The 144,179-nt window shown below is 33.9% G+C and overlaps 1 protein-coding gene and 1 long non-coding RNA gene across 3 annotated transcripts; one reads left to right on the forward strand and one right to left on the reverse strand.

Moving 5' to 3' along the window:
- Positions 1–441: 441 nt before the first annotated feature.
- Positions 442–97,598, reverse strand: Cd2ap (CD2 associated protein). Of its 2 annotated transcripts, XM_013355819.4 has the most exons (19): positions 97,123–97,598; positions 70,799–70,959; positions 54,037–54,190; positions 46,850–46,950; positions 45,931–46,051; positions 35,408–35,595; positions 33,225–33,300; positions 32,722–32,816; positions 31,384–31,488; positions 30,605–30,640; positions 30,012–30,048; positions 28,377–28,439; positions 22,062–22,224; positions 21,354–21,496; positions 13,598–13,710; positions 12,802–12,903; positions 10,852–11,033; positions 7,310–7,373; positions 442–3,331 (listed from the first exon to the last, which is right to left on the reverse strand). In XM_013355819.4, the coding sequence occupies exons 1-19, from the start codon at positions 97,124–97,126 to the stop codon at positions 3,290–3,292; spliced, it is 1,950 nt and encodes a 649-aa protein (XP_013211273.2). In that variant the 5' UTR covers positions 97,127–97,598; the 3' UTR covers positions 442–3,289. The 2 variants fall into 2 exon arrangements, with proteins under 2 accessions (XP_013211273.2, XP_005318655.2); XM_005318598.5 differs by lacking the exon at positions 30,605–30,640 and having other exon boundaries at positions 97,123–97,597.
- LOC144366188 (uncharacterized) lies at positions 97,415–107,456 on the forward strand. Its single transcript, XR_013425121.1, has 2 exons — positions 97,415–97,550; positions 107,203–107,456. It is a non-coding gene; the product is annotated as an uncharacterized LOC144366188 (long non-coding RNA).
- Positions 107,457–144,179: the final 36,723 nt, after the last annotated feature.

Below are 144,179 nucleotides of genomic sequence, written 5' to 3' on the forward strand. Positions count from 1 at the left end.
CAGCTACCATTCAAAGAATATAATACAGATAGATGAATGTAGTATCTCCCCATATAATGTGATACTGTACTCAAAATCAAAGGGAGTGAAAATATACCTCCTCTCTCTTAACCTTATCCATCTTATTACATCACATCCAACACTGTAAAATGCTTTTTTGAAACTTCATTTTTTTCTGAACCAACTGTATCCCAAGCACTTCACAAAGCATTTATATAAATCACTTCAAATTATCCCCATAATCCTGGGAGGTAGGAAATGTCTTACAGTTTCAGATGAAATGACATATTTCGAAAGATACAAGAAAAGTCACACAGGCCTAGAAGCTTTAATACTTTCATTTTCTATTTGTTTCTTTTATTTGGAAAATTCAAATTATAAATATTCATCACTCTAAAATAAACATATGCTAAAGTTAATAATAACAAAAACTGACAAAAATAGCGATACGATTCTTTTATTATTGAGTTTTATTTTGAGGAAAAAGCATCCTTTTTTTTTTACAACACTTTTACAAGTCAGTAAATATACTATTTTGAGATTCCTCGTGTATGCTTGTGTGTGTGTGTGTGTGTGTGTGTGTGTGTGTGTGTGTTGGAATGTTAGATTACAACAGCAACCACATTATGTAATAGTTATTAAAGGCAAGCCAGGCTAAAACAAGGATAAAATTTTATAGCTAAAAATATTCATAGCAGCAACTTTAAAAAGATGATTTTATTAAGTCATTGCACTTGGTCATTTTATTGCTACAGCAAAACAAGGCCATTCAATTATAACACTTCTCGTTTTGGATTTTAACTGATTGTCTCATTCTGCTCATACATTTCAAGTTTAAATGCAAGCATAAAAAATTTACCAAAAAACTTACAGAGCACTTGAATTTTTTTCTCCCTGTAATCACAGTAAGGAGCTAATTTTAAAAAGAAAAAAAAAAAGGATCCTCTGTTCCACAAGACCCATTCTCTCTCTGCATTTTTAGACTCTTCAGTAAAGTTCTATAAAATTCTGTAGAGGTAACAGCTTTATAAGACAGAAGCTTAGTGGTCACAACACAAAAAAGTAACATTGAATACAATTAGAAAATTAGTATTATGTATTTCAAAGCATAGCAAACCTGAACTATATATTCACTAATAATTTGGCAACAACAGACTCATCTTTTCTGTCATTTATACTCACAAATAGGGAGTGGAGTGTGGGAACTAATGTTTCACCTCCAATAAAAGCTATTACTATTACATACCATTTTGTGACATGAAATTTAGGAAAGTCTTCATATCAAGAGCAAATACTGGTAAACTATGATAAAGGAGTCGTTTCCCCCTTAATTTCAAGCTTGCTTGGTTTTCCTTACATTTTGTCAAGGGTAGAAAAGCAGAGAGAACTTCAATGAGTTTTATAATCTGAGAAGTAGGAAAGTCAAATATATTACAGAAAAATGACCAAAAACCTTCATGAATAACCTGAAATCTGCTGGAACCTTCTCTCACCCCATTGTTATGGTAGGTAGGGATAACTTAGTACATCTTCCAATGAGAAAGCTGGAAGATATGGTATCTAGGATGCAGTATTTTTATTTTTACCTAAGGACTGTCATTAATTGATAATATAATTTATTTAACAAGGCAATCATTCATTTGACTAATCATTTTAAAAACAAAAAGGAACAATTTTGTTCAGTAGTGATCTCATTAGAAGAGCCCAAAGACATTAAATAGTTAAAATGTACACACTCAAAAAGCAAAATTAGCTTTCCCCCAAAGCCCAAACATTGTGACTTAAATATAAAGTAATTGTGTATTGGCATTTCTATTATTTTCTACTTCAGTTCTTTTTATATCTTTTTTAAACAGTAAGAATTTCATTTACACAAGATTTCCATACTTTTGAGATTTAAAAAATGTAAAGAAAAAACATTGGGTGGTTTAAAACAAAAACAAAAAAAAGGAAGCATGATAACTTGGTACTCAAAATCATTTCCTATAGTACAGCTGGAAGCCTTTTTTTTTCCAAATGAAAAATTTCAAAATTTTAAATAAACCTATAAGTTTTTAGACATATTACGTATAGAATATAACATTCTGAAATGTTCAACTGTTCATAAATGACTCTGAAGAAATTGCTGATTCACCCACTCTGTGAAAATGTGGTTTTCAATATGATCAACTATATTTGGTTTAAATAAGCTGTAATGTTATATTTTATGATATACTAACACCCTTTCTAAACTTTTAACCTAAATAACATTCCAAAATATCTCCAGGAGTTAGTTTGGCCTATTATGGAAATTATACACTGTAAAACCTGAGTATTTACATAATGACAACTTGTCCCAGTATGAAGCCTTATATGAGGTTCTGAAAAGATTTGGATATTGTTTTCCTAATATTACATTATTTAAAGTCAGAGGGAAGAGTATGAAGAACTAAAGATAATGAAATATTTGAGACTGCAAAACAAGCAGGAAAGTACAGCAATAAGGCTGGTGTTTACTATTTCATATGTGCTGTAGTTTCTAGGCACAAGTAAAGGATTAAATTGATGTTTTTAGATTCCTTAGAATTAATGAACTTATAATAAAGCTCATGTTTAATAATCCATTACATTTTAACTAAATTCCTTTTATGAATCCTATAGTGCAAGCAATATAAAACACTCAAAGTTGAAACTGTTTTTATTATTTCATTAGTTATTACTGTATGCATGGGTGAGTAATCTGATTTATAGCTAGGAAACTCCTATTTCATCACCCAAATTAAAAACAGCACTGCAGACAAACAGGCAAAACAGTGTAATCTTGGGTAAGAAGCTAAAAGTAAAAATATGTATATATTTACAAAGTTTATATCCCTTAATGTATCATGGGAAAAGTAGTGACTATAGTTACTATAAAGCTAATTTGTCGCTCTCAAATAGTTTATCTTACAGATTACTTGTAAAGATATCACCATATTTATAGTATAGATCTCTTTAAAAATAATACTACAAGTTTCAATAAAAAATTATGAACTTTCTTTCCTTTTTATACAGATTCAGTAGTATTTTCAAGCAAACAAACAAAAATAATGTTTGCAATCCCAGCACAGTAAGAAATAAGGCCTCTTTTTTTTCATATTGGCAAAACTAAATATATATATATATATTAAAAAAACACCCACCCCCTTACTTTTTAATAGATAATATAGTTCATATACTCATATTTCATTATCACAACATCAGCGTTTGAAATTTTTAAGTAACAAGTCGATGGAAGTTCATATTGTTGTATCTGAGTCCCTGGAACACTTCAAGAAGACAGGACAGCTTTTTTCAGTTTCTCTATTTCCATCTAAAATAAATATAAATTGGGAAACAGATAAAATATACATTCGTGCAAATTATTTTGACATATGTCATTAACATTTGATCATACTTTTTAAGCCAGTAGATTTTAATTTCCAGATCTAAAATCCAGTTTCCCATGGTGTAATAAATATTGAGTAAATGCTCAACAGAAGAAAAATGTCACAGTACAAGTTCCAAAGAAGCACTGAACAACAAGAAAAATATCAACTATAATTTTTACAGCCAGAACAATATTAAGTAATGTGAAATTTAAAAGAATTTTTAAAAAATTATTCTATAAAAAACAAAAGAACTCTGGAAATCAAATTTAAAAATGTACATTTAAACAAAGAGGGCAGTGTAGAATAGTATAAAAAATAAAGGACCAGTTTATATTCCATGATTTTCACTATCTATGTATTACTGGTAAATTGCTTAACATTACTTCCTTTCAAATTCCCCACCTATAAACAGAAGGTACTAAATTGTCTCTAAAGCCCAGAAATATATCCAAGATTCAGACAATGTGTTAGAAATATTTCCACCTTTAGGAGAAGGGCCCCTTCACTTAAGAGAAAGGAAAAAAAATGATCATAATGACTACAAAGAGATACTTTATTTTCAGATACTACAAATGACTAAGTTGAGGCTAAAAGACATTAAATAGTAAGTCAATATTTCTACATCAGTAACTGGTGGCATAGGATTTGTATTAGTAAAGTCTATGTCTATATTGTCCAGTTTTTGTACTGACTTTCTTCCCAATTCACCAATGTTTTCTTTACCTTTCACTTCCTTGCTTTTTCCTGATAATATTGCCTCTTTTTTAACAATGCACATAAGCAACGCGTGCATCAGTTAACCTCTGACTTAGTCGTAAAGTATAATTTTGATGTGGTCACAATCTCCTAAGTAATGCCAACCATCCAAATATGGTTGATTAACTTCAGGATCTCTCCTGATATCATTCTTAAATTTTCTTTTAATAATATAATTATGCACTAAATGTTTTGGCAGTATTGAATGAGAACAAGTCTCAATTTACAGTCTCAATTAGATAAAATATCTTTAAATCATCCTCTTCATGTAGTATTACTGTCTTGTTTCCAAAGATAAGTGAAAATAGGCAAGAATGCACAGAAAGCAGTAAGAAATAAGTTGGCAAAAGAGGGAATAAAAAGTGGGAGGAATAATCCTTCATTCAAAGTCAGTACTACTCCATACAAACAGTGATTTCTGACATAAATTTTAGTTATCAAGCAAAATCTTATATTGCTATCTACCTTCCTCATTGTTCCTTTTTTATCGCCCCCAAGTATAATTTAGTATTATATAGTACTAACATTATAGTATTTCAAAATACTACATCTAATCTTTCTGCAAACATTTCTTTAACTATATGATCCTAAAACTTTAATGACTTAAATGTGCTTTTACAAATACAGAGGTCAAACTTTGCCCATTAGGGGGAAAAAATACAGTTCAACAGGAGGGTAACATCTGATCACGTTGGAAAAATTAAATTCTTCAAAAAAGAATTCACTTGATTCCTTTCATAATTTTTATGACACAAACATTCCTCTTGCTTATCTTATTTTCATATATGAATATTAGCATGTATGTATAAAACAAAGTCAAGAAATTTTTTTTTAAATTTCTCAATTTCTACCAATTTACATGCTGTGAATTTAAGGTGTATTTTAAACACGTTTCCTCTAACATTCATTAATACAACAATAATTTATTAGGTGTCTAGTAAGTGTGTAGCACTGTTAGGAGTGATGGACAAAGATGAAACAGACATGGATCTCACTCTAAACAGCCTTATAATAAGGGACGGAACAAAACAAATAGTACAGTAATAGGATTGAAAATTATGATTTATACATGTCTTTAAAAACTAGAGGAAATGTAAATTTGGATGAAAATTAAAACTTCTAGTCAAAGGAAGACTACTACCAGCTTAATAAATATGATTCTTTGAGCAGGTCTTTAAGAATCTATAGAATGAGCATTAGAAGATGAGGCAAGAAGATAATTTAGGAAGAGTGAAAATTCAGATGTATCAACTTGTTAAGGCACAATGGAGGATCAGAAATTAAGAAAGGAAGATAAACTAGGACTAGATAATAGAAGACCTCACACACCAAGTTGAGAATTTTGAACTTCATTCAACAAGTAACAGAAAACTTTTGGAAGTACCTGAGTAATGAAAGATTAATCTGCAATAAAATTAGAGAAACTTGAGCAAGCTCAATAGAAAATAAAGCACATCAGAACAAGAAAGTGTTGACATAAAAGTTAGAAGGTAAAGCAAACAGAATTGAAAGTAATAGAATTAGAAGAGAGTCATGTATGTGTGACCAGAAGGGTAACAGAAACAGGAAGTCAAAAAAACAAAAGAAGAAAATAAAATATTTCCCTGGAGATATGGTAAGTTCACCATGTAACATCCAGGGAGACTAAAAGAAACTGGGAATACAAGAATTAGATTTAGAGGGAGATGCACTAAAGCTAATCACTAGATTCACTGTTGCAAATGAATTAAAACAGTGAATGCATAGAAAAAAAGAGCAAAGGATAGTAGTTAAGGAATATTTACATTTAAGGTTCAAGAAACAAAAAGGAAAGAGAAGTTAGACAAGGAACAAGTATCACCTTACTACAACAAACCTCTGACAAAGAGAAAACAGTAAAAATTTGAAATGTACAGAAATTGAAGAAGAGAAATTGGGTGTGGCATCAGTAAACCTAATAAAATGCAAGGGGTTAAAGAATGAAATGAAGGTAAAGACTCAGACACTGCAAATGTAGGCTTTTTGTGAGAGGGTAGAATGATAGTTATTTTTGTTTTGTAGGAAATGAACCTCAAATAAAAAGAGAAAACACGTACAGTAGATCAAAAGGGCAGTTAGACCCAGAAGAAGGCTTTGGTTTGAAGGGGGGAAATTGAATATTTTTATACAAAGAAACAAAAGCATCAAAAAAAAAAAAACAATTTGTCAGATATAAGAGTAAATATGAAGTTTTTATAATACTTTGTAAATTGTATCTTTAAATATATTATTTCAACAACTAAAGTTAAAGAAAGTTAAGTGACTCACCCAAGTTTACCCAGTATGATAATTTCTAAGAGTAGGCATTTTAAAGTCTGGTTACTTCTGTTAAAAATTTTCAGTTCCACTGCTCTTATTTCACCATTCTAATCTCCAGTTTTCTCACCCTTATAAATAAAAACAATAATCTTTACAAGTCCTTATATGTATCGAATGAGATAATGAACAGAAAGAGCTAAGCCTAAATGATATAATTTAGGGTAGTCAAGACTATAATTCAGAATAGGAGCTCAAGTTCTATAACCACAGTCCCATGTTCTATCTTGACCTATGATGCTGACAAAAGAAACAGGCTAAGTAATGAGGTAAGGTAAAATGTAGAGAGGATATGAAATATTTCAATAGAGAATAAGAAGAGCCTCGGGGCGGGGTGGGGGGAAGCAAGATACAATTTTCTCTTACATATGTAGGAAGAAGAACACAAATGAAGACAAAAATGCATGAGCAGAGAAAGAAAGTTAAGGAAGAAAAAGGAATTAAATAAAATTGCCAGCCATCAGCAAAGAATAAAGGTAAACTTCTAGTGAGAACTGGAAAGCAATAACACCACCAGTCCTGCCTCAGGGAAAAAATAAACTGGTGATGTAAGAGAAAAGAACAATATTTATTTTATTCACAAATATATACCTTCAGGCTTATGCACTGCCCTAGAGAGTTAATGTTCAAAGATGTTTTTCCGTTTGAATGAATGAAATATGACAGAGTATCAACAAGATATTTACAAAATTGATACCATGCAGTAGGGAATGTCCAAGTGGAATAGAATGGCGTAATTTGTAAAACCAATCACATAGTTGGGATTAAAAAAAAAAAAAAAAGTATAGTTTATACTGTCTAAAATCTCAATGCTGGGAGAAACAAATTACCTCTAGATTACTTCTCAAGGCCTTCTCTTCTTCCAAATCTTTTCTCAGTTTTTCCAGTTCTTTCCTAAAAAACAAAATATTTATTACTTCCAATTAAACAATATAGACGAGGCAAATAGACAAATTAACAGAATCTCTTCTGCCTAACCTCCCAGGTATATGAGGGAAACTAGCTATGTTGACTGATAAAATTTTCAGATGTTCTAGTTTCAACAATTCAATGTTAATAGTAAAAAAAAAAAAAAAAAAATGGAGCAAAACCCTGGCAAACTTATCTAAGATAAATTAAGTAAATTCAGAACAGCTTATGAAAAAAACAAAAAAGGAAATAATACATGGCTTTTAAAAGCAATTTTCCACACTCATCTAGTATATATTTTATTTTGGCTAGATACTTCAGAGCCAAAACAATTTACAAAATAATATCAACAAGTCACAATAAAGGCAAATTACAATGTATCTGATAATTTCACCGATACTTTCCCTTTTTTAAATTAAATATTATATTAAAATTCAAACCAAACAGCAAAATTATTATAACCAATCTTTCTTAACTCGTAATTTTATTTTTCCATATTCAACTATTTTTTCAATAAAGATTCTATAAGTATATATTCCATATTGTGTCTTTTCAGAAATTATTTGAAAACATTTTCACTCTGCTTAAATTTTCATATTTATGCCATTTAGTATTCAAATATCTGTTTTTGATTTTTTTTAATTGAACTAAGAGATTTTATTGGGGTCTGCACGAAAGAGAAGAAAAGGAGAGGAAGAGAGCAGCCCCCTGAGCCAGTTTTGGCTTTACAAGTGTTGATTAGGCCATGTGGCAGTTGCTGATTTGCAGGGTGACTCAGGAATAGTGGTGACTGGCAGGGTTTTTGTTAGGAAAGGGTGATTAGAAAATGTGTCTTAAGGGAATTTTTGGAGAAAAATTTTGACTTTGGCGCCCTTGAGACAAGAGGTGGAGGGGTAAGGGATTGTGTAATATTCTTCTGTAGAGATAGAAACTTCAGTGGGGAGAGACCCAATGGGGCAAATAAAACCTAATGCCAAGGTCTCTTGAAAACCCAACATTCCTCCCTTCTTCTTTTTGTTTGGACTCAGGGCATTGAAATCTTCTGGCTACTTCCTGTTGGAGTGGGACAACGAATTTGAAGGAAGGGAGGAATGGTCAGGTTTGGGGGACAAGAGAATTATAGCCATAAAGGCCAGGGTGCTAAAGATGCAAATTTCCTTGGCGTTGAAATCGATGAAAGTTCCTCGAAGCCATAGGTCATGGATAGCCTCAATCCAATCCTTGTCTGTATAAATGGGTGGAATCAGCCAGCTGTGTTGTTGGAAGGCTTCCACAAACTGCAGGAACCTGGAGTGCCACTTGGTGAAGCTGGATGAAGCCATGCTGCCTGAGGTCCTGAGGTGGCTGATACCGACAGCTCTCAGTGAGCTTCACACTTACTTCTCATTCAAGGTTGGGAGAGAGGGCTAAAAGCTGGGTTTTGTTGTTGTTGTTGTTTGTTTGTTTGTTTGTGCATATTTTCTGCCTTTTAACATACATTAGAAAAATTCCCTTCATGAGTACTGTCAAAAAATTGTCCAGTATGATGGTGCATGCCTCTAATCCCAGCTACCCAAGAGGTTTAGGCAAAATGATTCCATGTTCAAGGCCATCCTGGGCAACTTAATGAGATCCTTTCTCAAAAATGAAAAATTAAAAAATATAAAAAAGAATTAGAAATGTAGCTCATTGGTAGAGCACTTGCCTAATATGTGCAAGGGCCTGGGTTTAATTCCCAGCACAGCCCCCACCAAAAAGAAGAGTATAGAAAAAGTTTGAGAAACTGTTTAAAAATTTATTAACTAAAACAAAGGAACTTTTAAAATTATTTATATTATTTAAATTAACATTTTAAAACTAATTTCTTCTAGGCCTTTAATAATTAGAAAACCATGCCTCTATATGAGGCAAATTTTCTATTTTCTACTTGACCATAATTTTTGAAATAATAATATTCAACTCAAATTCATCTAGAGCTTATTTTATAGTGATAAGAGGTATACACCTAAGCTAAATTCATATTTCTATAATATTATCCTAGTTTATATATTTTCTATTGTGATTATTCAATATTCTGATTTCATTATACATTAAATCTATATTTAAGACTAATTCTGCATTATTAATCCCATTCTATTTACCTATATAGTGTTAACATTATTTGCTTTCTGATCTAATAATTTAGTACTTCTCACATTTTTATTCTTCTTTTAAAAATATATTGACAAATGTATAGTTTTTATATACCACTGTTTTCTTTTTACAAATCCAGGATCAAACTGTAAGTATTATTCTGCAACTTCTCTAATGAATACTTAGATGACTGACATATTTCAATCTTTATATGTCAAGCTGTATTTTTTAGTTACTTGTTGCATGCATTTTAGATTTTAATATTGGATGCATAAATATTACTTATGTAACCTATAAAGATATAATAGTAATGCAAAAGCCAATTTGGGTTAATGTATCATCAAATGACAAACTATATATTATGTACCTAAAATATATAATATATATAAATATATACATGCACACATATTTTAAGTAGTTATTCAAGATACATTTTTGTTTCTAAGAGGTAATAAATGTTCTATGAACTACAAATACCTCAAGTTATTAATCTCACTACATTTTTTTTATAAAGAATACTAGGCCACCTGAGAATTGAACAAGAAATGGTTTAAAATTAGGTCCTGGGTAACATGGCCTCTGGCTGTGAATTTTATATTCTAAAAATACAAATTCTTTTAGAAAGGATGTTGATGTAAGGGGATGAGCACCATCGTTCTAAGTTCAAACAGATTAGTGACTCATTTATTTGTTTTACCTTGATATTTTGCAGTATTATGTTTAAAATACCAAGTTTTAGAATTCAAATACTAGTTTTAATAGAAAAGATCTCTAAAATAATAGAGGACTTGAGGGTTGTTTTAGTTCTGTCTTTTAAAAAGCTGTATAATAAGTAAATAGCTTGACTTCTCTGAACTTTTATTTCTTCATTTTAAAAAATGGAGAGGGCTACAGTAAGTGATCTTTTACATGTACTTAAGCTCTACAAGGTCTCTCACATTCAATTAGGGATGTCCAACTGTACACCATATCAAAAACTTTCAGAGTTAAGAGAAAGGCTTTAGAGATCACCTATCCTAACCCTCTCAGAAATTCAACTATACATATATAACTGACCCTAAAATACAATATGATTTTCCTCATGTTTTTCAAGACCATTTAACTCCTATGTCTAACCAGAAGATTTCTAGTCCAATTTAGAGGTTAACATGTATCTATTCCAGGACTAACATACTGGAACAAGTTTTCCAATTCAAGTTTTTATCAAAAGCACCTTTAATGAAAATTTTCTTTGAAAACATACTTGCTTATACCAGAAACAGGCAGAACAGATCTTTATTTGATACACTTTGAAAGAATTATTTGCATATGTACTAGGTAGTACTCACAGAAGAAAACAAAGGTTACTTACCCATGATCCTTTTTCAGTGCTTCTACACTACACAGCAATTCAATAATCTGGGCGCGAAGTTCATCTAGGGGATTTTTTTTGCCATCATCTGTTTCTACTTTAGATTTTATTTCTAATGGAGTTAGGAAAGCAGATGTATTTGCTTTAGAAGTATTTGAAGGTGTTGAAAGGTAGACAGATGGCTGAAAATATAATAAAAGTTTCTTCTGATCTTATTTGTATACATAAATGTATATTACATTTAAGCACAAAAGATACTCAGAGCAAAAGATGTTTAAAAATAACAATGCAGACTGAACATCCCAGACCTGAAAACTGGAAATTCAAGATGCTCAAAAGTTCAAATCTTTGAGTAGCAACTTTCCACAAGTGAATAATTCTATACCTGATTTTATATAATGGGTTAAGTCAAAATGTAGGCATACTAAAAACACTGTATAAAATTACCTTCAGGCTTTGTGTATAAGAAGTACATAAAACAAATAAATTTTGTACTTCATCTTGGGTCCCATTCTCAAGATATCTCATTGTACATTTGCAAATATTACAAAATACAAAAGAACTGGAAATCTGAAACACTTCTGGTCCCTAGCATTTTGGTAACCTGTACTCCAAGATAACGGTAAATTTGAAAATTCAAGAAACAGTTTGATGTTCCTGACTGGAGAAAAACAACAGACAATTAAAGAATTAATTTGCAACAACTAGTGGATTTTGTGGAAGAAATAAATGGCAATGGCTTTGTTTTTAAAAAGGAGAAACAAAAAAAAATCCATCAAATTTATCTTATGTATGCTGTGCCTACTGGAGAATCTAAAGCAAGAATATATAAGTATTAATAAGGTGTTACTTGATCTTCCATATTAAACACATATCATTTAGACTATCTAAAAAGGCTGACTTAAAAGTAATTATGAAAAAATTTAGAATGATCATGGAAGCAGCATTAAGATGAATCCACGTACTGGAATCGTTTTTGTAGCAAAATAAAACAACAAAGCCATTTTAGTAAAATTCCAATTGATTGTCAACTGCTTAGAGAATGAGATTTATTTGTATTTAATAAATTGCAAATGTATCCAAATTCCCTGTAATAAAACTAAGGAACAACTTAGGAGGAGATGTGACCTTTTTAAGTATATGTGTCAGTTGTGGTAAAAATATTTTAAATAAAAATAGCACAAGTTTAGAAAAGATACCTAAGACCGTGTAACAGATAGAAGGATCCATGTATTTTGCCATTCATTCCAGTATATACTGAGTGTTTAATTATGGTGCCAACAACCAAGCTAGGTAAAGAGTAAAGAAATAATGGTTTCTGATCTAATTAAGTGTTATCACTCTTTTAAAAGTATGTGGACTAGACAATTTCAGAGTATATGTTTAATAAGAAAATAAAACAGATATATAAATCTATGCCTTAAAAATATGAAATAAGTAACATTATTAATTTTAAAAACAATATAAGCTCTTCTAAAAATATCTGACTTAAGATTAACAACTCAAGGGAGAGAAAAGGGAAATTGCATGGAAATGGAAGGAGACCCTCATTGTTATACAAAATTACATATAAGAGGTTGTGAGGGGAATGGGAAAAAAAAAATAAGGAGAGAAATGAATTACAGTAGATGGGTAGAGAGAGAAGATGGGAGGGGAGAGGAGGGGGGATAGTAGAGGATAGGAAAGGTAGCAGAATACAACAGTTACTATTATGGCATTATGTAAAAACGTGGATGTGTAACCGATGTGATTCTGCAATCTTTGTAATGTTTTGAATAACCAATAAAAAAAGAATAATAATAAAAAAGATTAACAACTCAATTCCTCAAAAAAATTATTTTATTTCTTGGCAGAAGAAATAATTTTTAGAAAATATACTAAATTCTATAATTCTGATGTTCACAAAGAATCCTGAAAACTATACAAATGTTATAGCATGATGTGACTCACCTTTGGAACGTAGCATGTATCCTTTTTAAATTCAGATGGCTTTAGATTGGCACTATCTTCTTCTTTTGATAACTTCAAAGTTTTTTCTGGGCTTTGAGTTGGCTAGATGATTTTTTTAGAAATCAAGAAACAGAACAAATCAAAGAAGGAAACTGTAGTAGGCATTTGGATAATAAAGAAAATTACTTATACTACTTCACTTGCTACTATTCTTGTTATTTCATTACTCTTAAAAAGATATTATGTAACTTCAAGCTGAATAACACATGAGGGCAAGAATAACTCATCTCACAGCAACAAAAATTTTTTCCACTTAAGTAGGATAAAAACATCATAGTAAATACAAGTTAATATACTATCATTAAAGTACAACCTGTATTCCAGGCAAAAAACAGAAAGCATAATAACAAGTTACTTAGATAATGGGAAATGTACTACAAAAAAATCCTGAATATTTCCAAAGAAAAAAGTTTCTCATTTTACCCTAAAATGAGTTATCTTCTACTTTTCAATCTTGATCACTATTGTTAGATTAATAGATTGAACAGGTTCCCTGTCCTCATTTGACCCTGGGCTGTGTGGTTATGGTCTTATAAAATAATCTATTCCAGACCATATTGAAGAACATATCTCTTTCCTTGTTATTTTCTTATACATCAGCTTTTGCCATTTGACTGTAAGAGGTACCTCTCCTGATTTATTTAGATGTAGCTATAAAACCTCTAATTTTCTCATCTTCAAATGGACTTTGTATTTGCTAAATCTTCTGAGTTTTCCTATAGTAAGTGTAACTCACAGAATGTCCACCATTGAAGCGACCAGGCAGTCTTCTTCCAGGCATCTTCGGTCTATTTGCAGTGAGATGTAACAAGTTTTCTGAGGAAGCTATGTCATCAAAATTTACAACATCTAGAGAATAAAAATAAATATTGTCTACTGAGATATAATTGTACCTTTTAAGGGGTAAAAAGTAATGTTTCTGGCTTTTGAACAAAAGAGTACCACTACTTTGAAGGACTAACAAGTTGACCTGTGCTTTTCATATGCATTTGGAAAACAACACCCTTAAGATAGAATCACACATTCTTTTTACTTGATATATTTTATAGTACAAGACTTTATAAACAATAAGGGTTATGTTTTCAATAGATATTTAGACTTCAACAAAAAGTTTTTATTGAAAGATAAATCTGTACCATAAACTGTAGTAACACAGAAACTATCATCTGAAGTTCTTGCTTATTAAAAAAAAAATGATCTACTTAAAACTTCTAATTAATTACAACATCATAAAATTTGTTTTAAACTTAACGTAGTGGACTGATATTCAAATTTTAAGGATCCAACTGTATCTGGCACCTTGCTGCTCTCTATTTGCATTTCTCAGTGTAAAGCGAAAGTATGATTTTTACTGATTTATTTATTTTTGGTACCAGGGACTGAACCCAAGCATGCTTAACCACTGAGCAACATCTCCAGCACTATCTATTTTTTTGAGACAGGGTCTCACTAAGTTGCTGAGGCTGGCTTTGAACTTGCAATCCTCCTGCCTCAGCCTCCCAAGCTGCTGAGATTACAGGCCAAAAGTATGATTTAACATGTCTTCATATGGGATGTTACAGTTAGAACTAAAACTGTTTTAAGCATCTATGCTTAGACATTACCATTTGTAGAAATCATAAGATAGTTATAAATCTAAGGCAAATCAAATACCAAGGGAAAATGCTATAAAGATCAATCTGCTTCTCTACCATCAAAGGCTGAATGATCTTTGACCCAAAAATTTGGGTTTAAAGAAGAATCTAGGTAAGTCATACCTCTGAAAGAATGGTATGCATTACCTTGCCTTTTCCTAGATAATCCATAAAATCATGCTAAAGAAGTAGTTGTAACTCTGAAGCCCAGGTATCTATACATAATAAAAGAATCCTACCAGTAATTCCTGGTACTTCCATTGTTACTTGTTACTGGTTTAACCCAGATTCCAAGCCAGGGATATTAACCACAGCCAAATGGCAGCAGATATCCTAATTTTCCAGGCCTGGATTTTTTTTCTCCCCTTTAGCATTTGCCTGGATGGTTATAATACTTTGTTAGATACTACGATGTTGCAACAGTGATTTGTTATTGCTTAAAATATTCATCATCACCCTCAATGTTTAATTCATCAAATTTCATATGAAAATAATTTTTAAAATTTTGTTTTAAGGAATAAGTGACACAAATGTAAGGCAAAAAAAGAGGCATCACTGTTTGGCAATATGTATTTTAAAATTGGAAGCAATGGTTGACTACTGCTAATGTTTTTCTATAGATTACACTGTGTGTTCTCTCTTTGATCAAGTCACTAAGATAATGTATCACAACAGACACTGCAATATATTAAGGTTAATTTTTTAGTCTCTTGGTGACTGTAACTATATAACAAGTCATAGCAAGAAATAAAGACTGCAGTGGAAAATGTATTATATGATCTAAAAAAGGTGTAATTTAAATATATACTTATATAAAGGTCATTCTATCTGTAAATAATTGTTTTGTTTTGCTTTGGTGGTACTGGGGATTGAACCTAAGGGTACCCTATCATGGCACTACAACCTAACCCTTTTTATTTTGAGACAAGATTTCACTAAATTGGTAGACTGTCTTCAAAGTTGAAATCCTTATGCCTCAGCCACCCAAGTAGCTGGGATTACAGGTGGATGCTGTCTATATATTTGTAAATATCTTGAAAAAGAATCAGTATTTTTTAAAAAGTATATTAAGAATAGGATACGGTTGGTTAAAAATTTCTTTTTACACTGACAAATGTACACTGATAGCCCACAAAACACTTTGAAAAATAAAAATCAATCATTTTGGCCTATAAAGATTATTTTCAAATGCATATTTAAGCAACTTGTAGAAAGAAAACAGAGAAACATGGAAGAAATTAAAAGAAATGAAAACAAAGGGTAAATAAACGTAGATTTACAAAATACACCATGCTTATATAATAGGCCTTCCAAATGTCCAGTTTGGGGGCTACAACACCAAGACAATTTCACCATTCTAAAACTCTCTCAGGTTCTCCATTTATGCCATTATGTTAGTAATACAGAACAGTGCACATTTTTGACTCATAATATATCTAAATGATTTTAAGTTTACTTAAAAGTCATAACAATGAATTTACACTATACAAATGGCACAAAAGGCATGACCATAACTTAACTCTTGTAATTACACCTCGTCACTCTGACAACTACTTGTGCTTTTGCATGTTGGTAGGAAGATATGGAACGTTTTTAAAAAGCCAAGTGAAATCTCCAATTTTAGGAGCAAATAACCTGATTTTTATGGTTGCCAAGGTTTGAAAATTTTTAAAAATCTTTTGTTACAGGAATATTTTAGGCTGTAATCAAGAAAAAATTTTCCTAAATGAACTTCATTTTATTTTAAAATGGAAAACCAAAAGGGTTAGAATAAATAGACAGACAGACATGTACACTTTCAGTAAAATTATAAAGAAAAAAAATCAATGTGCACCACCTATTTATACTGAATGTACTATTTTGATTTCTTTTATAAGTTGTTATCTTACCAAAATGGAGAAGGGTAGGATAATTTCCTGACACGTAAGAAGGGAAACATGGCAAACAGGCTAGGAAACAAAATCTGGAAAGAAAAGTCAAGGATAGGAATGTCTAGAAAAAAGACTAAACCAAAAAAATTATTTCACAAAGCAGGAAAAAGGAACAGTTGTAGAATGAATAGAAGCATTTCAATGTTTAGCATATAGCTACTGCAGGTTATGTAAACTTACACAAGATATGTATTAGATAGATTTCTGGGTCATTCAAAAGAAAAAGTTAAGATTAGTATTAATATCAATACACATTAAACTAGAAAGAAGCCTTGTTTTATTACTCACTAAAAAAATAAAGATAGTTTTTAAAAGGATGGCACAATACTTTAAGAGGCCAGTTTTATAAATCAATGTTAACATCTCATAAAATAATTGCAACTAAAATTAAATCACCTTTCAGTCAGTCAATTCTAGTCTTTGGTGTATACAGAAATTACAATAAAGGAGGCAACTTTAATCCTATGATATTATAAAATAAAAATGACAAATATTATTTTAAAAATATCTCACTATAAAAATTCAATACAACCTTTAATATATCTTCATACATAAATAAAAATTTACCAAGGCCTTAATCAGTTTTACTTTCTATAATATAATCGAGGAAACTATTATTAGAAACTAATATTTTTAATCCTTGTTTAGATAAGAGACTCACTTTTGATAGCATCCTCTACTCAATAAGAACCTTATTATAAAAATCCCACCATAAATTCTTTCTGAAAGAAAGAAATCAGTTAATATTTGGAAAGTAATTCACACAAAAAGAGACAAAGTATAAAATAAAATGGAAAGGAGAGAATGCTTCCTTATTCCATAAACTGCTTTGGGAATGAAGAACTTATGTTTTCTAAAATTTCATTTTTTAAATGTATTTTTATTAGTGAATTTTACATAATCATGGGGTTCATTGTGACATATTCATATATCCACATAATAAAATTTGATCAATTTCCTTCTCTAGTACCTGCTCTTCCCTCTCCTCCTACCTTCCCCTGATTGCCTTCCTCTACTACACTGGTCTCCCTTCTATAACATTTCATTTTAATCCTGGAAGAACTTATCAAAAAAAATCAAAAAAGATAAAATACTACACTGTAAGGGTAACTCATCAGCTGTAATAGCTATGTTAGTACTAAAGTCTAGTATTTTAAAATAATTTACTTCTCAGAAAATTTATTATTGTAGAAGTATTTTAGAAAAATTCATTATTTTAAAAATATGTGGACCTTGTGAACTTTATAAATGACTAGCAGTGTCAGTAAGATTTTCCTTAAACTAATTTTTAATATAGTGTTTGAAAAAATGAAAAAAAATCCCACTAAAATATAGTTCCTAGTAGCCCTGTAATTTGTAGTGCTATATAATATATGAGAACATACAAGGGGGAACTCAGTTATATCATGCCATTAAAAAGGAGTAAAGAAAATATTATTCTAGGAGTGACTTTCTTACATGTACAAAAGTCAGAATCTGTGTGTATATCTATATATAATTAGTATTATACATAAAGACATAAATGTTTATATGTAGTTTTATATAAACAGGACAATTTTATGTGATAATAAAATGAGGGCCATATGTCTTTTATAAATTAAAGATGAAACAAATTTCCATACCAGGTGTTCTAATGGGTATTAGTAGATGTACTGAATCATAAAATGTTAGCTAAGTAAGAAAACAGATTTTGAGGAGAAACTTATCAATAATAAAACCCACTTTTTTAAAATAGCAAAGTCAGTATACATTATACTATATCATTTCTACTATATCTTTTACTTCAAATTATTACTTTAACTGAAAATGTCAATAAGCTGGTTTCATGTTTTACATTTTCTGTAACTTATGAATTAGTTTTATGCATTATTCTTAAAAGGTATATCTTCAAACTAAGTAGAAAATATGAAGTTTACATAAACCTAATGCCAAATTTAAAGCTGTACTTGAACTAAAACAATTTTTTAAGAAGTGTTAATAACTCACAGAAGAGTTAGAACAATACTTTTATATTTCAAGCACAGATATAATATTCCTAATCCAAAACCCCAAAATCAAATACGCTAAAAAAAATCAACTTTTTAATGAGCATCATCAGCATGATGCCACTTACAAGTAGAAATTTCTGCAGGAGACTTCATGTAATGGGTCACAGCCAAAACACGGATTTATTGATAATACTGTACAAAATTACTTCAAAGCTACATGTATAACAAATATTTGAAACATAAAAGAATCTTATAATTTGCTTTGGTTCCCATCCCCAAGATATCTATCTCATTATATACATGTCCCTCCAAAATGAAATTCAAAATATTTCTAGTTCCAGACATTTTGGATAAGGGATTATGTATATGTAAATATCCTACTTGCCCGCCATCCCCTTGCCATGTCAAAATAAATAAATAAACTCTTAAGGCATTTCTTGTTTCAAACATTCTGGATAAGGGATATTTAACCTATACTAGGACCATATGACATTCTAATGGGGGGAAAATAGTATACAAGGAAAGAACTAATGTTTAGGACATAAGCTGTTTGCTACCTACAACTATGTCTTTTTTATTTTTTTGTATGAGATATCAAACCCAGAGGCCCATAACCACTGAGCCACATCACAGCCCTTTTATGTATATATTTATTTAGAGACAAGATTTCACTGAGTTGAGTTGCTTAGGGCCTTGCTAAATTGTTGAGGCCAACTCTGAACTCAGTGATAGCCCGCCTCAGATTCCAAAGCCACTGGTATTATAGGCCTTCAGTACCATGACCAACCAGCAACTCTTTTATCTTAGCATACTACCAGTATCTAAAAATATTTTCTGGGAATAAAGCAATTGCTTAGTAAACATTTGCTACTTAATATAAATTCAAATTCCCCAAATTTATATTTTCTAAACTTTGCAGGATTACAGTGTTTTATGCCAAAATTAGTTTTGTGAGCAAAATAGAAGACAGTTGCTTGGAAATTAGCTGCTAATTTTCTGATTTGTATAAGTCTTAGCATCTTTACATTATTTCCTTATTTATTAAAAAAAAATTTAAAAACAGAAATTAGAAATATTCAAACTCTATTCCACAAAGCCTCTTTCTTTAAAGAATAAATAACTACTATGTCAATGAGGCAAAAAATGGAACAAAAACAAAGTTAAAAACTAAAACTTTCCAATCTCCAACAGTTTGAAATAATTTTATATATATTATTTCCAACAGAAATGCAAAAAACAAAGTACGTTTGTTATTGAATATATTTACAAAAAGTCTTGGAAAAATGTGAAAATTAGTTTTATCTAAATTTTAAAAGATTTTTTCACTACTTTGAAATTAACTAAATAAAGCAAAAATTGATACAAATAACAACAACAACAACAAAAATACAGATTCTAAATGTCATTACTTTAATCCCCAAAAGACTCCACCAAAATTTAAGTATTTTCTGATCAAGAATGTAGAAAATTATGAAAATTCAAAGATAATACTAATAGTTTTTTTAACTTATTTTGAAAGTTAAAATTGTGTAAACAACCTTTTTTTTTTTCTTTAAGGATTATTTTTAGAAAACACTTTTCTGGCTATATTTTAAATCAAATGGAAAAACATGAGCTGACAAGAATCCATTTTTAACTACTAAGCTCCATAATAAAAAGATAAAGATTTTTAAAAAATACTTTTTTCATTTTTATTAAAATAGTAAATAAGTTAATTTTTACCAGATAAGAAATACTAAGTATATTTCAAGACTTTCTCAAACCTATAATCAACACCTCAATTACCAGAAACGAGTAATGAATACAGCATCATAAAGGGCAGTTAATATCCAAATAAATGGATTATAAAGTATTCAAAAGACTGAAAGGAGTTAACACTTAAGACAGAGGCTTTGCATTGGCAAACTGAAAAGACAGAAGAAAAATAAGATCACCTGGAAAAAAGTTTGAAATGTAAATATAATATAGTGGGGAAAAAAAATCTAAACATAACTGAACTTGAAGTTCATAAAATGTTAACATGGGAGCAAAAACAAATACATTAAGACATTAAGATTTTGTAAAAAGAATATTACAGAGCACTTTATAGAAAAGGGATTTAAAGAGTTCTCTTTTGATTTATGTAATTGTACATAGTTGATATGTCTATAGCTTACTGTTTAAATGTTAAATGGAGAAAAACTGCATCTGTTTCCTAGAGTTTACGTTGTAAAGATAAAATAAAAACATGAAAAAAGTGTTTTGAAAAATATAAAAAACTAAAAACTAATTTTGCAAGCACTATACAAAATAATAACCATTACCACAAATGATTCTGATTATATAAAGTTTTTAATAGAGACACCTTTATCAAGACGCCTGTTTCAAGTTTTTAATTTTTCAATTAATACAGTATAAAAAACGAGGAACATGTTTTTTAGTCAGTCCTAAAGCTTACAAAATAATATTTAGCAAAAAAAGTGACATGACTTCCTATATTGGAAAAAAAGTATCTCCAGATTAAGAGGAAATATCTAAAAAGTCTTATTAAATATAAGCTAGTTCGGCACTGAGAGCCTGTGTCATCTTATTTTTTTTAACTATTAAAACTAAATTGCACTTATAGGTGCCTGACTTAGGTAATATGGTCATTCTATTATAAAGGAAAGAAATAAAAGATGAATGAGCTTTTAACATGGATTTCAGTCTTTTGAACACTATGAAAACTTATTAATTCTGTATTATCATCAGTAGGAAACTCCTGATCAATAAGAACCATGAAGATCTGCCCATTTATCTTCTTTATTTTTATACTTTGGTTAATACATTTAAGAAAATTTCAATGAATTTCCACTATAACTATCTACACAGAAATTGCAATATACACTGCTTAGTTCCTAAAAACTGAGATTCCTTTGATTACTTCTTTTAATGTACTACCTACTTCCATGATGACTTACCTGTTTCTTTAGAACTTCTTGCTATAAATGAATCAAGGTCCACTGATTTTGGTCTAGGTGGCAACTGTTCAGATTCGGGCTTTGGTTTGGATACTGGCTCGGTTTCAAATTTTGATGAAACGGTAGAAACTTCTCCATTGATCCTGAAATGAGAAAAACAAACATACAAAATCACTTGAACTGAAAAACAACTTTTAAAAAAAACTGTGATTTGGTGCTGGGCATCTATAATCCCAGTGACTTGTAGCTGAGGCAGAAGGACTGTGAATTCAAAGCCAGCCTTAGCAACTTAGTGAGGCCTTAAGCAACTCAGCAAGACTCTGTCTCTAAATAAAATACAAAAACAAGTTGAGGATGTGGCTCAGTGGTTAAGCACCCCTGTGTTCAATCTCCAGTAACAAAAAAAAAAAAAAGGATTTGGTGACATTAAAGACTGTATAAACATAAGACAGATTGCTTTCTATTCTATAACACTATTTCCATAAAATTAAACCTACTACAGTAATGTTCACAATAAAATAAGAAATGTAAATATAGTTTGAGTGTATTCACCTACTGTGAGTATAACAATTAAGAACACTATTATAGTCTTTTGAGGAAATATAAACAATACTTTAAAAATTACTTTGAGATTTAAAAAGGCAATAGAGTTCAGTTAGGTCAAAGGCAGGTAAATCAATAAGTAATTTAAAATTAGGTAAAACTTACTTGGCTATAGGAGGTGGTGGGGGAACTGGTTTTTCAGGTCGCTTTGGGTAAACTGTTCCAGGAGATCTTAATAAATTATTGGCTTTGGTGGGTGGAGTAGGCTTCTTGGGTGGGACCTGTGGAGCAGCTGGTTTAGAAGGTTTCTGTTCCAGTGTTTTTTCATCTGAAGATTTAAAAATATTTAACAAGTTATTAACAATCAAAACTATTTAGGTTTCTCTATTTATTGCAACTACTGAAGGCAGCCATAGGCATGAACTCATTGTCTATAACCATATGTAAATGCATTATTTCATTTGTTTTAAAGTTACACTTTATTAAGCATCATGTAACTAAAAAAGTTTCCTTTAGTTGGGACAGAAATCATTAATAACCTTCTGATTAACAAATAATGCCTGCTTTTAATTATGTTCCCAGAATCCTCTGCTTTTAGGGGGTAATATTTTTTCTCAAATATACCACATATAATTTAACTACAAGCAGAAAATTATCTAGACTTGAGCCGGATTATTTTCTGAAATGGAAGTATAAGGAACTAAAAATAAAAAAGAACTGTAGTACATATAAAATTCTGATTTAAAAATCATAATGATGGCAAAGAAAAAAAAAAGATCAAATGCTAAGAAAAAGTGACACTAGGCCAATTAGCCACATGAAGGAATACAGGCCTGTACTAGGAATTTTATTAGCCCTGTTTCATGTAATAATTCCATCTGACAAATAAGAATATGCTGAATAAAGAATATTAAGAATAATTTCATGCCTTGTTAATAAAAATTTTATCACCAAAAAGGCATTGAACACTCTTTGGTGCTACATATACTTTTTCATGTACTAAGAATAAGTATTAAAAACTCACATATGTTCACATATAATTCAGATTCATGATACAACAAACAGTTAGAACGTATCATAAGGTACATTTCCAAAAATAAGAAACTATTTAGTGCAAAACTGAATGATTCTACCTCTTCTTTGAAGTTTATTTGGTCTTTGAAAAGACTATCAGAGGACCACAAACAATTTTATGAAATTTCCTATCAGTTAGAAATTGGTGATCACGAAACCTGAAGAAACACAACAGGGCATGGTAAAAACTCCTCCTTTAAAATTATAAGTTTCACCTCACAACAAAAAAATACAAAATACTATTGCCTCAGTCTTACCATTTACTTAATAACTCCCTTGGCTCTTGCGAAAAATATGAGTCCGTTGAAACTGATTATCATTTAGTACAAATATCTATTTTTATATGACCTCAAGACATAACAATGCATAAAAAATTATACCTAATTCTGACCCTAATCAAATAGAGCTTTCCTTGATATTTTAGAAAATATAAGAAAAACATTTTATAAAAAATAACCAGGAAAGGGATGGGGTATAGCTCAATGAGGGAGGGTTTTCTGGCAAGCACAGGATCCTAATGGTGGGGGAAAGAGGAAAGGGTGAAGGGATAAAGAAAAAATATCAAAGAAAAAATGTCAAAGGCTAAACAGAGTTCACTAATTTTTAACAGATTTACAAATAACTTGAAAATAGTTTTGTGTATAATTCCAAAACAACCTCCCCCCAAAAAAACAACCACACTTAATATTCATAGAAATCAAAACAAAGGAAAAGATTAATTATTCCTGGTATGTCCAAGACTATATTACTAATAATACAATGGCAATGTACTTGAGTACTTATGTTATTTTTGTTGTTGTTGAGGACATTAATATAACAAAAAAATCAATAATTTTAAAATGAAAAAGTCAGTACCATTTCATATATTTACAATGATATGCAACTTTACAGTTTTAAAACACTTCTATTACTCCAAAAGAACAGTTTGTTAATCTATTACTCACCATTCACCCCTCCATTTAATTCCTAACAATCAGTTATTTGCCTTCAAACTCTATGAATTTACCAATTCTGAATTATTTCTGACTTGTGAAATCATACAACATATAACCTTTTGTTCAAATTTAACATAACATTTTCGAGGTTCATCCTTATTGAAGCATTTATCAGTATTTCATTCCTTTTTGTGAATGAATAATAGTCCATTATATGTATATAACACAATCTGATATACCTTGAAGGACATTTTGATTGTTTCTATTAACATTCAGGTACAAGTATAAGTATACCTATTTTCAATTCTTTTGTCGGGTCATATAGTAATCCTACACTTAACTTTTTGAAGAATTATCAAACTTTGCTCACAACCACAAAAACATTTTATATTAGCATCAGCAATGTATACTCATTACTCCATGTCTTTGCCAACACATTATTTTCCTTTTTTTTTTTTTAATTATAGTTATCCTAGTGGGCATAAAGTGGCAGCTCGTTCATTGTGGTTTTGATTTACATTTCCCTGAAGATGTTAAATATCTTGGCCATGTGCTTTTCGGCTGTTTTTATATCTCCTTTAGGAAAATAATTATTTCAGTGTTTTTCTCACTTTCAATGTTTTTCTGTTGTTGAATTATAATATTTCTCTATATATTCCACATATAAATCTTTGTCAGATATGATTTGCAAATACTTTTTCATTCTAGAGGTTGTCTTTCCAATTTTAATAATGGCCTTTGATGCACAAAACTTTTAATTTTGATAAAGTCCAAGTTAATTTTTATTTGTTGAATGTGCTTTAGGTGTCAGATTGTATAAAGTACAAACAATTTCTGTTAATAATGCTCTGACATCAAATATGTAGAATTTATTCCCACAACCAGTACCAGCTAGCATCCTAAAATCCCACCTGGAACAGATCCCACAAACCAAGGACTCAGTCCTCTAGCACTACCTCCATTTCAGATGCCAACTGCAAGTCCAACCCTTTCATGCTCCCAAATAAATGGATATAAATTAGAGGTTCCTATGACCTCCTCCTCAAGTTTGATATTTGCTAGAATGGCTCACCTAACTCTGGAAGGCACTTTATTTCATATTTACCAATTTATTATAAAGGGTACAATTCAGAAACAGCCAGATAGATGAGATAATGTTACAGGGCAAGGTATGTGAAAAGAGGCACAGAGTTTCCATGCCTAGAATAGTGAATGGAAACACTTTTATATTGAAGGTTTCTCAAAAGGCTAGGCATGGAATTACCATATGACCCAGCTATGCCATTCCTAAAAAATTAAAGTCATCTTGCTATAGTGATACATGCATACCCATGTGCAGCACAGTTCACATTAGCCAAACTATGGAACCAGGCTAGGTGTCCATTAATGAATAAATGAATAAAGAAAATGTGATATATACACAAGGAGTTTTTATTCAACAACAACAACAATATAAAAGTGTTTCCATTGATTAACACTTTGCATTATTTACTAAGCTTTAGAGGTCCTACTGAGAAAGTCATTGCCTATGCCTATATGCTGAAATGTTGACCCTACATTTTCTCCTAGTTTCTTTTCTAATTCATGGATATTAGATCCATTTGAGTTTCTTTCTATGCAGAGTGAGAATTAAGGGTCTAGCTTAATTCTTTTACAGAAGGATAATCAGCACCATTTGTTAAAAAGGCTGCCTTTTTTGACAATATACGTTTATGTTTTGGCACCTTTATTGAAGATGAGATGACTACTGATATGTGGGTTTGTCTCTGTGTCTTCTATTCTCTACTACTGGTGTATGTGTTTGCTTTTATGCCAGTACCACAGAGTTTTTGGTAGTATAGCTCTGTGTTTATAATTCAAAGTCACACACTGTAACGCCTCGAGCATTGGTTTTTTGGCTTATTTCTTTGGCTATTTTGGATCTTTTATTCTTCCAAATGAATTTTAGGACAACTTTTTCTAGTTCTGTAAAGAATATCATTGGTATTTTGATGGGGATTGCATTGAATCCATGTATTGCTTTTGGTAATATGGTCATTTTAACAATATTAATTCTGCTTATCCAGGAACATGAAAGGTGTTTCCATCTTCTCAATTTTTCTTCAGTTTCTTTCTTCAATGTTTTATAGTTTTCATTTTAAAGGTCTTTCACCTCATTGGTTAGATTAATTCCTAAGACCCTTGTTTTTTTTTTTTTTTTTTAAAGCTATTGTGAATGAAATCGTTTTCCTGATTTTTTCTCAACAGGATATATTATTGGTATATAGGAAAGCTATTAATTTTTGTATATTGATTTTGTACCTGCTACTTTGCCAAATTTATTAGCTCTATTAGTATTTTGATGAAATTCTTTAGGTATATGATCATATTATTTACAAACAGTGATAATTTGACCTCTTCCTTTTCTATTTTTATCCCTTTTACTTCTTTCTCTTGCCTAACTGCTCTGGCTACAATTTCTCGTACTATTATTAAATAGGAGTGGTGAACATGAACATCCTAGTAGCAGATTTTAAAGAAAATGCTTTCACTTTTTCCCCACTTACCATGAGGTTGACTTTGGGTTTTCATATATAGCCTTTATGATGTTGAAGTAGGTTCCTCCTATCCCTAGTTTCTTCAGTATTTTTTATCATGAATGGGTGCTGAATTTTGTCAAAGGCCTTCTCTGCATCTATTGAGATGACTAAGTGATTTCTGTCTTTAATTCTATTTTTGTGATAAATTTCATTCATTGATTTACATATATTAAACCATTCTTGCATCTCTGAAATAAAACCAACTTGGTCGTGGTGTACAATCTTCTTAACATATTGTTTAATATGATTTGCTAATATTTTATTAACTATTTTACACCTAAGTGTGATACTGGCTTCACAGAGCACATTTGGAACTGTTCCATCCCTTTCTATTTCATGGAAATATCTGAGGAATATTGGCATTAGTTCCTCTTTAAAAGTTTGGTAGAATTCAGCTGAGAATCATTCTAGTCCTGGGCTTTTCTTTGTTGGAAGTTTTTTTATTACTACTTCTATTGCATTGCTAGTTATGGGATTTTAACTTTCCATCTCCTTTTGTTTCAGTTTTAGCCAGTCATATTTGTCTAGAAATATAGCCATTTCTTCTAGATTTTCCAACTTATTGGAGTATAACTTTTCAAAAGAGCCCCAATAATCCGCTGGATTTCTGCAAAGTCTGTGGAAATTTCTCTTTTTTCATCTTTCATTTTGTTAATTTGGGTTTTCTTTTTCTTTTGGGTAAGGGCTTATCAATCTATTGATCTTTTCAAAAAACCAACTGTTTGATCAATATTTTGTATTACTTTTCATTCTAAATTTCATTTATTTAGGCGTTGATCTAATTTCCTTCCTTTTACTGGTTTTGAAATTGGTCTATTCTTTTTCAAGGGCCTTGAGATACACCATTAGATTGCTTATTTGGGATCTTTCTGATTCTCTTTTGCAGGCACTCAAAGCTATAATATCTCCTCTCACATGTTGATCTTGATTTTAATTTCACAATAAAGTATGCTTTATTATACCAAGGTTTCCAGAACACATGACAAACTTAAAAAAAAAATTAACCTTCATTTCCAATCCCTATGTAATACAGACTAATTATTTAAGACTACATGGTTAGCTAGGCACAGTGGTATATGCCTGTAATCCCAGCAACTCAGGAGGCCATGGCAAGAGAATCGAAAGTTCTAAGACAGCCTTAGCAACCCAGTGAAGTCCTAAGTAACTTAGCAAAACCTTGTCTCAAAAAAAAAAAAAAAAAACCCCAGCTGGTGATGTGGCTCAGTGGTTAAGCACCCCTGGGTTTAATCCCTGGTATTTAAAAAAAAAAAAAGGAAAAATTTTTATAGCATATTCTATATTTTAAAATGATTTTCTTTTAAATTTTAACTTATGTCAAAAGATGAATATGTCTTTATTTCTTGTCGTATATTCACTTTAATAGCAGAGTTATAGGAATGTTATTACTTAAGTCACTTGATAACGTTTAGGGTGGGGGGGAGTGACTTTAAAAAAACACTAGAAATCTATGAACCGCTGGCACGTGCCTGTAATCCCAGTGGATACGGAGGATTATTTCCATATTTTAGAAGAAACTTTCTTTACACCTTTTAAGGAATTTTTAAAACTTTAACTGAAATACTATAAATACTATGTCAGTTTTTAATCTTTAGTTGTCTTAAATATTATTTGAAAAAAAAACTATATTTAAATACTATATCTTCCTGAAGACATGGTTTAATTTTTTTAAAGGATTAATTTATGAATGAAAATTTTATTTCCTGTGAGTCTTGATAAATTTCTGCCTCCCAGAAAACTCCCAGAAAACATGGCAAATTAAATATGATCACATGTTAAAAGTCAGTATAAATGATCCACTGTGGAGATCAATATTTGTATAAAATGAAATGAATAAAAGATGTTTTTGTTTTGAAAGTAGAAAAATCACTCACCTTTTTCTTCGGGCTTCACAGGAAAAAACTTCTTCTCTGTAGCTAAGAGATCAGGCTTTGGAGCTGGTGGACGGTGGTAGTGGAGGAACAAAAATGAATGCTTATTTAAAAATAATTTTATAGCATAGAGATATTTAACTAAATAGTAGTTTTACAATAAAAATAGATGACACCATGCATGATTTAACAAAAAGAACAAAAAATTATCTCGCTCAATTTCTAATCCTGAACCTGCCAACATTATCCTAAACTCTGGTTTTATTTCCTTCTTTGTCAAATCAGAGTTCATAACCTCTGCTACACCTAGTCCAGTAGAATGTTCTGTGCTGGTAAAAATGTTCTACTTTGTGTTGTTTTATATTTGACTAATGAGTACATGAAATGCTGCTTTTGTGAATAAAAAACTAAATTTTTTATCTTATTTAATTAATTTTAAAAGCACCATGTGGCTAGTCACTACCACATTGAATTGTACAGCTTTCAAGTAAGCCTCCAACACAAACTTCCATAAAAATTACTTTAAATTATTGCTTTTTCTAGAATTAGATCAGCAAATATAAAGCTAAAACCAAAGAGTAGGGAAGGGCTTGCATGTTTATAAAAACAGCATATCTTTCAAGGAAATATAAGTTTTAATACACTTGCATTAAATCAGATATCTAGGAATAGAACTCATGGAAATAAACTCTAATAAGACTTTTACTTGACACTTTTAGTGTATCATATTTATTCAACTGTTTAAAAATTCAAAAACTTCATCTACCTTGCTTTACTCTTAGCATCATCTTTGAAATAAGAGCACATAAATATTAATTTTTTTTTCATATAGTAACGGGTTTTATTTAAAAAGGCAGAAGGTTCTATTTGGAATTATGGAGTAAAAAGTTTCTCCATGCTCCATAAGTACTAAAATTAAACATTCAACCCCCTAGATCAATAGCCATGATATTATTTCATGGACAAAGCCATAAAACATAAAATGAAATTCAGAGATCAAATCAGATACACGGAATGTGGTTACAGAGCAAATGTAAAAGAAAACGACTAAAAGATTGGTTGTACATAATGCTTGGTGAAGTATGGGAATGTCTTCATTTCTACTTGGATTTGCCCCATTAATGTTTATAATTGTATGGCTTTTGATTTCACATACTTATAAATATAATTATATACATATGACTTCATTTTTTCATTTTCAAAATCATTATTATATTAAAAAATGTTGTACAAAGAATTTTGTAATTCAAAAATAAATAAAAAGGTAAGGGTTAGGAAGGAGCTGACTGATTACAAACCCCTAGGTTCAATCTCCAATACCTAAATAAATAGGTAGAATAAATAATTGGCCAAGTCAATACACAGTTCTCTAAAATAGGTTTAAATCCCATCAATTTTATTAATTAGGTATTTCATATAACTAAATAGCTAAATTATCTTCCAGATATACCTATTTTATACCATTTTTACTTTTTAAAATAATAATAATGAATGGGAACATTAAATTTTTATATAGTTCTGGAAAAACTTATATATATTATTCTTGATTTGACTAATAAAATTAGTGGTTTCTATTAAGCACAATCTTACCATTTTAGAACTTAAAACAGAAAACTAAACATTACGTTTCTTACATACCTGGACCCTTAGCAGGAGGTGGTGGTTTCTTTGGTTTCTGTTAAAATAATAATGGCAAAAGTGGTTAGCTAGCTATTTATTAAATATTTATAGTTAAAATAAATACTGATCGTTAATAATCTAAATTATACAAATATCTCTCATATCATTGTTGTCAAAAATGATAAAATGCTAAACTCCTAACAAAACATCACTGAAAAACATTTATTCCATTAGAACAAATAACCTCCTTGATCAAAATCCAGTTAAATATTTCAAAAACTATCAATGTATTCAATAAACCCCAAAATCTTAATAAGTAAAGTGTTCCCTCTTATCTCCACTACCTTTAAGATTGCTAAATACCATTTTACCTATATTTCTCAGTTCAAGGCAGTAAGGCAGTGTAGCAGGACAAGAGGAAGAGAGATCTTGTTGAAAAAAATTAATAAGATCAATTATAAATAGATCTAGCTTTCACTCTTTATTCTTCGGAACTTAAAGGGAAAGTTAAAGACAATGGCCTCTTTTTCTTTTACAAGCATTCGTTCATTTTTACGACTAAATACCTTTAAAAAATTGAGACACAGTTCTAAATATGAACTTAGTTTTACCTTAGTCATTGATGCATGGCTCAGCCTTACTTTATTCTGAGAATTGACAGAGAAACATTAGGTCTTGTAAGGAGGCAAAAACTGTGCTTTACTGTACTTTTAAGTAACATTAACCTTCTCAAAAACATTCAATGTAAATAGTTTCCTTCAGCCAGGTGTTATGGCACAAGTATATAATCTCAGCTAATTGAGAGGCTGAGTCAGGAGGATTTTGAGTTCCAGGGCAAAACACCAAGAACACTGGCTCAAATCTTTTTAAAAAAGTTTCTTCCAGGAGAGTATTAATTAATCCAAATAATACACCCAAGCTTTTTTTTTATTTTTAAAATACAAAATAAACAAATCTAAGCAGGGCATGGTGGAACATGCCTGTGATCCCAGTGGCTCAAAGGCTTAGGCAAGAAGATTGGAAGTTCAAAGCCAGCCTCAGCAATTTAACAAGGCTCTAAGAAACTAAGTAAAACCTTATCTCAAAATAAAAAACAAAAAGAGCTGGGGATGTGGCTCAGTATTTAAGTACCCAAGGGTTCAGTCCCTGGTACAAAAAAAAAATTTTAAAAAGTCTTAAGATTATATTTCGGTAGACATGTCAGTGAGGGCTGGGAGAGGTTGGAATAAAGCATAGAACTGAAACATTATAATATTATTTTACTGTAATTCAATACATATTTTAGGACTGTTTCATGAAAGTTATTCAATAATAAGGCAAAAAACCCTGTTTTGAAAAAAGTATTGGCAAAATGTTAAAGTAGTATCATCATTGAAAAACAAAAGCTTACTGGAAAGTCCTTATCCAGTTCACTTATCTGAACAGCAAAATTGTCTGGGAATACTCCTTCTTTACCATTAAGTTCACCCTTCCACCACCCAGCTTCTCCAGTCTCCTGAAAAGCATAGCAAAATATAATTAAAATAATAAGTTATCTTTACATAAGGAAAAGGTTTTCAACAAAAAGAAAATAATAAATTCCAATATCATTACAAGAAAAAGCCAACTTAAACAGATCATAAGGTCCTCCTAAAACAGAGTATACCTCACATGTTACATTTATCAGGAGTTACAGCTGGGTTTAATTTTTGAAAATAACTTTTAAGATTCTATCTATAAAGTTGAAAGGATCTTAGGAGAGAGGCAAGAGATAAAAGGAAAGGAATTAAGAAAGAGAAGAAAGTAAAGAGAGAAAGGGAAAGTAAGACTTTCAAAACTATCTTTCTTAATATTATCCGTAACACTTAATATACTAAAAATTACTTGTTTGGCAACTTTAGACATTAACAAGATCTTAAAAGCTTGAATGAAAAATTAGGTACCATGAGTTCAAACTATATGGATATTAAATTACATACATTTGTGGGATTTGTGCTAAATGAGTAGATTTTAGCTGCTTTACCACAAGGGTAACTATGTGAGATCATGAATTTATTAAATTTGCTTCACTGGGGCTGGGGTTGTGGCTCAGCAGTAGAGCATTTGCCTTGCACGTGTGAGACACTGGGTTCTATCCTCAGCACCACAGAAAAATAAACAAACAAAATAAAGGTATAAAAAAATAAAAATTCTTTTAAAAAAATTTGCTTCACTAGGGTACATACATTAAAAATACAAAATAAAATTTATTTTAAAAATTACATACAAACTCATCTGATAACAAAGTCTAAACCAATGGGAGAAATTTCAAAAGTTATCTGCAATGTTATAGTAAAAATGAAATATTTATCATTTTTTCTAAGTACTTAAGATAGGATTCTGTCCACATCAAATACTACAAGGTTTTCCCTTTATTTTCTGCAGAATTTTTTCCAACTTATAAAATCAATTCATTCTTTGCAACAGTTCCAAACAACACATGGTGGTGGGGAGGGGGGAGTGGAAAAAAATTTAGTATAGAAATCTGGGAAGCTCAAATTAATAAAGAAAAAAAAGCAATGTGATCTAACAGACAAAAAAGATGGCTCAAATAAAATAACATTCTGAGTGCTAATTATATGTAAGGCTCTGAGGACTCAGAAACAAATAAGACAAAGGCTCTTCTGGAGCTTACATTCTAGGGGCAATATACGAATTCAGCAATATATGCCTATGGATAAGTTAAATGACTCACTGAAAACCACCTTACCTTACTTAACAAATGGATTATTTCCCCTTCTTTAAAAGAAAGTTCGTCTTCATTGGTACCTTCATAGGCAAATAATGTTCTACAGTATTCTTTAGCTGAAATAAAAAATATAAATAGTGGCTGATGCAAATTGATTCAGCAAATACTTATTATGCCTCTATTCGTGAAAAGAAATATATATAAGAAGCTATTAATAATAAACTTTATAATTCATCTTTAAATTTTAAAATTAAAAACTATAGCCAATACTGTATATTAAAAAAACAATTTTGCTAATCATTCTTCAAGTAATTACTAAATGTAATATATATTACATATCAGGCACAATTCTAACTGCAGTGGGGTGCATCAATGAACACAGCATGCCCAAATCCTTAACTTTATGGGGCTTACATCTAGTAGGAATTAATACTTTGATAAGTAGTGGCATGCATTAAATGCCTTCAAAAAGTCCAATATATTTAAGTATGTTTCTACTATGAAGGTTTTATTAAAAAACTTACCTTTAATTTTACCTTCAGTTTCTGGTTTTGTTATCTCCACACTCGTTTTGGATCCTATTGACTGTATGGTTAAGGGCTAAAACAGAAAAGGATGATATCAACTAACTTAAGTTAGAATAAAGATACTAGTGCTGAACAAAATTTCCATTTACAATCACCCAGCTTTCCCTATAGTTTTTGTAGTCAGGATAATAATGAGACTGAAAATTCAGCAATGAAAGATAGAGATCTTGAACATTCCTCAAGTGGTAGCTCATAACTGCTAATTTTTAAAACTCCTTGAGGATGATAAACATTCTCAGAGTTCTAAAATGAGAACTTATGCATTTATGCATATCATAATTTATTCTTCTATCTATATAAATATTATTCCTCCTTTTTTTACATTAAGAAGCAGTTAAATAATCTCCCCACAATAACAGATATTTAGAAGTAGAGCCCAGATCTGAATCTATAAAGTTTGACTCCAGAAAGTGCACAGTTTTTTTAATACCTTAATTTTATTAATTTATTTTTATGTGGTGCTAAGGATTGAACCCAGCGCCTCCCACATGTGAGGGAGCACACTACCACTGAGCCCCAACCCCAGCCCCCAGAAAGTCCACTCTTAATAGTACTAAACCTTAAAATAACAAAGCAGATTTAAAAAATAAATAAAACTTTTTATGATTTATTTATTAGTATCTGAAAATATTTTGTAAGTGTTACAACTCTTAGATAGTCCACTTAGGTATTTTTCCATTGTAACTAGTAAAGTCCTTCAAAGAATTCTCTCTAGAAATAACAGAACATTTGACCTTGGGTTTCCATTAGTTAAAAATCTGAACACACTTAGCTGTCACTCTTTGTTTTCTATTTATCTTTCAAAACACTAATTTTAATTTCTCCCAGTTCTAACCACCATATCTTCCAATCTGATGTCCTCTTACTAACATAGCAAATGTACTCCCTATTTATCAAATTGTGTGGTAACTCAGAGACTATTCTCATGAACAACTGAGTAGTGGAACTTGTTAATGGTGACTGAAAGATTACCAATATAATCATTAATCAAATGGTTATTCAATATAATCATAAGCTTGTAGAATTGCAAGGGACCCCAGATCATCTAGTGTAATGTCCCTTATAACACAAGAATTGCTTCCCCTATATTCTGTTGTATGGCTGTAGATTACAATTTTTCAAAAATTAAAAAAAAATAGATTATGATTTTAAAAACTGAAAATTTCACCAATTAGACTCCATAATATTATTGCCACACAATAACATTGTAGAAAGTGAAAGTTCTAAAATAGAAAGGAAGAAAGGAAGGACAGAGGAAGGGAAGAAGGGAGGGGAAGGAGGGTAGGTTGTCTTCTTAAACTCAACTCACTATTACATGGAAAAATTCAGAGTGAAAAAAAGGGTTGAGACAAATCACCCTGGGAGAAAATTACAGAATTGTTTTTCACTAACCAAGTACAATTTAATAAATGATATGTAGTTAAAATTAGCAAATAAATATTAAAATATTTAAACTCTTAAATGTTAGATAAAGAGATCCAATTGAGAACTACAGGGAAAACATGCCCCTAAAAGTCAGAGGAAATGCCTCTTACCTGAAGTATTCACTCTGACTCTCAAAAATATTGACAATAGGAACAAAAATGTTTTAAAAATACTCTAAAGACCAGCAATTTTTCTCCCAAAATAGTTCACTTACTTTATTTATTTCTTTTGAAAATGCCAGTATGATGCCAATGAAAAATAAAACTCAGAGGGCAGATCATTAAATTTAACCATTATTAACAATCCAAAGTAAAATTAAATTGTATCTGATTAATTTAATATCTCATTCTAAATTCATTTTAAAATAGCCCATTTTAGGTGTGTATAAAATTAAAATGTTACAGAAAAAAATGTTCACCTTTGGATTTACACAAAACCTAAAACTTCCACTTAGAATAAGTTAATGTTAAGTTAACCATGAAATAGCATCCTAATTTTATAGGATTCAAACAATATTAATCCATGCAAATTTGGAAACAAAAGTTTCTCAGGAACTTCTCATTCAGAACCAAATTATTAGCAATCTCAAAGAAGGAAAATATAGCACAGTTACAAACTGCTCTTTATATTAAAAAAAAAAAAAGCTTAATGTGAGAATGAGTGAAGTTAATCTAAAATAAATACATCATTGCCACCTTTTCTGTTTTTTTCTCTTCTGTTTCACTACTGGATATTCTTGTCCTAAGTTTCACGGAGCCTTCTTTAAAAATATCTCCAAATCCAATTCCTCGAATTTTCTTTGGCTGAGCAATTGATCCAGATGCAGTTTCATTCCCATTCCCTGGAGAGGGTAAGGGTGAGGTAGGCCCAGGCAAAACAGTTTCTGAAAAAATATTTTCAAAGAATGACACCTACAATCAGGAGAAACTTCAAATCCCTTTTCATAATGTCTATATGCTATACCTCCACCTAATTTTTAAAAAATGGCAGAAAACACACAATAAAACTAATGATATAAGTACTAAAATATCCAAGAATATGAATTATTTATATGGATTTTTTGTTGTATAAAACAATAACAATTTTAGGCAAATTTAACTAGTAAAATACTAATTAAGAAATTCAGGAAATCATACCACAAAAGGACCTCAACCAAATGCTATGATTTTAATGTGTTTCCCTCTTTACCCCCCACCAAAGATTTCTATGATTAAAGTTTGTTTCCCAATGTAAATGGTAACGATAGATTGTAGGACTTTTAAGAGGTAAAACATACTGAGAGGTGATTGGGTCATGACCATCCCCATAAAGAGATTCAGGCTGGTCCAACAGGAGTAGCCTGACCCCTCCCTAGTCTCTTGAACTTCCAGAACTGTGTATTAAATAAATGACCTTTTTTTTTTTTTAATAAAGTGCTTTAGTCTCAACTACTTTGTTATAGAAACACAAATTGAAACAAGATTATGTCAAATTTACAGGTTTTGGCCAAAGATAACATAAGACTGAAACGTTAAAATGGGAAAGTATAACCATTTTTAAAAGTTAACATGGATTAAATCGAACTAAAGTTAGGGTGATTGTTGAATATAAAAAATGGGAATGTCAAAAGAGTGTTAATTTTTAAAAAAGAGTATTTATATTAAAAATTTAAAAAAAAGAATAGAAAAGTCAGAAATTCATTAAAAAACTGTTATTTTAACTTAGATGAATTAAGTCTTATTTTAAAGCAAATTCCAACACCAACTTTAAAATTATAATAAACAAAAAGTTTTAAATAAAGCTTAAAAGTATATGTTTAAGAAAGATTTTACTTGTTTGCTCAGTAACAAGAGTTTTTACATATAGGTCAAATGAGTCCATGAAAAAGCTGTCTCCCTGCCCCTGAAAATTGTGTGCACATATTTTCTTTCTTTTTTAAAATATTTAATTGATTTTATTTTTTAAATATATGACAGTGGAATGCATTACAATTCTTATTACACATATAGAGCACAAGTTTTCATATCTCTGTATATAAAGTATGTTCACATCAATTCATGTCTTCATACATGTACTTTGGATAATGATGTCTATCACATTCCACTATCATTGCTAACGCCTTGCCCCCTCCCTTTCAATTTTTACCCCTCACACATCAAATACAGCACTAATCTGTACGGTATTTAAAGAACTCAAAAAGCTAAGCACCAAAAAAACAAATAACCCAATCAATAAATGGGCCAAGGACCTGAACCAACACTTCTCAGAAGAGGATATACAATCAATTAACAAATATATGAAAAAATGTTCATCATCTCTAGCAATTAGAGAAATGCAAATCAAAACTACTCTAAGATATCATTTCACTCCAGTCAGAATAGTGGCTATTATGAAGACAAACAACAATAAGTGTTGGCAAGGATGTGGGGGGAAAAGGCATACTCATACATTGCTGATGGGACTGCAAATTGGTGAAGCCAATATAGAAACCAATATGGAGAATCCTTGGAAAACTGGGAATGCAACCACCATTTGACCCAGCTATCCCTCTCCTCGGTCTATACCCAAAGGACTTTAAAACGGCATACTATAGGGACACAGCCACATCAGTGTTTATGGCAGCACAATTCACAATAGCTAAATTGTGGAACCAACCTTGATTCACTTCAGTAGATGGATTAAAAAAATGTGTCATATATACACAATGGAATATTACTCAGCAATAAAAGAGAATAAAATCATGGCATTTGCTGGTAAATGGATGGTGTTGGAGAAAATAATGCTATGTGAAGTTAGCCAATCTACTAATAGATAAATTATCAAATTTCACTATTAAATCAGTGGTTACAGGGCACCATTTTAGTGGTAAAGCATATGAACTCTAGAAGCAAACTCTCCTGATTTAACACTCAGCTCCTCCATTTTATGTACCCAGTGTTTTCACCTATACAATGAGATACTTCCTAAGACTCCTATTATGGTTAATTTATTTCTGATTCAGTAGCTAGTATTTTTAAATAATGTATTATTGAGAAATATTCAAGTAAAAGAGATTACTGATCAGATAGAGCTGAGAAAATATAAAAAGGGGTGGGGGATTCTTAGCCACCACAAGAGAAAAAATACAGAAGAAACAAGGAAAGAGAAGGAAGGAGGAGGAGAAAGGGAAGCCAAGGGGTCTCATGAGCAAAACAGTAATATTTTACAGTATATCTAATTTTTTAATATTTAAGTGCTTTTTCTATCATATTGCCTCTGAATTGCAGAGCTGACAGAAAATATCTGCATTTTATGTATGTCACTGTCAGTCATAAAACACTGTCTTTCTATATAATCTAAAATTCTTCCTCTTTCCCTCCCTCTTCATTGAATCTCTATTTGATGGTTTGTATCTCCTTATAAAGTGACTTAAAGTAAGCTCAAAATATAATCACTTGTTGAAAAAAACAAAAAAGAATAAAAATCTAACAAAAACCACAAAGCATTTAATGGAAGAAATCCATGTTTACCATTAAAGTAATTGTTCAACATCATTCTAAGATTTTTTAAAGATGACTGTACATTTGCTAAGAAAAAGTGTAGGGGTGAGTGAGTGGGTATTCACCTGAACTAAAAATCAATCCATATTCCTTACAAAGGATCCTTAAAAAGGTGTCTGGTTATAACAGCAATTTTACAAAAACTCACAACATACTATAAGCAAACCTTGCAAAGCTGGCTTACCACAAGTTCAGTATGAATGCTAATGTGGGTTTTATAGATGCCAAAATAAATCATATACAACCTTACCTCCTACAGACTAAGACTGAAAACTACAACATTTCTATCCACCAGGTTAGCAAAGCCAGTATATATTTATACTAGCACTATCACTTTCTCGTTCTCTAGTGTGTAATAATCAAAACTTAAGCTACTCCTCCTCTAAGAAAAGGAATTCTCTACCCATACGGGACTAAAAACTCCTAAAAACAATCTACCAGGAGCTCTTTAAAAATGTTTTATGCCATGTATCCTTTTAGTTCTCCAGTAACACCTAGAGGGATAAGTGACACAAAGAATTTAGGTTCCTGCTTGGACCTTTTCAGTTTCCTCAAAATTGTCCACTTTGCACCTCATTCTTAACATCTAACACTTTATATAGAAAAAAAATCAGATGTTATCATTCCTCCTGCCACTAAGCCTACTAATTTTGATGTAGTTCCCTTAATGCAAAACTCCTTAAGCAAATACTATTTCTACCTAAATTACCAAAACATTCTTAACTGGTCCTACCATCCAAGTATCACTCTTCTCCAATCTATCTTAGAAACAATGAATGTTTCATTCCACTCTAATACTTCTCTGTGAATTAATATTTTCTATAATGACTTCTTAAGCCCGACACAATAATTTCTCCACTATCAACATATACCACATTCAACTATACACTTTATTATCCCTCTGAATTGAAAGTCTTCCAGGACACTGAAAATGCAATGCATTTTCTTCACTCGACTTCAAATTTGCTTAAAATTTCCTACTTATTTGAAGAACTCAATCTGTGACTTCTTAAGGGTGGGGAAATACTCTTTCAATTCCTGCCAAGCAAGTAATAATCCCCCTCCAGTAGTTACATATTTCACTTAATAATAAAAGCTAAAGTTTTTTAAAATGGCTACAAATCATTCCATGATTTGGCATCCCAAAGTCCCTTCCATCACCACTCTGACTTCTCCTGTTTAATAACGTTCAGTAACAAGGTAATGGATAACAACTTAAAGTGTAAGATGACTATTAAGAGATGAGCACAGTGGCATACACATATCATCCCAGCTACTCAGGAGGCAGAGACAGAAGCATCTCAAGTTCAAAGCCAGCCTGAACAACATAATGAGACCCTGACTCAAAAAAAAAAAAAAAATGCTTATTTGCTAAGAGCCATAGCTAAGTAGTATGATGCATGGCAATTTTGGTTGAAAGGTGATGGTGATGCCAGCAGGCCATTGAGATGATATGATTATGTTAAGATCTGCATTCATATGGATATTAGACCTCTGCTGTCCACCTCAGCCTGCTACGGGACTCCTGGAGAGTTCCCATTGGTTGGGGAAGTGTGGTAGGAGGGAATTCCGGAGGAGGGACTTCCTGTTCAAGGTCGGCATATTTCCTGGGAGCATACAGGGCATTGGCGGCAGTTTCAAAAATAAAGTTTGTTCCTGTTTGAGTGGCTCGTGATTTTGTGCCCAGCCAGACTGCGGCACTTATTAGACATCTAAATGGAGATTTTGAAATATGACTATTATGAGGAGAGGACTTTTATAAAAGAATGAAAACAAGTAGATATAGTGACTGGCTTTATAGAATAAGAGGAATAATTAAAAGTAGAGTCCTATTTAGCAAGTTGGTAGAATTTGAACATTGACAAGGTACTATAGAAAGACTAAGTATATTTGACAAAATAAAACCACATTTCATTACAAACACTGAAATAAGCTGGTCTCAGTGGTACATGACTGTAATCCCAGTGAATAAAGAGACTGAAGCAGGAAGATTATAAATTCAAGGGTAGAGTATGCAACTTAGCAAAACCCACTCTCAAAAGTAAAAAATAGAAAAGGACTGAGGTAGCTCAGTGACAGAGCTACCCTGGATTCAATTCCCAATACCAAGTAAAGAAATAAATTGAAACTCTTCCTAGAGAAGTGATGCTTTTCCTTAAATATTAAAAATTATCTTAGAATTTCATACAAAAAAAATCACTAAGTAACAAAATAGATAATTCACTATTTTCCTACACAAAACATAATAATTTTACTGACTGCAAAGATTGTCAAAACACCAGTTAAGGACAGAGACTATTAGACTTCATTAGGACAAAGGATTAATACAGTATAACAATGTAACTATATAGCATTCACACTGTATTAGGTATCATGAGCTCTCTAGAACTATTTAAAGTGTACAGGTCATAATATATAAGATCAAACTCTTAAAATTTTAAAAAACTATGTACTTCCATCACTAAAATTCTAAGTGATCACTCCTTATAAAGTTCTAATTTCCTGGTAATTACTTCAATATGTGAAAATTTTCTACATAAAAATTAGTTAGAAAAAAAAATTATAGTGTACTTCAACAACTGACTTCCTTACCCTATAATCACAAAGTTCTACACTTAGAAAGTACTGCTATTATAACTGGGTTAAGCAAAAAGATATAATTCTTGCAAGGTTACTAAAATTCAAATAGAGCTGAAGAGTGTCAGAAAATGCTCAAAGTATTCATAATTTTACATAGTTCACATAGCATTATAAAGATAACTTCACTAATAAGCTTTAATTTATACCAAATTTTAATGTAAAAAATAATTACCAGGAGATCCAATACTTGTGAACCATAAGAAATATCACTTTGTATTAGAAGTAACCCAGCAAACTTAATACTTACTAAGTATTAAGTAAGTATTAAGTAAAGCACTATGTTTTTGGTACTTACATTTGTTCTCTAGAGATTTTTATATATCCTTAAACATTTAGTTCTGCCTTCAAAACTGATACTATATATTGTCAAATATAACATAAAGTAGTAAAAAGATACCTATCATTACTTATCGTCACTTCTCTACTTTTTCCTATCTCATTGATTTGATTCCTTCTATTTCTAACTCAAATAATTTTTGTACCTTTCAACTGAATCAGCATCTGACACTTAAAAACTGTTAAGATGACAAATTTTTGTTGTTTATCACCATTAGAAATGGTTTGGGGGACTGATTGATTGCACAGAGGATAATAAGAGAAATAAAGAAAAGAACAATTAGAAGAGGGAAAAAACAAGATTTTAGAAAATAACCTCTAAGCTTAAATAGCTGGAGTGAGCGCTATTGATTAGATTTCTAATGTTTCCTGGGATATTTCTAAGATGGAAAAAAAAAATCTGCAAATTAAGCAAAATAAAGCGACAATTTTTAGATCTGCCCCACAAATTCCCTATGACTATTTAGGGTAAATTAAATCATTTTACCCTATTATCTAAGTTTATTTAGTTCCTATTAGTCTTATCCACCAGAAATGTAGAGCTTAAACCTCTGGATCACAGAGAGATTTGTCCCTTTACAAAACCAGCACAGAACTTAGATTACAAAAGGCTTAAGAAATATTCACGTGATTAAAATGTCCTCCACTTCTTTCTTAGGTTATATGTGCTATTCTAAAAAACACAGTATTTAAAACTAATCAAACTAATTTACATGTTAACTTTATTACTTATTCATTATTACTACAATTAACTCCTTTCCTGAAAAGCAGGTATTATTTATAATTAAATGGCAATTTTTTTCTCAAGATCTCATTCATTATTCCTCTTTTTTTGGGGGGTGGGGGGTACCGGGAATTGAACCAAGGGGTTTTTAACCCCTGGGGCACATGTCCAGCTCTTTTTTGTATTTTATTTAGAGGCACAGTGTCACTGAGTTGTTTAGAGCCTCACTAAGTTACTGAGGCTGGCTTTGAACTCTGAAGTCATCCTGCCTCAGCCTCCCAGGCCATTGGGATTACAGGCATGAGCCACCACGCCCATTATTCCTAACTCTTTATTATTATAATATCTATTATTTGCTGTCTATTTCCTAGAACAAATCAACAGTATTTTATGAAAGTACTAGGTAACATTTTTTCTTTGTCATTTTCTAAAATTCTAAGAAGTCTCTTCTAAATCTTTTAGAAAATGAATTGTTTTAGTCAACTTTTCCACTGCTATGACTAAAAGACTTGACAAGAAAAATTTTAGAGGAGAAGTTTATGTAGGAGCTTACAGTTTCAGAGGTCTCAGTCCATAGAAAACCAGCTCCATTACTTGGGACTTGAGGTAAGGCTGAACATCATGGTAGAAGACTGTAGTGGAGGGAAGGAGCTCAAGATATCACACTAGGAAACAGAGAGTGACTATACTTACCAGATATAAAATATGTACCCCAAAGGCACACTCCTGTGCCCATCTCCTCTAGCCACACCCTACCTGCCTTGAGTTATCAGTTAATCCCCATCAGGAATTAATTCACTGACTGGAATAAGGCTCTCATAATCTTATCATTTCACCTCTGAAATGTCCTTGTGTTGTCTCATGTATGATCTTTTAGGGAACATAATATCTAATCAATAACATGAATTCACGTTAGTTTTTCTGTACACATCAAATAACAGAAAAATTAAAATATTGCCTTTTAAACATTTATCCTTTCAAGCCTAATGTATGACAGCTTTTATGCCAAAAAGTAAACAAACATAGGCAATATAATTATGACTTGCAAAGTATTGATAACTAAAACTCATAAGAAAAACTAAATTCCTTTAAAAGTAAAGCAAACTCAATTACTCATTTCACACATCTATAGAGAAATCAGAACATAATATATGCTATTAAATTGTTTATTTAACAGAGAGAGAGAGGTAGAAGTCTGTGTGTGTAGGCATTCCCCAGCTTAGTCCACTAAGATGGCCTCAAAGTAACATCACTCCAAGGAGAAATGAGCACACCACCTCCTACATCTTGTCCTGGATCTTCCTCTCTAAAAGAAACCAAGGTTGCCTTGATAAGTCATTGATTCAAGGATTGGGAAAGTAAAGCTCAAACTTAGTATGGAAGATCCCTTATTGCAAAGTAAGGACATCTTCAAAAAATAATTGAGAAACGTCAAAAGGACATAGCAATGCAAACTAAAATGACTAAAATAACACCAACAACAAAAAAGAGCAGATCCATCATTGCCTAGAGATAAGGAGAGAAAAAGACAGACTGCAAAGAAGCAGGGGGATATTTTGGAGGTGACAGAATGTTCTGTATATTTATTTTTGTGGGGTGGTGCTTTCTATGCATCTACACATCTCACATCTGTCAAACTCAACAACCTGTATATTTTAAAGGGACAAACATATTCTATGTTTGTCCAAGAAAGTTAAAAGGTCACAATGGCCATATATGAGGGATGTCAAAATAAATATTGCTGGCTAGGCACAGTGGCATATACCTATCTATAATTCCAGCAACTTTGGAGACTAAAACAGGAGAGTAACAAATTCAAGACCAGCCTCAGGAACTAGGCAACTTAGTAAGACCCTGTCTCAAAACAAAAAACTTTAAAGGGGGCCTGGGGATATAGGTCAGTGGTACAATCCCCTATATAAAAAATAAATAATAGTTATAGATTGATGGTGAGTGAATAAATGGAACTCACTAAATAGTCCACAGTGATAAATAAGTAAGCTGAAGACAAAGAAAAGTAACTCTAGAGAATAAAATCAAAGGGATGACAGAGTCATAAAATGACCTGTTTGCAACCATGAGAACAATAACTGATTTAGGCAAAATTTATTTATAATGCTGTAACTTTGGATAAAAGTCTAACAAGAAACAGTGTTGTATAGATTCAAAGTGTTTTCCTACAAAACACTTAAATATATGGAGAAAAACAGTAAACTTATTTATACTGGCAGCACTGTTTTAACTAAATTCACAATTAAATTTTAATAAAATTTAACACCACCAATTATAAAAGTCAGACATCACTGTCTTCCAATATAATGTCAAGAAACATTCCTCTTTAGTTCTGCCAATAAAATACTATCTAAATCTAATGATGCATTAGAAGAAAATCCCAAGTAGGAGTCATTCTACAAAATAAATTGCCTTAACTCTAAAATCTGTCAAGAAAAATAGAAAAAAAGCTAGGAAATTAGTCTAGTTAAAGAAACATGAAAAATAAACTGTGTGGTACTATTCAACAATCAGGGAGAAAAAACATCAATAAAACCATGCTGAAATACTGGCTCAGTGGTACACATCTGTAATACCAACTATTCTGGTGGCTGAGGGAAGAGGTTTACAAGTTTGAGGTCAGGCTTGGCAACTGAGAGAGAACCTGTCTCAAAATAAAAAGAACTGGGTGTAGTTCAGAGCTAGAGCACTTGCCTAGCATGTGTGAGGCCTTGAGTTCAATCCCCATCACTGCCAAAAAAACAAAAACAAAAAAAGATCTAAAATGGCTGAACACAAACAAAACACATTAATTTATTAATTTTTGAAATAATCTTAACCATTAATTGTAGATCCCTTTTATCAATTATGTTTAATGCTATCATCTATTAAATGTAAACTTATGATTTGGGTTTCTTTTCTCTAAAATTTATTCCCTTGCCACTGAGGTTTATAAATCCATTTTCTATAAAAACAACCCTATAAAATTTTCTTACTTAATCTCAAAATGTTTGCTCATCTACTTATAAAACATTGAAAGTTGTCCTGACAAAAGAAAGTATTATGTTTGGAAACTATCTTGTCAATCCAAAATAACTCTTTCAGGAAAAAACTGTTACTTCTGTCTTGCAAACAAAGACATTACAATTAAGCAAAGATAACTAAGAAATAGGTGCTATCATGGAAGCCCAAAAACTTAGTAGATCTATACAGAGATTTATAATACTATGTATCGATGCGATACAATGTAAAGTGTCAGGTGCATGACATAAGTCTAAGCAATCTTACCATATCATCTCATTGTTTTTAATATGTACTTTTTATACCTTGGTATTACACTGGCTCTGAAAAGAATCAGTGATCCTGACAACCTTAAGGCTGTAGCCTACCCCTTACTACCTATGAATCTATGTAATCATAAAATTGCCACACAACACTAGTTAATACAACCATAAATCCCTGAAAATTCTCACTACATGAACTTTCCACATCAAGAAAAAGATCTACATATTCCTGAATTACCACTTTTACAGATCACAAAATTTAAATCTAGCTTGGAGTAAAATTTTCTCAATCTGTGTGCATCCATCTCTAAATGACAAAAATTAAAAAAATAATAATAAAATGACAATTGACTGCACAAGAAAAACAAAATCTATCTTGTGAATATGGAAAACAATGAATGTAAGATTTTTGTAATTTCCAAATTACCTCAAGTATTACACAGGCCATTTCCAAACTCAGCAGTTCAAAAGTTTACATAAATAAATCTTAAGTAGAAAGAACAGATAACATAAATAGCATTTTTCATTAGTATAACAAAGGCATGAAGTAGAGATCAAAGACGAAATTAAGTATTAAAATTATTTGACGTAAGCTATTTAGTTCACCTTTATTCTCATTAAAAGCAGATTACCTACATCTAACTCAGAGTTCAAAAATTAGTCAGAATACAGATGAAAAATTACAAAATAAATAATTCATTCAATTTTTTTAAAAAAGAGTCTACCTGAATCCTCTTGAGTTTCATGAGTTTCACCATCATCTGTCACTTCAAGTTCTTTCACAAAGTTTGAGGGAAACAGTCCCAACTTATTGTTCAGGGTTCCACTCCACCAACCTTCTTCTACCTGAAAGAGTCCACAACTTAAAAATGATAAAAATTTCTTTTAAGTAAAAACCTTTTTAGCCTATGAAAACCTAAGCTACGAAACACAAGTTAATGAAAAAAAATACAGCCTTTAAGATAAAAGGGGGAAAATATATTAAATCTAAATGGATATATGGAACTAATATTATCCTTTAAAATATTTACAATGCAAATATGTAATCAATCACACCCTATGAAGTAAATTATTTTTCATGAAAATATCAGATAATCAAGTATTATGTATCAATAGCAATAAGTACATAGGTCTCTTTTAGAATGTCATTCTTTTAAAAATTACTGGGCCTTGGTGTATAATTATGACATACATTATTTAAGATATTTAGAAAAATTTTAACTTAGAAAAAGTTTGATTACTAACAAAAAAAAATACTGACCCTATACTTGAACAATGATTCTTAACCATAAAGTATGATAATCACTTACTTTTAAATATTCATAATCACTCTACTAAACACCCGCTCCAAACTGAAATCTTTATAAATCAAATTCTTTAGAAAAAATATTTACACTCACTAGTTAACAAGGTTACTCAATTTCCACAAAACTATTTAATAAAATATTTCATATACATTATTGTTGTTGTTGTTGTTTTGGAGACAGGGTCTCATTAAGTTACTGAGGCTGGCTTTGAACCTGTGATTCTCTTGCCTCAACCCTCCCAAGTTGCTAGGATTATAGGCATGTACCACCATGCCAGGTTCATAATTGTTTTAAATGTTTAGGTTCTACTAAGGGTGCTAACAGATGTTATACTTACCTCTTCATTAATATCAATAATATCTCCCACTTTCAGCTCCAGTTCATCCTCATTTTGTGGAACGTACTCAAAAAGAACTTTACACTGCCTTTTCTTGGTCTCTACAGGAAGTAACAATAAAAAATTAGTTTAAGAAAGATGAGTTCTAAAAACAGTATCTTTGTTTACATGTTTATCATCAGAGGACCTATAAGGATGAATTAGACAGAACATATGAGCATTCTAAGAAGCTAACCAAAAACAGCCCTAGTTGACATTTTTAACTCTGCCCCTATGACATAATGTATTCATTCGCAAATAGATTCAACTATATATAAAGTACAAAGTTTCCATCAATGGTGTTAATTTATATTACCTGATCCCACTATTACACAAAAGCAAAACATCCATTATCTAATTTTAAGACAACAAAAACAAACAATGACATTTTGACCCAAAAATTTTATCATAAGTCCTCCAGGGCAGTGATTTTCAAACTACTTCCTGATCAAAGCCTAAGAATATTTAAAATATGCTACTTTGAAGAGTGTCTTCAGTAAAAAGAGGCAAAATGTACAAACCTAGAATGTTTTAGCTTTTTCAATATCTCTTATTTTCTGACAAATAAAAATTAAACACATAAGTGAAGACAAAAATAATTCTACAAGTTTCACTTATTCAAAACACGATCATTTATAATGTTCCAGACTTATATGCTCAACATTTTTCAAGCTCCAAGAATTGAAAACTCAGACTCACTCTCATCTTTAATTGTGGGGCTGAGGTTTGGCTAAGTGGTACAGTGGTTGCCTAGCATACATGAGGCACTGGGTTCGATCCTCAGCACCACATAAATGTAAAATAAAGATTTTGTATCCACTTAAAACTTAAGAATATTTTTTTTAAAAAAGTGAATCATTAAGCAGGTATGGGTAGACAACCAGGTAACTGATTAAGTGATTATTCTTGCTATCCAAAATATGTTCCTCAGATCAGCAATAGTTATTACCTACTTCAGAGCCGTATGTTATGGACTGAATTGTGTCTCCCTTAAAATTTATATATTGATGTCCTAGCTCCCAACGTGCATTTGGTGAACAGGGTCTTCTGAAGGTAATTAAGGTTAAGACAAGCCATACAGATGGAGTCCTAACTGGGAAGGACTGGTATCAGAAAAGACTTGTATTCTTTTAAAAGAAGAACAGACATCAGCCCACCCCTCAGCAGAAAGGGACTCATGTGAAAAAACAGTAAGAAGGTGACCTCTACACGCCAGGTGGAGAGACAATCACCAAAAACCAACCCCAGGGGTACTCTGATCTTAGACTTTCAAATCTTCAAAAATGTTACAAAATTTCTACTATTTAAGTCAGCTAGTTTGTGGTATTTTGTTATGGCAACCCTAGAAGAATAAATTCAAATAAGTACTTTAACTGAGTCACTTAGTCTTCCACTCAGTGATCCAGTTATCCTGACTGTTTCAACACAGATCTGAAATGTCCTCTCTAAAAGCTCATGTAATGAAGGTAATGCAGCAATGTCCAGAGTTGAGGCTTTAAAGGAAATGATTAGATCATGATGCTCTAATCTCATTACTGGGCTAATCCATTTAATAGATTCATTTAGTGGATTAATCCATTTAATGGATAATAATATCAATGGTGCATGATTGGAGGAATTAGGTCACTAAAAGCATGTCCTTGGCACTTTATTTTGTTCCATGTTCCTTTTTTTTTTCTCTTTGGAGGATGCCATAAACTGAGCAGCTTTCCTCTATCATGCCTTGATGCTATGCCTCATCTCAGGCTCAGAGCTCTGAACCCAGGAGCCAAAAGAAATCTTTACTCCTCTAAGTTGTTCTTGTTTGGTCTTTTGGTCACAGAAACAAGAAAGCTGACCAACATGCTCATCCTTAATTTCTGGAAAATAGCATATCATATTCCTTCTAATATTTAAATGCTTTTCTTGCCAAGAACCAATTACTTTCATCCATAAACCTCACTCTGTCTTCATCTTCAGTTCTCAGCTATGAAACACTAACCTCCACCCATCTTTATGAATTATGTACTCTTCTTTGCACTTCTGTAGTTTCATGTACTTTATCCTATTGGATTCTGCAACCTACCTGTGATTGAAAATTCACCTTTTTTCTTTTCAGGCTATCACACTGAACTTATTTCTTTTGAGTATCCTCCTCTACTCTAGAGGCTAAATAAGAGTAATGGGCATTGTTAGTAATGGACATCTCCTAACAATGTAACTATTACAAAATACCTGAGAACAGTGAAATAAAGGGTAGAAATTTTTTCTCACAATTCTAGAGGCTGAGAAGTCCAAAATCAAAGTGCCAGAAAGTTTCATGTCTGATGAGGGCCCTCTTGTTACACAATCCTCAACTTTGCAAAAAATGGAAAGGCAATAAAAGGACCAAAACTACTTCCCTCTGGACCTTTTATAAAGCATTAATTAATTCATGAAGGCAGACCCCTTATGAATTAATCATTTTCCAAAAGGCCCACCTCTTAAAACCACAACAATAGAAATTAAGTTTCAACCTGAATTTTGGAGGGGACTATCATTCAACCCAGAGTAGTATCCAATAAATCTTTTTGAATGAATTAATCAACAAGCACCTAACCATATGGTATCAGTGCCAATTAATAATATTCCAAGTGTTAGGGGCTGGGGTTGTGGCTCAGTGGTAGAGTGCTCGCCTCGCACATGCAGGGTCCTGGGTTCGATCCTCAGCACCACATAAAAATAAGTAAGTGAAATAAAGGTATTGTGTCCAACTACAACTAAAAATAAATAAATATTTTAAAAAATAATAATAATATTCCAAGTGACTACATTCCATCAGCAATCTATCACCCACAATTCTGACAATATTTATCTTAACAATTTAAATATACACTTAAAGACCTCAACAATTAGTGACGTACCTGCAGATGGTAAAATATTTAGTGCAAACAACAAATATTCCTGGGCTGGGGATGTGGCTCAAGCGGTAATGTGTTCGCCTGGCATGTGTGGGGCACTGGGTTCAATCCTCAGCACCACATAAAAATAAAATAAAGATGTTATGTCCGCCAAAAACTGAAAAAGAAATATTAAAAAATTCTCTCTCTCTCTCTTCTCTCTCTTTAAAAAAAAAAAAAAAAAAATTCCAAAAACTAAAGGAATGAACAGGTCTGACCTGGAGAAAATATGGAAGAGTCTAAAGCAGAGAAATCACAAGTTGGAAACTAGCCTGGGCAAATTAGTGAGACCCAGTCTCAAAAAAAGAAGCGAGGTGGGAGGAGTAGGAGTGGCTGGGATGTATATCAAATGATAGAGCGTTTGTCCAGCAAGCACAAGGCACTGGATTCAATTCACAGTACTACAAACATAGAGAGCGAGAGGGGTGGGGCTGTGACCCTACAACAGAATATCATTGGTTTGAAAATCAGAAGATAAAGTTGACACAATATTTTTAATTCACCTAAATTCTTTAGAAATCAGTTTCCTAAGCCATTTAAAGACAGAAAGGGAGAGAGGGTACGAGAACAAGAGAGATGAACTGGATAACCATTAGAGTTATTTTATTCTCTTACATTCTATAGATCTATGAAATTATTTATCAAGAAGGAAAAAAAAAGTCTAACCAAACCCCCACCTCAAAAGAAACATATTACATACAATCAACCATATGTAAAACAGACATCACAATCAACTAGAATGAATTGAGTCTCTAAATAGTTAAAACTCCATAAGTTTTCCCTTCTTCCTAAAAAAATTAATAATTTACATCTGATTTATTATTCCATGTGTTATAAGAAACAAAAACTAAAGAAAGTAAACAATGACAACAATTTTGTAACTGACCTAGACTTCATAGCAGAATTTTTTAAAGGTAACCTTTCATTCAGTCAGGTAATTTTTTAAGCAATAATTTGAAGAAAATAGTTCCAAGTCAATTAACTTGGAACCTAGTCATACTTCAGGAGCTTTCCATCTCTAAATAGTTCTGCAAGTTCTAGCAGCGAGCAGACAAAAATGTATTCATTAATGGATTTTTGTTGTTTTGAGAAAGTAGGGATCAAACCTAGCAGTGGTCTACCATTAAGCTATATACATGCTCAGCCTTTTCTTATTTTGAGATAAGGTCTTGCTAAATTACCCAAGCTGGCCTGGAAATTGTGATTCTCCTGCCTCGGACTCCCAACTAGGTAGCATATCAGGTATGGGCTTAGCATCAAGGATTAAAGGATTCAATTTATTTAGCATTTCTTAGACAAGGGGAGATTATCTATATTATTGAAAAGAAAAATTGATTTTCCTAAGGCTTCTCTTAAAAGAAGAAAATCTATTTTTTCTGATAATTTTAGACCTTTTTAAGATATATGGTTTGCTTCTTTTTCTTATGTCTCATTATCTCTTAAAACTGGACTTTAGATAATTAGAGTATTTTGAGTGAGTCCCAACCCCAGGAGTGTCAATTAACTTGGAACCTAGTCATATTTTAAACAAGACTTGTATTTTTCCTTCCATACTAGGTATGAGTTTTAGATTAGCTTGTAGAATAATTTGCAAAGGAATTTTTCATTTTTCAAAGAAAACATGTCACAATGAATAGTAAACACCTACATAGCTCCTATTATTACTATTAAACGTGAGCGGTTTAAAGTTTTTTTCACATAATTTCATATTTGCATTATGGGTTCACTCTTGAGTTGCCAGTATACTGAATTCAACCATTGATTTAATTGGCAGATAATTAAAGGAATTTTGGATTTTTCACATTATAAATTGCACAGTGTCTACCCATATATATATTGATCAATTATTAATTTTAAAAATGGATCAGAACCTGTGCTAAACACAAAAGGGGAAAAAAACAAATACAAAAGCAAATTGTCAAAAAAGATGAATGAACTTAAGTCAAATTTTTAAAATAACCATTTTCTTATCATAAAAACATCCATACAGCTTTTCAGAGCTACAAAGAAATTAATGGTAAAAGAATTTTTAAATCAATATTTTATAAGTAAAGCTATTAATATTAACTAAAATGAGGTTAAAGGAGGTACAGCAAAGGTAGAAACATTTCATGTCCTTATAGTATGTATCTGCACTATTTAAAGTCTTTCATAAACATCTTCCATACAACAACACATAAAAACTTTTCATTACTTAACCAATGAGAAAACAAAACTAAGAAGTTAAATAATCTGTTAAACACCATAGGGCTAAAATGAGGCAAAACTAAAATACTCACTTCTGATATCCCCATTTCTAAACCATTTCTATTTCTACTACAGCATGTAGCATACAATGGATCACTGCATGTTACATGTTAAATTCTAATCTAAAATTCTAATAGTTCTTTAAAGCATAAAACAATAACTACAAACATTTACCAAGCACTTATAATAATTACTTAACATGTTAATATTAAAATTCTATGAGATAATTATTACCATCATCCCTATGTTATAGTAACTTGAAGTTTGCCCCTAACAGACTTTAAATTCTGAATCATGATCCATACCCACCTTATTTGGCAGATTTAACTGCCTAGAATAACACTACTTCTCATGGTAATATACCCACAGATATTTAGGCATTCATACTATGTACTGAATAGTACATAGTAATCAAAAAGTTTCAGAAAACACTTTTTAAAATTCTTATAATACTTTTTTTTAAAGTTTTTTGTCATTTTTGAAAAACAAAACCAAATGTGTGTGGGTTTGGGGTTGTAGCTCAGTGTTAACAGCGCTTGCCTAGCACATGTGAGGCACTGGGTTTAATTCTCAGCACCACATGTATAAAAATAAATTTTAAAAAGGTTCATCAATAACTAAAAATAAATAAATAAAAACCAAGTGTGTGAAACTTCACTCTGAAGGATGTTTACTTTCTTTATTCTTTCTCTATAAAAACAAAAAATCCTTAATTTTCAAACAGATGGCATCAATAATGGTTATGTATTTCAGGCCTAAATATTAATAATTCTAAAACATATCTAAATATTAACTCAAATAAAAGTCTTCAACTATGAAACTACATCTCACTGAAGAAAACTGTTTTTAATCTTTCCATCAAATGCTAAAATGAAAAGCATATCCCACAATGAAGCTAAGACTGAATGCTAAAACTTCAGAGACAGGAGCAAAAGGACTTCTGACTCACTTTTTGGTTCAATTTGGCCCTCGAAGATATACCTTTAGGTTTTATTCCAGCATTTAAACTCACTTGATCAGTCAAAGCTTTTTAACAGATTTCCTTCTCCAGTAAGCAAAGAAAATTATCAAACATTAGGAAACAGTGATTCAGCCACTTATCATATGGCTGAATCCTTAAGAATTCTTTTTTTTTAAAGACGTTTATTTATTTGTTTTTAAATTTTTTTTTTTTTTTTAGGTTTAAGTGGACACGTTATCTTTATTTTACATTTATGTGGGGCTGAGGATCGAACCCAGTGCCTCATGCATGCTAGGCGAGCACTCTACCACTGAGCCACAAACCCAGCCCCAAGAATTTGCTTCTTTAGGAATAAAAATTTTAAAATACTTAGACCATAAAAGTTTAAAGCCGCTCAAGAGGGGCTGAGGATGTGGCTCAAGCGGTAGCGCCCTCGCCTGGCATGTGTGCAGCCGGGGTTCGATCCTCAGCACCACATACAAAGATGTTGTGTAAGCCGAAAACTAAAAAATAAATATTAAAATTCTTTCTCTCTAAATAAATAAATAAATAAATAAAGCCGCTCAAGAAGATACTACATATTTTACTTAATTTAGACACTTAGAATCTTAGAAAATCTTTATTATCATTATCAGCATCCAGAAGAAAAAACTTTTCCAGGTATGGTTGCAGCAGACATGTAATCTCAGAGACTCAGAGGGTGAAGCAGGAGGATCACAAGTTCAAAGTCAGACTTGATAATGAGACTCTTAGCAACTTAGCATCTCAGCAACTTATGGAGACCCTGTCTCAAAACAATAAACAATAAAAAAAGACTAGAGATGTAGCTCAGTGGTAAAGTACACATGGGTTCCATCTTCAATACCAAGAAGAAAAAAAAAGGGACAAAAATCCATGATAATAAGTTAAAAGTTACTCTAGCTGGCTGCAGAAGGTTAAACCAATTTTTCTGAATTTATCAACGGTTATGAAATATCCTCCTCTTTTGATGTAATTAATCAAGAAAGGAATTATTTACATACTCTTCTTGATATTTTTGGTTTGTGGATGTGGCTGAATTCCTCCAGCTGGAAGTCCATAGGTACTTATTCGTTGCACAAGACTTGCTACATTTCCATGCCTTTCCCGTTTGATGGGCAAATTGTCATCCTTGGAATCTGTGTCTCGTTTAATTTCCTACAAAAGGGGATATCCAAAAAAGGAAATTAAGACACATTTTATTTAAACTCACAAATACAAAATAGCAAAACATATCTATAACGACCACTACATAAATGAAGATGTCAATAGTTTTCAACCTTTTGCTCTGCTCAGGTACAATTAAACCTATAAAAAAAAAAAAAACTATAAAATAGACTCACTGTGAATTGTCTTATCAAAATTAGAGATACCAGTAAAGGAAAAGGAAGCTAAAAAACTCTACCCCCCACCACCTTCATCCTAAAACAGAAAGAAATCTTGAAATATACCAACAATAAGACAAACAAAAACTCTAAGTCAGGGATGAGCAATCTTTTTCTATAAAACACCTGTGATTTGCAGGTCATATAATCTCTGGGAAAAATTAATTTTGTATGTATTACTACAAATGCTGTAATATACTGAAATAAATGAACACAGAAATATTCTAGTAAAACTAAATGTATGCACATAAATTAATTTTCATATACTCTTTACATTTCATATAATATTCATTTTATTTTTTTCCAATCAATTATAAAATTCTTAGCATTCTTATATCATGGGCCTTATAAAAACAGATGGTACGAAGATTTTTGTCCTGTGGGGTTTACTTTAATGGCTCCTGTTTAAAGTCACAGGTACAATATATATGTGAACTGTCATGGAAAGCAATATGAAAATTTACTGGAAGACATGAAAGAAAACAAAAAAGAAAAAAAAAGAAGTTATGCTATGTTCAGTGACTAAAAACTCAGTATCTTAAAAGACATCAATTCTCCCCTAAAATTGATAAAACTACGCAAAGCAACTCGAATAAATAATCAAATATTTTAACAATTTAATAAACTGGCTCTAAATTTAAACACAAAAACAAAAGGCCAATAATAAACAAAATACCTGAAAGAATTAGAGAATCCTTTTTAACCAAAATACAAAACAAAGCTATGATACAATAAATTAGACAGTGTGGTAGAGGCATAAAGCAGATATACTATTACAAATGATGGTAAGACAAATCAGGATTACTTCACAGAGAAGCTGACATCTCTACTGAGACAGAAAGAATAAGTGAGAACAAGGAATAGGGCAGCGGGCAGAGGACAGAGAGAAGGAAGAGTATTCTAACAGGAAAGAACAGTGTACAAGCAGCTCAGAGAGCAAAAAAGAACACAGACCCTCCAAGGAATGAAGAACACACTAAGTTTAGCTGAACCAGGGAAGAGAAGGGAAGGGAAGGAAAGGGAAAGGTGGCAAGAGTTCAGGGAGGTACACATGCTATAATAAATTAAGCATGTAAAAGTTAAGAATACTAAAGCCAGCAGAAGACAGATAAAGAATCTCATGGTAGGGAACTGGAACTATAAAAATGATGGAATACTGTCAACAGAATTTTAAAAGGAAAAAAAAAGATTATTCTATGCAGCATGAAAGAATGAGTTACACGGGGACAACTCTAAAAGCAACTATACCAGGTGATAGCTGAATATGAAGCAAATTATGACAGTAACAGAGAAATTTGAAAGATTCATGTTTGGATTTTAAAAGTTCCCCAAAGAGTTCATGTTAGGCAATACATCAAGGTTCAGAAGTGAAAAGTGTGTATTACCAGAGTTGTTATGGTTTAGATATTAAGTATCCCCTGAAAAGCTCTTGTGTTAGACAATGCAGGAATGAATGTTCAGTGATAAAATTATTAAGATTATGAGCACTGTAACATCATCAGTGTATTAATCCATTTGATGGATCAATAATTTAAATGAATTACCAGGTGATAACTGCAAGCAGGCAAGGCATGGATGGAAGAAGAAGGTCATTAGGGTGTGGCCTTGGCTCCTATCTTATCCCTGGTTCCTCTACCTCTCTGTTTCCTGCTCCCTTTCTTCTTCTTACCCCCACCACCCACCACCCCCAGCTTTGTATTGCCATTTGCTGAGCAGCTTCCCTCTGCCATGAACTTCTTCTGTGATGTTCTGCCTCACCTCAGACCCTGAGAAATAGATTCAACTGACCATGGACTGAGATCTCTGAAGCCAAGAACCTGATTAAACTTTTCCTCCTTCATATTGTTCTTATGAGATTTTGTCACAGACAAAAAGCTGAGTAACGTGACTCAGAACATATTCAAGAGGCATAATCTTCAAAATGAATCAGATGTAAACTATGGAAAAAGAGTAAAAAAGATGATACCCCAGTGCCTGACTTGGGCAACTCCTCAAATATGTCACCATTCACTTAGAAAAAGTGTATCAAGAAAATGAGAAAAGGGGCTGGGGATGTGGCTCAAACGGTAGTGTGCTCGCCTGGCAGGTTCAATCCTCAGCACCACATACAAAACAAAGATGTTGTATCCACCGATAACTAAAAAATAAATATTAAAATTCTCTTTCTCTCTCTCTGTCTCCTCTCTCACTCTCTCTTTAAAAAAAAAAGAAAAAGAAAAAGAGAAAAATAAGCCACAAATTGAGAGAAAACACTTTAAAAAAAATATCTGATAAAGAACTGTTATCCTAAATATACAAACAACTCAACAAAAAATTCCTGATTAAAAAATGCATACAAGATGCAAACAAATGGCTCTATAAAAAGACATAAAAAACTATGAAAGACATATAAGTAAATAAATAAGCATATGAAAAGACACTAAACATCATATGCCTTTTGCAAACTGCAAACAAAACAATGAGATGCCAATACACACCTATAAGAATGGCCAAAATCCAATATACTGACGACATCAAATGACAGCAAGGATAGGAAGTAACAGAAACTTTCATTCACTGCTGGGAAATCAAAATGTATAGTTGCTTTGGAAGATAGTTGACAGTTTCTCATCTAATAAACATACTCTTAACTATGCAATACAGCAACTGCATTCTTCATTATTTACCCAAATGAATTTGAAAACAGGTCTACACTAAGGATGTTTTTAGCAACTTTGTTCATAACTGCCAAAATTTGGAAATAAACAAGATGTTCTTGAGTAGTGAATGCATAAACAAGACAGTGGTACATACAGACAATAGAACATTAATCAGAGATATAAAGAAATGAGCTACCCAGACATGAAAAGACTTGGACAAACCCTAAACACATACTACTATGTGAAAGAAGCTATTCTGAGACGACCATATTCTGTAAAATTCCAACTATCTGATGTTCTAAAAAGTGTAGTCAATGGCTGCCACTGGAGGGAAACAGAAATGAATGAGTAGGAACAGGGGATTTTATGACCAATGAAAATTATTCTGTATGATTCTACAATGGTAGATACATATCATTATACTATAATATGACAAGAAGAATGAACCCCCACTATGGACTTCAGGTGATAATAATGAGTCAGTGTAGGTTTACTGTATGTTTAAAAAAAAAAAAAAAGCAATAATTAGGGAGGCCCACGTATGTGTGGAGTTAGGGAACATATGAGAATTCTTTGTGGAGTTCTTCTGTAACCTAAAACTACTCTAAAACATAGAGGCTATTAAAAAGAAGGAAAGGAATACAAAAAGAAAGCAGAACAAATGTGAAAGAAGAAAACAAGAAATTTTAAACCAAGAAACTTAATTTTTGCTTTAATTTTGTTTCTATCAGAACATATTATTATGGGCAGTAAACCTCATAGACACATATCTACACATAAGCACATGAAGAATCCCTGTTCTATTTCTATTTCCTGGGATATTTCCTCCTTGATTATCTATTTCAGTCAACACACACACAAACACATACACACATACACCCAATGGAGTCAAGCTTTACTTCTGTCTCTAAGAGACTTTATCTCCAAACTTCTGACCCCTTTTGTGGTTAAAAATTCAACAGACACATCACTAAATGTGAGTTCGAGGATAAAAGAGATTTTGTTTTATTATATTTCCAGTGCCTAGAATAAAGTCTCTAATAAGCACTGAAAGAGTTAATAAATGAACCACTATTTACAAATTGTAAAATCAGAAAGCAATGAGACAGTTGTATAACACTCTGACTCAAAAACGGACCCAACCAAATACAGAATTCTTTATATAAAGGAACCATTTGAAATCAGTAAAGACAAATTCTTTATTAAATGATATTGGGAGAACTAATATATGGAAAAAACTAAGCTGGATCTCTTATACCAAAGTAAATTCCAAATAGTCCAAAGACAGAGTTATACAAAAATAACAGTACTAAGAGAAAATATGAGTGACCATTTCTTCATACCTTAGGAGCAAAAAAATTGATGTTATGACTTCACAAGCATGACAAAAAACAAGAAACAGGAAAGAAAATTTTGACAGCTCTAACTAGAAAGTAAAAAAAAAGTTTGTTGTAAAACTATGTCATGTTATAAATGATGCATAACATTTCTGTCAAGGACAGACTACCTATTATGGTAGTCTTCATAAGATCACTATAAGATTATGGCTTCCATATAACAGAGCTAAAAAATCTCTGTTGCCTAGTGACACTGCAATTAACATGATATCACAACACATTTCTCATGTGTTTGTGGTGACAAACCAAATGCACTCCCAATCGTATAAAAGTATAGCACATAAAATTATATACAGTATACATATATACACTATACAGTATACATTATATATAGTACATAATTAAGTATAGTTCATATACTCAATAATGATGATAAATGGTTACATTAGTAAATTGATTATGCATTTAACATACTATATTTTATCATACTTTTATCATTAGTTTTTAATCAATATTTTAGTGTACCCCTACTGACAAAAAAAATTTGTTGTAAAACTATGTCATGTTACACAAGAAACAACCTCATCTCATCAAAACAGTGTCACCTAATAGCATCATTTTTTCTCATGCTTAATTATTAAATGTTAATTATGTTATTTTGTTTGTCATGGCCCTAGGAATAACATATACCATATAGCCTAATATGTTATAAGCTATACTATCAAGGTTCATATGAGTAAAACTTTTATGATATTTTCACAACAACAAAATAATCAAAAGACAAATGTTTTAGAATGTGTCGCCATCATTAAGTGATATAATGGTGAATCAAACATTTGGATGGCAAAGATAAACAGTAAAGAAGCTGGAAAAAAATCACAATATAAAAGTATCAACAGGTTTATTATTTCAAGAAATTCTCCATAAAATCAATAAATTATCTTTTTATGAGCAAACTCCTTGAGCAGATAATTCCAAAAGGAAATGGAAATAAATAAATGAAGACTGAGAATATAATAAAAATTTTTATGATATTTACCTTTACAAAATTAAAAACTTTAAAAGTAATGTCAGACCTGCTTAAAGGCAAAACTAATCAAAAACTGTAATGTGTATGGAATAACAAATCTATTTCCAGGGATTGATCCTATAAGAATAAAATGACAAGTACCTTAGGATGAATATTATATGTATATATGGATTGAGTTTGAGAACATGTTGTTTATAATAAACTAAGAGCTTGAAGAGCTATTAATAGGAAACTACTTTTAAAAAACTAATGTTACAATCATCCCTTGATATCTATGGAGGATTAGTTCTAGAACCAGCATGCCCCCTCCCAGCACACAGAAATCTACAGATACTCAAGTCCCTTACATAAAATGATATATTTGCCCATAACCTACACACATCTTCCCATGTACTTTAAATGAGTGCTACATTATTTATAATACCTAAAACAATATGACATGGAAGTAGTTGTATTTTATTGCTTAGGGAATAAAGACAAGAGAAAAAAGTTTGTACATGTTCATGTTTGCCCTCTGGTCTCTCACACTGAATAAATTTAGTATAGTTCTTTGTATACTTATCTCAACCCTGTACTTTGCTTGTCCATGGGAAGTAAGGACAGAATACCAACAGCCTATGAGCAGCAAAAACCGGCACATTTCTTCAATGAATGTAGTACAGTTTCACACATTTCTCCATTATCTAGCTTGTAGGGTTTCTAATGATTTTGACTTTATATTGCTCAGAACTGTTTGATGCTTATAAACAATGCATATTACTTTCTAATCAGGAAAAGAGTTCTTTTAGTTAACAGTTAAATGGATAGCAAATTGCGAAAAATAAGTATAAATCATAGAAGATACACACACAGTATTCCACAAGGTACACTGATTCATTCTGATTAGTAGTGTACTCAAGACAAAGTACTCTGATTTGCGAGTAACACACAATTGGGCACAGTGGTGCTCGCCTGTAATTCCAGCTAGATGGGAGGCTGGTGCAGGAAGATCCTCCTGGTGCAGGAGGATCCCAAGTTCAAAACCTGTGAAGGTTTTGAAAAAAAAGGGCTTTATGACAGTTTAAAGTGTTCAGTTAATATGTGAGGACTTGTGTTCAATCCCCAGTATCAGAAAAACAAAACAAAGTAAGACCAAACAAAAAAAGCAAGTCATATATCACATGTGTTAACTTCAAGGTTTTCAGACTGCACTAAGTATTTTCCAAACTAAAAAAAAACATACAATCTACATAAAGACTGGTAATTAGAACCTCAACATTCCAAAGAGTGCTCATTTTGGCTTCTACTATGTCTCATAAGCTACCTACATTTTTAAAAATAATATAAAGTTGACAGATGCCTATAATCCCACCTTCTCAGGAAGCTAAGGCAGGAGGATTAAGTTCAAGACCAGCCTGAATAACACTGAGAGACCTTGTCTCAAAACAGTATTTTTTTTAAGGGAGCTAGGGTTTTGCTCAATGATAAAGCACCCAAGCACCTCTGGGTTCAATTCCCAGTACAGCAAAAAAGGAAGAAAATTTTTTTTAAAATTTTAATTAATAAAGTCACATCTCTAACAGCTATAGGTGCTTTGCAGTACAGGAGACGAAGCACTTGGCTTGGTGTTCAAATTCTGTTCCTTTAGAAAAGTAAATAACTCTACTTTAAACAAACAAGACAAAGTATAGTTTCTGAAGACAGATAACCTAGGTACAAATCTTGGTTCTATTCTGTTCACTAGCTATATAAACTTAGATATCTGTGTTATCTTTAATAAAAATTTACCATGTGAATATATTAATTCTTTGCTCAAGATCTAGAACCATTCTAGGAACCCTCATATTTTCAGACAACCATATCCATGAATACTAGACATAATAATTCTTCTGAAGACAAAAGACACAAGACAAGGGGGGAAGCAAATTAATAATATAATGAACACTGAATAGAAAAAACAGATTTACAGCCTTGCAAACATATAATGCCAACTAAGATGGTATCATATGCACCGAGTGACCTCAGACTTTAAGCAAAACCATAAACAGGGCGAGGTTTGTGTTGGGGTCCATCACCTCCTCTTCCAGAACCCCTCCTCCCCAATATCATTCTTTACACTGCTAGATACATATATATATGTATGAATATATATATTCATTCTTACCAACCTACATTGCTCCCTAGTTTATGGACATGCAGTATCCCCAGACTCTCTGGCCATCATCTTCAACAATAATTTTACTAAGTGCTAGAGTAGTAAAAACTTCCACTGTGCTTCATCCTTCCTCTGTCCTTTTATCTAAACAGCCAATACATAAAATACATTCTACCAATAAAGTATTTTTTGCTACTAACTTTACTTTCTTTCTAAACTTTGAAAATGGTTCCAGAAATTCCAATTAAAAAAAAAAAAAAAGTATCTTCCCTTAGAAAGCAATCATGTATGGACAAAACAAATTCTGAAAAACACTGAATCTCATTCTCCAAAACCTCCTGCAAAACATGTAATGTCAACACAAAAGTGGCCAAGAAAATATATGATACGGATAATCTCTATGCAGTATTATGTTGGCCCTGGGTTCAATCCTCAGCACCATCAAAAAGAAAAAAAAAAAAAAAGTATTATGTTGACTAGTAGGAAGTAGCAACCTGGAGGTGAATGAGAAATATAAGCAAATTAATAGGGAGGTACAATACAGCTATTCTTCATCTATTAAGGTAATCAAAGATATTTAACTTTGATTGTACTAACCAAAAACAGATAAAAAGATAATCAAAAAAACTCACATTATAATATATCTACATAATAATTTGGTTATTTGATCATGGCTAATACATTATCATGATTTGAAAACAGAAAGAAATTAACTTGTATTCCACAGAATCCCCCAAAAAACTAAAAATTAGATGAAAAGACAAGAACTTCTTTTTATTTCTCAAATGAAAGAGGTTATTTAATCACCAAATTTCTAACAGAGTAATAGCTCTGCTTAAGCTAATAAAAATCTAAAAATATACTTACATTTAACTTAACAGTCTGCATTTCCAGAAATGTTATATGAACTAGTACCTCCTACTTTACAAAAGCATAATTAGAAGAGATGAAAAATGATATTAAATAAGAAAAATTTATTAAGAAATAAGAAAAAATTGTAGGATTAAAGGTTTATTTGGGGGCTGGGGATGTGGCTCAAGTGGTAATGCGCTCACCTGGCATACACAAGGCGCTGAGTTCAATCCTCAGCACCATATAAAAATAAAGATGTTGTGTCCACCGAAAACTAAAAAATAAATATTAAAAAAATTTTTTTCTCTCTCTCTTAAAAAAAATGTTTTTTTGGTGCATGCCTACTGTTTTAGTTTGACTGAATTAACTTTAGGCACACATTTTTAAAAGCTAGTCTAGAAATGACTGATTTAGGATTCTAGCTTAACAAAATGGTCTGCCCCATCCCTAAAGTTATTATTACCATTTGTTGTTGTTTTGCCATGTAAGTGATTATACATATTAAGGAATGATCCAAAAGTTGATTTTCCTTTTATGATTAAACAGTATAGTCACACATGGGGGCGGGGGAGGGGGGGATCCTTTAAGTCCAAAATAAAATGAACAGAAAAAGATGTTCCTTAACATACGTATCTTCATATTATATGTATTGATTTCTTGCATATAAATCAGCAAGGAAAACAATAATGGAAAATGTAATAGGGAAGGACTATTTTGAAAGTTTCTAAACTTCTCTAAATACGCTTTTTACTGCATAATTGTTGTCTCTACACTTTGGACAAAGGGACTCCCTATCTATACTGCCCCTCCTCCATTTGGAAAAGCAAAAGTAGGGAAAGAGGGAGGAGAAAGTTATATAAATTCATTGTCAATGGCATCCTACTCCTTCGCTTTTTCTATCTCAAGAATGTTAATGAGAGCCACATGAAATATAGAGGGAAAAACACATAAAGAACTCTTTTACCCATGTTCTTTCAGGCATATTTCACTGATTGCAATGGTTTGAAAATACTCCATTATTTTACACTAGTCACGTTTTTCATACTAGCTAATTTTAAAAAATGTTATTCACAATTTCAGTCCTAGGATAAAGAGGTTTTACTAAGAACTTCAGGGAATGAAGGCGAGAATATTTACAATTTCTTCTGACTGAAAAGACATCAAGACTGTAATAGATCCTCTCTTAAAGATGCTACTCTCCTTGAGATTATACATAACGGTGAAAAGTGGGCAATTAGTGCTGGTCCAAAAAGCAAGAGCAGGAGATATCTCAGAAGCCCAGCTTCTAAAACTCAAGCTTTCCTGATGGAACCTAGTTAAATTATTCTACAATAGTAACCAATTTAAAATAACTGAGCAGAAACAAAATTTACTAACTTTTTAAGGGAAAAAGTTTGAATTTAACTTTCTAAATTAAATCTCAATCAAACATTATCATGACTTATATACATAAATGTGTTGAATTTCTATTTATGGTGTGGAAAAATAGTATGTAAAGGAGAGGAAGGGTACAAATAATTGATTTTAAAAGATTTTCTAAAGAAAACAGTCTTTAAAGCTATCAAATTTCATTTCACTTTTTTGTGGTACTGGGGACCTGAAATAAAGTTCACTTTACCACAGAGCTATATACCCAGTCCATTTTTTTTGCTTTTTAATTCTGAGACAGGGTTTTATTAAGTTGCTTCAGCTGTCCTTGAATTTGCAATCCTCCAGCCTCAAATTCCAACCAAGGTCACTGGGATTACAATGTACCACCATGCATAGGGATCTATGCAAATTTCTAATGAGGAAGAAGGCTAGTAGAAGGTCTTGAAGAAGCAATGCACTTCTCGGGAAAATTTTATGCTTACTTAAATTTTGGTTCAACATGTATTAATTGTGTGATCTTACCAAATCTAAATCTTTATACATTTTCTCAAGCATTACCTGTATAAATTATTTCTCTAATTCACTGAACACAGTCCATATTGGATTTAGAATATCATCTAAAATAACTTAAGTCATGAAACAAATTATTTTTAGTCAGTGATTAAAATTAATGCTTTAACTGATTTTTCATAAATAACTATATACAACTTTGGCAGTCCATCTATCAATTTTATTTTTTGCTTTTTTAATAAATGTTTGTTTCCTACTTAAGTAACATGTTCTGCATGAATGGCAATCAAGCATCTTTTAAAACAAGAACTGTATATATTATACTTAAAGTATACAACATGTTTTGATATATATATGCATAGTGAAATGATTACTTTAGTCAAGCTAATTGATATCTTTTTATAATTTCCAGTTAGTAAGTATACTACATTATCTTCCATTTAATACTCTGATATCTGCAGAGTTTTTACTCTATTAATCTGTCACCAATTAATAAAAGTAAAATAAATGCCAAATGTTCTCTAATTAAACTGCTATGAAGCTACTTTCCTGAATTGTTCTATTAAAGTCACTCATCTTTTAACACTTAAAAATATAATTAACGTGTATTCAAAAGAACTATTTTCATAAAATAAAAAAATTTAAATATAAAAGTCATATATTAATTTCCAACCAAGCAAAAAAAAAATCATATATTGCTGGGCACAGTGGCATATGCCTGTAATCCCAGCAGCTCAGGAGACTGAGGCAGGAGGATCACAAATTCAAATCCAGTCTCAGCAATTTAGGGAGGCCCTGTCTCAAAACAAAATATTAAAAAAAAAAAAAAAATGTGTGTGGGGATGAAGCTCAGTTGTTGAGTAACTCTGGGGTCAATCATGGGTACCAAAAAAAGCCATATAAAATCAAGGTGTCATTTCCTTCATTAGAATAATATTTCTTCTCATAGAAACAGTAAAATACGAACAAGTTTAAAAACAAAATCAATATTCTTCTAGAAAAATAATGTGACAATTTAAAGAAAAAAAAAATCAACAAGTCCCTCCTAAAGTAGCTATATACATCTTCTTATTCCTCATAGTGCTACTTAATTTTTCCTTATAAGTGACTCTTTTAAAACATTTTAAGTACATATGAAGGTCTGATGTCTACTTTGGCATTTAACATGGATCTAGAAAAAAATGGCAGCTAAACATTTTTAATTACAAGTTTTTAAACTGCCTAATTAAAAAAAATAAAAATGTGGAATCAATGATTTATCTTTTTTCCAATAAAAAAGCTAGAAACTTAGTTTAAAACCAAGAAAATAAATCCAAATTATTTTTATCTCTTTTCTGAAATACGTAAGTGTGAATAATTTTTGTTCCCTTCTTCCTTATTATGTCAAAAATCTACAATACTTTTCAAAGTTAGAAAGTCTTCAAAAGAAATCAAAATTTCATTTTAAATGTAAAAATATAACAGTAATTCACTTACCAGCGCCTGAGACATATTCTGTGATCATATTCACTTATTTTTTAAAGTATCAAAATAAATATAACAAAACTGATAATATAGAAAACCACACCACCTTGAGAATCAGTACAAACCTCATAAGAAAGTTGCTTCACATTCACAGATTAAAACCTCTTCCAAGCTGGGGTTTGCAATGGGGCACTCTTGTAATCCCAGCAGCTAGGGAGGCTGAGGCAGGAGTATTGAGAGTTGGAAGCCAGCCTCAACAACTTAGCAAAGTGCTATGCAACTCAGCGAGACCCTGTCTCTAAATAAAATACAAAAGGGCTGGGGATATAGCTTAGTGGTTAAGTACCCCTGAGTTTAATCCCTGGTACCAAAAAAAAAAAAAAAAAAATCCACAAATACTCTCTTAATATTCTTTAAGTATATAAAGACTCTGTTAGGGCTGCCATTGGTTGTGGCTCAGTGGCAGAGCACTTGCCTCGCACATGTGTGACACTGGGTTCAATCCTCAGCACCACATAAAATAAATGAACAAAATAAAGTTATTGTGTCCATGTATAACTAAAAATTTTTTTAAAAAAAAATCAAAAAATATTGTTAACCTTCTCTTTTAATATCTTATTTCACTGACATTTTTCTGCTTTCTCTATATATTTTTATGCTTCAATAATTGTAAATTTAACTACTAAATGCACCTTCTAAAGTATTGTTCCTCCCCAACCTCCTTAAAATATTGTTCCTCCCCAACCTCCTTACATGACTATGTACTCCTTTATATGAAACTCATCAGTTAACAGAATCCACAAACATTTATTAAATGCCTCCAACCACCCAATTGCTCGGTTAGGTTATATTAAACCTTCTATGTTGCCAGGCATGGTGGCACCTGCCTGTAATCCTAGCAACTCAAGAGGCAGGAGGCCAGCCTCAGCAACTTAGTAAGACCCTGTCTCAAAAAAAGTGAGATCATACAGTACTTATTAAGTACCTGGCTTACTCTAATTTATATAGTAATCTATAATTCTATCCATGTTGTCACAAATGATAGCATTTCATTCTTCTTTGTAGCTAAATAATAATCCATTGAGCATAGACACCACACTTCCTTCATTTGTCAGTTGATGGATACTAAGGTTGTCTCCATTTCTTGGCTATGTTGAAAAATGCTCTAATGAAAACGGGAATGTGCCAGGTATAGTGGCGCAGGCCTATAACCTCAGCAGCTCAGGAGAATGAGGCAGAAGTTCAAAGTCATCCTCAGCATCTTAGTGAGGACCTAAGCAATTCAGTGAGACTCTTGTCTCTAAAATTTTATATAAAAAAGAACTAGGGATGTGGTTCAGTAGTTAAGTGCCCCTGGATTCAATCTCAAGAACAGAGAGAGAAAGAGAAAGAGAAGGGGGGGGGGAGGGAGGGAGAAAGGGAATGTGGATGTCTCTTTAACATACTAACTTTACATCTTCTGGATACATATCCAGTGGTGGGATTGCTAGTAGTTCTATTTTTAACTTTTTGAGTAATCTCCATATTGTTTGGCTATAGAAATTTATACTCCCACCTACATTCTTGCCATCACTTGTTATCTTGGTCTTATTGATAACAGCCTTGATTTGTATATCTGTGCTGATTAGTGATACTGAGCATTTTTTTCAAATAGCTCTGGCTATCTGTTATGACTTCTTTTGAGAAATGTCTATTTTTTAAATCAGATTATTGGTATCTTCTCTATATTAACACTCTTTTCTATATATAAACACTTTTTGTTCCAATATCACTACCTTATTCTAAACATTCTAAGATATTCTCTTAACCTGAGGCAATAAAATAAAGAAAACATCAACTTTATTACATAGCACTAATGTTGAAGACTTCATGAATATCAATTAATGCATGTATCTGGTACAGTAGACATTACTAGTGCTCACCTAGTGTTTCTAATTCTACTGTCATTCTGGACACATAATAAGATCATATTTTCTTGCCCCTCTTGATGGAACACAAGATCAAAGACTATACCATTGCTCCAGCCAATGAAATACAAAGAAAAGTAATATACCACTTCCACAGGGAAGCACTTAAAATTGGAATCTAATTCTTCATGCTATCTTGCCCTACTTTATCAAAGAAGTACAACTTGGTAAGAAATTGCCACAAGACTGAAGTAGCTCCAGGAGGTTGTGCTAACACATGAAAAGCTGCCCAGAGTTTTGGCTAGCTATATCACAAAAAACAGCATGAAAAGATCATACTCTCATTCTATTATTCCATCACTGTCATTTATATTATTATTCCACATGTGGCACTAATTTTAGTATCACAATATACACTCACCTATTCTGATTCTAATTTCCTCAACTTGTATAATAAAAACTTGTTTTTGAGGAGAATTTCTAGGAGTGGGGTTAGTAGAAGGCCATAAATGAAACATTCTACAAAGTTATCTACAAATAACTGTGCAGTTCAAACCCTGATTCTTTTTGTACTTATATTATTATTTTGACTTTTTTTCACATATTTCTATTCCATCTTTAGTCTTCGATATCTCCTTACGTTATGTGCCTTTCTGAAAGAAATTTAAATTTGGAATTTTAATATTTTTCAACTATATTGGTGCTACTGAAGAATTTCATATCACTTTGTCCTTACAACTGCAAAAGCATAAAGGATATTACAAAATGATCATATTTCTCTAATAACCAGCAAATAGCAAAAATACATTTCTCATCTTTAAAAAAAATCTGACATTTGTCTATAATAAAGCTAAGTACTAAGTACTTACCAGTGTGACTTTGGGCAAATTATAGAACTTTGGAACCTCAGCACTAAAAATGTAATAAGTAACAATAATTGAAACTCAGAAGATGGACAATAACTTAGACTGCTCAAGTAGTCATACATAAAGGATTATTCAGGAGCAAAAAATCCATTAAGTGGGAAGGTTAGCTTGTGAACACTCAATGTAGAGAAGAGCAGAGGTGAGTGGCAAGATTTAAAAGTTTCACAATGCCAAGACTGTGTAACTTTGAAGAAAATGCCCAGGTACAATGATCACTTAGAAAGATATGATAAGAAAGGCAGACAAATAGGCTGGATGGGTGGGTTATGCTTAATGATCCCCAAGCACCCAAGCTGAGAATCTTGCCTTTTCTTGATAAAATCTGAATTCTACAATCTTTATTACTGTTCTTCTTACTTAGAAATTATTTTAACGCCACTTTTCCCTATCCTATCATGCTCTACTAATCACTATGAGCTAACTAGTGATATAAAACCCACTGTAGTAGAAATAATTATATTACATATCCATATCAAAACCACAAATATTAAGAAAAGTTGCACATCAACAATAATTACATAAATATATAAATCACATAAAATATTGTTTGTGCACAGGCAAATAGGTATAAAACCATAAACTGCATGGATATATAAAACAATTTCAGAATACAGGTGTTTCTAAAGAGGAAAATAATGAGAAATCAACTTTATCTGTAATGTTCTCTTTATTACAAAGTAACACTGAAGCAAAAATGACAAAAATAATAATATTCCATACATTAAGTTCATGGATCCTTGTCCTATACTTATTGTGAAATACCTTTAAAATTAGAAGAAAAACTAACATTGCAAAAGGGCAATGAATTGGACATGTTCATCATAAAACAAAATTTTGAGGTGGGGATGAAGGGTACTGGGAATTGAACTCAGGGGCACTTAATCAACTGAGCCACATCCCCAGCCCTATTTTGTATTTGATTTAGAGACAGGGTCTCACTGAATTGCCCAGCACCTCACCATTGCTGAGGCTGGCTGTGAATTTGTGATCCTCCTGCCTTACCCTCCAAGCTGCTGGGATTACAGCTGTATGCTACTGTACCCAGCACAAAACAAATTTATAGTATTTAAAATTTTTCACAATAGGCCACAAAAATGATTTGATCTTTCCATTCATCTTCTAAGCCAAATATGACTATCACTATTCTTCAGTAAAACTACCTGAAATAATAATAGGGAGACTAGTTCTACTGTCCATTCCACAATTATATATTTATAAAATAACACATGCATTTAGGAAAGTTTAAAGTGGGTAGTAAATTATAATTTAAAGCTTTCTCCTTAATCTTATTTATTTTGTTGTTGTTGTTGTATTGTTGTTGTTAAGATGCTGGATGTCATTAGCTATCCAACAGTAGACAAATCATTTAACTTTCATTCTGAATGTAACCATATTTAAAATGAGATTATTATCTTCCCTACATCACAAGACTATTATAGGCTAAATGCCACCCAGATACAAATTATTATTTATTTTTTAAAAACACAGTGTTACAATTTGGATCTGAAATGTTCTCCAAAAGCTCATGTGCTCCAAGCTTGGTTCCCCAATGCAGCAGTGTTCACAGGTCGGGCCTGTGGACATGAATAGATCAAAAAGACTCTAACCTCATCAATAAATTAATACATTGATGAATTCACAGTTTTTTAATAGGCTATTGGGAGGTGGCAGAAACTTTAGGAGATGGGGACTAGCTGAATAAAGTAGATTACTGGGGTCATGCTCTTGGAGGGTTATAGTTTGTCCCCACTCCTTCTTCTGACTGCTTCCTGGCCACCATGAGCTAAGCAGCTCTGCTCCACTGCATACTGCCTACCATGATGCTCTGCCTCAATAAAGACCTAAAAAGCAATGGAGTCAACCAACCATAAACTGAAACCTCTCAAACCATGAGCTAAAATAAATCTTTCCTCCTTTAAGTTGATTTTCTCAGGTATTTTGTCACAGTGAAATAAAGCTGACTAACACAAGTATACACAAACCTACAAACATATAGAAGCACATAAACACACATATATACAGTGTTATTATCCAGCAGGTCACTAAAGAAATAATAAAATTCATTATAGAAGTATCTAAACCTCTATTTTCTTAAATTCTACAGTAAAAATTGATTGAAAACATTTTCATTTTAGGTATTATTTTAAGTATTTAACATTGAAAATAAAATTCTATGAAGTAACAGCTTGAAATTTAACTGAAAATACTTACCTTAACAAAATTATCAGGAAACATTCCTCTTCTCCCATTTAGTTCTCCTTCTAGCCATCCTTCCTCCTGTAGTTTTTTCACATTTCTGATGATTTCCCCAACTCGAATAGTTAATTCATCATCATGCACAGCATCATAATCATACTCCACAATATAGTCAACTAAAAAAGGGGAGGGAAAAAAGAAATGTCTAAAATCTAATTCACAAAATACTTATAAATAATATTAACAAATTAAAACTACTTAAGTCTGATTACCAACACTGGTTAACACAACATAAACATCATCATCACCTGTCTTAATGATTTCAATATGTGACTATATCAACAAATTTATTATCTTAGTACAGAACACATACAGCTTTTAAGTGAGAGCCTCAAAAGAAATAAAACATGTAACTCATTCCATTACATTCTTAAAATCAGATGTATACTCTTTGTGGCAGAGAGACTCTACAGTGGTCCCCTGGTTACCACCCCCATCCCATATTCACATCATTTTGTAATTCCTTCTCCTTGAGTGGGAATGTGACCTGTGACTGACTTGTATCCAATAGAATATGACAAAAATGACTGACTACATGTGATTAAGAAAAATTGTAATGCCCATCTTGCTAGGGGTCTCGTTCCCTTCTAGCTTTGAAAATATACACTGCTACACTTTGTAAACTGGCCTATGGAGAAGGCCACAAGCAAGTAATGAGGGGAGGCCTCTGATTGAGTCCCTCAGTCCAACAATGAATAGTAACTGAGGAAGTTAGCAATCACATGAACTTACAAACAGATCTTTCCCCACTAGAGCCCCAGATGAGAAGCCAACCCTAACCAATACCTTCAGCGCAGATTTATAAAAGTTCCAACTAACCAAGCCCATACTCAAAAACCACAGAAACAATAAATATATATTGTTCTGAACTATTAAATTTGTACTGATACCATTATAGAAAAAAAAACGAAAATACCCTACAACAAAGATTAATAAGTTCTCTATTTTTCATTCTTTAAGAATCAGATTTGGGATTATAACACATCATATACAAATACCATTAATATTTTATACGGCTCAATGTTTTCTAAAAGGGGAATAACAGATTTTCTATTCCAGATGGTAGATTAGCCATACTCCATTAATATTTTTTCCTACAAAAATAATAAGAAGGCATTATTAGGTGATTTTGTCATTGTGGGAACATCAAAAAGTTCTTCAAGATCAGAGCTGTGGTGGAAGGGGCCATGCCTGACTGGTTCAAAAAGCACTGATCCAACAGACGGCTGGGAGCCGCCGAGAAGCAACCAGCAAGCAGGGAGATTGCTGCAGATTCTGTGGAATCCTGCAGCCTGAACACTCACTGAACCCCGGGCTGAGTTCGGGATTTCAGACGGGGAAGGAAATGGGACAGTTCTATCCCCCACAATGGAAACTCCACCAAGGAAACCAGCGGCCACCATCTTGGAGAGCTGAAGTAACCACCGCCACTCTCCAACAGATTGCAACAATAAAACAGGTGCATGTTACTCAGCTCATTTCCCATACAGCGGGGAATTCGCATAAAATCTCTCCTAGGCTCTCCGGGGGAGAGATTATCAGAGCAAGCCTGCATAAAGATGCGGGGAAAACTAGAGACACCCAACCTTCAACTCCGGCTCCCATCAGCGGGGAAAACAAAACCTGTATTGCCAGCCTGGGGGGGGGGGAGCGGAAAAGATCAAAACAATAGAGTGCGGGGTGGTGTCTCAATAGTCACCTTCCAGGCCCAGAGTACAGTTTGAACTGCCGAGAGGCATCACTCAGGGGAAATCTGGTCTAGCAGAAGAAACCAGGACTAGCAGGAGAAACCAGGGGACTAGAGGCCAGGCCCTCACAGCTGGAGAACACACGCCCACCAGCGAAACTCCACAAGCCGCCCGAGCGACTACACGGCTGGAGTCTGCCCGCCAGCAACCGACCCCACGACTAGGCAGCTAGAGATTGCCCACCCACCAGCAACAGCCAGCCCATTGCCCCTGCGACTGGGTGGCTGGAGACCGCACGCTAGCCTGCAACAACCAGCCCATTGCCCCCGAGATTGAGCGGCTAGAGATCGCCCGCCCACCAGAGACAGCCGGCCCATTGCCCCTGTGACTGAGCAGCTGGAAACCGCACGCAGGAGGGTGACCAATCGTCCGGCGGCTGCCCGCGCAACTGGGCAGCTGGGGACCGCCCGCCCACCTGCGAAAACCGGCCCATTACCCCTGCGATTGGACGGCTAGAGATCGCCCACCCACCAGCAACAGACGGCCCATTGCCCCTACAACTGTGCGGCTGGAAACCACATGCCCGCGGGCGACTGATCGCCCTCTGGCTGACCATGCGACTGGGCAGCTGGAGACCGCCTGCCTGCCGGCGACAGACCGCACGACTAGGCGACAGACCGCACGACTAGGCGGCTAGAGATCGCCCGCCCACCAGCAACAGCAGCCCGTTGCTGCTGCGACTGGGCAACTGGAGACCGCAAGCCGTCAGGCGACTAATCGCCTGCAGGCTGCCAGCACGACTGGGCGGCTGGAGACCGCCCAGCCCCCGGCATCCGGGAGCTGAAACCAACCAGAGACAGCCCAGTCCCACCCCTCCATTCGGACACCCCAGTAAGGAGCCTGGGGCCCGCCATAGCAGAGAGGTGATGTCACTGGAGCTCGACCTTCGGAATTCCTTCCCAACAGAATCCACTTTAGCAAGCAGAGTCTACCAACACAAAGGAGAGACAACAGAGATAAAAAACCAAAACAAATTTATAGAAGAGAGCAAAAACACAGCAATCAAATAGAGCTGGAAAGTAGCGTGAACATCATGAAAAAACAAGGGAAAAAGGAGTACAAACAATGCAGGACAACTTAAATCTACAGGAGGACCTAGAAGCATCAGAAACAGTGATAGGGAAAGAACTCAAGGCATACCTAACTCAGAAGGAAAGGAATATTAGAGAAGACATGAGACAGCAAGTCAAAACAATAAAAGTATATTTTGAAAATGAATTAAACAAACAAACTCAAATGGCAAAGAATGAGCTTTACCAGGAGATAGAGATCTTTAAAAAAAAACAGTAATCCTAGAAATGCAGGAAACTATAAACCAAATTAAGAACTCACACAAGAATATTACAAAGAGACTAGATCAAGTAGAAGTCAGAATATCAGATAATGAAGACAAAGTTTATCAACTTGAAGAGAATATAGTAAACACAGAAAAGATGCTTAAATCCCACAAGCAATCTATTCAAGAAATATGGAATGTCATAAAAAAACCAAATTTGAGAGTCATCAGGATAGAAGAAGGCAAAGAGAATCAAACCAAAGGAATGGACAACCATTAAATAAAATAATTCTAGAAAACTTCCCAGAGATGAAAGATGGAATGGATTGCCAAATCCTGGAAGCCTACAGGACCCTAAACATTCAAAATCATAATAGACCAACTCCAAGACATATAATTATGAAGACAGCCAACATACACAACAAGGAGAGAATATTAAAAGCTACGAGAGAAAGGAGGCAGATTACATTCAGGGGTAAACCAATTAGGTTAACGACTGGTTTTCCATCACAGACTTTAAAAGCGAGAAGATCCTGGAACAATGTATTTCAAACGCTGAAAAATAATGGTTTCCAAACAAGAATACTGTATCCAGCAAAATTAAGCTTCAGATTTGACAATGAAATTAAAATCTTTCACGATGAACAAAAGCTAAAAGAATTCGCAGCCAGAAAACCAGCACTGCAAAGCATTTTGAGCAAAATACTACAAGAAGAGAAATTGAAAAATAGTGCCCAAAACTAACAGCAGGAGGTATCTCAGTAAAGGGTGAGGAAAATAACCAAAAAAGTAAAAACTAGCCAAACTAAAATAAATAAATAAACAAACATGACTGGAAGTACAAATCATATTTCAATTGTAACCTTAAATGTTAATGGACTAAACTCACCAATCAAGAGACATAGGCTAGTAACCTGAATCAAAAAAACAAATCCAACAATATGCTGCCTTCAAGAGACTCATATGATAGGGAAAGACATACATAGGCTGAAGGTAAAAGGTTGAGAAAAATCATATCACTCACATGGCCCTCGGAAGCAAGCAGGAATGGCCATACTCATATCGAATAAAATCAACTTCAAACCTAAGTAAATCAAAAGGGATGAAGAAGGACACTATATACTGTTAAAAGGAACCATTCACCAACAAGACATAATAATTATCAATTTGTATGCACCAAACAATGGAGCTGCAACATTCATAAAACAAACTCTCCTTAAGTTCAAGAGTCAAATAGACTACAACACAATAATTATGGGTGACTTCAACACACCGCTCTCACCATTGGACAGATCCTCTAGACAAAAGCTGAATAAAGAAACTATAGAACTCAATAGCACAATCAATAACCTAGACTTAACTGACATATATAGAATATATCAACCATCATCAAGTGGATACACGTTCTTCTCAGCAGCACATGGATCCTACTCAAAGATAGACCATATATTATGCCATAGGGCAACTCTTAGTAAATATAAAGGCGTGGAGATAATACCATGCACCATATCTGATCATAATGGAATGAAACTGGAAATCAATGATAAAAGAAGGAAGGAAAAATCCTACATCACATGGAAAATGAACAATATGTTACTGAATGATCAATGGGTTATAGAAGACATAAAGAAGGAGATAAAAAAATTCATAGAGACAAATGACAATATAGACACAATATACTGGAATCTATGGGACACAATGAAAGCAGATTTAAGAGAGAAACTCATTTCTTGGAGTTCTTTCCTCAAAAAAAGAAAAAACCAACAAATAAATGAACTCACGCTACACCTCAAAAACCTAGAAAAGGAAGAGCAAAATAACAGCAAATGTAGTAGAAGAAAAGAAATAATTAAAATTAGAGCAGAAATCAACAAAATTGAAACAAAAAAAACATTAAAAAAACTAAAAGTTGGTTCTTTGAAAAAATAAATAAGATAGACAAGCCGTTAGCCATGCTAACAAAGAGACGAAGATAGAGAACTCAAATTACTAACATACGGGATGAAAAAGGCAATATCACAACAGACACTACAGAAATACAGAAGATAATTAGAAAGTTTTTGAAACCCTATATTCCAATAAAATAGAAGATAGTGAAGATATCGATAAATTTCTTAAGTCATACGATCTGCCCAGATTGAGTCAGGAAGACACACACAATTTAAACTGACCAATAACAAAGGAAGAAATTGAAGAAGCCATCAAAAGACTACCAACCAAAAAAAGCCCTGGACCAGATGGGTATACAGCAGAGTTTTACAAAATCTTCAAAGAAGAATTAATACCAATACTTTTCAAGCTAATTCAAGAAATGGAAAAAGAAGGAGCTCTTTCAAATTCATTCTATGAGGCCAACATCACCCTGATCCCGAAACCAGACAAAGACACTTCAAAGAAAGAAAACTACAGACCAATATCTCTAATGAACTTGAATGCAAGAATTCTCAATAAAATCCTGGCGAATCGAATACAAAAGCATATCAAAAAAATAGTGTACCATGATCAAGTAGGATTCATCCCTGGGATGCAAGGCTGGTTCAATATACGGAAATCAATAAATACTATTCACCACATCAACAGACTTAAAGACAAGAACCACATGATCATCTCGATAGATGCAGAAAAAGCATTAGACAAAGTACAGCATCCCTTTATGTTCAAAACACTAGAAAAACTAGGAATAACAGGAACTTACCTCAACATTGTAAAAGCTATATATGCTAAACCTCAGGCTAGCACCATCCTAAATGGAGAAAAACTGAAGGCATTCCCTCTAAAATCTGGAACAAGACAGGGATGCCCTCTATCACCACTTCTATTCAATTTAGTTCTTGAAACACTAGCCAGAGCAATTAGACAGACAAAAGAAATTAAAGGCATAAAAATAGGAAAAGAAGAACTTAAATTATCGATATTTGTGGATGACATGATAATATATTTAACAGATCCAAAAGGGTCTACAAAGAAACTGCTAGAGTTAATAAATTAATTCAGCAAAGTGGCAGGATATAAAATCAACACGCATAAATCAAAGGCATTCCTGTATATCAGCAACAAAACTTCTGAAATGGAAATGAGGAAAACCACTCCATTCACAATATCCTCAAAGAAAATAAAATACTTGGGAATCAACCTAACAAAAGAGGTGAAAGATTTATACAATGAAAACTACAGAACCCTAAAGAGAGAGATAGAAGAAGATCTTAGAAGATGGAAAAATGTACCCTGTTCATGGATAGGCAGAACTAACCTCATCAAAATGGTGATACTACCCAAAGTTCTCTACAGGTTTAATGCGATGCCAATTAAAATCCCAAAGGCATTTCTTGTAGAAATAGAGAAAGCAATCATGAAATTCATATGGAAAAACAAAAGACCCAGAATAGCAAAAGCAATTCTAAGCAGGAAGTGTGGATCTGGAAGTATAGAGATTCCAGAGTTCAAACTGTACTACAAAGCAATAGTAACAAAAACAGCGTGGTACTGGTACCAAAACAGGCAGGTAGACCAATGGTACAGAATAGAGGACACAGAAACCAAGCAACAAAATTACAACTTTCTTATATTTGATAAAGGGGCTAAAAGCATGCAATGGAGGAAGGATAGCATCTTCAACAAATGGTGCTGGGAAAATTGGAAATCCATATGCAACAAAATGAAACTGAATCCCTTTCTCTCGCCATGCACAAAAGTTAACTCAAAATGGATCAAGGAGCTAGATATCAAAGACACTGCGTCTGATAGAAGAAAAAGTTGGCTACGATCTACAAACTGTGGCGTAGGGCTCCAAATTCCTTAATAGGACGCCCATAGCCCAAGAGTTAATAACAAGAATAAATAAATGGGACTTACTTAAACTAAAAAGTTTTTTCTCAGCAAGAGAAACAATAAGAGAGGTGAATAGAGAGCCTACATCCTGGGAACAAATTTTTACCCCTCACACTTCAGATACAGCCCTAATATCCAGAATATACAAAGAACTCAAAAAATTAAACAATAAGATAACAAATAACCCAATCAACAAATGGGCCAAGGACCTGAACAGACACTTCACAGAGGAGGGCATACAATCAATCAACAAGTACATGAAAAAATGCTCACCATCTCTAGCAGTCAGAGAAATGCAAATCAAAACCACCCTAAGCTACCATCTCACTCCAGTAAGATTGGCAGCCATTATGAAGTCAAACAACAGTAAGTGTTGGTGAGGATGTGGGGAAAAAGGGTACACTTGTACACAGCTGGTGGGACTGAAAATTGGTAAGGCCAATTTGGAAAGCAGTATGGAGATACCTGGGAAAGCTGGGAATGGATCCACCATTTGACCCAGCTATCTCCCTCCTCGCGACTATTCCCTGAGGATCTTAAAAGAGCGTACCATAGAGATACTGCCACATCAATGATCATAGCGGCACAATTCACAATAGCTAGACTGTGGAACCAACCTAGATGCCCTTCAATAGATGAATGGATAAAAAAAATGTGGCATCTATACACAATGGAGTAGTACGCAGCAATAAAAAATGACAAAATCATAGAATTTGCAGGGAAATGGATGGCATTAGAGCAGATTATGCTAAGTGAAGTTAGCCAATCCTTAAAAAACAAATACCAAATGTCTTCTTTGATATAAAGAGAGCAACTAAGAACAGAACAGGGAGGAAGAGCATGAGGAAAAGATTGACATTAAACAAAGACGAGTGGGGGAAGAGAAAGGGAGAGAGAAGGGAAAGCATATGGAAATGGTAGGAGACCCTCAATGTTACACAAAATTACATAGAAAAGGATGTGAGGGGAAAGGGGGGGGGAAACAAGGGAGAGAACTGAACAAGAGCAGATGAGGTAGAGAGGGATGATGGGTGGGGAGGGGAGGGGGGATAGTAGGGGATAGGAAAGGTAACAGAATATAACAGTCACTAATATGCCATTATGTAAAAATGTGAGTGTGTAACCGATGTGATTCTGCAATTTGCATTTGGGGTAAAAATGGGAGTTCATAACCCAATTGCGTCAAATGTATGAAAGATGATATATCATGACCTTTGTAATGTTTTGAAGAACCAATAAAAAACTTTTAAAAAAATAAGAAAACAATAATATATATTTATACAGCTATAACCAAAAAACTAAGGAAGTATAAAAACACATTACTTGTCAAACCAACCATCATTCCTGTACTGTCTGTCCCTTTTTCCTTTTGTTCTCACAGAACTAAACTAGATTTATATTCTGAAACACAGTACTTTTATAAGTCAAACTTCTCTAAGCCACAGGAAGTTAAATCTTAACTAACCTAAGCCAGCATTTCTCTGAAGTACAATCATGTCATCTGGAGAACCATGTTTAAATGTAGATTTTGATTAAGTAAGGGCAAGAATATCTAATGCTGCTGTTCAAAGAGGCAAAGGTCTAGAGATAGTCCATTTACAGTTACTTCAATTCATACATACCTACAGTGAAAGGTTTTCAAATAGATATGGAATAAATGAATTCCTGCTTCCTGCTAAGTTTTATTTGATCTTTAAAACAAAAACACAGGACTAGGTGTAGCTCAGTGGCAGAGCTACTAAGAGGATGTGATTAGAATGTGAGGCCTTGGGTTCAATTCCCAGCACCACTTTCATTCCAGGAAAAAGAAGGAATGTCTTCCTTAACTAAACTTTTAATATGTCGTGCCTAAGCTGCTGTTTGAGAAAAAAACAGAACAAACAAACAGCAACAAAAAAAAAAAAACAGCAGTTATGATTCAGATGGAAGTGAACAAAGATGAAAATCATGGCTAAATTCTCAAACTACTAAATTTAGCTCAACTGCAGATTAGCCATACCTAAATAACTAAATTTAGATCTATAAGGTTGTAAAGGTACCATACCTTTAGATTTATTACATGAAGTAGTTCTATCATAACTTTTAAGTAAAATTTAGACAAAATTTCTATTTACAGCTAAAAACATCCTAAAATGGTAAGGGACCCAGGAAGGAATTTCAACAAGTTTCTGAAAATGGATGCATAGCTGATAAAGACAGAAGCCTTCATAAGAAAGATATCAAATTGCTCTATAGAACCCCCAAAGACCAAAAACAGATTACAAAAGGGTTCATATTTAATGCAGGGCTAAAAATAGGAGAATTAATCTCTATATAGAGGTGCTGACAGCCATAATCAACTAGAGTAATTCAATAAGACAAATTGTTTTAAAAACTATGCATTTTTCTCTTGAAGCAAAAACCTAACAGCTAAACTACAAAACAATAAACAAACCAGTTTGAGGAAATTTATATAGCTAACAGTATTATAGATTATTGCTGGTTTCGTAGAACAATTACTGAGAAATTTATAAGTTACTCACAGGACCAGGCAGTTTATGACCTGCTAATTCCAAAATAATACTCTAAGTCACAGTATTTGGGGAGTAGGGTGGAGGGACACAACTCAATAGCTTTTTATTTACTAGTTATTTGTTATCAAATATAAGCAGACAATAGTTTGTCATGAAAGACTATGAAAACTAAAAATTAACTCCTAGAATAAAGAGTCAGAGCTAAAGTAAATGAAGAGGGTGTTATGTTATATCCAGGAAAACTGATGGAATAAACAAATACATTAAGGACAGTAGAAGCCATGTTTTTCAAGCTTTTCTAAGACAGAGAAGAGGGTTATGAACATATAAAAGGAAAAAGCCAGATTCAATCTTGTGATATTGAACTGTAAGAAATTATCAGTGTGAATCTATAGTTTCAATACACAGATATAAACGTCTATATGCATATGTGTGTGTTTATATAAATATATATACACATATTATACATATATATACACACACACATATACATACATACATATATATACACATATACACACATATTCTTTCACAGAACACACACACTACTTCTGTCCATTAAATTGACCTTAAATCAGTGACACTCCAGTGGCAATGAGCAAACCTAATGCAAAGATTTAATAAATATCACTTTCTACAAAAAGCAATCAGGAATCTGGGGAAAAATGATCCATTCCAGAGGTAGGCAGGAAAGTACAAGATAAGCCTGGAACATTGTGTCGTGCCAGAAAAGCAAGGAAGTTCTCTAACAAATGAAGTGCTATCACACAGATACAGAAAAGTGATATCAAAAGGGTGCCTCCTGTTTAAATTAGAACAGTTTGAGCATCAAAATTATGAAATTAACAGAATACATCCTGCTCAATAAAATAAGCCTGTACAGATTATAAATCAACATTTTTTTTTTTTCATGGTGCTGGGGATTCAACCCAGGGGTATTCTACCATTGAGCTATATCCCCAGACCTTTTTATTTTAACTTTATTTCATTTTATTCTTTTTTTTTTTCCCTCCAGACAGGGTGTCACTAAATTATCTAGGCTGACCCTAAATTTGTGATTCACCTGGTCTCGGCTTCATGAGTAGTTGGAATTACAAGCATGTACCACCATGGACCAGCTTTAATTTCTTAAATCTTATGGTTATGTTGTGATTATGTGGAAGAAGGTACTGGTTTGTAAAGAATACACAGTAAAGCACTCAGGTGAAAGATATCAGAAAAAAAAATTCCTTATCCTATATATCTGACTTTTCCACAACTCAGTGATTATTTCAATATTTGAAAAATTCAAAACATATGCAACGAATTTATATCTTTAAATTGATGTACTTAAGCATATAAAGTAATGAAATGATATGAAAAAAGAAATGAAATTATATGAAAAAACAATAAAAAGGCTTTGATTATCTTTCAAATTAAATTTTAAAGGAGAAAAATCCAAAAAAACATTCCCAAAAGGGTAAAACAAAGAGACAAAGAAAATACGAAAACAAAAACTCAGGTGATCAATCCAACATCCAATTAAAAGTTCAAGGAGAGAAGAAATTGGAGAATTCATAAAATAAATAAGAAAATAACACAAAGCTAACTGAAACAAATCTTCAAAAAGGACTGTGAGAGTTCAGTACAATGAACAAATCAAGATTTGCCTGTATGTAAAAATCAATAAGAATAAAAAGATCCTAGAGGATCTAAGAGGAAATAAAAAGTTCATCCACAAAGAACTGAGAATCAAGTTGGAAAACGTCATTAGCAAGTTTTCTAGAAAAAAAAATTTCTAGAAAAAAATAATTGAAGTGCTGAAAAAAAAAACAAATTCACTCCCTATTCTGCCAATCTAGCAAGCAAGCATAGGATATAACATTTTCACACAGGCAAAGAAAAAGAAAATTAACTCCCACATATGAAATTACAAAATATTATCCAGAAAAATAAAAATATGAAAGAAACAGTAAGACACAAAATCCAAGAAAGAGTGGAGCCAAAGAGTAAGAAAATAAGTGCTAAACAGCAACTGTGCATCAAAACTAAGAAAAAAATCCACCTAGACTGAAATAAGGCAGAAAGTACTAGGAAGAATCTGGAAGTCAAGAGGAATGGAGGATAGACTATGAAACGGTACTATCTTACAAACTCAAAGAGACAAAGAAGTCAGATAGGAGATAAACACTAAAGCCTACTGAAATTTTCTGGAAAGGCAAAAAGTTATACAATGTTGAATACATTAATCATCATACACTACTTGGCTACAGAGTAAAAAATATCTACATGGCCCTAATAATGTAGAAACTAATTATTTTAATGTTGATAATCAAATTATTTTATAACAAAACAAATAAACTTATAGTTGCACATAAAAATGTAAATGTTAACATCCTAGATATTAAAAAGGACACAATCCTTTAAAGAGACTGAAAGATCAAAGTTGGTAAAGAATAGAGGTATCAATATCTTCATAATAAAAGTGTTAAATCCACAAAAATATTAGTTGCTAGAGAAGAAATAAAGTGTATCTCTTGGTAAGGTATCCAATAAGAAACTGGAACTGTCATAAGATACAAGGAGAAAAGATATGACTATAAACGTTAGGGTCTAACAATGAGGCATCCTCTAAAAGTTCATGTGTGAGACAATGCAAGAATACTTTAGGTGAAATAACTGAGAGTCTTAGTGAATTGATACACTGATATGGGTTAACTGGGCAATAAACAAGGTAGGGAGGGTGTGGCTGGAAGAAGTAGATCATTGGAGGCGTGCCTTTATGGTTTATATTTTTTTCCTGGTGAGAGGAGCTCTCTCTTTGCTTCCTGATTGCCTTGTCCTAAGCTGCTTTCCTTTGTCATACCCTTCCATCCTTATGTTCTGCCTCACCATGGGCCCAGAGCTATTAAGTTGGCCAGCCACAGACTGAACTTCTGAAACCATGAGCCAAAATAAACTTTCCTCCCCTATATTGTTCAGATCTTTTGCTCACATAGATAAAAAAGCGAACTAAAACGGTAAGTAAACCAAACCTTTACCTATCTTGTTAACAAGATTAATATAAAAGTAAAAGTATCAAATCAAAATTAAGAGTAGAAACTTATTAGAAATATGAGAGTCAAAATACTTAAAAATTTATATATTTCAAAGTTGTTTCCCTTTGGAGAATGCAGAATAGAGATCAATGAATCAAGGAATTACTATTTTTCATTATAAGTCATTTGAATGTTTTTGATATTAATTATACACAGATGTTTTCTTGATAAGGTTTTTCTAAACAAAAACAGTAAATACTAAAGTGACTTGTTCAGTATTATGGCAAAAGTGTTTATAACACATAATTTCATTTATTATAACAAGAATTTCAATGAATCAAAATCTATTTTATTTCTCTTAGGGAAAAATACCATATAGATAATACAATAAGGTTACATTCTAATTTTTAAACATATATTTAGGCCTATAATGTTTTAAAGGGTTACAAAACATGTATAGTAACAACATACTTTTGTAAAAGAAATAGAAGTATACACAGGAAAATGTCTAAAGAGCTACATGTCAAATGTTAATAGAAGAATTTGAGATGCTGTTGTTATCAACTTTTACTTTATGTGTAATAAAGATTTAACCTTACCCAAAAGAAAGACCTGGAAAGACCCTCATCTCCTGAGAGGGCTTGCTAGGAAGAATGTCTCCTTTAACTAAGAACTTTATGGTTCCCTGGGAAATTTTGTTTACCTAAAGATCACATCAAAGAGTCTACCAATGTGATTACGCTGGGAGCTTTGGTGGATTCGTTATCAGTTCTACCTTCAGAGGGGCTAAAACCCAAAGGTCAGTCATACAGGCAGTCAACCATATCTCATCAACAAAAATTCTGAACACCAAGGCTCAGGTAATCTTTCCTGGTTAGCAATATTCTTCGTGTGGTACTACCTATCTTTGCAGAGAGGAATTAAGACTCCCACAATTCCACAGAGAGGATGACTAGATAGAAGCTCCACATTTGGAACTTTCAGAGACTCTGTCCCATGCTTCTCTTTCCTTTGATGATTTTAATCCGTATCCTTTCATTTTAATAAACCCTAACCAAAAGCATTCACTGAGCTCTGTGAGTCCTTCTAGCAAATTATCTGACATGAGGGAGGCTGTTTGGGGAACCACCAAACTACCATTGGAGTCAGAAGTAATAGGCGGTATTATAAAACTGCAATGCCTATCTCAGCATTTTTCTACAATAACTAAGTCTTAATTAGATAAAAATAAGTTACTAAAAATACTAATACATACCAGACAGTATGTAGAAATTACATTACTGAACAACTAGCATGCAGGCTATCATTTCAAAACTCAGAAATCTCCATATTTGGAAAACTCACATAATTCATCATTTCATTGAAAACTGGTAAACTCCTAGGAAAATTAAATAAAACCTTTCAACTATAACAATTATGTTTAATGGATTAAACAAAGTTTGTACTCATTGTTTTCTTAAGGTAAACAAATAACATTGTCTAAATAAAACATCTAGAGAAAAAAGGGGAGAAAAATGTATACATCCAAAAAAAAAAATCACCTCACAAGGTTAAAAAAAAAAAAAATCCATGGTATATACAGACTTATTTATCACTAATGGTTCTCTACTGACTTACTCTTCTGTCAAACCAATCATGTAAGTATAAAACCTGGGATTGTCAATTGCCCTTATTTCTTCTTATTCTTCTCCAAAAAATACAAATTATGTGCAGTTTCAAAAGCAAAATTTAATCATAAATACACTGACATGCAAAATTATTAATCAACCTACATCTCAAAAACAGTTTAACTAGTTAGATTAAAAATGGTTAAACCACAAAAAGGAGCAGAACTTAATTGCAACAAATATGACTTAGGGATATATGTAGAAAGTTTCAAGTAAATAAAGCAAGAGACCAAATTAATAATATAAAGGATGAACTAAATATGTAAAAATATATTTTAGGGGGCTGGGGCTGTGGTTTCGTGAAGCGCACTTGCCTGGCATTTGTGAGGCACTGGGTTTGATTCTAAGCACTGCATAAAAATAAATAAAATAAAGGTCTCTCAACAACTAGAAAAATATTAAAATATATATATACATATATATATATGTATATATGTGTTTATATATTTATTTATTTATTTATTTATTTTAGGATTTCAACCAATATATCAAAATATCTGTTCATTCTGGGGAGTATGTCAGTTCATTTTTTCCTTTTTTCTGTATTTTCTAAACTTTCAAAGATGAATAATTTTATAATCAGAAAAACAGATATCCAAATGTGTACTGTTCCTATAGAATGCTACTATGGCAGACGCCCAATTATGCAACAGTATTCCTTTTTTAGCCACTCTTCCAATGAGGGTTTCATTCTAAGGAGATACAGAAAGGTTTGAGATACCCTGTCCCAAAAATACAATAGAACTTTTTCCCCATCTGCAGAGCTAATAAAAGCAATACAGGTTGTTTCATCCCTGAAGACACCATAAAAAAGCTAATACTATTTCCCATTTCTCTAAGAACTTCTCTAGGAATTCTCTTGTAATTGAACTACTAATACGAAACTCAATAAAAAAAAGTTATCCCCTCTTCTGACATCACTTTACTATCTTAAAAACAAAAAAATTCCATACAATAAGTATTAAAAAACAAGAAATTCTGACTTAGATATATTATCTGTAATTAAACTCCTGAATACTCAATTTAATAGGGCTATTTATTCTTAGCAATCTACTTAAATTATAACATTTACATCGAGATATGAGAATTAAGTTCTCCAGTATCCTTTATAATATTCATGTATATAAATAATATGTAATGTTATTCAAAAGATTTATATAGAGTTATGTGGGGTATGGCAAAAATATATATATTCCAGCAGTAAATTGTCAATTCAATACAACGAACTACTTAAAATTATGTTAAACTATTCTTTAAATTTATTTTTGTCATCTTTCAGGAAAATAATATTAGAATGACTTTTATACACTTCATTCTCCTTATTTTAACAAAGAAACCCACTTTTAAACATCTCAAAAGACTAAATACCTCAAAAAAGCCTATCAGAATGAGCAATAAAAAATAAACTGAGCCATAAGAGATTACACAAAGAAATTTGTCAATACAATATGCTGAAGAAATGCTACAGAGTTAGACCAGGCTGGTTCTTTGATATACTATAAAGTTACAAACCTAAATAGTGAGTGGAAATTTTCTGTTTTAAAAAAAAAAAAATTATTCAACAGATTTTTTTTTTAAATCAACAGTATTAAAAAAAAAAAAAAAGAATGTCTGGGAATAAAGCTTAAAATCTTAAAATCTTGCTGGATACAATGGAGAACACTTCTAATGCCAGCTACACAGAAGGCTTAAGCAGGAGGATTGCCAAATTCAAGGCCAGCCTCAGCAATCACATGGTGAGATCTCCCGTATCAAAAAAAAAATAAAAAGAGCTGGGAATGTAACTCAGTGGTGATCACTTGCCTAGCACTTATGAGGCCCTAGATTTGATCCCTAGTACAACAACCACCAGGAAGGAAAAAAAAAAAAAGTCTAGAAATTTTTAAAATTTCAGAGATGAGCAAGGTTGCACATGTTTATAATCTAGCAACTTGGAAGACAAAGACAGGTGGATCACAAGCTCAAAAGCCAGCCTTAGCAACTTTAGCAAGGCCCTAAGCAACTCAGTGAGACCCGAACTCAAAATAAAAAATAAAAAGGGCTAGAGATATGGCTCAGTGTTAAAATGCCTCTGGGTTTAATCCCAATACTAATAAATAAATAAACAGAAATTTCTATGCCAAAAAAAAAAATACTAGTGGCAATATTATAAGAGATTTTATTCTACTCAAATAAGCACTTTTTATAAAAAAAAATCACTTCATAAAAAATAGACAATTTACATAGAATTCTAAACAGTTTTAAATTTTATGGGCATTGAATAGAGAATATTTATTTTTAGTTTTGGTCAACACAATAGAGATAAATATTACAACAGCATCAACTTGGGTCTGGGTCTGTAAAATTACCAGTTTTACTATTGAGCATTAATCTTTATTATTACAAACTACAAAATAGAGAAAGTTATACAAAAATACACAAAACTATGCTTTACATAAAATTAAACAATTATCAGTTTCACTGCCAAAGAAGTATACTATGATACATATACTTTAATATTTCTATCAACTATTTCCTATTAAATATATATTTTTTTTACTTTCAATTTCCAAAACTTAAGTATTTACTTTTCACCATAAAACAAGTCTTTATTAAATAATTTCTAGAGTTCAATACTTAGTATTTAATATAAGTAGAAGAATACAAAATTGATTAGCATTGCTTAATGTCATCGTAATATTTCATTAAATTTTATTGCCACTGGATTCATTAGTCAAAATACTAATAAAAAAGAACAATATTATCCCTAAAGTCATTGTAGTAATATAATAGTTTCATCTAAAATGCTCTTATCGGTATATTATAACTTGCCATTTATTTTCTCAAGCTTGTTAAATATAGAATTGATAAGTAGTATTTCTTATATGATTTCAACATAAGTAAATTTAGCATTCTTAAAACCAAGAGCAAATACCACAACCCTCTCCCCTCCCCTTTGTACTTTCTATTTATTTATTTATTTATTCATTTATTTTTAGTTGTTGATGGGCCTTTATTTTCTTCATTTATATGCAGTGCTGAGAATCAACCCAGTGCCTCACACATGCTAGGCAAGTGTTCTGCCACTGAACCACAACCCCAGCCCCCCCTCCTTTGTATTTTAAATAGTGTGTAAAGGTTTGCATGGCACCATATCCTCTCATCACATATCCAAGAGAAAAGGAAATCTGATAAAGGAAATGTAACTAAATTAGATTAGTGAAAAACATCTGCAAAAATAACCATAATCTAAGTTTAAAAAACAATAGCAGGTCTGAGGATATAGGTCAGTTCGCATACACGAGGCCCTGGGTTCAATCCCCAGCATCACAACAAAAAAAAAAAAAGAAAGAAAACAAAAGAAAAAAATTTTAAAAAAAAATAATAGCGATTTTAGTCTCACAAAATTACTTAGAATTTAAGATTAAAAACAAAGAAATTGAACTGAGACTGAAGCTCAGTGGCAGAGTGCGTGCCTAGCATGTATGGGTCACTGGGTTCAATCCTTAGCACCACATAAAAATAAACTTCCCATCTGCAACTACAAAAAAAAAAAAAAAAATTTAAAGACATAAAACTAATTCCTTAAAAAAAAAGAAATTTACCATGCCCATGTAATAAATGCCTCCTCCCAAAATAAATTCTTAAGATAACAAACATAAAAAAATCCATTTGAAGAGCAAACAAGTTAGAGTATTCAATTAAGTATTCTTCATTCCTCATTTTATTTTCCAGTCTTAACTTGAAGAAAACACTAAAAATTAGTTTTAAGCATGGTGCAAGTCAGACCAAAAAGTACCATATGAATGTTCATCTGGAAGTTTTATAAAACTCACTTAAATAAACGCTATGAAAACCTACTGGATACATAAAAAAGACCCAATGTGCAACAGAGTTAAAATTTATTAACATATCATAAGACAAAACAGTTACTCAAGCACATGAACAGTGTTTAATACCAATCCACAATTTTTAGGTGATAAAATTTGAATTTCTTTGGGTTATTTTTGTTTGTTTGTTTGTTTGTTGGGGGGGGCGGGAGAAGGGGATGAGAATCATTCTCATTGTATAGCCCAGGCTGGTCTGAAACTACTAGGCACAAGTGATCTTCCAGCCTTACCTTCCAGAGTGAGTAAGACTGCAGGTACACTCACCATTGCACCCAGCTAATTTGTTTTTAAACCACACTAAGATAGTCATATTACTTGCTCTGCTTATCTTACATTATTTCCCTTTCCCAAAATGTTTTAAGAAACAATTAAGAAGACATGCTATAAAATCAAACCAACACAAGTCTGATCTTGCCACCTCCATATCCTGTATTCAACCTTGGTAGAGTAACAATCTCTGTAACTTTGATCCCTGTTTCTGAAAAATGGGAACAATAATATACGTCATAATACCTCCTATGGGGATTAAATGCTCAATACAATGCCTAGCATAATAAGCATTTTCTAAATACTAATATTCAGCAAAGTATCAGCTAAAAAGAAAATTTTAAACTTACCAACACACGGGAAATTGCTATAGAAGAATTAATTTCAAAATACACTTGAAATACATAAGTTACAAAGACAAATGAAAAACCTGTAATGGCACACTTAAGAATCATAAAAATATTTGAAATAATCATTTGAGTTTCTCCATGTATCTAAGCATACATGAAAAATACAAACATACAAAAAGTAAAATTAAATTCTTCTAATAAAAGAATTGTCTGTTCACTTTTAGTGATTACAATTCACTAAAATGAACATTTTTCTATGAGAAAATATACTTAAGTTATTATAAGAAGTTATCACTAATTAAATATCTAACAAAATAGCAAAATATCACAAAAAAAATATTTTCAGATAGATTCTTATTAGATTTTCAACAAACCTATAAGGTTTACATCCTAAAACTGTACTATTCAGCAGATAACCAAAAGCCACAGGTAATGACTGAGCACAAAACACAGGGCTAGTCCAACTGAGATGTTGTATAAATGTAAAAATACAAATCAGATTTCAAAGACGGAAAAATAAGTCAACTACCTCATTAACATTTTTATACTTAATTTATGTTGAAATAATGGGTTTTCTTTACTCCAACATAATGAAAAAAATGGTCAAAATGTCACCAATTCTTTTTTTGCAATATGACTACTAAAAAATTTAAAATTATATAATTTATCAATTTATTTATTTTCATTATTTGGTTTTCTGTTTTATTTATTATAGCTCAAAAGAATATATATGTAACCCATCACAGTAACAATTACACCTGTAATCCCAGCTACTTAGGAGACTGAGGCAGGATTGCAAGTTTGAGGACAGCCTGGGCAATTTAATCAAGTCCTGTCTCAAAAAATAAAAACAGCTGAGCAGGTACCTCAATAGTAAAATATACCTGAGTTTACTCTCTAGCACTATAAGAAAAAAGAAAAAGAAAAAAGGGAGAAGTCAGGATTTTGGACAAAAGTATATCATAGAGATCACCTCAAAGGAAAGTTTGCTTCACTGTAAATACTCATTACCTGGAATAGAAGAAAAAATATTTTATCTACTGCTGGTGTAGTTTGGATCTTGAATGTCCCCCAAAGGCCTATGTGTTGAAGGCTAGCCTGTGGTGCTATTGGCAGGTAGTAGAATATTTAGTAGGTGGGGCCTACTGGAAGGAAATTATGGCACTGGAGGTATACACTTTAAAGGACATTGGGACCCCTGCCATTTTATTTATTTGTTTGGTTTTGCTTCTAGCTGGCATCAAATGAATAGGACTCCTCTGCCATGTGCTTCCATCATGATATACTACACTGTGACCCGCCAAGAGACCGTGAACGAAAAGTTCTAAAACTGTGAGCCAAAATAAACCTTTCCTCCTTTTAAGTTGATTATCTCGGGTACTTTGTCACAATGCCAGAACACTAACACAACAGAACTGATGATACTCGTGTATCATCCACTAATCAAACTAATAAGAGATGACTAAATCTTATTTGCCTTCCAATGCAAAGAATTCATATTCTGATCTTCTTTACACTTCTCCTATTACAGTTTATTATTTCTGATCCTGGAATATTTCCTGTTAAAATACTACATTCCCTCTCTTGTTTGGACTCCTAATGAAATCATATGTTAAATTTTATTCCTATTATGTTAAGCCTTATTCCTATCACAACACTACTAAACTATCCTAATAGATTTAGAATCAGAAGGAGGAAGAGACAAGATCATTAATATCAGATTCCAAATATTGTGAGAAGTTAAAGAAATTAAGACAAATACTTCTTGATTGATCTTTCATCTGTAGCTCCTTTTTGTTAACACTTCTTTTTTTTGGGGGGGGGGGTGTTGCTAAAGATCAAACTCAGGGCCTCATGCATGCTAGGCAAGCCTTCTACCACTAACCTGCATCATCAACCCAAACAGCTTTCATCTAACGTTGACAGTAATTGTTTGTTACTATAACAATACTTAAAAGTATTGTTCTACTAGAAACCCCTAGTGATTAAAAGTTACATAGTAACTCCCTTGGAACCTAGAATTACCTAGACATTCAATCATCAAAAAGAACCTAAACTAAACCAAAAATGTGGTGGTGGTATATGATTGTAGTCTCAGCTAATCTGGAGGATAAGGCAGGAAGATCACTTGATCCCGGGAGTTCAAGGTCAGCCACAGGAACATGATGATACTCTTTCCTCAAAAGAAAAAAAAAAAAAAAGAACCTGAGCTAAATGATACTGATGAAGTATTAAAATAGATATTGGATTCACATTCCCATGTTAGTTATCTCTGTTTTGCAAGTAAGTTAAAAAAAAACAGAACAGTAGGCACTGGGGTTGTGGCTCAGTGGTGGGGTGCTCACCTAGCATGCATGAGGCACTGGATTCTATCCTCAGCACCACATAAATAAAAGATATTGTATCCACCTAAAACTAAAACAATACTTAAAAATAAATATAAAAAAAGAACAGTATCATGATGGGAAGTTTAGGGTACGCAAAATTTGGAAGATTATAAGTCTACTGGAGCTATTAGAAAGGACTGATGTGATACATTTAGGTTCCAGGAAACAGAGTCCATAACACTATCATGTCTGATAACACATTAACATCTTTAGCCAGACAAAAAAAAGAACCCCCTGCATCACACACGCCCCTTAAAAAAAAAGAAAAAAAATATATATATATATATATAACATACCCAAAAGAAAATGCCTACCTCACTTGGTGCTAAAATGGTCTCAGGTAGGAAAATTCCTAGAAAGATTATGAATCGAATTCTAACTGCTTTGTAGCGATATAAAGTCTGTAAAATAGTCTAAATATCTAAAACAAACCCAAAAGAAGGCTGAGGGGGAGTATGAGGAAGTATTAGAAAGGAATAATCAATCCAAAAGGAAAACAATGAAGGTCTTTCTAATAACTAGCCTAACACCACTTCAGTGAAATCAAGAGACCACGAATTAAAAGTACTTTAAAGTTTCTCATGCCTTAGTTGTCCATTTATTCTTATGTTTGTAGTTATAACTATTTAACATCCTTGGGAATTACATACTTGTTTCTAAAACGTAAAAGCATGCTGCAACTCTGTGATCTGCTCTCCTTTCAATCTGAAAGGAAAAAAATCCAGGTGAAAAAAAAGCAGCAAAGAAAAAAGCAGGCATATCAAATTCCTGGGACCAAATAAACAGAGGGGATGCTACAGACTATGAATATTCCCAAACCTTTAGATACACAGAGGATGCCATAAATCTGAAATTTATTTGGAACCAATTATATCTCAGTTATAGATTCAGTTATTAATGTTGACTACTGATATAGTCTCAAGATAGATAACATATAATAGCAGGTCCACAGCTGAGCAGCTCAACATCTTATCAGTATTACTATCCTAAACAGTTCCAATAACCAAACTCACTTTTATTCCAGAGAACAAATACCTATTTCGTATTTTTCTCATTAAAAAAAAAAAAAAAAAAAAACTAGGGACTGGGGATGTGGCTCAAGTGGTAGTGAGCTTGCCTGGCATGCGTGCAACGCCTGGGTTCGATCCTCAGCACCACATACAAACAAAGATATTGTGCCCGCCAATAACTAAGGAATAAATATTGAAAAATTCTCTCTCTCTCTCTCTTAAAAAAAATAAAAATAAAAATAAATTTAAAAAGATTAAAAAAAACTAGACGGTGGCTCGGGGGCGCGCTGGAGTTGTGGCTCAGCGGTAGAGTGTTCGCCAATCCTCAGCACCACATATAAATAAGTAAACTAAAGGAATTGTGTACAACTACAACTAAAATAAATATTAAAAAAAAAAATCTAGACCCTGTCTGGTTTCATTTCCCTGTAGCTAGGTCTCCAAGGCCTATTTCCAGACCCTGTTTCCTCCCTTCTCCCTTCACAATGCCATCCTGAACCTCTACCTGGCAGATTACTTACCAACCAGCATTTCACTCCCACACCCAGCTGACGGGCTCCACCAGTCTACACACTAAATTTTGCTACACATATCCCTGATTTTGACATGCTGACGATAACTATAACTGAACTTCAATCCAGATTTCCCAAATTAGTGTTGGGAACTCATCTAGAAAGACTTACTGCCTGGCTGCTACTATTATTTAGCACCTAAATCCTGCTGGTGTTAAATCTGTATAGTAGATATCAATTCCTACAATCAAGTAAGTCACAGTTCCATTATAATGATTACTCAGTATTGTTTTATTCACCCTTTCTTTTCTGAATACAAATTCTGAAAATGTTCAGATCTTTAACAACTTATTCATCCATTTACCAAGAAAAGAGGTCTATAACTTATTCACCCATTTACCAGGAAAAGAGATCTGCCCTATACTCAGTGAAATAAGAATCATTACACCTCTTTCTCTGCCTATCTTTATGCCCTTGACACAATGATACCACTTCTTTATATACATCAGAAAATGAAACATTTTTACCATACTCAAAATACATTTAATAACAGGGAAAGATATTCCATTAAAGAGAAAGGGGTTTTCACAGATTTGGATTAAGTATAAAAATTGGCAGGGAGGGGGAAAAATTTCCTATTACTTTTTTATGCTCTAGATTGTGTAACTGAAGTCAATCCTGAGGCTGAATTAGCAAGTATCCCCTATTGTATGTAAGCTAATGTATCTGTATGGATCAAGTTTTTCTCCAAATAGTAGAATGTAAACGTAAAATAAATAAATTCTATTATAGAAGTGTGTATGTGTGTGTGTGTGTGTGTATGTGTGTGGTATATATGATCTAAACACACTGCAAGTTTCCATTTAAACTTCATGACTGACATGCTTTATATGTAAGTTTTTAGAATAAATTTAAACTCAAAAGCTCATAACCCTATCTGAAATTAACAAAAATTCAGTCCTTAAAATATGCTTACTCTTTCAAAAATAAAAATTCAAATTTAGCAACACTGTGCCATTTCCTTTCATATTTCACTTCAAAATGCACAAATGTATTTTTGGAACACATTTTTTTAAAAGTATTGCTTTGTATCTCCCAAAGATGTTCCCTAATTATTTCACATGAGAGCCTCATATTTCTTGAAAGACATTTTCCACATTTAACAAACATAAAAAATAAAAACAGGTTAACAGAAAATTCAAATGTCTCTAGTAATAAGTCATTCCACTTAAAAGTTTTTTCTAAGTAAGCTTATTTTTAATAATGGAGCTTCTCAGAGTATAACCAATACTGAAAAAAATAGTATCTTTCTACATAATTTCTGAAAGATTACACTACATAAAATTCTATTGATTTCTGCATTAGTATAGACTCATGTCCTCTCACTGGCCCTTGAAAGACAGTATTCTGTTTAAGGTCCCAACAAGAATAAAGGAAATCATTTAAAAATGAAAACATCCAGCAGCAATGGTAACTTCCTAAGCACTTTATAAGTATTCACTCACTCAGGCATTCTAACATCTATGAGATTCATACTTGAATCCCATTTTTAGATCAAGAAACTGAAGCACAGAGAGGTTAAGTAATTTGCTCAGTCACACAGATAGGTGAGACCTCAGGAAATAAATTCCTATCCAGGGCCCCTGCTCTTAACTGTATCACTAAAGTGCAGAAACCATCACTCAGTAGGTATCCACATTAATCTCTCAAAAAAATTTTTTTCAATTTTTCTTTCATTTTTGACAAATTATATAAAATCCCATGTAAATATTTTAGGCTACATCTTAAAAGAACACTGATGAAAAAACCAAGCGAATGAACCTTAAAGAGGAAACTCCTTCAAATAAACTTGAGGATTTTAATATCTACATGACTAGTAAATTTAAAGTATACATTCATATGAAAATGTTTCACAAATATTTCTCATTTTAACAACAAATACCCCAATTAAGAGAAGTTCATAATTGAGTAGTCAAGTTGACAGTATGCTAATGTGGAACTTTACCAAACTTCACTTAACCAGAATATAACAACTCACTAAGAAAAGACCTCTGGCCAAATAGATATTATAATGTCCAAGTATTGGTATTCATTCACTTTTCCCACCAGAGGACCTCACACTGTTCAGTAAGGGTCTACTGGTTTTCCCCCATGTATAATCATAAATTTGCAATGATTTCCACACAGTCAAAAAAAAAAAAAAACGGAGAATGAAGGGGGACACTAATTACAGTTACAAGCATAGAAAAGCAAAGTAGGGGGGAAAGCACCTATTTAAATAATTTCAAAATGGAAAGGAGTAATGTTAACAAACACTATCAACTATAATGCACCAATAAAAAATATGGAAAAAAATGCAAAGAAGTATGTTATTTAGCATTTGGATCAAGTCCTATATTTGATCCAACAGATTCTCAAGGCACACCAGCAACTGAAAAAGTAACAAATTATGACTTTACGTCATCAAAATAAATTTAATTATATTCTACATCCTATTTTATATCGAGTTGTACATTTAATTTTAGTATAATTTTCATCCAAAGCAGTTAGTGATTTTAAAATTTGATGCTTAAAGGAATAAGCCCACAATTACCCTGTAAGCTCAACTAATCAATTAAAAAGGAATTCATTCGAAGGATCCAAATAGCAAATATTTTATTTTACTGTTTCTGAGTTCAAGAGCACTTTGTTTATAAAAGGTACCTGAGAACAGGTGGTAAGTGAGGAGAACATAAAAATAGAAAATCTAAGAAAACAGAATAGCTAGGCAAGTGCCTATACGCACTGTTCAAAGCATCATGCACAAAACAAAGGGTGGGCAGAGGGTGCCACATCAGCAGTACTCTATTTGTCCTGCTACTAAATCATTTGTTAGTTTCATGAATTATTCATTTCGGTAATGGTTTGTTGATATGAAGCGACACCAACTCTCAACTGGAAGCAGTGATAGAGTCCTCCTGATTTACTCCACTAAACTTGGATTTACTCTCACAGAACGTTCTCTCCCTTATGGTGGCCCAAATTTGATTCTTTAAAATATTCTTTTAAAAAAATGCTTTTAAATTTTAAAGAATATAGGAATTAGTGCCTAGCCTACACTGAACTTTTTAATCAAAAGAATCGTTACATCACTTGACAAAACTTTCCAAACCAAACTGCAATACATTCCCTAATTGCAAATAAAATTTTTAAAACACACAGCAACAACGTATAAGGCTTTGTACTTTTCCCTCCTCTAGCAAGGAAGTCTAACTCCAAACAGGAAACAACTCCTCACCGGGTTCAATACTGAATCCTACCAAACCTCAACCCAGTTGGGGAGAAGATTTAATGTTTAAGTACCAGCACATTTGCCTAGGTAGATAGATCCAGACTAAAATACATATTACAGATTTCCTTTTCTCGAGTCATCTCTTGCAAGTTTCAGCAAGAAAAAAAAAAAAAACTTTGACAAAATGTGTACTTATATGTCCCTAAAAGTCCAATCTATACAAAGCCTCAGAGAAGACAAAGTGCCACTTTGTCAAGTTTTTCCGATCACCCTCCCCCATCCGAAGAGGGAGGCGCAGGGCAGTGGGCGCCGAGAGGTGGTCGGGCGTCCCAGCCCCCCTTCCCACACCTTGAGGTGAACAGGAGAAGGGACGAAGAGGACAGCGCCCGAGAGCACGCGAGAAGAACAAGGTGGGAGGCAGGCAAGGAGGGGCGCCAGCGAGGGTGGAGTAGGGTGCTGCAGCGCGGGGGCTGAGCCCCGTCGCGTCCCCACTGAGGCTGACCAAGGAACCGCCTCCCCGGCTCGAGAGGGCCTGGACCGGCGGCGGGAAGCGCCCGACCTTACCCATGCTGGGGACTCCTGCGGGAAGAAGCCCGGCACCCGCTCTCCTCCTCCGCTGGCTCGCGCGGGCGCTCCTGAGACAGGAGGCGGGCCCCGCGCTCGGCACTGGCCCCTCCTGAGCTCAGGTGGGGCGTGCAGGCGCCTCCATCCGCCCGCGGCAGTATCCGGCCAGTCTCTTCAGCGCGGCCCGTGAGGCAGCGACGATGGCAGCTCCTCACGCCTGGCCTCCGCCGAAGCCACGGCGGCGGGAGAGCCCTCCCCCCGCGCGCCCAGACGGCGGCTCTCCCACCCTTGTCGCTTCCGCAGGAGTTGGGACCCGCTGGTTCGTTCAGGCCGCCAGCTCCAACCCCGAGCGCCCGCCCTGCCTCAGAACCCGCCCCTAGCTGCTCCCCCAGGGCCCGGCGTCCTACAAGGCGACGCCAAAGACTGAGGTAAAGAGCCGGACAGAAGCCTGGAAGGTGCGGGGAGATGGGCCGGGATGAGGGAAATCTCGCGAGAACGCCCTCGTTCTCTTGGCCCCGCCCCCGATGTGCTGGAGTTTTTACCCAGCACGGGTCCTAGGGCTGTTGCCAGGTGCCGGGACGTCACGGCCCTGGTCGCTCGCCGCCCGCGTCCAGGTGTCATGAGCGGATGAGAGAGCAGTAAAAAGAAGCTACGCTTCTTCCTCCCCGCAGAACTTCAGAACAGCTGGGTAGGGCGTTTTGTCTGTTCTGTGGCCTGAAATGGATACAAAAGGTTTTTGCTGATAGGCAAAATAAGCTTGGGTTGCCCCACTTTCCGCGGTGGCGACGCGGGGTTAACTTTCTGCAGAGGAGCAGCTTATGGGAGTCAGCGAGAAGAACTGAGGACGCGCTTGATTTCGGTGTTGACGGTTACCCCAGCAGCTGTTGGAACCCCGCAGTTTACCTTGCAAAGTCCCTATAGAACAGAGTAATTTGCTCTTCGTCGGGGAAGAAAGAAAAATGAAAAACTAAGCACATAAAAATCTGTCACAGAAATAATTTATTACATTCTTTTAGTCTCTTGACAGCCGAAGATAACTTTCTATTCTGTTCTGAAAATATAAGTTGTTACGTAACCATGGAAGAAAAATAGGCATCATGATTTGAAATATTGCCAGACATTTTTTTCTAGAGTCAATATGAAGGAGGGCATGGGATTATTATAATTAAATGTGGGCTTTCTTAAAGTTATAAACAAGTATAATTAATTCATCCAGTTTTTTTTTGTTGTTGTTGTTGTTCTTGTTTTGTTTTTTCCTCCTCTCCTGCTTAAGTAGACACAATTCCTGGGCAAATTGTGGAAGAAACATCTGTTGAACGCCAACTATTGTGCCTACTGCTTTTTCAATAAATTATGCCATTTAATTCTCGCGGTCTTCCAACACTAAAACCGCCTTGCCTTTGAAATCAGGCAGACCTTGGTTTCTGAAACTTAGCACAGGCATTTATTGGGGGGCGGGGGCTGCTTTGGATAAATTAACATGGCTGGACTTCAGTTTTTAAGTTTGTTGAAAGAAATCTTTAAAATGCAGACTATGGTGTCAAACACAGAATAGCGACACTATAAATATCAGATCCCACTATCTCTTACATGCCTGTTTTTACCATCTTTTAATTTTTTTTATTGCTTCTAAAGTTACCTATGGTAATACTAAACAGGAATTGTCAAACTCAGAAGCAGAGGCCAAAAAGGAGAAAAGAAAAGAAAATTACTATATATACCTAAATAAGATGTTGGCTGTGTGGTATTGAAATCATGGAACTTGTGCTTTCTTTAATCAACAAATACTTGTTGAGTAATATTTATTCATTGTCTCCTTTGAACAAATCAAAAAAAAAAAAAAGATGAAGTACATACAGCCCTCATCCTCGAGGACTGCATTCTAACTAGGACATGAGACATGAATACATGAAGCTAATAAACAGTATGTGGTAGTGAAAGTCAAATGCTTGAGATTTTATAGGAAAATAAATTACTACAGGCAGGGCAAACTATAGGGAGGAGGTGTGGATTGCACTAAAGCTTGAAGGAAGGCAGTAATTCCGTCTAAAGATGTCCTAGAAGTAAAGAGTGGAAGTGGCTGTGCAAACAGAATATTCCTGAGCTTTTGAAAAATCTGTGCAGCTCAAGCAACCCATAAGAAAGTAGATCAAGCATGGCTAGGTAGTACATCAAGAGACCAAGGGAGGAGGATCACTTGAGCCCAGGCTATTTTTCCAGCATGGGTAAAATAGCAAGACTCTGTCTTTTTAAAGAATTAGTAGATAGTTTTAAGATTTTGAAAAATGAGGCTGGTGAGAGGCAGAAGAGAATTCATTGAAGGAGACAGAAAAAAAAAATCCATTGGAAGAGACCTAAATATCTAGGTCTGTTGAACCATAGTTATTTAAAGAAGAAAGGACAATAAATAGAACTGAAGGTTAAGGAAAACAAATGGGGAGTATTGTTTTGCCAATAAGGTCACATTAAAAAGTCTTATTTCAGGATATGTGTATATATAATAGGATATAATATGTAAAACTAGATATTTAGAATATATGTAACAAAATTCATATTAACCTTCATCAAGTAGATAAGGTGACCACATTTTCTTAACCAGAGATCAGGTTCCATAATTTGACAATGTGACAAAACATTTACAATCAGTTCTGTCCTAGAAATCCCAGGATCTGTAATATCCCCATAATAAGCAGTGTAGTTTAGAGTTTAAAAATTAAAATAAGCAAATTCAAAAGGCATTATCCCATTGAGGTAATGTTCCAATGTTGGATACAAAAATTAGAAGGATGAAGGAATAGGACCTATAAGAAGAGTTGAGTAAGTTGGAAAAAAATAAATAACCATGATCCTAAATTTAGTGCTACCTTCCAAACCAAAAAAATTATATTCAGGAATTTATTTTTAAACTTACAAAATGTGCATAAAGTCATTTTCTAAACCTTTGAGTGCTATGTAAATGTTGGTTATTAATTGTTCATAGAGCTCCTTTAATTAATTATCTTAATTACAATACCTATACTGTGAGGTCATTAAAACTAAAAATCTACGATGTCCACCAGCCTATAATCCCAGCTAGTTGAGAAGCTGAAGTAAGAGGATTCCAAGTTCAAAGCCAATTTCAGAAATTTAGTGAGATCTCATCTCAAAACAAAAGTTGAAAATTTCCCTGCTCAAACTGATGACCCATCAGATTGTGATAAAATATTATTTCTTTAGAAATTTGGGGGATATGCTCATATAAGACAACTCTATAAGCACTTTTCATTATTGCATTTTCAGAGCTGGGGATATAGCTCAGTTGGTTGAGTGCTTACCTTGCATGCACAAGGCCCTGGGTTTGTTCACCATCAAAGAAAAAGAAAAAGAAATCATTATTGCATTTTCAGAAAAAGTGTAACTAAAAATGTGATGAGCCCATCAAAATGAATCACCACTTTGCCTACTGCAAGGCCTTTTTAATAATCATATGCCAGTATCAAAGAACTGGGCTATCATAATAGGGAAATCATAGGAGCTTCATAGGTCCTCAACAGGAGTCTCTTTTTAAAAGTATTACTCTCCCAAAATGTTACAACTGGCCCCTTATGAAGAGACAGATACTTTAAGTAATCCCAAATGACAAATGCATTTGCATTTTTCAAATATCAGCCAAATTTTGCACATAATATTATATAAAGAATTTCTAGTAATGAACACATTAATTCAAGTCAACACTTACTGAGCATTCATTTTATTTATTTATTTATTTTTAAAAAGAGAGTGAGAGAGGAGAGAGAGAGAGAGAATTTTTTAATATTTATTTTTTAGTTATTGGCGGACACAACATCTTTGTTGGTATGTAGTGCTGAGGACTGAACCCGGGCCGGACGCATGCCAGGCGAGCGCGCTACCGCTTGAGCCACATCCCCAGCCCCTGAGCATTCATTTTAAATGAGTAGCTGCTACTTGGAAAATATGATCCCTGCCATTAAAAGAGGAAGTATCGGGGATCCTCTTGGGGGAACATTGGGGTTGACTGACAAAGTTGAGAAAGGGTAATCAGCCAACCAGGACAAAGACATGTGGACAGCCAAAAGCCTAGAGAGCAAAGCTCTAGTGGATCAAAGTCAAACAAGGGAGGCCCTGTGTGCCATGGGAATGATCTGCACTGTTATCCTAGACAAGTTAATGAAGGATATTAAGTAGTTAATTGATTTTTCTTTTAGCTACATCTACAATCACAGGGGAAAAAAGTGCTAATGTCTCAAAAAAAATAGGTACAAAAATTTGGTTCAATAAGCATTGATTAAGTATGTACTACTCTTAATCAACTAGTAAAAAAAATTTTTACTAGTATAAAATAACATTTAAACCAATGTAATATATAGGGCATGACAGATGTGAGGAACTCAGAGATGTAATACAATACACACTCTCCCTTTAAGGAATGTGATTTCTGGCTAAAAAGGCTAAGAAATGCTAACTGATATTAAATAACTTGCTGTTAATTAAATAAAATTCACTGTATTAGCTAGGTGTGGTGGTGCACTTCTATATCTCAGCAGTTTGGGAGACTGAGGCAGAAGGATCTCAAGTTCAAGTCCGGTCTCAGAAATTATAAATAAATAAAAAGGACTGGGGATGTGACTCAGTGGGTAAGCACCCCTGGGTTTAATCCCCTGTACCAAAAAAAAAAAAAAAAAAAATTCACCCTATTGGAGAGAAACTGCATTGAGAGTGACATATCTCAGACAAATAAACTGGACACATTCTCATCTTAGTAAGGCATTTGCAATATTCCTATTTGAATCTCTGCAAATTTTAAACAGTAAATACAAGTGACTGTTGCTCAACAATCAGGTGATTTTTATACACATTACAAATTACCATACTACAGGGTAGCTTTTTAAAAAGCTGGAATACTAGTAATCTGTATTTAATTTATTCAGGATCTTTTATAAATTACAAAGGACAAATTCTCTTTTTTAAGTAGAAACTCGTGGGAACTCTCAATAGAGGATTTCATCTATAATCATTATCTCTTAGACACCATCTAAGCATTTGTGTGTATCAGGCCTCATGTGACCCTAAAAGGCATTCGTACAATTATTACATTGCTATGGTTCTGCCCACCTAGCCATAAACTGTTTCCGAAACAAGAAGTAAGAACTTTATTTCAGGTCTCTACTTAACTCCCTTAACTAACAGATGATAATGAGATTTACTTCCTGTCTAATGTTGGAACTTTTAAATTCACTGTTCAGAATTTTTTTCTTTTGTAATGCTGGAGATTGAATGGCATTATTTTGATGCCCAGAGTTAAATGCCTGCCAAAGCTTAAAAAAAAAAAAAAAAAAAGCTCATAAACCAAGATATTGCTCTCTGCTTATTTCTGAGAATTCACATTCCATTCTGCCAGTTTCCAGGCCACATCTCACCACTCCCACGACTAAACCACATTCTATATGTGGCTCATAAGCAATTCTTCTCAACCTCCTGTCAGCCCACACTTTCTTAGTCAGCATCTGTCTTTTCTCAGATCTATTAATTGAAGGGCTACTTCAATTAATGTTGTGTACAGCACAGTACACTATTAACTTCCTTGTCCCCAAGGTTTATACCTTTCCTTTATAATCAGGGAAAATGAGTCATTCTAAATGCCCGCCCCCCCCTGCATACTTTGCTACCTTCTTTATAGAATTGCTTCTTTGACAAGGACCTTGTTCCCTTTGCCCCATCAAAATTGTGTCTCTGATTTGGACTCCTAATTTATACTTGAACTCTCTTTTTCCCTCTTCAATTTCCTAGGCTACCTCCTCATTCTTTTTTTGCTCCCTCCCTTCCTGCCCTTTTCCTCTATATTATACCATATCTCTCCTAACTCTTCAGCACTGTCCTTAATTATCGATCCAGTTTGCCTGGTTTAGTAAACCTTATGTGGGTAGCCTCTTTGATCTTCTAAACCTCTCTCACTACCAAATACTTTTTCACAGAATAATCTTGATTCTTACCAAGACCATTACAAGGTAATAAAGCTTTCTACACATTAACAACATGCAATCTCAATGTGTTCCTTAAATATCCAGAAGTAAAGAAAGTAGGACTATTTCTAGTTTGAAAATACTCTCAACAACATTAATAACAACTAACACCATCTGACAATTTAAGTCTCAGACACTGACCTGAACACATATACCTCATCAGACATGACTGCCATTACAATGCATAATGTAATGCACCCCCCTTTCAAAGAGTAGGAAACTGAAATGGTTACTTAATTTATATGAGATCACATAAGTATGAAATGGCAGAGCCTATGCTTGCATTCAGGGCTAATTCCATAGCTGAGACTCTAGCCTATCTTAGGTCACTTGCTCTTTGAACTGGGAGTTCTTCCTTTGCCTAAAAAGAAGGAGAAAGAGAAGGGAAAAACTGAAGGAATCCTCCTCCAGTTGTTTTTTGTACAGATCAACCATGAAATGGCCTGAAATAATTATTTTCCCCCCTTTCATTGAAGACCTCTTGGGCAGATGGGTAGAGAGAGGAATAAAAGAGACGCTCTTCTTACGATCATGGAGCTCGTGATTTTAAAAGGGGAAATCAAATTTCATGATAACACAGCATAAATCATGTATGATTTTTCTCTCATGCCCCTTGGACATGACTCCTCTCTTGAATCTATTCTCTCCATCCTTATAAAACTTGTTATTTCTACCTCTCCTAGGATATTTGGTACATTTTCTACTGTGAAATAGCTATTTTCATGCAACTTTTGTTTCCTTTTATAAGAATAAAATTCTCAAAGACTGAAGACTGTCCCACACATTTTTACATTCATGCCAGCTATTGGACACAGAAAGTTCTCAGTAATTATGCACTAAGGGGCTATGGATGTAGCTCAGTGGTAGAGCATTTGAGCATGCACAAGCCCTAGGATCAATCCCCAATGTCATCCTGACCCAAAAATTACATGCTAAATTCCACAGTAGGAAGAATGCCTAATTAGTTCTCTGTGTCTCCAAGATTTCAAATAAAGGAATTTTACTTAAGTGATTCTAAGACACTCTTCTTAAATTGAATAATACTCCATTTGGTAGAAACCTCTTTTTGGAGATAATTGGCCAATATGTGATTACTTATGACACATTCTTAATTGAGTATTCCAGTATCTTTTTAGTTAAGAGTCGATGATAAACAATTAAATGATAATTCCAAGTTAATTTTTACATTATGAATTCTATTCAAAGAACCATCTCAAAAAAGTTCAAGAAATGTGTTCAGAACTGTTACACTCTAGTTGTTACAAGGTCATAAGTTTTTCTAAGAATTATGGTTGAGAAGGGGTAGAGAAATAAATACCAATAGTATGAGAGAAATGCTAGACAGTCTTATCTACGCATTTGACTTCACCCTGACAGGTGAAGTCAGGCTTTTTTACTTGTATTCTTGTATTTACAAGTATAAAGCCTGGCCTCTCTGCACATAGGCACATATTTGTGTTTATGCTTATATATATTATATATATGAGTTCTCCTTCCACTCTGGAATCATCCTCTTGTTCTTCAAACCTTACCTCTTACCCCTAAAGAATATGGAATGAATGAAGAAATCAGGCTATTACAACACTATAAGGTTATGCTAAAAACACCTTAAAGAGTCATGACCTGTTTGTTAGAAATTAGTCACTACCTACCTGTGTGCAGTAGGTAGTGACTAATTTCTAAATCTAAAACCAGGTACAAAAGGAAAATCCAAGGCTCAGAGATAATGCTGGATGTTTCAGAAGCCAATTAAAACACTTACAAAATGGGAAGCTATTATAAACATTACACTTTAGAATTCTGTTAAAAGATCTTCAGTTTTCCAACACCCAGAAAAATCATATCATTTCAAGAGAAAAAAACCTTAGACAACTACCACCTCTAATAAAAACTCACCTACTGATCTCTCTCCCCCAAATGAAATTGTTAGTTAATAAGTCTATGTGGATATTTCTGAAACCAAAATGAAAGGGAAAGGAACTTTATGGCAGATACTTTGAAGATACAGGAATTGAAAGCTCAAGGGGACAGTTTCATTTTGGGGAGGGGAAGAACCTTGAAAAAGAGGAACTCTAATTTAAACAAATTTAGTGATAGAGAAAATCACATTTATTTATTCATTAGTTCATTAATGGAAGGGTTGTTTTTTTCAAATGAAGTAATAAATTAAAATCAATTTTGTCCAGTATAAGCAAAAGCTGACCTACTCTTCCACACACATAATATTTACAGTCCACAATTTTGCTTTCCCATGCTAGGGATCAAACCCAGAGGTTCAAGTATGCTAGGCAAGTTCTTTACCACTGAGCTCCAGCTTCAACACTAAAGACCATAATTTTATTCTTTTCTTCTGATAATGTAAAAATTGTTTGTTGAACAAAATTCAAACAGTACAGGCAAAATAAGATAAAAATCCCAAAGAATCTCACATCTCAGAATGACCACTATTAACAGTTTGGATTATATTTACTAGAATTTTTATTCATGTTCTAACATGTAAATAGTTTGTAATTATACTATACATATTGCTCTGCAACTTAGTCATACATATACATACATTCCTTTCTAGTACATTCTATGTCTGTAGATTATACACATATTTCCAGTCCAATCTAGGTCTATTTCCAGTCATTTCTTGAAATGGTGCATTTTATTGTTTTACTGAACCATGAATGATTAATATAAATAAATATTTAAAATATTTCCAGGTTATTTTATTTAGTTATTTATTTTGGCATGATAAACACTTTCTTGGTGAACATCTTTATGTTTATACATGTATTTTTTTGCACACTTGTAATTATGAGATTTTTAATAAAATGAAATCGCTAAACCTAAAGGCATACATTCACATTTTAATTAGGTTTTGCTTTCTAAAAAGACTGCACCAATTACTCTTCTTCAACAGACTACATTGTCCCCAAAACTGGATATTAAAAATCTTTTGAATTTCATCCAAAGAGTAGGAAAGACATCATACTCCATTGTTTCAATGTATATTGAGGGAGATTGAGAATCTTTACATATACACACTGGCTATTTTTATTTTATTTTTTGCTTAACAATTGCTGAGCCTGCCAGCCCTGATCCTTGGCTAATTTTTGTATTTTGTTATCATTTTCTCACTGATTTCTAAGAATGCTTTTATTCTAGGAATGGTAGCGATTTGGAAAAAATCGCTTAGATTTTTTTGCCCTTAGATCCATTCCTCTTTCTCCTGGGTATGTATAGGCTAGCGAGAGGAACTTATTGTTGACCCCTGCAGACTGCTTTGCTAGTAGGTTGGCTTCCAGCTGAGTCTGGACATTGGGAGGCACTGGTGGAAGGTTGGAGGGTGTGGAAGACAGAATAATGGCTTCTCTTAAAATGCCTGCTTTCTAATCCCCCAGCAAGTGAACACATTCTATTACATGGCTAATGTGAATTGGATTGTAAAATTAGCTCATCTTAAAATAAGATAACCCTGAAAAAGAATTTAAGGTTAAAATTATTACCATAGTGCCCACACTTCAGAGGCATTATCTATAGCAAAGCTAGTAAAGTCTAAAGTTTTATTATTAACTGACTTCTAAAATCAGTGATGATCTGGTCATGATGGCCCATGCCTGTACTCGCAGCGGCTCTGGGGGTTGAGGCAGGAGGATTGCAAGTTCAAAGCCAACCTCAGCAATTTAGTGAGGCCTTAAGCAATTTAGGAAGATCCTGTCTCAAAATAAAAAATAAAAAGGGCTGGGGAGGGCTGGGGATGTGGCTCAAGCGGTGGCACGCTCTCCTGGTATGCGTGCGGCCAGGGTTCGATCCTCAGCACCACATACAAAAAAACAAAGATGTTGTGTCCGCTGATAACTAAAAAATAAATATTAAAATTCTCTCTCTCTCCCTCTCTCTCTCTCGCACTCTCTCTTTAAAAAAAAGGGCTGGGGATGTGACTTAGTGGTTAAGCATCCCTGGGTTCAATCCCTTGTATCAAAAAAATAAAATAATAAAATCAGCAATTAAAGCAAATAACTAGGAGCAAGTTGAAGCTAGAGCGTTAAATCAGGCTTTCCCTTGGTTTCAGGATGACAAATTTTAAGGACTCTACTGGTCATTGCTGGCTTTGAAGAGAAAGGAAGTAACCATGACCCTTAGAAGGCAGCCTGGAAAAGATCAAAAACCCAAGGAAACAGATACCTCCCTACAGCCTCCAGAAAGAAATGAAACCCTGTCAACATCTTGTTTCTAACCCAATGAGTCCTATATCAGAATTCTGGTGTCCAGAAATTTAAAAATTGTGAATTTTGTAAAATTAAAAAATTGTGCTATTTTAAAACACTCAGCATGTGGTACTTAATTTATTGTGGAAGCAATAGGAAACTGATACAGAGGACTAGAAGAAAGGAGAAACCAGGATATTCCTCCCCACCCCAGCCCCTACTTCAAGCTGCATCTCTGGTATGCACTGCATGTCCCCTGTGACTTCCACTCCTATCAGAGGGGACTGTGAGGTTGGCTTAAGCTAGCTGACCCTGGCTCCTGGGCTCTGAGAACACCATATTTTTTTTTCTTCCAGTGTGGAGGTGAAGAGGCTACCTACTATTGGAGTTACTATATGGCCTTTTCTTGGATTTTCAGCGCTTCTATCACTGAGCTACTTCCCCAGATCTTTTTAATGATTTTTCCCTGGCATGTGTGCTGCCTAAGTTTGATCCTCAGCACCACATAAAAAGATGTTGTGTCCGCTGAAAACTAAAAAATAAATATTAAAAAATTATCTCTCTCTCTTCTCTCTCTTTAAAAAGAAAAAAGAAAGGCCTTTGCAGCTCCAAAATTATAAAAAATAAACAGCCTATAACTTTATCTAGTTTTAAATTTTTTTATTTTAAAAATTTTACTTATTTTTATAATTTTTTTTTTTTAAAGAGAGAGAGGAGGACAGAGAGAATTTTAACATTTATTTATTTTTTCTTAGTTCTCGGCGGACACAACATCTTTGTTTGTATGTGGTGCTGAGGATGGAACCTGGGCCGCACGCATGCCAGGCGAGCGCTCTACCGCTTGAGCCACATCCCCAGCCCCATTTTTATAATTACAGTTCTATAATGTGTCATGACAAAAGTATACATAAATGTACAGCTTGCTGAATTTTCACATACTATGAAACTTCTGGTCATATTGTGCTTTTATATTTTATGTATTTTTTCTTTCTTTTTAAGGTGCTAGGGATAGAACCCAGAATCTTGAGCATTTTATTTATTGAAGCACTCTACCACTAAACTATACCCTGGCCCATTTTTTTTTGAGGGGGGGGGGACGGGGACTGTTACCAGGGATTGAACTCAGGGGCACTTGGCCACTGAACCACATCCCCAGCCCTATTTTGTATTTTATTTAGAGACAGGGTTTCACTGAGTTGCTCAGTGGCTGGCTTTGAACTTGCAATCCTCCTGTCTCAGCCTCTAGAGACGCTGGGATTACAAACGTCATTGCACCTCGACCCCTGGCTGATTTTTTATGAGTAAAATTTTGATATATCTGTATTTTGCTTGAGGGTGAATTAAGTAAGATTGTAATTCATGTACGCTTTCTTCTCAATTACTAGGTGTTTATAATATTTGAAAAAAATAATCTGCCTTTATGCTATTATTTGAAATGCCACCTTTATCATGTACATCTGCATGAATTGATTAGTTTCTGGACTCTGATTTACCTATTCCTGTTTGTATTTCACAATTTTGTAACATTTTAAAATAAAATTATGTTTAACATCCCTTCCTTGCAATTGCTCAGAGTACAAACTATTTTAAATGTTTAGAATTACAAAAGAGACTTGCGCTTGAAAGAAAGAACAAGCCAAAATCAAAAACAATCTCCAGGCCAAGTAACAGATATAGTAAATTGTCCTGTATAACTCTGTGCAGATGTTTACCTTTTGACTGCCAGCTGAGCCAGGATCTGGCATTTGTAAACATTCAGTAAATAAGTGATTCCCAATCCTGGCGGACTATTGAAAGTACACCAAACTCATATTTTGGCCAAATTCCAACTGATTGTATATTAAAACCAATATTCATCAGCACTCATAATCATAGCTGAATATTACTATCGTAGATAGAAACTCTGGTATATAAGAATTAATGTAAATTTGTCATTAAAATTATTATTCCAGTTTTCTTATTTAAAATTTTAGAAGTCAGTATTTTTAGTTCAGCATTATAGAGTAGGAACAGTTTCTCAGCTCTCTTCCTGCTCCATTGCTCCAGAGGTCATTGGTATGCATACTTTACAATGCTAAATATATGCCCATTTTAACACTAGTCAGTAATATTGCCATCAAGTACCAAGTGTATAACTATCCCTCTTTCTCCAGAGATAACTGACCAGGGAAATGTCTCATAGATTCAAAAGTATATAGAATTGTCTTTCTGGAATACTTTTTAAAATTTTGAGTTTTATTTGTTTGTTTTGTTTTATTGTTGTTTTTTTTTTTTAAGGAGGAAATGTATTTGTCCCTTCTTACCTTTTCCTCTTTTTTTCCCCACTTATCCTAAGATTTTATAAAATCTCTTAATAAATATAATTTAACATGGATATTTTTTCTGATTTCAAATCTTGTCTTCACATGAAATATTGAAATGGTAGAATTGATATCCTGCCTTTCCTTTGTCATCACATAACACAAAGAATTCCCAAACAACATCTTTACCTTGATATATTCATTATTACATTGTAAAGAAACAACTAAAAATTCAATGTAGTTCATAAACATTATTTTCCTTAGTGAAGTCAACATTACCAGCACTTTCATAAAAATTCAAATAAACAAAAAACTCAATCTTTACATTTCTTCCTTATATAGCTATTTAAAACTTCATGAGGCCCGGGCTGTAGCTCAGTGGTGGAGCACTTGCCTAGCAAGTGCAAGGCCCTGGGTTTGATCCCCAGCATTGCCAAAAATAAAATAAATAAACACTGTGCACTTTTATTGGCACAGAAGGAATACAAAATTCTTCCCAGACTCTTCCTCTACATTTATTTTCATCTGGATACAATTCACTGAATTTCCACCTTCTGCAGGCCATCCACATTCCTTGGCTCACTGCCTCTTTTTCTGTTCTCAAAACCAACAAATTTGCATCTCTTTGATTATGCTCAGTAGTCCTATCTTCCTCTGACTCCATTAGGCTGCCTTCTTCCTTCCTCTTTTAAAGACCTTTATAATTATACTGGCTCACCTGAATAATCTAGGACACTTCCCCTATTTTAAAATCAGTAAATTAGCAACATTAATTCCATCCTAATTCCCTTTGGCTGTATAATGTAGCATATTCACAGGTTTCAGAAATTAGGATATTTGGGGCAAGGGCATTATTCAGCCTAAAACAGCATATGTATTTATATACTTCTTATAAGTCAAGATTAAGTTATAGAAAACAGAATCTGTTCTAGGTTAAGCAGAAAGTAATATATTTTAATGTTTTCAGAACTACTGAGTGAATAACTAAGTAGACTTAGCTAACTTTCAGAGAATATAGTGCAGAACTAAGCAACCAGAGAGTTGACATTGCTACCATAATCAGGCGTCCATGGAATCTGGACTCTGTGGGTAGAACTGTTGTCTGGAAAAACCATATCACTTCTACCACTATCAAAAAGCTGTTTCTGACAAATCAGAGATAGAGTACAATCCTGCTAAACCATGTAGCCTCTGCTGTGGTTCATACTAGCAACGGATGACTGATGCACCTTTCTCTCTTTATTTAGCCCAGTTTCAATATCAAGTGTCATAAAAAGTGCATCTGAGGTAATCATATCAGCAACTCTGGTTATGATTTCTTATTTTTACTTTTCAATGAACAAGGAGATTGAAATGGGTATTAAGTAAATGAATCAAGATTTGTTAAAAATATACATTGTAAATATACATAGTATACACGGTATGTTTCTGGGGAAACTTTTATAGTAGATGCATCTGGGGAGGGATATTGAGAGGTTAGAGGGTAGGATGGGGGGATACTTTATTTTCACTATATATCTTTTGTAATTATTGAAATTGGTAACTTGTATAACTAAAGAATTTTTTATTGTATAGGGCAAAAAAGTATATTGGTGCATGCTTATAATCCAAGTTACTTAAGAAGTTGAAGTAAGAAGATTGCAAGTTTGAGACCAGCCTGCACACTTAGTGAGACCCTGCCTCAAAATAAAAACTGAAAAGAGTAGGGAATGTAGTTCAAGAATAGAACAGCCCCGGATTTAATCCCCAGCATGGGGGGGTGGGTAATATTCATTGAAAAAAATGTGCTTTCTATTTGGTCTGTTTGGGGAAGATCATGATTAGGGAAGTAGTAATTGATTACTATCAGAATTTGGTTTTATTATTACTGTTGTCATCATTTATGTATTAAAAATAATCTTTACTATGATTTATTTTCTTCACCTTGCATTTTGTTCTGTTTGTCACTGTCATCACATTTAGATATGACTTGTTAAGTAATGTATACACAAATGTCTGACTTCTATAAATATATCCTCATCTCCAATTATCCCTCACTTGGATAAGGTTAATCCCATGGACTGAATTCTCATAGTGGGGAACCACAATTCTATTGCTGACACTTGCAGAGTTGCAAGCATGATGCCAAAAAGGACCAGTTCTGTAGGATAGTCTTTCAAAATCAAACCTATTGAACTATGGATAATAGTAAATTAAATATAGTGCTGAGTCAGAGAGTCTAGGAAAAGGATTTATTTAAAGAAATGGGGACAGAAATGGGGAATTCAGAGGAAGTCCTTTTTGGCTGGGGAAGATAATGAGTTGATTTATGCAGTTTGGGTTGATAGTTGGAAAGGTCTTTTAAAGAGCAAAGCCTGAGCCTTCAGTTGAAATGAGGAACTGAAATTTAAAGAGGCAGGGCAAGGGTAAAGCTGCTGGGCACACTTAATAATCATCAAATACATATAAAACCTTTATTGTTTGGATTTCACTAAATCTGCTTCATCACAGGCCAAAGTGCACACTGATATTTCCCTCTTGGTAGTAAAAAGTGAAACCTCTCAGTAGGAGATGAGTAGAAATGGTAATCTGAGGCTTTCTCACTGAGAAATGTTTGAAATACAGCTCTGTTGCAACTGGGTTGTTGAGCCCTGGGCCTATGTCACTGAATTGCTCTCTGGACTCCCTTAGGCTAAATGAATAAGTGGAAAACAGTTTATTCAGCCCTAGGTGACCACAGAACAGCATCTTGGCAAAGATCTGATGCTTTCTCTTTTTTTTTTTTTTTCTTTTTTAAAGAAAGAGTGAGAGAGAGTGAGAAAGAGGGAGAGAGAGAACTTTAATATTTATTTTTTTCAGTATTTGGTAGACACAGCATCTTTGTCTGTATGTGGTGCTGAGGATCGAACCCGGGCCGCACGCATGCCAGGCTAGCGCGCTACTACTTGAGCCACATCCCCAGCCCCTGATGCTTTCTCTTTAATGTCAATTGAAAACTTCATGCGAGGGTAGGATTTTATTCTTTACTACAGACTCAATGATAATCACAGTGCTTTGTGATTGGGCCATTGAGTGATCAGGAAAAGGGATGTGTAATCATGTGGAAACATTGAAAACTGATCCTCTCTGTCCTACACACACACACACTCTCTCTGTGGAGGAGTTACCTGCAAAAGTTATTCATTGACTAGAACCAGGAAGACAATCAGCTGCTCTCAGTGATACCAACACTACCTGTAGAGATCTGTGTATGCCCTCATGGTTCCCTGAGGAATTTACTGGGTGTGGAGGAAGAAACAACTTCACAGTAGTGATTTGACCCATGACCAGAAACCTGACTCAAGCGAAGAACAAAGTTGCAGACACTGTCAGATACCAGTTCACATTTTACTGGGAAGAACAGCTGGAACCAGAAAGGTCACCTGCCTGAGGCAGAAAGTCCAGGCCTTCAAATGACTCAGTCTTTCCTAAGAGCAGTTGGAGGAATGCTGGTGGCTGGTGATTTTCCTGTTCCTGTGGTGCTCAGTATGAATGTTTTGCTTTGCCATTAAAGCCCCTTTTTGAGGCCAAGATGCTAGGAAAACAGGCTGATGGCACCAAGAATCACACAGAATCATCCTGTCACTTTGTTCTCCTCTGTAGTATGATTTCACACAGCTGATGGGTTTCAAAGCATCTGCTCAAATTTCTTTCTGAACTTTCTCTTGAAATACTTTGAGCAGAAGAGGAAAGAGTCAGGAAGTTAAGTAGGACTGACAGAGTACGACTGTAGTCCAATTTATTATTATTTCTTTTAACAGTGGATTGCCTCTATCTTCCAAATGAAATTATAGGCACAACTTGCACATGGAAAGTAAGAGGGCTTTTCTTTTTTATTTTATTTATTTATTTATTTATTTATTTGCTTACAGTGCTGGGGACCATGTGTGCAAAGCACAGGCTCTACCGCTAAGTTATATGCAGAGCTTTTTGGTGGCATTCAGGATTGAACCCAGGGCTTCATGTGTGCCAGGCAAAAGTTCTTCACTGAACCACACCACCAGACCTAAAAGGAGATCTTTTTTATGTTTGAAGCTAGCTTTTTGAAATCTAGAACTCTCCTGCTGTAACCTGGAAGTTGACCCTCCTAATATTTGAAAACCATTACAATTGAGATGAATTCCTTTAAAATAAAAAGTGTTCTTTAAAATATGAAAACCTTTGCAATAATGATTGAGCCAAATATGTTGAGCCAGAATCTATGAGTTAATCTCCCTTGGTATGAATTAGTTTATATCAAATTTCTATTTTTTCTAATAACTGCTGAAACAAATGCACTAGAGAATATGAACTTAAATTAAATAGAGGGAAAATAAAATTACTTTTGAAGAATGTGGCACTGCAAGTTAGGGAAGTCATAAGGGAGTTTCTCAGAGAGGATTTGAGAACTGGTTTGGGTTATCAGCACCAAAACATAGGATATTGAAACCATGGGGAGTGACTTATTGCCTATGTGACACTGGGCAAGTTACTTGACCTCCCTGTTCCTTGATTTCCTAAAACAAGGTCATAATAATATTGTATATTTAAAGTAGTCTTTTGAGGATCAAATGAGTTGATATTTTTTATAAGTCTTAAGGGTTGAAGCCTTTAGGTCCTTCACCCCTTTCCAGTTGACACGATTTAAGAAACTTTACCATTCCAGGTTTCTCAATAAGCCTTTAAAATATATCAGATACACAATCCAATGTAGAAGAAAGAGATATGCTACTCACCATTCAAGACCTTCTACTCTATACCCTATCTAAGTGAAGCAGCAACAAACACTCCTGGTGACTGCATTTCACTCATCCTTTCCTGTAGTGTGGTGGAATTTGGGATTCCAAATGTGATTTACTTTGTCTTTGTTAAATGTGAAACACAACTGTTGTGATCCTTTTCCTTTGCATTACAATTTCACTACCATTCAACTTACACCTTCAGCTAAAACACCCTCTGTCATCTGGAAATTTGGCAAAGAGGCCCTTGTTCATATAAAATTTTCTAGTAAGGTCAAAGACAAAGAGCTCTGTATCACATGACCTCCTTCCATACTGATATTGATACTATGCTTAAGAATCTTCTCAATTTGGAAATACTTGCAGCCAGAAGGATTTACAAATAAGTGAAACACATGGATTTTTTTCAAAGGAAGATCAAATATTCCCAGCCTGCCAAAATGCATTTCCAATTCTCTCTAATACTCAGACTTTCAAAGTATCTAAAGTTTTTCCTCCTTAAAATGAGCCTACCTGAGGCCCTAATTTCTATCATATGGGATTAGACCCCAACTTTCTTAGACTCCTGTGGGGCACTAGAATTAAAATCAAGAATCAATAAATGGGATGGATTCAAACTAAAAAGTTTCTTCTCAGCAAAAGAAATAATCTGTTAGGTGAATAGAGAGCCTACATCTTGGGAACAAATCTTTACCCCTCATAAATCAGAGAAAAAGAACTCAAAAAGCTAAGCATCAAAAACAAAAATAATAACCCAATCAATAAACGGGCCAAGGACCTGAACAGATATAGCTCAGAAGATGATATACAATCAATCAACAAGTATATGAAAAAATGTTCATCATCGCTAGCAATTAGAGAAATGCAAATCAAAACTACTCTAAGATTTCATCTTACTCCAGTCAGAATGGCAGCTATTATGAATATAAACAACAGTAAGTGTTGGTGAGGATATGGGGGAAAAGGTACACTCATACACTGCTGGTGGGACTGCAAATTGCAGCCAATATGGAAAGCAATATGGGGATTTCTTGGAAAATTGGGAATGCAACCACCATTTGACCCAGCTGTCTCTCCTTAGTCTATACCCAAAGGACTTAAAACAGCATACCACAGGGACACAGCCACATCAATGTTTATAACAGCACAATTCACAATAGCTGAACTGTGGAACCAACGTAGATGCCCTTCAATAGATGATGGATTTTTTTAAAATGTGGCATATATTCACAATGGAATATTACTCAGCTATAAAAGAGAATAAAATCATGATATTTGCAGATAAATGGATGGAGTTAGAGAAGATAATGCTAAGTGAAGTTAGCCAATCCCCCAAAACCAAATGCCCAATGCTTTCTCTGATACAAGGAGGCTGATTCATAGTGGGGTAGGGAGGGGGAGCATGGGAGGAACAGAGGAACTGTAGATAGGGCAGAGGTGTGGGAGGGAGGGAAAGGGAGAGGGCATGGGGTTAGAAATGATGATGGAATGTGATGGACATTAATATCCAAAGTACATGTTTGAAGACATGAATTGGTGTGAATATAGTTTGTATACAACCAGAGATATGAAAATTGTGCTCTATATGTGTCATATGAATTGTAATGCCTTCCGCTATTATATATAAATAAAAACATTAATTTTAAAAAGCAGATAGAAAAACGATGAGCCTACCTGGCTGGCACTCAACTATAATCCCAGTTACTTGGTGGGCTGAAGCAAGAGGATTGCAAATTTGAGACCAGCCTGGGCAACTTGCCAAGACACTGTCTCAAAATGCTAAACAATGCTTGTTTAGCATGCACAAGGCCTTGATTTCAATCTCCAGTACCACAAAACAAAACGTCAAAAAATATTAAATCCTTCCGTCTTATTCAGGTGTCAATTTTTCAGCAGATTCCTTAACAGCAGATTTTGTGGGATCAGGGAGTAGAGTGGAGATGGCAAGAAGACCCTGGGTATCTGAGAAGAAAGAGAATTTGGAAGATTGGAGGAACTCTACCAAATTCCAAATATCTGGTAATTTTGGACCTTCAACTCTTCCCTCAATAATATGATTGCCTAAACTGTTTTAGGAACTTAAAAATAATACAATCTTTATATGATAGAATACAGTGGCTGTGAGGTCTCACCTGAGTGATAAACCAAGAGGGAGAATAATGAAGAAGTTCATCTGAGCCCCTTTAACCACAGTCCTTAAACTTTTTAAGAAATGGAAGCAAGTAGAGGAAAGGGACCAGAGGTGGGAGGAGGGTGGGAGGAAGTGCTGGGGAGTGATATTGGCCAAATTATATTGTTATATTGTTATATTATTTATTGTGTGTATGTATGAATATGTAACAACAAATCCCATAAGTATGAACTACTATAATGCAGCAATAAAAATGTGGAAAATAAAAAGAAATGGGAGCAAAAACTGATCCCATTACTCCCTTTAACATATTGATCTCCCATATTACCAGATGGGAAATTTCCATAGTTCTGCATAGGATTGAGAGGTTCTCAGAGTATTAAAGCCTTCTACACATCTTGAAATATGGTGTGGAGAAAAATGATACTCTGTCTACTACCATTCCAGTAAATGCCGTGTTTCCAAAATCACCTAAAGGTAGTTAACATCGTGCACCATGGAGATGCAGAATGTGGTAGTTGAATACAATCACAATTAAATGAAAAGCATCTCAAACAGACTGAGGATGTAGCTCGGTGGTAGAATGCTTGCCTGTCATGCACAAGGCCCTGGGTTCCATCCCCAACACTGAAACAAGAAAAAGAAAAAAGACAGTAATCCTAGGCATCCAGTGAGTTTAAGACTTAACTGTTGCCTAGGTTATAGGTTCTGACCTAGGGCACGCAAACCACCTGGAATGTTAAAGTACAGATTCTAATTATCAGTTGAGAAGAGGACAGCTGAGACTCTGGTTTTCTGAAAAAATATAGCTTCAAGGTGCTTCTAGGTACATATGCTACAGCTGCCCATAATAAAATCCAGATCCTTTCCAAAGTTGGAAGGAGAATGCAAAATGACATGATGAACTTTTTCCAATGAGTCAAAGTTCATGGGAAAATTATAAAGTACTAAACATATGCCATGTATCATGTTAATATAAACTGTTTCCTTGTTTCATTTTAGACCCTGGACCGTGTATGTACCTGGCAGGTATGATTAACAACAACAAAGACTCATTATTACTCCAAATCCACCTGCTTCCTACCTGAAAACATGCCACCCACTGAAACATTATTTGATTTTGTGACACTATGAAAGCTGTGGTTACAGATAAACAAGCACAATGAATAAAGAGAGGTATCCAAATAGCAGGTGGATAAGAAAAACAAGCAAAAAATATGAGGGAACATTTGCTAACTAGAAAGAACTATGTATAATAACTCTTATTTGCCTTTGGGTTCAGTCTGGTTATACTCTATTCAGGTAAGGTTCATGATTTCCACATTTGTAAATGAAAGAACCACAGATTTTCCTGAAAAGATAATATGAATGAATGAATTCGATGTACTGTAAATGATCTCTTATTGGGAGGACGGAAGTTGGGGTTAGGATATATGATTTAAAAAGTCATTATTGAATACCTGCTATATAAAAACTGCATCAATTATATAATTAATTTTCTCTCAACCTCAATAAGTGAATATATTATTGGATGGGGAGGTAGCTCAGTGGTAGAGCCCTTGCATAGCACACTTGAGGCCCTGCAATCAATCGCTAGCATGCATGCATGTGCGTATACACACACACACAGAGACACACGTATATTATTAAAATCCCCATTTCACATTTATGAATCTAACCATCTAAAGAAGTTATAAAACTTGTCTAAATTCATAGACTGGCAGAACTATACTTTCAAATTCATTTTTATCTTAAGTGTTTATTACACCATTTTAATCCTTTTAAAGCTATAGGTTGATTTCTGTTCTGATACTGGCTATTTTGAATACCTAGAAGAACAATAACACTAATGAGTATGGAGTGACTGGGAAGGGACACACTGAGGACAAATGCTTTTCAAATTAAATTTTAAAAATAAAAATGTAGAAAAATGAAAGCAGTATACAAAGTTATAAAATAAAAAATAAATCTCTTGTGTTGTCCTTTTTTTTCTTTTTCTTTATTTTTTAAAATTTATTTTTATTTATTTATTTATTTGTTTGTTTATTTATTTATTTATTTTTATAGTGGTAGGGATTAAATCCAGGGTCTTGTGCATTCCAGGAAAGCACTCTACTACTACTGTGCTTGCTTTACCTCCATATACCTCCAGCCCTTCTGTTCCCCTTTCAAAAACAAAATTGTTAGATCAATTATTCAGAAACTTTAAGGATGGGAAATCAGCCCCCGTGTATCAAGGAGCATTCCACATGACTCAGTCACAGTGAGGGTAAGAACATGAATTCAGATCATCCTTAAAAGCAAATCTTTCACTCAGACTGCAATCACACAGCATGTTTAACTTGAAGATTGTCTCTTTTTTTTTTTTGTCTTGAATCTACAAACGTTTGCTTAAAAGATGCAAATGATGAGCTGGAGTAGTGGCTCAGAGTTAGAGCACTTGCCTGGCATGTGTGAGGCCCTGGGTTTTATCCTAAGCACCACATATAAATAAATAAATAAAGTAAAAAAAATCTATTAACAACTGAAAAAAAATATTTAAAAAATGCAAGTGATGTCATTTCTCACACACTAATGCATGGTATACTTGAAATCTCAGAACAAAGTTAGCAAACAGGTCAGATCTGTTCCCACTTGTCCTATGTTCCCTGCAGAGAAGCATTGTGTGTCTGATGTCTGAATCACAAGACATAGTAGACTTTTTTGGGATGTTAACTAAATCCTAAATATGAAACTATTGGGAAACTACAAATAAAGAGATTTTTAAAAAAATAATTTTGGAGTAATCTAGTATATACATAGATGTATATACATATGTGTGTGTATATATATATAATACATATATACATATTTTTAAAATGATATTGGAGGAAATTTACATTTATTAGAATCTATGGGAAAGTTTGTGTTCATCTTCAAGAATTTATTTTGTTTTGTTTTGCAGTACTGGGAATTGAGCCTATAACCTTGTCCATGCTAGACAAGTACTCTACCACATCCTCAATCCCACTTTTGAGGATTTCTAATGGCTTCTTTTGGGGTGGTCACATTAAACTTCTTAGAACTCCATGGTTGGAAGTAACAATAGGGGTTTAACCAGAAACCCATTACCCCAAGGAAATAATGGGAATCTGTAGCCATTTGTTTAAGTCTCCTTAGGAGCCTAAAACTTAAAATGCCTTGCTTACCTCTTGATTTAATATGGAAATGGTTCAGTGAATAAGTTCTTAGAATATAAAAATTAGAAAGAGCTTTGTCTCCCAGATTTTCAGTTAGTAAAACTTGACTGTAAGATTAAATTTACCTTGTTAGGGGAACACAAAGGTAAAGAAAAAAAGTTATAATTGATTAGTTGTCAAGTGGTACACTTTTTAATCATTGCTAGCTATAATTGACAAACAGAAAAAAATTCCTTTTCAATCAGATTTGTCTTCAAATCTTTGTGAAAAAGTGGCACTGGATACATACAATTAGAGAAAGAAGAATAAACTGGGACTGTGAAGCATGGACATTGAAGAGAACTTGACAATATATATATATATATATATATATATATTTTGCAGTTTTTGATCACGTAGTCAACTTTTTTGAAGAAGAAGAAGAAGAAGGAGGAGGAGGAGGAGGAGGAGGAGAAGAAGAAGTTCTTTTATTTGTGTCATAATGAAAGAAGACATAAAATTCTATTAAAATATAAAACCAGTCTGGGGATGACTTGCCTACTGTGTACCAGGCCCTATAATATTCTGTCCTCAGCACTGGAAAAAAAAAAAAAAAAAAAAGCATTCCAGCAACAGAAAGAACCAAGTCCTGAGAAGAACATGACTATGTTTAATTTATGTAAAAAAAAAGTTCTTAGATTTTTTTTTTCTAGCATAAAACTCTATAGGTCTTTCTACTTCTGTTTTAATTGAATACTACACAGGCAAAAAAAAAAAACTTGGAAAACTTCTACAGCCACAGGTATGATACTTTATATGCCCACTATAAAAATCCAGATTGGTCTTATTGATTTAAGTCACAACATATAGAAGGGTGACAATAAAGTGACATTCCCATGTGAAAGAGGTTAGTGTGAGCCAGGTGTGGTGATGCACATCTATAATATCAGTGACCTGGACAGGAAGATCACAAATTCAAAGCCAGCCTCCACAATTTAGCAAGGACTTAAGAAACTTAGCAAGACTGTCTCAAAATAAAAAAATAAAAAGGGCTGGGGATGAGACTCAGTAGTTAAGTGCCCCTGGGTTTAATCCCTAGTACCAAAAAAAAAAAAAAAAAAATCAACCAAACTCAATAAGAGTGTTCAACAACTTACAACATATAAATAATATATCACAAAATTCTAAATTGTTCATTCAACATATATTCATTGAATATTAATTTGATGCATACTATATTCTAAGCAAAAATCTCTGGGGAGAGTTTTTCTGCTCCCCTTATAGTGATAGCATATTTTTTAAAAACAGAATTTAAACTTGATTGATAAGGCCTTTTTATAATTTAGTTTGCCAAAGATTCAGGCCCTACAGCTACAAGATAAGAATCTTCCAAAGTGACCTTTTCCATTTTCCAGAAAAAAAAAATGTTATTGTAAATGAGATATCTGTGGTTTGAAACTGCCCAGAAATTTAAAGTGGCCAATCATGGTAAAATTCCCACTTCCCCAAATGGTGAATACAAATTTTCTCAGTATGGGAGCAATGCTGTCTATGTTCTCATAAAACATGAATTGTAAGCACTTTAAAAATGTGGAAGCTGCTTTGAAAATGCAATTGTAGATTAATTGCTATGGAAGAGAGACTAAATATCAAAGCTGAGGCATTTAAAGTGGAAATAGAGGTACATACAAGCCACTCCCAGGTACAAGAATATGTTGAGCGTCCCAGGAATCTTGAGATCCATAAGCAAGAAGGCAATGAAAAGAAAAAGAATGAATAAATGTAGCATAGGGCAGGGTCTCTGCTAAAGAGATTGAAGACAGGCAAGAAGGCAGGATTCTAAAACAGACTTAACACTTAAAGCTACTTTTAGATCTTCTTTCTTCTGTACCAATTCTTCTGAAACTAGTCACTTTGACCTTCCTGACTGATCAGATGTTTTTTTGTTTGTTTTCTCTTTCCTAATCATGAACCGCTTTACTTGTATGCTTCTCAATGTTCCTACCAATCGTGTACACACCCTAAATCTTTGAGAAAAGAGAGTTTTTCCAAATTATTTAATCTATATTCTAATAGTTCAGACAAGTCATTCAAAGGAGGGCTCACCCTGTCTCTGTGAAATGAGAGGGTGGGTCACATCAAGGACAATAAAACTGTGAGTAACAGATAACTTGGTTCCAGTTGACTTAAACAACTCAGGAGAATTATTGGCTCATATAACTAGAAGTCCTGAGATTGAGCATTTTGAGACTGGTTTACTCAAATAATTCTAGCTCCTGTTTTTATAATTCCCCTGACTATGCCCACGTTTACATATTTGTTCATCTTCAGTGTGGCATCCGCCTTAATGACCAAATGACTTCAGAACTTAAAAATCTTTGCATCTTGCCTTATAAAATCAAGAAAAAAGAGTAGTTCTTTTGGTGCTTTTAAACATAGTATAGGGCTGGGGATGTGGCTCAAGCGGTAGCGAGCTCGCCTGGCATGCGTGCGGCCCAGGTTCGATCCTCAGCACCACATACAAAGCAAAGATGTTGTGTCCACCGAAAACTAAAATAAATAAATAGATATTTAAAAAAGTAAACATAGTATATTCTTGCCTAGAGGTTTTTGGAAAACTTTCCTCCTTTTTGGTCCAAATTAGGTCTCATTCAAAGACCCAACTCTATGGAATTAGTTTGCTAAGGCTGCCATAGTGGAGTGTCGCAAACAGGTAGCTGAAACAATGGATGTTTATTTTCTCATAGTTCTGGAGGCTGGAAGACTGAGATCAGAGTGTGGACAGGGTTGTCCTCTGAGCTTCTTCTTCCTTGTAAATGGCACCTTCTCCTTCCTATGTCTTCACATGGCCTCCCTCCATGTGTATCTGTGCCCTAAACTCCTCTTTTCATAAGGACATCAGTCACATTGGATTTAGGGCCTATCTGAATTATCTCATTTTTACTTAATTACCTCTTTAAAGATCCTTGCTCCAAGCTCAATTCACACTAGCTAAGCTATGGAACCAACATAGGTGCCCTTCAACAGATGAATGGGTAAAGAAAATGCGGTATATATACTCAGCCTTAAAGAATAATGAAATTATGTCATTTGCCGGTAAATGGATAGAACTGCAGACTACTATGCTAAGTGAAATAAGCCAATCCCAAAAAACCAAAGGCCAAATGTTCTCTCTGAAGTTCATTGGATTATACAAAGAGGAATGAAGGGAAGGGAGGGAGTATGGGAATAAGAAAGAAAGAACAAATCAGTCATAAATTTTCTATGTTCCTATATGAATATACAACCAGTATAACTCCTCATCATGTACAACCACAACAATGGGCAGTTATACTCCATGTATGTATAATATGTCAAAATACATTCTACTGTCATGTATGTTTAGAAAACAAACAAAAAAGTTTAAAAAAAAATCCTTGCTCCAAATAAGGTCATGCCCTGAGGTACTAGAGTTTAGGGTGTCAACATATGAATTTTGGAAGGATACAATTCAGCCCGTGTCATTTTAATGACAGAGACCTAGTTATGTTGATTAATTTTGTCCCAGATTCCTAAATTAATGAGATCATCCCCACTAGTAAGTCAGACTCATCCCCCAAACCCATAGGCACTATTGGGGAGAGTGGAAGACTGGGTAAAAATTGGACGGACAGAGGGAATAAGCAACCAACAATGTCCACTACATGAGAGTTGGGCTAAGTGAGTGCTAAGATGGTTTCTAGCTCTAAAATGCTTAAGTTCCAAATAAATCACATTTATTTTTCTCTTAATGTACTAAAAGTAACTCAATACAAACCAATAGGAAGACCAGAAATGGGCAATCAAAATGTTATATTGCCAGAGAAGCCAGCAGGGCAGGATGACATCCTATTAAGCACAGCTCTATTATCTCTTCATAGTGGCATTGGAGACAAGAGCTTATACGCCAGTTAGCTGAATGAAGGAAAAAGTCATTGGCTTCATGTGGGGAAAGGAAAGATGGCTAGGTACATTCTGTATGCATCATAGTGAATATGGTAAGTGTTCTATGTCTATTGGCACTGCTCAAGAGAGTTGACAGAACAGCTCTTTAGCTTTTAACTCATTCTTTGATTGCCAGATTAACCAGGAAGAATTGATGTTTTATAGGTTAAAATGATTAAAAATTGGCAAATTCATTATTCAATCTAAAGATACTTCTTGATAGGCTTTAAGGGTATTGGTTCTAACACAAAGTAGCAGAACTGGGAACTTACCTAGTATGTTCTAACACAAAGTTTTAATCCCCACCATGCAAAACCAAACAAACAAAAACACTAAAACAATGCAGCAAATATAAAGGATTTATGAAAGAAAAGATATCTCAGAATATAAATTCACTTACAGTACCATGACCCATAAAGACTTCACTTATGATATTAATTATGACAATGGCAATCTTAACTGATACAGAAAAAGCTCATTTATATTTCACATAGACTATTTTCTTTTTTTGTACTGGGGGTTGAACACAAGGGTATTTAACCACTGAGCTATATCCCCAGCCATTTTTGTAATGAATTTAGGGACAAGGTCTCCGTGAGTTGCTTAGAATCTCCCTAGATTGCAGAGGCTGGCTTTGAACTTGAGATCCTCCTGCCTCAGCCTCCCAAACCACTGAGATTACAGGCATGCATCACTGTACCTGGCACATAGACTATTTTCTTTTTTTAGTTATATATGGACACAATGTCTCCACTTTATTTATTTATTTTTATGTGGTGCTGAGGATGGAACCCAGTGCCTCACATGTGCTAAGCAAGGGCTCTATCACTGAACTACAATTCTAGCCCCTGGACTACTTTCTATATCAGTGAAATATATAGAAATCCAAAAGTACTCAAACAACTAATAAAAATGTGGCATTTGTTTTTTAGTGTTAGTTAATAACTTTTCCTATTTGTACAAAGGAAATCTCCAACTATAAATGGGAAATATGATTTTCTGAATTTTACATAAATATTTAGTAAACAAAATGATCTTTCTCCCAATCCCAATGATTCTTATCATCAAATTTTATAGGAACTAATTTGGGTGAGGTGATAAATGCCTATAATCCCAGTGACTAGGGAGGCTGAGGCAAGAAGACTGCAAATTCGAAACCAGCCTCAACAATTTATCAAGGCCCTAAGCAACTAAGGAAGAGCCTGTCTCAAAATAAAAAATAAAAGGGCTGGGAATGTGGCTCAGTGGTTAAGTGTCTCTGGGTTCAATCCCTGGTATCAAAAACAAAAACAAAAATGTTTTATGGGAACTGGAATCCCAAAGCTTATTTGAAGAATTATTTGTTTTATTTGAACCTCAAGTTAGATTTCTTTTTTTCTTTTTTTTTTTTTTAAGAAACATGTATTTTCTTTTTTTTTTCTTTTTTCTTTCTTGTAGGCCTGGAGATTGAACCCAGGGCCTTGCACATGCTAGGCACACAGTCTACCACTGAGCTATATCTTCAGTCCTTTTTACTTTTTATTTTGAGTTGATCAGAGAAACTTCTCCAGTAACAAACTGTAAAATGATCCCTGAAAGTATAGTCTTGAGACACATGGTCTCGCTAAGTTGCCAAGCTGGCCTCAAACTGAGATCCTGCTGCCTAATGCTAAGTGAAGTTAGCCAATCTCAAAAACCAAATGCCAAGTAACTTGGTTTACACACATTTACCACAATTCTTGGCAAGAAATTTATTAAATGACCCTTATAGGACTTAATAGAAGAAAATAATTTGCCCCGTACTAGGTAAATCTCACAAACTCCTTGTTTTCTATTTAGGCTTTAGTCTTATTTTCTTTCTCCTAAATTTATGGGAAGAGATTTAAAGAGGTAATTTTTAAATGAGAAGTTCTTCCTTATCCTACTAAAATTGTCTTTATCAGAAATTTTGTGTTTCAGGCTGGGTACAGTGTCGCATACTTGTAATCCTAGTGCCTTGGGAGACTAAGGCAGGAGGATTGCAGGTTCAAAGCCAGCCTCAGCAATATAGCGAGGCCCTCAGCAACTTAACAAGACCCTGTCTCAAAATAAAAAGGGCTGGGGATGTAGTCCAGTGATTAAGCACTCCTGGGTTGAATGCCTGGTACCAAAAATAAATAAAAGAAATAAAGAAAAAAGAAATTTTGTGTTTCAGAAGTTTACTTCATATTCCTCCCTTTAAAGTTGCATTATATATGTAGATTTTATATTGATAATTTGTGTTAGTTAAGACTGCTATACATTAACTGGATCAATAATAATCATTTATTTCTCACAGTTCTGGAGGCTAGAAGTCCAAGATCACGGTGCTGTTTTGGTCATGTTCTTTAGGAGTACTATCTTCCTGGTTTGCAGAGGGCTATATTCTTTCTTGCTGTATCTTTGCATGGTAGACAGAGAGGTCTGCCACAGCTTTCTGGCCTCTTCTTATAATAGCACTAATCCCATTTGTGAGGGCTGTTCCTTTATGAACTAATCACCTCTTAGAGGCCCACCTCCAAGTACCATCACACTGGGATTAATGTTTCAACATATAAATTTTTGGGGAAAACATACAGTCTATTTCATAAGGGAAAATAGGAGACTCCCAAAAATATTTCTACAAATTTCTAACAAGAAAAACATCATTTATGGCTCCAATATTAAGAAGTTTTTCAGAAGACCCTTTGCTTTTTTGAATGTTTTCAAACTCTAAGCTTAAATTTCTTCAATTTTTTTCAACAAAGCAAGAGCACCAGTTACAAATAAAGTTTCCAGCAGTGTTGGGATAATGCAATATTTAAAACAAGAGAATTCTATTTGGAAAATGAAATTCCTTTAGGAATATCATTTTCCACTTTTTATTTTCCCTTAAGGTGATCTTTAAAAAATATATTTCTATTTTTCAGTTACTAAGTATGTTGAAGTTTAATTACTCATGTGGCTATAATTTGCAGAAACAAAGTGTCGAAGCCATCATTTTTCTTTCACATTGACACAAATGCTGGCCTGCATGACAGATCACTGTGGGAGGTGTTTATTTTGCAATTAAATAAGAGTAAGGAGAATATCTTAAGTTATTATCTAGTGCCCCTCCCACTATCCTTTCCCCATAACTTTTTAAAGATTATTAAACTCAAGGCTGAAAGTGATTTTTGGTAAAGTAAAATTCTGAGCTTCAGTAAATCAATTGAAACTTAACAGAGATAACTGAAGTTGTTTGTATTTAAGTTCAAGTATGAGATGGACACGTGATCTAGAGGTAGATTGGTGTAAAACAATCTGAAGATTTTAGTTAATCACCAACTCAAGATGAGTCAAAGTATTGAATGATTCTCTTATATTACAAAAAAGGAAGTGTTTTATAGAGATAGGATCAAGTAATATTCTCAGTGTTCTGTGAACCAGTCAGGTACATGTGGGGTATTTTAAGATTCAAATTTTTAGAATCAATGTTAACAAAATTATATTCATGAGCAGACATATTCTCACAATGCACAATATTTCATAATATTCTCTACTAAGAAACAACATGAAGGAAACTGGAGATGCAAAGGCTCAAGAAGAAAAGCCAAGAAGGAAAAGAATCACTAACATTCAGTTAATATCTCTTTTGTGTCAGGAATTATATAAGGTAACTTCTAGAACTTTACTTAATTCTGAAAATAACCCTATGCTGTATGTATTGTTATCTCTATGGCTCTGTGTGATTAGGTAGCATGTCCAAAGGTTATTATTCAGTAACAGAGTTGTGACTCCAACTCCTGCTTATCAAATCTCATATCTGCACTTTTCCTGCCACACCTTTGGCCAACTTCACCTGCTTTAGATTCTACAGGAAATTAGGTGTGAGTTGCTTCATTCAATCCTTTGCTCAACACTATTTGGGAGACCTATAGAATACAAGGCACTGTGCCAAGAATTCTGTCCAAAGTGAGCTTCCTCATTCTTAAATAAAATAAAAATACATTCCTGAATAAGTATAATGCAAAATGGAAAGCAAAAAGAAACATGGGAAGTAGTAAATGTGCTTCAGGGAAGGAAATATTGCCACTGAGGGAGAAAGCAGACATTTGAACTGGGCTTTGGAAAACAACTATTCAGATGTGCTGAGAAGTGATAGGAAGGTCATTCCAGACAGAGGTAGTACACGCATGGGAAAATGAAAGGCAAGTCTAGGAAATACCAAGAAGCTTGGTGTAGCTCTTGCATAAAGTATGAGAAGATTAATGATGGGTAAGTTGAAAATGAGAAATAAGTTCGCTTGACCTAGACAACAGAGTTAGAAATGACAGGTTAATGAGTTCTATAATGTTGCATAGGCAATGCAGAGCCACAATGGATTTTTAAAAAATGTTCAATATCTCTAGCAATTAGAGAACTGCAAATCAAAACTACTCTAAGATTTCATCTCATCCTAGTCAGAATGGCAGCTATTAAGAACATAAACAACAATAAGTGTTGGTGAGGATGTGGGGGAAAAGGCACACTCATACATTGCTGATGGGACTGCAAAATGATGCAGCCAATATGGAAAACAGTATGGAGATTCCTTGGAAAACTGGGAATGGAACCACCATTTGACCCAGCTATCCCACTCTTCAGTCTATATCCAAAGGACTTAAAAACAGCATACTACAGGGACACAGCTACATCAATGTTTATAGCAGCACAATTCACAATAGCTAAATTATGGAACCAACCTAGATGCCCTTCAGTAGATGAATGGATAAAGAAAATGTGATATATATACACAATGAAATATTACTCAGCAATAAAAGAGAATAAAATCATGGCATTTGCAGGTAAATGAATGGAGTTAGGGAAGAAAATGCTAAGTGAAGTTAGCCAGTCTCAAAAACCAAATGCCAAATATTTTCTCTGATACAAAGAGGTTGATTCATAGTGGGGTTGGGAAGGGGAGCATGGGAAGATTAGGCAAACTCTAGATAGGACAAAAGAGAGGGGAGGGAAGGAAAGGGAGGGGGCAAGGGAGTAAAAAAGATGGTGGAATGAGATGTATATCATTATCCTAAGTACATGCATGAAGACACAAATGGTGTTAATATACTTTGTATACAACAAGAGTTATGAAAAATTGTGCTTTATATGTGTAATATGAATTGTAATGCATTCTGCTGTCATACGCAATGAATTAGAATAATTTTTTTTTAAAAAAGTAAAAACAATATCAGTTTCAAACAGAAAAAAAGAGAGAGAGAGAGAGAGAGAGAGCAATATGGGGTGCTGTGGAGCACTCCCGCAATCCCAGCAACTCAGGAGGCTGAAGCAGGAGGATTGTAAGTTCAAAGTCTGCCTCAGCAACTTAGGGAGGTTTCAGACAACTTAACAAGACCCTGTGGTAAAAATAAAAAATAAAAAGGGCTGAAGATAAGACTTAGTGATTAAGTGCCCCTGGGTTCAATCCCCAGTACCAATAAATAAATAAATAATAAGGCAATGATCAGCTCCTCCTCTGACAGAGGATTAATATCCAGAATATATGAAGAACTCAAAAAGCTTAACACCAAGAAAACAAATAACTAAATCAATAAATGGGCACAAGAATTAAACAGACATTTTTCAAAAGAAGAAACAAACATGTCCAACAAATATATGAAAAAATGTTCAATATCTCTAGCAATCAGGAAAAGCAGATCAAATTTACATCAAGATCTAGGAAGAACCCTAGATATATCACATATTCATCTCAGTCAGAATGGCAGTTATCAGGAATACTAATAATAATAAATGCTGGCAAGGATGTGGGGGAAAAGGTGCACGTGTACATTGGTGGTGGGACTGCAGACTAGTACAACCACTCTGCAAAACAGTATGGAGAATTCTCAGAAAACCAGAAATGGAGCCCTCATATGACCCTACTATCCCACTCCTGCCTATTTATCCAACAATACTAAAATCAGTCTACTATAACAATACAGCCACTTTAATGTTTATAATAGCACAATTCACAATAGCCAAATTATGGAATCAGCCCAGATGCCCATCGATAGACGAATGAATTAAGAAATTAGGGTACATATGCACAATGGAATTTTGCTCAGCCATAAAGAAGAATGAAATTATGGCATTTGCCTTAGCCCCAGCCTTCTCCCTGTAGAATGCACTCCTGCAACCACAGATCAGCCAGGATTTGTGGTTGCAGGCAGAAATTACTTTAGCTAGTTTAAGAAGAAAAATCATGTTCATTTAACAAGAATTCTTGATATCTCCTGAAATCTTCAAGAAGGTTGGAAAGTAAGGTGCAGAGGCTCTTCAGCCAGGATCCATGCCCACATGTACTGTGAGGGCTGCTTGAGGAGAGAGGACCCTATGGTAGTCGCTTGACACAGACATCACAGCCCCCTACCAGTGGCTCTGGAGACTCAACACAAGAAATTCCACCAAGGATGTTGTGGAAGGACTAATGCCTTCTGTTGTCATTCTTGTGAAATGTTAGATTGGAAGGGTTCCTATTAGGATTTGCTTCTGGAGGGAAATCTATGGTTATAACTGATTGGTGGAACTAAGAGTAAGCAGCACCCAGTGTACTATGAAGTTAATGATTCTTCAGGGAACGGCTCTTACACAGAATCCCTCCGAGGTCCTGGAATAACCCTAGATATGTCATATATTTTGTAAAATTTGCAAAATAAAGATACTCCGTGGGAACTAGGTGTGGTGGTCCAAGCCTGTAATTCCATATACTCAGGAAGTAGGAGGATTGAAAGTTTGAGGCCAGCCTGACCAATTTAGTGGGATTCTACCTTAAAAGAACAACATCAATGTAAACACTCTAATTGCAACTCTGCCTTTCCTACTCTTACTAAATGTACATAATATAGTATTACCAACCATGATTTGTGGATTTAAAGAAACTTTTCTAAATGACTGATAATAATAAAAAATTTGACCAATCAACTGAAGACTAAATTTATATATATATATATATATATATATATATATATATATATATATATATATATATATAAAATATTCAGGAGTGGTGGTGTATTCCTGTTATCCCAGGGGCAGGGGAAGCTGAGACAAGGGGGATCATGAGTTCAAGGCCAGCCTCAACAACTTAGCTAAACAGAGATCCTGTCTCTGAATGAAAAACAAAAAGGATATGGGGATATGGCTCAGCGGTTAAGTGCACCTGGATTCAATCCCTGGTACCAAAACAAATTAAAACAACCCAGAAGCAAGACAACATTCAGTGCCTGGGGATGTAGCTCAGTTGGTAGAGCACTTGCCCAGCATATATGAGCCTCTGGGTTTAATTCCCAGCACTACAAAACAAAACAAAACAAAACATTTACAAGTGAAGAAGCAATCAAGTTCTAAAAAAAAAAAAAAAATTAAAGATAAACATTAAGCAAATTAATTTAAAAATGACATTGCTTTTCAGGATCTGTGATGTTTATGATTTTAAATTTGTAATTTTTAGTTTTTCATTCATAATGAGTATTTTTAACATAATTGTGAATTAATAGTTTTATTGCTTCTTTTTTTAATAAAAAAGGACCCCCAGTGGTATAAAATGAGGTTCAAGCTCCACAAATGCAGGATCTCCTCTGGCTGAATCCTTGAGTAAACTGACTGCCAGCCCTGACTTCTACCTCCAGCCAGCACTCAGAATGGAGATTTCTCAAACACAGGGAATGTGTTTAAACATGCTGGGTGTCCCTAAATTTGATGAATGTCCCTTATACTGTGCTTCAACCTGTTTCACGTTTGGGAATAGCACTGGTCTTGAGGAAACATAGTTGGATAGGTTTAGAAAGGGATTGGAGAAGCAGGAACACATAGCAGAAATATTGTGTAGACATGGAAAACTGAATCATACCTGAAAAAAGGACCTTGAGGATTACCAAGGACAGTTACCAGGATGATGGTGCCAATAACCAGGACAGAGATCTCAGAGCAGATGCAGGCCTGAGGGAGAGCTAGAGAGTCTTTTTGAACATTCTGGGATTCAAATTACGTAGGCCTCTATAAGGACAAAAGTTAGCAGATCTATAAGTGTTAATTCACCATCTCATAAGTGCTGATTGAAGAGTAGTAAAAATTACACTTATAAAATTTAATTTATTGGTCAGAGTGGGTAAAATAAAATAGCAGATTGATTTTGAAAAATATCAACAAATATAACTGAAGGGCAAATAAAATTAAAATACATAGTAGGCAAAAATGACATTTATGATTAAATATCAGAGTTCTTGCTTTAATTTTAACATTTTTACTCTAAAAACTAGCAATACTAGAAAAGATTAATTAACATGATTGGTCTATAGTAACAATTATAACGATGACTATATAGAGCTTACTCTAATCCAAATTATTATTCTATCACTTTCATTGTTCTTTATATTGTCTAATATGAGAGCATTATCATTCCCATTTTTACATAAGGATAAGTTGAGTCTTGGAGTGATTAAGTAACCTGCTCACTTGTGCAAGTAGTCTGGACTCCAAAGCCTATGTTCTTAACCAGAGCATTATATGCCATAGTGTTGCTTATCAGCATTCAATTATATTGGCTTCATTATTCTGCTGGCACACACGTATGTGGATAAATCCTTATACAAATATATATGCTTTGTTCCACCACAACCATAACAAGTTAAATTTATCTTTGATAGCCTCATACCCTTCTAGGGAACAATAACCCATTCAAAGTTGCACAGAAATAAATGACCAACCAGACTGTATTCCTTAAATGTCCAACTTTTGGCAACTTTGTTGTTAGGGACATAGAGCTTATTTGAGGGAGGAGCAGGGCTTGACATGAGTTTCTTTGAAAAACAGGAAGAGAGAAATTATCTATACACCATGGATTACATTTTTACTTTCTTTTCAGGTCTCAGAGGCAGAATGGAATTTACGTGATGGGGCTCCAGGAAAAACAGGACCAGGAAGCTCCAGGCATCCTTGTTTCTAGGGGCTTACCTTCAGGCTTCATTGCATAGGAGTAATGAAACAGGCCAAGCAAGATACCAAAGAAGTGGAGATAAGAAGAAGCTACAGATTAACTGTTTGTTTGTCCTAAAGTCAGTGAAAACAACTTGATAACTCTTTAAATACTTCCCCATGTTTAGCCCCTTTTATTTCTTTCATTTAGTTATCATAGTTATTTTTCTAATTTATTTGCTTATTATCTGTCTTTACAGCATGCATTTTTAGCAAGGATAATATCATCTCCAACACAAGAAAATTGGTTCTTGGGAGGAAAAAATTTTATCTTTCTTTATGTAAAGCATAAAGACACAATGCATAAAAAGGTAAACTTTATCTGTGATACTAAAATTTCAAGAAGCATTTAGGGAAAAAATGTCTAAAAATGTTTTTAGAAGGTAGTAATAAAAAGAACAAAAAGGTAGAAAAACACTATTCTGGGGTAAGCTTCATGAAGGAAGGATCTGGCAGGCTGGGGGTGTAGCTCAGTGGCAGAACACTTACCCAGCATGCCTGAGGGCCTGGGATGGATCCCTAGCACCACAAAAGAAAAAAGCAAACATAAAGAAGACAAGGTTGAGGAACTGTTTTTCTTCTCAAGAGAGCTAGGAAGGTAAACTACCTAGTAAATAATCAAGATCTCAATTCAAAAGTGAAATTACTTCTTCATTTTTGAGAAAACTACTCTGTCACAGTTAGTACTGACTTTCAAATGTCTCCATGCAAAATGCTTAATTTATAAAGTAGCCCACAGCATTCAAATCAGTTCTCCTTCTTATCCCCATTCTTTCACCTAAAGTCCATGCTGGGTATTAGTATGTTTTCTACATAAGCCTAGACTTGAATTGCATGAGCTCAAAGCCCTGATGGCCAAGAAGTACTCATGAGTGGGTGTCCAGTGTGGGAGATGATAGGTGCAAGAGTTTCCAGTGGCCTCATAGTGCCTATTCCTGGCCAGACAGGTCCCTGCTCTGTCTCCTAACTGATTAATAATAGTTCAGGCTTCAGATAGATGGAGATAATTTCCCCAGCCCCAAACTTGTTTTTGCAGCTTCATCACATTCATGTGAAACTCTCAATCTCTAAGAGTTCTTGAGGAACCAAAGAAAATGCCACAGTCATGATCACAGAAGTGATCTTTCCTTAATCCTGTGCTGTTTAAGTGCCCCTATGTCACCAGAGTCCTAGGCTAGAGGCCTGACTCTAGGGTCCCTCACAAATCAGGTCCAGCCACTTGCCCCCAAAACCAGAAGGAAAACGTCACAGTGAAAAGCAGGAAAGGAACTTTAATCAATCAATACAGCCATGTTGGGAAGAGGAGTGAAATCATGGGTCTGAGTTCTGTCTTTGGGGTCTGAGTTCCCAGATTATAGACAAAGAAACCAAAAGTAGACATATTCAAGCACTTTGGTGCTAAATACTGGTCCTGTTGATCATTATCCCAGGGTTGGTCAAGAGGACCTTATCTCAGAAAGATGCTGAAAGATGCTGCTGCCTGTAGAGTAATGTCTATTCATTGAAAGGTTTTATCTGAAAGATCTGTTGTTACTGGAATCCAAGGTGACTCAGAACAAGGAAGACAGATGCAAAATGGAGCCAGTTTTTGTTTTGTAGTACTAGGGATTGAACCTACAGATGCTCTATGACTGAATTAGATCCCTAGCCCTTTTTATTTTTTATTTTGAGACACAGTCTCACTCAGTTACAGAGGTAATTTGTGTGTGTGTGTGTGTGTGTGTGTATGTGTGTGTGTGTGTGTGTGTACGTGCGCACTGGGGATTGAACCCAGCCTCATTCATGTCAGGTAAACACTAAACCTCTGAGCCACATCCCTAGCCTGACAAAAACACTCTTAACAGATAATAAATCTAGATGGAATTTTTCTCTATATTAATTAGAAAGATTTTGAACAAAGCAACAATAATAATAATAATAATAATGGAATATAAAATAAATTTATTTAGAAAAGTAAAATTATTTTTATTCAGAAAGAAACAGCTAAAGTGAGTTGGTAAATGTCTATGAACAACCCCATAGATATGTCCCCATTACTTTTCCACCTCTTGTAGGATCAATTGAATGTTGACACAAATGAGTATACAAGGATAAATGGATTTGGAGCGTAAGAAAATGTGTTTCAGCAGGGTGTGGTATTATATACTTGTAATCCCAGGGGCTTAGGAGGCTGAGGCTGGAGGATTGCAAGTTCAAGGCCAGCCTCAGCAACTTAGCAAGGCTATGCAACTTAGCTAGACCTGCCTCAAAACAAAACAAAAAATGGTCTGAGGATGTGACTTAATGGTTAAGCACTCTCCTGGGTTCAATAGCTGGTACCAAAAAAAAAAAAAAAAAAAAAAACCCAAAAAAACAAAAAAAGAAAGAAAGAAAGAAAAAGAAAAGAAAACGTTTTTCATTGGCCTAAAGGAGATTTGAGAGAGGAGATTTTGACTGCCAGAAGGTAATGAAATTCAAACATGGAAGGATTGTTAACCTTTAAGAAGGATCTACATTTCTTTCTTTTAGAGAAAGAAAAGATGATAGACAAAGGGAAAGTTGAGATGGAGAATTAGGCAGAATTTCTACAAGAGTTATCTCTTAGTCTAAACTGTCTCAAAAGAAATGTTCTCACTGTCTGGCCTCAGTAAAACCTGCATTCAAAATTATTTTCCAAGTCTATATAAACATTCATATGAAGCTACTTCTACCCTATCCTGAATTGTTCCTCTTGTGAGATCAGTGAGGCCTTTAGAGGGATGGTCAGGGTTGGCAGGCTGCTTCCTATTAGTAGAGAAGAGCATGATCCTTAGTGACCTTGGTCATAGGCATACCATCCATGCTAGGCTGCCACAGGAAGGTGACAGAGGTCATCATCTTTAATGACAGCAGTGAGAGGAACTGAGAACTGTGAACGAGGAAAGAATTTGAAACCTCTTGTGGGAAGTACTTCTGGGAGTTCTGTGTTGACAGCATTATTGATTTTCAGTGGTCAAAGGGGAAATGGAGGATATTTATATGGAGATTTTTAGTCTAGAGAATTCAATTAGAGTGCATTTTAAAGAAAGGAGTTAAGTGAAATTGTGGAAGGACACTTGCAGAGGCTGTCTAACAGACCTGTAACCAAATCTCAAGACTATCCAGCCCTTTCCATTCTCACAAAAATTCTGACAGGTCCATGGTGTGCAATCATGAAAATTGCAGATGGCTAGTTTACTATTTTCTAGCTGTCTTCTACTTCTATCAGTTGAATTGTTGTGCTAAGAGCACTTGTTATTATGTTTTTTATTTTCAGTCTTTTTAAATAATTATGTGTTGAAATCAACTTTCTGGTATACAATTCTATGATTTTTTTTTTTTTTTGGTACTGGGATTAAGCCAAGGGGCATTTGACCACTGAATTACATTCTTGGCCCTTTTTTAAAATTTTGAGTTAGGGTCTCATTTAGTTGCTGAGGCTGGCTTTGAACTTGTGATACTCCTGCTTCAGCCTCACTGAGATTACAGGTGTGTGCCACCATGCCCAGCTTAATTCTATGAATTTTAACACACAGATTAGTGTAACCACTACCACGATGAAGATACAGAAAACTATGCTGGGCACAGTGTCACATGCCTGTAATCCCAGCAATTTGGGAAACTAAGACAGGAAAATCACAAGTTCAAGTCCAGCATGGACAACTTAGCGAAGCATTGTCTCAAAACAAAAATAATAAGGGGTGGGTTGTAGCTCAGAGGTGGAGTGCCCCTGGGTTCATCCCTAGTAGCACTGAACAAAGTAAAATAAAAGTCGTCTTGGACCTTCTTAAGTGTGTCAAATGAATGTTTTATGTTTTATATTTTTGACAATTAAAAAAGATATGTGGGTATATGTGTTTTTATTTAGTTAGTTAGTTGTACTGGGTATGGAACTCAAGGCCTTGCACATGCTAGGCACGTGCTCTTACTACTGAGCTACACTCCAACCCTTAATTAATTAATTAATTTTCCTATTGTGGTATATGTGTATTTTTAAAATTATTCCACACTAACTAGTTGGTTTGGGGCGCAGTCTATTCTGGATGCATGGGGGCTTTTTTGATGTTTTAGAAAGTGATCCAAATGCATTGGGTTGAAAGAAAGGTAGGAAAACCAGAAAGGAGTTTATTTCAATAATCTGAACTTGAGTGGCAGCAGAGAATCAAAGAACAGATAAAAGTGACTTTAGAAAAGAAGAAGCAGCTGAACTTGTGAGCCTGCTGGTTGGAGGGAAGGATGTAGATGGAGAAATTGTCAAGATGACTCTGAGACTTGGGGCCTGGTGGTTGAATAGTGCCAGTAATAAAAATAGGAAACACAAATAAGGAAAGCATTTATGGGGGAGAAAGAAGTACTTACAGAAGGATAAGATTAAAGAACTAAGGTTTATAGTGTTAAATCTGTTGGGATGATTATGTGAAAACCCAAGCATGGGAAAGGTCATTCTACTTCCCACTGTTTCTTCCTGTTACAGAGTTTGACACTTGTGAAACTAAAGAGATGGAAAGTGGCTTGTGGCTTCAGGCTAGAGAGAAAACAGACACTTTTTTTTTTTTTTTTTTTTTTTTTTAAAGCATGATAAAGAACAAGAGAAACTCAAGAAAGTGGTAAATCTTCACAGGGGAAGGAAGTAGTACTTTTTAGATGTTATGTCCTTGAGGGCAGAATAACAAAAGGGCTCTTTTTTTTTCAACTGAGTCAGAAGCAGCTCTTGGCTTCAGTTGTTGATATGGCTAAGAACGAACTCAGGAGAATAAGACAAGGAGGTAGGACCTTGATGTTGAAATCCGCTGGAGGGGCTCACGCAATACTACTTCTAGTCTGCTTCTACTTTGACTTTCTTCCACCGAAAATCTTGCTTTCCCTGACTCCTTTGAGACTCTCCATGTGCCTTAGTTTGGCTAATGAGATATGAGTAGAATTTTCTGCTTCCTTCATCTCACCTGGATGGATGAAGAAACCACTCTCAAATCTCAATGGATTAGAACAGACCTGAACTTGAAGTAATCAGTTAATAGACCATTATCTCGGAGCCTGAATGGAGAGCCTGGCCAGAGAAGTTACATTGATTTTGGGCAGACTGAATTTTAGGAAGACTTCCTTCCATGATAAAGTGGCCTGGTGCTTAGGTTACATCAGCACATGGTTAGAGATGACAAGAATGGTGTTGGAAAGTGGGGGAGAGGAACGCAGATATTTTATTTGGAACTTATCATCAGGGTAATGATATTTATAGTTCTGTGATTTCTGACGCATAGTGTGCACTCATTACTTATTGTATGAATAAATGAAATGAGACTTAATAAGATATCAAACACCAAAAGATGATCTCGTTATCTATACTCAGTTGAATTATTATTACTTTTTTGGGGGTAGAGTGTGCCAGGGATTGAACTCAAGGGCACCCAGCCACTGAGCCATATCTCCAGCCCTATTTTGTATTTTATTTAGAGATAGGGTCTTACTGAGTTGCTCACGTCTTCACTAAGTTGCTGAGGCTGGCTTTGAACTGGTGATCCTCCTGCCTCAGCCTTCGGAGTTGTTGGGATTATAGGCATGCATCCTCGTGCCCAGCTATTATTACTTTTTAATACCCTCAACTGTCTTAGTATCATGACACATATCATTCCTCTTACCCAAAATGCTCACCCATCTCCCATATAACCATGTCCCTCCCTCACTTTCTCTATAAAAGTAAACAAGACACAAACACATCAATTTCACTCTATTCAAAGATTTTTTTTTTCTATTCTCACTCTGACAAAGTCTCAGTTACTCCAATAGCTGCATGGAGCCAGACAGTGTTAATTTGTATAATATTACCAGCTGCTATGCCTAGGGGTGAACTTCTAGCCAAAGCAAAGGCATTTATGTCTATTTTTGTTCTATGAAATTGAAAGCTTCCCAGAAGGGATGCATATCTTTATTTCCTTTCTATTTCCTCATATTCCTATTTTTGAAAGCTATTTTTTACTCAGTAAACATTATAGACTGACTCATAATCAGGTTCATAATTGTTACATTTTTATTTAATAAGAAATGTAAATGACCAGCCAGATGTAGTTTCTTAGTCACTAAATAAAGAAGGGAGAATAATCCCCTGAGCAGTGTATTTCTAAATAATAACATGAAATTTAAGACTGGACTTGCAGTCTCACTATAAATTAGGACTATAATCCTGATTCTTCCAGAAACTCAAGGAAAGACAGTTAATATCTGTCTGGGTATCCATTTTATTTTATAAGAAATTAGTTGCCCTATAGATTATTTAATATATAAAGACATCCTTAACTAAGCCATCTTTAACTATGTCATCTGAAATCCCAGCAACTCAGGAGGCTAAGGTAGGAGGATTACAAGTTGGAGGCCAGAGTTGTCAACTGGGCAAGACCCTGTCTCAAAATAAAAAGGGCTGAGGATGTGGCTCAGCGGGAAAGCGCCCTGGGTTCAATCACCAGTACCACAACAAAACAAAACAAAACAAACCCCTAAACTAAACTATTCTGGGTAGGAAAGTTGGAACATGGAAAATAAGAGTCTTCTCTTATTAAAGTCTTCTCTTCTTAAAGGAAGAGCTCTCACTGAGCAAACATGCTTTAAAAAGTCTCTAAAAATAGTATTCCATCTTTGTGGCTGTATTGTGTGTGTGTGTGTGTGTGTGTGAGAGAGAGAGAGAGAGAGAGAGAGAGAGAGAGAGAGAGAGAGAGAGAGAGAGAGAGGAGAGAGGAGATAAAGAGATAGCGAGATAGAGAGAAACATAGAGAAGTGTGTATGTAGATGATAATAAGCGTTGAACCTAGGGGTGCTCTACCACTGAACTACATCCCCAGTCCTTTTTATTTTGACACAGGGTCTCCCTAAATTGCTGAGGCTGACATCAAACTCACAATCATTTTGCCTCAACATGCCTAGATGTGTACCACCATATCCAGCATGTAGCGTCCTCAAACATTACAGAAAATGAAAAATCAGTATTCATGGGCTTAGAAGAGAGCATTAATCTAAAGGTCATTTAGCCCAACTCCCTAATGTGACAGATAAAGGAACTTAAGATAAATTTTGCTTCCCTTTCTGTGATTCAGTCAAATGAGGTTTGGAGTACTTCATATTTAGTTCTCAAAATGGGTTTATAGGTAGTGCATGGAACCTCTCTCATGCTGTCTTTTAGGCCTATGCTGCAGAGTGTAATTGGCAAAATGAGATAGACCGAGTGAGGTCTTTCAACAGTAAGAACTTTGCACAGAGCATGAGATGGACTTATATTTGACCTAAAATTGGTCTCATAAGAAGTTCCAGTATAGTTGAATAGCAATGATGAGAAGAATTTTTACTAGACTGACATTGTGTAGGCTCAAATAGAAAACTATTACATGTGCAAAACAAATTAGAACCTGGCTATCAAATGCAAAGAAATAATATGCTAAAGATAATGTTGAATTCTGGGAAAAAAAATATCACCAGAAGAGAACACTCAGTGCCTCTTGAATGAAGGGTTTGGCTTTTATTTTAATTTGGACAATGAGTTATCTTCATTGCTATGTGTTAGGAAGCAAACTAAGAAAATGTGCTTCGGTCCTGTTTGTACTACTAATTCTCTGCATAATTTCATTGCGTGGTTCCCCCTCTTTTTATTTTTCCTTCAAGTATCTCTTAGGACTGAGACATTTATGCTAAACTAAGGGTAGTAATGAATAAAAGTGGACCCCAAGTATACATGTGTATATGTATATGTACACACACACACACACACATATCTTTTTTTAAATTAACAGGCAGTAAAACCAATGGAAGAAATAAATTTTAGAATGAGGAAAAAATATACTTTGCTTTCTGTATAATTTTTACACTTAAATTATTCTACTCACTTATATTAATATTAGGATATGTTTTATTCCTTGAGCACATGTTTTGCTATAGGCAAATAGTCTAGAAACAGAAGGGAAAAGGGATGGCATCACAGGGTAAAATGGCAACAAAGTTCAGAGTAGGTTTCTTCACACGAATAATGGAGTATTGGCTATCAGTGCCAGCTGCCAGTATTTCCCTGCAAAGAAACATAGCTCCATGTTGCAATGCCGCTGAGCAGGTTGAAGAAGACTCTCAGTTGGAGTTCAGTTACATTTTTTATGGTAGAATGGGTTGGACAAGATAAACACAAGTCTTGCTTGAAAGCTTCCTAGTGGTTCAGAGTTCTTAGCAAATATGTCTGATTCTTCATCCAAGAAAGGTTGTTTCCATAAAGGCAAGTCCAAGGGCCAACACAGAGAAATACCTGCTTCATTCCAGATAACTTTCAGAGATGGAGATAAATTGAGTGGGTGTGAATGTATTTACCCTGTCTTCCATTCCAGGGGGATGACTCAGGATCTAGAAGGTTGGTGCTTCAGCCACCCACAGCTGTTTTCCAGGCAACTAAATATTTTAACTCTGAGGGTATGATTAATTGATTAACTGGAAAATACACTGCATCCTAACTGCCCACCAGCTGTGGAGCTGGTTAGTGAGGCACCAAAGGAGGAGTCAAAAATTTTACCTGCTTGCTCTTTGGTAGAACTGAGACACAGAGAATACCAGGGAGAAAGAGGAGAGCTGGAGGCTGGATTGGCTTTGTTAATATTTGCCAAGATCAAAAGCCAGAGATACTGAGGTCAAGCTCGACACAGGAAGCTTCAAGCCTAATTCAGCTAAGAAATTTAAAAAATGTTGGCAATATTGCTATGCATATAATATATATGTCTAAAAAATACATGTTGGCTGATTGTTGCCTTTTTGTTTTGTTTTCCTGCTTTTCATCAATTTGTCATTAATTTGTGGGATAGAATCTCTAAGGGAAACTTATTGTTTAAAAACAATGTATTACCTAATTGTATTATCAGTTGGGCCATTTCATGAGGAAAACAAGGAATGCAAGACAAAGTTCTAGAAGGTCAGAAGAAATTCAGTTTGTTTTCTAAGTGCTTTCTTTCTTTCTTTTTTTTCCCCTCTCGTCTTACTATAGATTGGGGAGGGAGAGTCAACATGATCTAATTGTAAATGACTGAGATTTATTTGCTGGTTAATTGTTATCCAGGGGGAAGGAGGGTTTGCCAGGTTTATTCACACTCAAAATATTTTTACACAAGAAGCAGTAACTGCCAAAGCCAAAGCCAAGGAGCTGATAATTGAGGGAATTTCCTCTTCTTTAGTGGGATGTAAGGTATAATCATGCTAAATGAAGGAAAAATACTTACAAAGTGGATTGCTCTATGTTCCATTCCCTTGTTTATATCCTTTCCAGGAAACCTTATTGTTTTTAAACATTAGAAAGAAAAGCCAACGTGGAAACCACTATGGTTAAATTAGAAACATACAGTTCCATAATTTTAACTCCTGATTTTCTATGTATTAACAACAACAAAAAATTCCCCTTTCTTAATGTCTCACTGTAATATGAATTTTTCATAAAATACCTTCAGGCTTAAAAAAATATGTCAGTGTTTAAAGTTGAAAGGCAGAGTTTTCTAAGCTCCTTGTTTTTAATTTTTTTAAAAAAATTAAGCTCATTTTTCCAAAACTCCTTTTCTGAAAGTTCTAAAAAATGTAATGCTTTATAGACTTCTCACAAATCCTAGAAATGACTTGAGGTTAAAAGTGGTTTGAAGTTGATTGCTAATTAGATCTCAGAGCAAGACTGACCTATGCCTTTCCTCCTTCTAAATTGCTTACATTATAGCCTTGCAAGGTGATGCAGCCTGTAATTCAGTGAGAGGTGGAGGCAGGAGGGTTACAAGTTGGAGGCCAACCTGGGCAATTTAGGGAGATCCTGTCTAAAAATAAAAAATAGAGCTGCAGATGTAGCTCAGTGGTAGAGTGCTTGCTTAGCATGTGCAAGACCCTGGGTTTAATCCCCAGTATGGGTGCGGGGGGTGTGTTAAAAAATTATAGGAAAAAAAATAAAAGGTAAAAACAGTTGGGATGTAGCTCCACGTTAGAACACCTCTGATTTCAATCCCCCAGTACCAAAATAAATAAATAAAAAGCTTACATTTCCGAACAGTGTTTTGCTTTTGGGCAAAATACAGACATTTGGTGTTTGAAAATAATTTCATTGGTAGCTATAATTTAATTTGGGATAAAATTAAGTACAGGTTGTGTCTATGAATGCTTATGTTTTAATTAATCTCCTGCAATTATTATGTCAGTTTGAAACTGGGAATAGATATAATCTAAATTTTTTTTTTTTTTTTTTTTTTTTGGTACTGGGATTGAACCCAGGGGCACTTAACCACTGAGCCATATTCCCAGTCCTTTTTATTTTTTTAAAATCTTTTATTTATTTTATTTTTTAAATACACAACAGCAGTGGAATGCATTACAATTCTTATTATACATATAGAGCACAATTTTTCATATCTCTGTATATAAAGTATGTTCACACCAATTCATGCCCTTATACATGTACTTTGTGGGATTTTTTTTTTGCATTACAATTCTTAATACACATATATACCACAATTTTTCATATCTCTGTTTGTATATAAAATATGTTGACACACAATTCAAGTCTTTATAACATGTCCTTTGTATAATGATGTCCATCACATTCCACCATCCCAGCCCTTTTTATTTTGAGACAGGGTCTTGTTGAGTTTCTGAGGGCCTCACTAAGTTTCTGAGGCTGGCTTTGAACTGAACTGTCCTCCTGCCTCAGCCTCCCAAGCTGCTGGGATTACAGGAATATGCCATCATACCCAGCTTAATTTTTTATTTTCGCAGATCCTTCACAAAGGATAACCTTACATCTCAAATATTACAATCAGTTTGCCCCTTAAAAGGTAGAAAGATGATACTGAAGTTAAAATTGTTGACACCAGGAGTCACAGTATTCAGCCTCCACTGATTTCAGAATTATCCCTCTCCACCTGCCATTAAATTAGCATCTTTATAAGCATGAGTAACTGACCAGAAATTCTCAATAGAAATAAGAATTTAAGAGGAATTTTAAACATAATACACTATCCTCTTTCCCTGAACTATTCATATAAAAATAATTGAACTTTCTTTATTTTAAAATTCATTTATTTACTATATGAAGGAAAGTGAAGTTGGACCCTTACTTTACACCACATACAAAAACTAACTCAAAATGGATCAAAGACCTTAAGTATATGTCATAAAATTAGAAAACTCTTAAAAAAAATACAAAGGAAACTCTTCATTGAATTTGACAATTATTTCTTGGACATGGCATCATAAACAACAAGGCAAGTAAGCAAACTGGACTTCATCAAAATTAAAAAGTTCTGTAGATCAATGGTATCATCAAAGATTGAAAATGCAATCCACAAAATGGAAAGAATATTTGCAAAGCATGCATCTGATGGGGGATTAAGTCCAGAATATATAAGGAACTCCTACAAGTCATCCATGTATCTATCTATCTATCTATCTATCTATCTATCTATCTATCTATCTATCTATCTATCTTTCATCTATCTATCCTTACTAGGTATTGAACTCAGGGGTGCTTAACCACTGAGCCACATCCCCAGCCCTTTCTCTTTGATTTTGAGACAGGGTTTTGTCAAGTTGCTTAGGGCCTAATTA

Source organism: Ictidomys tridecemlineatus, chromosome 8 (assembly GCF_052094955.1).
Source record: "Ictidomys tridecemlineatus isolate mIctTri1 chromosome 8, mIctTri1.hap1, whole genome shotgun sequence".
NCBI lineage: Eukaryota > Metazoa > Chordata > Mammalia > Rodentia > Sciuridae > Ictidomys > Ictidomys tridecemlineatus.

What these genes read in the sequence shown, in the direction of transcription:
- Cd2ap (XM_013355819.4), bottom strand. An exon ending in TAATCCATTTGTTAAGTAAG is followed by an intron (nt 31,489 to 32,721) that starts GTAAGGTGGTTT and finishes TATGCTTTTCAG; the next exon opens with GAGACTGGAGAAGCTGGGTG. An exon ending in TGTGAAGCCCGAAGAAAAAG is followed by an intron (nt 22,225 to 28,376) that starts GTGAGTGATTTT and finishes TTAAATCTTCAG; the next exon opens with ATGAAAAAACACTGGAACAG.